The 144,179-nt window shown below is 37.5% G+C and overlaps 9 protein-coding genes across 18 annotated transcripts; 5 read left to right on the top strand and 4 right to left on the bottom strand.

Moving 5' to 3' along the window:
* Nucleotides 1-22,732: 22,732 nt before the first annotated feature.
* Nucleotides 22,733-26,877, bottom strand: LOC116249778 (uncharacterized). The gene is made up of 8 exons (XM_031623040.2): nt 26,677-26,877; nt 26,305-26,479; nt 25,279-25,346; nt 24,916-25,178; nt 23,824-23,898; nt 23,671-23,733; nt 23,161-23,244; nt 22,733-23,022 (listed from the first exon to the last, which is right to left on the bottom strand). Exons 2-7 carry the CDS (start codon nt 26,412-26,414, stop codon nt 23,194-23,196), a joined length of 630 nt encoding a protein of 209 aa, XP_031478900.1. The 5' UTR covers nt 26,415-26,479; nt 26,677-26,877; the 3' UTR covers nt 22,733-23,022; nt 23,161-23,193.
* A 788-nt stretch (nt 26,878-27,665) lies between these two features.
* On the top strand, nt 27,666-31,878 carry LOC116251680 (uncharacterized). The gene is made up of 9 exons (XM_031626074.2): nt 27,666-28,104; nt 28,199-28,291; nt 28,410-28,514; nt 28,809-28,961; nt 29,063-29,161; nt 29,243-29,371; nt 29,658-29,837; nt 30,994-31,110; nt 31,274-31,878. The coding sequence occupies exons 1-9, from the start codon at nt 27,718-27,720 to the stop codon at nt 31,436-31,438; spliced, it is 1,428 nt and encodes a 475-aa protein (XP_031481934.1). The 5' UTR covers nt 27,666-27,717; the 3' UTR covers nt 31,439-31,878.
* A 17,668-nt stretch (nt 31,879-49,546) lies between these two features.
* LOC116251590 (actin-related protein 2/3 complex subunit 4) lies at nt 49,547-57,015 on the top strand. 4 transcript variants are annotated; one of them, XM_031625949.2, is made up of 8 exons: nt 49,547-49,717; nt 50,500-50,565; nt 51,510-51,562; nt 53,452-53,479; nt 54,599-54,673; nt 55,516-55,620; nt 56,177-56,266; nt 56,648-57,015. In XM_031625949.2, the coding sequence occupies exons 1-8, from the start codon at nt 49,550-49,552 to the stop codon at nt 56,735-56,737; spliced, it is 675 nt and encodes a 224-aa protein (XP_031481809.2). In that variant the 5' UTR covers nt 49,547-49,549; the 3' UTR covers nt 56,738-57,015. The 4 variants fall into 4 exon arrangements, with proteins under 4 accessions (XP_031481809.2, XP_031481807.1, XP_031481808.1 ...); XM_031625947.2 differs by lacking the exon at nt 49,547-49,717 and adding an exon at nt 49,749-50,003; XM_031625948.1 differs by lacking the exon at nt 49,547-49,717 and adding an exon at nt 50,010-50,199.
* Nucleotides 57,016-60,907: 3,892 nt separating this feature from the next.
* On the bottom strand, nt 60,908-64,632 carry LOC116249674 (uncharacterized). The gene is made up of 2 exons (XM_031622867.2): nt 63,855-64,632; nt 60,908-61,740 (listed from the first exon to the last, which is right to left on the bottom strand). Exons 1-2 carry the CDS (start codon nt 64,138-64,140, stop codon nt 61,370-61,372), a joined length of 657 nt encoding a protein of 218 aa, XP_031478727.1. The 5' UTR covers nt 64,141-64,632; the 3' UTR covers nt 60,908-61,369.
* Nucleotides 64,633-79,449: 14,817 nt separating this feature from the next.
* LOC116250640 (RPM1-interacting protein 4-like) lies at nt 79,450-82,798 on the top strand. The gene is made up of 4 exons (XM_031624429.2): nt 79,450-79,709; nt 81,693-82,184; nt 82,294-82,497; nt 82,579-82,798. Exons 1-4 carry the CDS (start codon nt 79,704-79,706, stop codon nt 82,600-82,602), a joined length of 726 nt encoding a protein of 241 aa, XP_031480289.1. The 5' UTR covers nt 79,450-79,703; the 3' UTR covers nt 82,603-82,798.
* A 118-nt stretch (nt 82,799-82,916) lies between these two features.
* On the bottom strand, nt 82,917-87,621 carry LOC116250639 (violaxanthin de-epoxidase, chloroplastic). 4 transcript variants are annotated; one of them, XM_031624426.2, is made up of 6 exons: nt 87,483-87,621; nt 85,544-85,850; nt 85,258-85,430; nt 84,586-84,682; nt 83,965-84,356; nt 82,917-83,863 (listed from the first exon to the last, which is right to left on the bottom strand). In XM_031624426.2, the coding sequence occupies exons 2-6, from the start codon at nt 85,820-85,822 to the stop codon at nt 83,362-83,364; spliced, it is 1,443 nt and encodes a 480-aa protein (XP_031480286.1). In that variant the 5' UTR covers nt 85,823-85,850; nt 87,483-87,621; the 3' UTR covers nt 82,917-83,361. The 4 variants fall into 4 exon arrangements, with proteins under 4 accessions (XP_031480286.1, XP_049932854.1, XP_031480287.1 ...); XM_050076897.1 differs by lacking the exon at nt 87,483-87,621 and adding an exon at nt 87,424-87,469; XM_031624427.2 differs by lacking the exon at nt 87,483-87,621 and adding an exon at nt 87,442-87,465.
* A 2,384-nt stretch (nt 87,622-90,005) lies between these two features.
* Nucleotides 90,006-94,886, bottom strand: LOC116249629 (oleoyl-acyl carrier protein thioesterase 2, chloroplastic-like). Its single transcript, XM_031622795.2, has 7 exons — nt 94,492-94,886; nt 93,582-93,715; nt 93,387-93,500; nt 91,841-91,936; nt 90,883-90,970; nt 90,722-90,790; nt 90,006-90,600 (listed from the first exon to the last, which is right to left on the bottom strand). The coding sequence occupies exons 1-7, from the start codon at nt 94,816-94,818 to the stop codon at nt 90,301-90,303; spliced, it is 1,128 nt and encodes a 375-aa protein (XP_031478655.1). The 5' UTR covers nt 94,819-94,886; the 3' UTR covers nt 90,006-90,300.
* Nucleotides 94,887-106,327: 11,441 nt separating this feature from the next.
* On the top strand, nt 106,328-113,165 carry LOC116251130 (uncharacterized). 4 transcript variants are annotated; one of them, XM_050077053.1, is made up of 8 exons: nt 106,328-106,470; nt 107,307-107,647; nt 107,763-107,937; nt 110,920-111,103; nt 111,192-111,272; nt 111,774-111,881; nt 111,982-112,251; nt 112,848-113,165. In XM_050077053.1, exons 1-8 carry the CDS (start codon nt 106,346-106,348, stop codon nt 112,935-112,937), a joined length of 1,374 nt encoding a protein of 457 aa, XP_049933010.1. In that variant the 5' UTR covers nt 106,328-106,345; the 3' UTR covers nt 112,938-113,165. The 4 variants fall into 4 exon arrangements, with proteins under 4 accessions (XP_049933010.1, XP_031481073.1, XP_049933011.1 ...); XM_031625213.2 differs by having other exon boundaries at nt 106,395-106,475; XM_050077054.1 differs by having other exon boundaries at nt 106,446-106,527.
* A 13,779-nt stretch (nt 113,166-126,944) lies between these two features.
* LOC116249534 (probable auxin efflux carrier component 1d) lies at nt 126,945-129,351 on the top strand. The gene is made up of 6 exons (XM_031622651.2): nt 126,945-127,839; nt 127,950-128,157; nt 128,241-128,326; nt 128,420-128,577; nt 128,684-128,760; nt 128,857-129,351. The coding sequence occupies exons 1-6, from the start codon at nt 127,158-127,160 to the stop codon at nt 128,921-128,923; spliced, it is 1,278 nt and encodes a 425-aa protein (XP_031478511.1). The 5' UTR covers nt 126,945-127,157; the 3' UTR covers nt 128,924-129,351.
* The last annotated feature ends 14,828 nt before the right edge of the window (nt 129,352-144,179 follow it).

Genomic DNA, 144,179 nt, shown 5'->3' with positions numbered 1-144,179 from the left:
GTCCTGGTGAATTCCTCTAAGACAGACGCAAGCGCCTCTGGGACCAAACCAGGAGAGTTTTTAGACACTTCCCTGATTGCCACCAAGTACATCCCGTCAACGTGCTTTGGGCCTTTGTTCAATTGAAGTGCAGATATCATCGCGACCTTGCCCTTGTCTTTCCTCAGTATTACAGCTGGCACCATGCAAGGAGATTTCTCATCCATAATGCTGACACTACGCAAATGCGGCATCAGGACCATCTTTGCTGCACTAAGGAGCTCAATGCCAAGAATCATCTAGTAATTGTCCATCGGGACCACAGAGAAGTTGGCTTTTTTTGACCAATTCTCAATCTTCACAACCACATCCCGGGCCACTCCATGGATGAGTTTTGCCTCTGAGTTGACTGCCTTCATGCACAACTCTCCCATCTCAAGGGTGAGGCTTAATCTCCTCGCCTCCACAACTGAGACAAAATTGTGCATGACACTCGTATCTATCATAGCCATCGTAGGCTTTCCATTCACTAGAATCTCAATGTACATGAGTTTCCTGAAAGACGTCGTTGTCACCTTGGCTTCCTCTTCATGTTTCAGTGAGTTGAGAAGCTAAAGTGCACCAATCCTCGATGCTTCCCTTTCTTCAGTCCCGCCGTCGGTGGCCCTTGCGGCATTGGCCTGTTCGGTAGGTCTCACCCGTTTTGGGCAGACATGTATATAGTGCCTTTCTCCGCAGACCCAACAAGTCACTTCTCTTGGTGGCCCATTGTAGTCCTTGCGAAAGAAGGGTTTTCTCTCAGCTAGCTTATGCGACGACGATTCACTTCTGTTGTCTTGCCGTTCCTCCCTCTTACCGCCGTGGTCAGACTTCTTCGTAGACTTGAAGGTATCTGTGTAGCTTCTGTGTTGGGTGTCGGCCAAGCGCTCGACTACCACATATGCCTGCTCTAAGGTTTCAGGATTCGATCTCTCCACGTCGGCTTGGGCCCAAGATTGGAGCCCCATGATGAACTAGTGAAGTTTATCTTTTTCTAGCATCATAGGCAGTCTAACATGACCTTTTGATATGCCCTCATGTAATCTCTCAAGGCATATGTCTGCTTTAGGTTCACAACTAACCGATAAGCATGTCTTTCAGCATCTACGAGCATGAAGTATCACTTCAACTGCTTGTGGAAGTCGTCGAAGGTACGAATCATGCAGTCCATGTTCTCAATGTCTAGCATTTTCCGCCTCCACCAAGCTACAACATCTCCTTCTAACAACATCGCTGCGGTCTTGATCTTTAAGTCCTCCTCTACTACGTTCTGTAAGTTTAGGTAGTAGTCAACTTGGAACAGAAAGTTGTTGATCGCCCTCGCCGGCTACCACTGTACTTCACCGAATGTTGAACGTCGATCCTACTGGTCCTCTCTTGACTACTACTAGCTGAATTAGTACGTAGTAGTCTCTGGTTTGAAGCCCGAAGTCCAACAACTTCGTCATGTAGGGTCTTCACCAAGTCAAAGAGTGATCGGTTCATGGCCACTGACTCGGCCATTTGTTTCTGCATCAACTTCATCTCATCCTTGAATCCCTCAAAGGTCTCGACAGCAAAGCCAAGGGTTTCCTCATGGGTGGCCACATCTGCAACCAACCGGTTCACCGTCTCTTCCAGGTCTCCCTGGTCATGGGTCGGGCTCGCCTTCTTTGGGTGGGTCGGCTCCTTGCCTTTGGCACCTCACAGATTGTATTATGATGTCATGGCGTTCTCTTCAACAGCAGCAAGCCAGTGTGACGCTCTACATCGACTCTCCGATCGCTTCCCCAAATTGAGCAGAATTTGGGCTCTGATACCAGTTGTCACGGGCCAACTCCTTCAGACTGTGCGGCGCGACAAACTCTTGCCAGTAAGTCGCAAGCCTTCGCCTCGTTCAAGTGGGTGCAGATCACTTGAATACTTTTTGAAAATAGAAGACACAAAATACACAAAGAGTGAAAAGAAAACTCGCAATATATTCAATTAAACAGTTGAGTACATCACGAGGGAAAGCAAGTAAGCTTTTACACTTTACTTACAAAGGATGACCGAAGCCGCTTACAGAATTACCATGCCGACCATCCAAAACAAGGAATCCCAATCTTACACTTGGGGGCCGTTTTGGGAGGGTGCTTCGACACATGTGAACATACAAGCTTACACCAAGACTCAACATAAACAAAGCAAATACAAGAAAAGCAAAGGACAACTATACAAACATGACACAAGGGAACACCCAGTGTGCAGTCCACAATAAAACATAATCTTCATTACAAGAGATGCAATACTGCAGCAAAGTAAGCATAAATCATCCAACAAATAACAAAGAAGCAAAGTCCAACAGTCATCTCACTTTCGGCTTAACCCTTACACATTTCCCAACTGGTGCATTGTTATCTTAATTTTTTTTTAAATTAGAAAGGGTGTATGAGACTTATAATAATGAAATTTTTATTCTTAAAATATTTATTTCTTTAGTAATTTTGTAGCTAGTGACAATTTTACCTTTAATTTCTAGACTCCGAAGGAGTGTTAAAAGGTTTAATATGAATATACTTCCAATTTCTAGACTTTGAAAGAATGTTAAAAAGATTAATATGTACTCACTCTGAAGGAAGTCATCCATTTATTTGCCTTTAATTATAGACTCTAAAGGAGCGTCAAGAGTTACAACATCTACTCAATTGTCACAACCACAAACAGTCACTTTAGCATACAAGTATTCTCTTAAGTTTTGTTGTTACATAGTTTTTTACCTTTCTCTTTTTAGGTTTAGATTTTATTTTATTTCACAAATCATTATTTACCTTCTATACATATAAAATCATGTCAAAAACATGCATTAAGCTCAAGCACACAAATACTGCTCACCACAAAAAAAGGAAAGGACTTTCCTACTCAGTAGGGTGTCCGGGTGTGCCTTCAAGTGTGCTACGACTGCCGATCCACCTAGGAATGTGAAGAAAATGTAAGTGTGTACTAAATTTACGTATGGACCTCCCTCTCAAGTCTCCAAATCTATACTACAACTCGTGGAGTTGTTCTCCTCTAATATAGAAATTTATCAATCAACTATCCATTAATCTAAGCACAAAAGCTTTTTATAGTCAAAGAAGACAAGCAACAACCATATATCCTAAAGTCTCTCTTCATACTAAAAAATGAGAATCTCAATCAAAATCTACAAATCAAGTACTCTAATATGTTGTTATACTGAAATAAACCAAGAAAATTAGTAAGAGATGGAGGAAAGAAATTGGATTACCAATTTGCTTCAAAACCTATCTCTCCCTCTTCTTCTCCTCTCCTCCTCTATTCTCTCTCTCTCTCGTTTCCCCCTTTCTCTCCCCCTTTTCCTCCCGTTCTCCCTCTTTCTCCCTTCCTCCTCACGTTCCTCCTCCTTATTCACTTCTTTCTTCCTCCAACCTCTCTCTCACTCTCTCGGTGTTTAGATGAATAGAAAATAAAAGAGAGAGGACAAGGTGCAATTACCTCCAAACAAGTTTTTTTTTTTTAAATTGACCCATCTAGTTTACAAAGTTTTCACAATTTCTCATAAAATTTTATTCTTTAAAAAATGGGTCCTCCCCACAGATTTCAAGCATAACAATTCTTTCTCTCTACAATTAAATTTCATCCTCGAAATTTCTACTGACCTAAGGAGAAAAATATATGGGTAGTAGACTCTCATGTCATCCTCTCTTCCCTACGTGGCATTGACTTCAGATGAATGTGTCCATCACATTTTTACCAAGGGTACCTGCTTTCCATCGATATGTGAACTCTTCTGATCCAACACATGTGGGTCCAACTGGATATGTCAAATTTCTTTTAGTAGGATTGGCTTCTCCTTTAAAATGTGCTCAGGATCAAGTACGTACTTCACCAACATGGATACATGAAATACATGATGAATTCTAGATAGCTCTAGAGGTAGTTTTAGCTTATAATCCACATTACTAATCTGGCTACCCATTTCCAAGGCAATATCTTAAGAAACACCTCATCACCCATGTCAAATTGAAGATACCTATGCCAATTATCTTCATAACGTTTTGCTTGGTCTTGTGCAACTTTCATATTCACCTTGATTAATTTAATTTTATTTTGTTATTTTTGTACTATTTTATGTCCCAATAGTCTTCTTTCACCAACCTCTTCCAAGCACACAGGTGTTTGACACTTTGTTGTTATATGCAAATTCTACCAAAGGTAGATGTACATCCCAAGAGCCTTAGAAGTCCAATATGCTGGCACGTAACATGTCCTTTAATGACTGAATGGTCCTTTTGGCCTGGTCATCCGTTTGTGGGTGGAATGTAGTACTAAAGTTCAACCTGGTCCCCATGGACAAATGCAATCTACGCCAAAATTCTGTCGTAATATGTGAATCTCTATCAAACATCATTGATACATAAGCTCCATGCAATCTAAGAATTTCATCAACAAATTTTGGGTCAATCTATCAATAGAAATTTTCCTTTTTATAGCTAACAAATGTGTACACTTAGTCAATCGATCTACTATTACCCAAATCATATCATTTTCACTTTGGATGCAAGACAACCCTATCATAAAATCCATCATAATGTGCTCACAATTCCACTCTAGTATAGGTAGGTTTGTAACAATGCAATTGGTCTTTGATGTTTTGCTTTAACCATTGAAAAAGTCAAGTATTTAGAGACAGATTCCGTGATTTCCTTTTTCATACATGGCCACCAATGATTTTTTTTTTAAGTGTCATGTACATTTCGCTACTTGCTTAGTGCATTGTATACTTGAAGGTATGTGCTTCTAATATTACCTTTTTTGAGCTCTTCATTATTGAGTACACATTTTTTTGCCAAATATGAATATACCCTTTTCATTTACAACAAATTCGGGCTTTTCTCCTCTTTGCACTTCTTGAACAACATCATGCATTTTTTCATCATAAGCTTGCAATTCTTTAGTTCAGTCATATAGAATAAGCTGTACTCAAAGCTGTGCATACAAGACTCCTACATTATCTATCAATAGCTCAGCTCTAATAGATCACATTGCTAACAATAAAGGAACACACACAACCTGCAATTACACAAGGATTTCTCAGCTCTTCTGCTCAATGCATCGGTAACAAGGTTAGCCTTCCCAGGGTGATAGTCAATGGTGCAATCATAATCTTTTATCATTTCTTACCACCTTCCTTGTCGTATATTTAACTCTTTTTTGGCTGAGCAAATACTTTAAACTCTTATGATCTGTAAATATTTGACACGTCTCACCATATAAATGATATCTCCATATGTTTAGTGCAAACACAATAGATGCTAATTCCAAGTCATGTGTAAGATAGTTTTCTTCATGCTTTCTTAATTGCCAAGAAGCATACACACTAACCTTATCATTTTGCATTAGGACACATCCCAATCCTTTGTGTGAAACATCACTATACACCACAAATCCGATCCCTTCTTCAGTCAAGGTAAGCACTAGAGTTGTTGTGAGTTGTCTCTTTAGTTCTTGAAAACTTTCTTCACAAGCTGTATACCACTCAAATTTAGTATTCTTCATAGTCAAATGAGTCATTAGTGCAGTTATAAGAGAAATCTATAATGAATCTTCTATAATATCCAGCTAATCCCAAGAAACCGTGAATCTATGTAGGGGTGCTAGGTTGCTCCTAATTTACAACTCCTTCAATCTTGAATGGATCTACATTGATGCCTTTGCTAGATACCCTATGACCCAAGAAAGTTACTCTATCTAGCCAATATTCACATTTATTAAACTTGACATATAATTTGTTTTCTTTCAATACAAACAATGTCTTTTTGAGAGCCTTTCATGTTCTTTAAATTCTTTGAGTAGATCAAAGTGTCATAAATAAAACTATCATAATTGATCTAAATAAGGTTTAAAAACCTGATTTGTTAAGTTCATAAAAGCTACTGGAGCATTTGTAAGCCCAAATGGCATGACCAAAAATTAAAAATGCCCATAATGAGTGCTAAAAACAGTTTTAGGCACATCTGCATCCTTATTCTCAAGTGATCCCAGACCTCAAATCAATTTTTGAAAATATGCATGCACCCCTAAGTTGATCAAACAGATCGGTCACTAATGCAGGGCAAAGGGTATTTGTTCCACATAGTCACCTTATTCAATTGTCTATAAACAATATATAACCTTAGACTGCTATCCTTCTTTTTCACAAACAATACTGGTGCACCCCATGGCGACGTACTAGACCGAATAAATTTCTTTTCCACCAACTTTTGCAACTGAGTTTTTAATTCTTTTAACTCAGCTAGAGACATTCTATAAGGAGTGATAGCTATAGGTTGAGTCCCCAGAGTGACTTCAATAGCAAACTCAACTTCATGTTCAGATGGCAATCCAGGTAATTCTTCTGGAAATACGTCTAGAAACTTACAGACCATTGTAACATCTCTGACTTCTTGTTTTTGAACTGAAGTATCGATCACTGATGCTAAGAAAGCTTCGTATCATGTACCAAGTGACAAGAAATAATAGAAGTGGGTAGCATTCTACGTTTACATTGAAATATTGCTATTTTGTCATCTGAAATATAAAAAGTGGCTTATTTCTTATTGCAGTCTACTTTAGCTTGATATTTGATTAAGTAATCGATGCCCAACATAATATTAAAGACTTAAATGTGCATGTGTATCAAATATGCATAAATCTGATAGTCACCATAAGAAATAACACATGTAGAATAAATCTCTCAAATTGCTAGAAGATTCCCTAAGGGAGAGGCAATTGCTAATAGGGATGCAAGGCGTTGTGTTTCTAAAATTAACGAGTCACAACTCTAAGTGATACAAAAGAATAATTTAACTATGAATCGATGGGAGCACACACCTTCATGTCATAAAGAAAACATTTACTTGAAATAACATCTAGGGCAGCTACAGCCTCCTAAACTGACATGGCAAAGACTTCCTCTATCCCAAGTTCAGGTCTGTGATGAGCTAATGACCTAATGTCGAACTAGACGTGTCATAACCTCATGCAGCTACATCTGAGGCCTAAGAATATGGAGTCTCTAATCTGCCTTCCTTAAGAATAGGACAGTTCCTTCTAATATGTCCTAACTGGCCTACATTTATAACATGCCTGAAATTATTTCTGACATTCACCAGGGTGTTTACATCTACAATTTTCACCTAATGCTGTAGATCCAGACATCCCAACAGTTGATCCCTCACCTGAAGCAGCATAGCTAGGACCCCTACCTACACTATAGAGAGCTCTCCACCATTTAGTTGCTAGATAACTCTTGCCTCCAGATGTCATTCTAGACTAACATTGATATGGCCCTTGAGACCGTCGAGATTTACCTACTCCACTTCCACGTATAGGTCCAACATTAGTACCCTCCTTTTCATGCTTTAAAGCTTCTTGTCTCTCGTGGAGTCCCATCTCTATTCATCGTGTTGCTTACATGAGTTGAGGGAACTATAGATATCCTATTGCCAGCAATCTTTTCTTGATTTCTTAGTTTAATCCTTGTTCAAATCCTCGACATTTCTCTATATCGACTAGCTTGATACTGGTGAGAAAAGTAAGCAAACCCATAAACTTTTGCTCATATTCTTATATAGCCATGTTGCTCTGCTGTAACTAATAAAATTCTTTTGTTTTACCTTTCATGTATCTTGGAGGGTAATAATTTGTTATGAATTCCCTCAAAAAGTCATCCCACAGACAGCCTTCCACCATGCATCAGTTGGACCACACAGTAAAAACACGGAGCAATGTAGTTTCTCCTCATTATTGCTGTCCAGAAACTCATGAATTTTACCTATCTCATTCATTCAGTTTTCTGCTTCAAGAAATCAACAGTTCTTGAGAAAGTTTGAGTGTAAAATTGTCGAGCATGCTTAAGATATTGCTAAACTATACCTCGTGCAACTGCTGGAGTGCCCTCTGAGGATCTTGAGGCATGTCCACGGAAAGAACTACTCTTTGGTGCCTCAACCCCATGCCCATGGCCACAACCACGTTAACGAGCCAACATATCCTATGAAAATTAGCCATCATAATGAGTTCCACACCAAACGACTAATCCTAAATGCATGCATGATAATTACATCCTAAACATCGCACTGGTACCAAATTGTCACCCCAGACTCCAGGAGTGAAGAAAAACCTGTAATAACACTACATGTTTCACAATCTAATAGAAATCATAATGCATTTAAATTTATAACGATAACATAGAGCAAAGAACTTCCAATACAATGGTATCTTATCTATGCTGATAAAAATGAGTTGTTCTCCCAAGATGAGAACTACACGTCCCTTTATATGCAATATAAGGATAGATCAAAACGTGCTCAAAAGGAATCTATCTACTATATACTGTGGAACTCTGATAGCTGATCTACACATATGCTCCTTTGCCCAACCTTGAATCCTACCTTGTTCCATTGAAAAAGGAACAAATGAGCCATGAGTGCTATAAACCCAGTCAGTAGTCCACAATAAAACATAAGCTTAATTACAAGAGATGCAGTACTGCAGCAAAGTAATCATAAATCATGCAATGAAATAACAAATAATCAAAGTTCAACAATTATCTCACTTTCAGCTTAACCCTTATACATTTTCTAACTGGTGTTTAGCTATCTTATAATCTTATAAATGACAAAGGGAGCGTGGGACTCACAATAATGAATTTTCTATTCTTAAAATATCCATTTCTTTGGTAATCTTGTTGCCAGTGACAACTTTACTTCAATTTCTAACTCTGAAGGAGTGTTAGAAGGTTTAATATGAATATACTTCCAATTTCTAGACTCTGAAGGAGTATTAGAAAGATTATTCTATACTTACCTCCAATTTATAGACACTAAAGGAGTGTTAGGAGGTTTACTTATGAATTTACTTCAAGTTTTTATACTCTAGAGGAGTGTTAGGAAGTAATCCACTTATTTGCCTCTAATTTCTTGACTCTGAAGGAGTGTTAAGAGGCACAACATGTACTTAATTGTCAAGGCTACAGGCAAATCACCTTAGCATATAGGTATTTCTCCTAAGTTTTATTGTTACATAGTTCTTTGGCTTTCTCTCTTTAGCTCTAGATTTTATTCTATCTCACAAATCATTATTTACCCTCTATACATATAAAATCATGTCAACAACATGTATTAAGCTAAAACATAACAAATTATGCATGTCTTAAACAAAATCTGTTCACCACAAAAATAAGGAAAAGACTTTCCTACTCAATAGGGGGTTCAAGTGCACCTTTGGGTGTGCCTACGCATGCCGGTCCACCTAGCCATGTGAAACAAATGTAAGTATATACTAAATTTACGTATGGACCTCCCTCTTAAGTCCCCAAATCTGTACTATGACTCATGGAGTTGTTCTCCTCTACTAGTTTATAGAAATTTATCACATCGTCTACCTATTAATCTAAGCACAAAAACTTTTTGATAATCAAAGATAGTTTCAGTCATTTAAAGCCCTATGTGCCGAGAGTTTTCATTGATGGATACCCTCAATGCAGAGCTGTTTTCAACAGCTGAAACCATGGCTTTCAATGGCTGATTGAGACCCTCTACATCACAATGGGTTTCAGACGAGTGTTAGAGAGGGAGGGAGGGTGAGAGAGAGATTGAAAAACTGGACAACAGACAGATAACAACGACTGACATTTCTTTCTAGCATCACAAAAAATAAAACAAAAACAAAAATGGGAGAAAAAGGAGAAATCCACTTGCTTCTACATTAGGTTTTCTCATATGAGACCATGGCAATGCCACCAACCAATCTGCATCATGTTTGCCGATCACCAAAGAAAGGTGATGGTGAAGAGAGAAAGAGAGAACGGTGGGGAAAAGAAAGGGTAAGAAAATGAAAAATGAAAGAAAAAATTACAAACGGGCATTCATGTTTTTGGCCTATAACATATTGATCTTCAACTTTTGAAGGCTAACAAGGATGCTCTCATCTTTCAGCCGATACTCGCCAATCATCACCCTCAGTTATAGAAATAGACATACAAGTTTTTTTTTTCTTTTTAATGAAAAAAAAAACTCCAAATAGATATGCAGAGGCCCACAGTCTCCTCTCCTATCAAGCCTCTCTACAAAGCTGGTTATATACGTTGCCCCCATGTATGTAATTTCATGCGTCATTTTATGTATAAAAAAAGCACATGATTAATACAAAAAGAAACATTTTGTAGGGATAAAAATGAAAACCACAAAAAAGATTTGGGGATTCAATAAAGAACAAATTTGTCAGTTTGTTTTTGCATATCGTTATTATCAATATACCCCTTTAAATAGTAAAAGAATAGTTTTCGTTTTTGGTTTTGCTCATAGTATTATCACATTATCTCTTTAATATTTTTATTATCTCATAAACATTATGTCATAGAAATTTTACTACCTCATCAATCACTTGTCTCGAACATTAACTCGAAAGCCGAATCGGCATGAAGGGGGGCTGAAGATAAATCAGCTGGTGCACTCGATAGACACTAATGCCCCTTGGCTGATGACAAGAATGATGCTAGTAGCCAATATGTAAAGTTGTTGTCATCCAAAAGTACCCTTTGGGGCGACAAAACAGATTTTTGAAAAGAGCGTGTCCTGAGGTGGATGGTAAAAATGATGTGACAAGCCCATATGTGAAAAACGAAAAGGGAGTTTACCAGTTGTGGAGCGGAGACTTCTCCATAATGCTTCAAACGTTCATAGCAACAGAGGGAGTTGTCGGTCATAGGCAGCAGTTATCATTCTCGTTGGAGCTGTTTTTGTTGTAAGTCGAAGAGCATCAGTTGGAGCAACCTTACGGGCATTTGTTGGTTGGAGCAACCTTAAGGACATCTGTTGGAACGAGTGGAAGCATCTACCAAGTTCGCTTATTCCAGAAGGAGTTCTCATGTGCAGGGTGCGCTTATCATCCTCATCGATGGAAGTTATCATTGTTGGCCAAATAGCATCTGTTAGAACACGTGTAAGGACAACTGTTGGATCTATAATCCTCGTGAGTGACAGATATAGTCTATTACTGTCAGGTTGGTCTAGCGCCTTCATTAGTTCATACATTGTAGAAGAGAAACAAAAAAGAGGTGAAATAATGAAATAACAACTCCTGCATATGCCGTATAAGAGAAACAAAAGGATGAGATAATGAAATAACATTATCTCACATCCTTCTATTTCTTATATGTAGTATATAAATTCGTTGTTATTTCAATGTCTTATATCCGTTCATTCATCTCCTGCTTTATATAGCTTTGTCATTTCACTATCTTGTATATGTTTTTTTTGCTTCTTGTATATCAACGATGTCTACTTCAATTGATACGAAAGAATACGACACCAAACGTTCTTAGTTTGACATCAAATGGGGTGAAGTTAACCTACATGTTGGACGAAATCTGAAGAACTTGAAAAAGATAAAATGATAGGTAAGTATGATGTTTTGGTAGAACGAAAAGAGGATGAAGCTGTCATTGCAATAAAGCATATGTTACATGAAGTAGAGTGGGTCATGGAGAAGGAGAAGGAAGAAGTGAAAGAAAATGAGGAGGAGGAGGTGGCAGAAATGAAAGGACATGTTGTAGAGACAAACAATGTAGGAGAGAAGTATTTTGAACAGAAGGAGGTGGTAGACACGAAGACAGACCATAGAGTTGGACAATGCAGAGGAGAAAGAACTTAAACAGAAGGATGTGGCGAAAATGAGGGTACAGGTCGGGGAAATGGACAATGCAAGGGAGAAGAGACTTGAGAAGGAGGAGGTGGCAGAAACAAAGGGAGAGGCTGGGAGACAGAGAATGGAGGGGAGATTGAATTTCCACAAGAGAAGGGGGCAAAAGGGGAGCGACTCGTGGAGGTGGAGAATGCGGGAGAGAAGGATAATGAAGAGGAGAATCCATTGTTGAATGAAGTAGAGGGATTAGTGTTAGATGTGCATATTGTACATGCACTAACAATTATAGGTTTTAGGCGAAGGAGAAAACTTGATTTTGATGTAGAGGTGGTAGAGATAGTTGGAAAAAAAAAGTGATTGTGTGATGTTGATATAAGTAATCTATGTCCTTTATTCAAGTATTTGTAATAAAAGTTTCTGTGCAAGATAATGTCTTTGACACTGGTATTTCCATTGCAGAAATATGGGCACTACCAATGGCATTTGATCGTTGAATGGTATCAAGTTTTGTTGGACTTCCAAAAATAGAGATTGGCAAGAATGCAACTCTTGGGATTGTTTTCCCCTGGTGTAATAAAATTTCAATGGGAGCCCATGTATGCCCTGGCACAGAAGTGGGATTCTTGGACAAATACATTTTAGTTTGATGGATTCCGTATGACAATCACCCTAAAAGATGTTGCTAGGTTATTGCATCTGAGAACTCATAGAAAGCCTGTGGTTGGGACGTCCAAATACAACTTAATAAGGAAAAGCAAAGACCTTCCAGGGTTGACAGATTTAGAGTTTAAGAAAGTTGTTACCTTTAGGGGAAAGTTCACGCCATTAGTTGTTTCAGAGCTATAGAATAAATGGCAATAAACAAACAATATTGCACCTTCACAAGAAATGGACCAAGCATTAAGGTCTTTTCTTGTATATTTATTTGGCATGTGTTTGTTTAATGACAATTTAGGCTCAAGAATAAGCTCGCGAGTCCAATTTTTAGAAGATGTGAACGAGATTCACCGCTACATGGGGGCAGCTATGCTAGTGCATTTGTATAGCCATCTGAAATGATTTAAGGATGGGGTTGCATCCATGGGAGGATGTTGGTTGTTGGTGTAGGTATAAATAGTATTCTTCATCATTTAAAGTTATATGTAAAAATGATTATCTATCATCTTGTAATATCTGCACTTGTGTTTTGTCTCTCAGTTCTAGATGTAAGAGCACAAACATTCTATTAGACCCACTGTGGAGTGCCCATTTCCAAATGCTTTTTTCATTACATGCACAACGAAGAGGTATCAGTCTCAAAGATCATAACGATGCAGAATCATCCAGGTCAATCATATCAAATCTTCAGATGGGTCAGGTATGTATGGCAAATAGTGTTTCATATTTTGCTCAGTAAGGACGCTGGAATACTTTCGTATTGATGATTATTCCATGTTTATGTGCAAGTGTTGTTTAGACCATACATTAGCGATGACACCAAAGATTGGATTATTGTGAAAGCTTTTTAAGTTGTTGTGTAGAAACTTGTGGATGTTCTCCATGAATGAAGTAGAAATGCAACACAAAAAACTGAGTCCCTTTGCAGCATGGTGTTGGCTAGTCGATTTCACAGCTACCCCAACCCTACATGAGATTAAGGAACAAGAGTGCTTTTAGGGCTGGAGTTGACTGACAACTATTCTTTTAGAAAGAGCTCCATAACTTGTGTCATGGTGGTAACATGGCCGTTGTTTACGACAGCCAGGGGTTTGCACTAGGGTACTGTGAGCAGTATTGGGATGTAGTTCATTATCCAGTTCTTATTCATTCATCACTGTGTGCATTATCATATCCATTTCGGTTCTTCATGTTGTTATCACATTAATTCATCTTTATTTACTTATCATCTTCTTGGCAGGCACTTTGTTATCTCATTCTCTCGTATCCATTCCGGCTCTTAATGTCATTATCTCATTCTCTTGTTATGGTAGGCACATTGTCATCGTATTCTTTCAATATATCAATTTATCACATTATTAAGTATCCATTTACTTGTTACCTTCATTCTAGAGTCGTTGTTATCTTAATTGTTTGTCTCCATGTGCCTTGTCGTATCCATTCCTGCCCTTAGCATATAACCAGGTTTGTGTGTAGTTATCACATTATTTCGTCTCCATCTAAATGATTGTTACAAAATCATTAATTGTACGATACATTGTGAGAATTAGCTACAATTGGGAAGGACGAACTGAATTCATGTGGTACTGTAACAATTAAACAAAATCGATTATTAGAATGTGTCTAAAGTTCAAAAATACAAAATATGTATAATATAAAAAACTTACCAGGAGTTTCGTAAAACCACCGCGATCATATGCATCTTGCATATATGTGGACGATATGCAAGTCTCAACTGCACCGTTAAACATAATCAAATTGTTGATAATGATTTTCTTGCTTGATTTTTTTTTAGTCCTACCTCTTTTCTCTAGGGTGCTTTTTGTCCTACGCAAACTCTTATCTTGCTTCCTCTTGAAAGTAGTGATTGATAGACTAGTGCCCTCAAGTTTTACAACCTTCACTGACATTATCGAACACCATATTAGCAGAATTGTGACTCTTCTTCTTTGAGGGGTGTGATGGGACCTGTTGCTTCAAGTTGGCTTTTGATTGCCGCCTTTCTGTCACAACATAGAGTTGAAATGTTCTCTACAGCTACGTTCTCCAATTGGGTCATGTAGTCATAAGCTTGGTCTTTTCTTACTATCAAGTCTACAACACACATCAGTGTCCTACACAAAATGCTGATAGCGGGATATGCTGCTAGACTTATGATCATCACAAGGTTTCATGAAAAATCTTCATTAACTCGACCTTTCAATTTCTGGTCCATCTACCTAAGATGTATCTCTCTGGCAGTGCTCAAATGTTCTCCCGATCGAGAGTCTTTAGAGCATGACAACATAAAACTCCTTTAAATTTAAATTTTTTACAAGAACATTCGACATCACCTATTTTGATGTCGTAGGTCACGAACACAGCATTGTTCTTAGTCGAATCTCTCCTATTTATCACAAGATACATGACAACTTGATTGTGGTGCATGTAATTCTATGTGACAGTTAGTCGCTTGAATAACCTCTACCTTAAACCATTTAAATGCAGCGATAGATCGGTCAAGGATATTCATACCTAGACTTTGAGGCCAACATACAAATGCCTTCACGTCTTCTTCAAGTCTACAATCCCTACAACTATCCAAAAATATGTTGTAATGTTTCATGAATCGAGATATTTATAAGCAAGATCTCTATACTCTATGTGTTTTTCATGCATGCACAGAAGTATTGTCTTCCATATGCCAACGCCCACTTTTCTTTGTTCTTATATAATTTTCAAAGCCACGTATTTTCTTGTAGGTTCTATGCTTCAATAATTTGTGTCCACATACATTCAAACATCTCACCATCTTGGCACTTAAGGACACAATTTGCAAATCTATCCTTCAAGCTAGTTTTCTAATTCATTACATGCACTATGTTCTTCGTTGCATTTAGAATATATGCCACAAAGACACACGATGATACTCCTCTAGCCATACAAGGAACACTTCAGCTGCTATTGCATTGTCAGCATCCGCCAGTACAACTTTAGGGTGCTTCCTGTTCATGGCCACAGTGAATACCTTAAACAACCATTCAACCGCCTCAGTAGTCCAATCAAAGCATAATGCACAGCCAAAAATGCAATGTTTCGAGTGATGGTTCACCCCCACAAGCTGAGCAAAAGGCCACCCATGGGTAATGACCTTCATGGTTGTGTCAAAAATAAGCATCACTGATGCATCCATAATCTACCTAGACTTTGAATATGCCTAGAAGACATTTGTAGCATAACCGTCATCATCTATATGAATGGCATGGTAGAAACCTGTCTTTGCTTAATCTTTTCTGAATGGACTCGACCAATGTCATAATTTCTCCTCCTTTCATCGATTTTGTTCTCTTTCTCCTCAAGTGATTTCTATGATCCATGCATGTGAATGGAACATTCTCACGACTACCTTCTACTTTAAGAAACACGTCATATGCCTTCCTTGGCGGTATACCTGCACCATCAGCCAACTCACTTATTTTAGCATGCGACGATGATATTTTGCGATGCAACCTTGACATGTTACTCATGTGAGAATGTGCCAATGGATGGTTGTGTTCAATCGTCACTGCGTGTATACAATATTTTCCATTCGGATGCCTTCTCAGCTCCAAACTGGCAACACAACCACACCTTGTATTAATCATGTGCTTGGTTACACGTTACTGATTTCTTCCATCCTTATTTCAAACAAACATATGACCTTCACACAACCATGCTCTGTGCATTTCTCTCCATCCTACCCTTCCTTATACTGAACCTATAGTGAAAAGCATAACAATTGTAGAAACTTTATGTTGCATCTTATGTCTAGAACTTCATAACTACAGCAATAGCACGTTCTTCAGGATCATCTGTCTCGAACATCGTTCCTACAGTAAGAAAATCCAATCCTACAGCATGACTACGTTCTTCAAGATTTTTCATCTCGAACTCCATTCTTACATAGAGCACGCTTTTTGAGATACTTCATTTCCTCATAGAAGGACCCAATCTCTTGTTTGTCACCATCCGATGATGTAGATATTTCATACATTGTTCCATCTGTAATGCATGAAGTCCATCTATCAAATAATATTTTAACATTATCTCATGAATTATTTATTTCATGCATAAATACCTTCTTTCAAATAACATTCAACATTATCTCACCATAAAATCCATCGATCAATAACAAACCTTATCTCATGCCATTCAGTTAACGCTATCCCCTGCAAAAGTGTTGTTATCTCTTTCTCTCGTCACCATTCCTGACCTTTTTGGTAGACTCGCTGTCATCTAGGGATGTCAACAGATCGAATTCAGATAAGATATATCCTTAATCATATCTATCTTTTAAGATATTCACATATTTGGATTCGAATTCGAATAAAGAAAAGTCATATACGAATCTGAAATTCGATTTTACAATCCGAATCTGATCTGAATCTACTTTTTATATTTATATTTGAATTCAAATTTTGAACCAGATTTTGCTAGTTTTTAAAATACAATAGCATTAGCTACAAGATATTTGTCTAAAAATAAATTCGATCTGAATCCCTATCCACTCAGATATTTATGTATGTCCGAATCCAAATCCGAATCAGATCGGATGCCATTTATTAAATCCAAATCTGATCCGATTTCTTAATCGGATATTAAATTTTTTTCCATATCCAATTTTTTTGGATTCGATAAGTAGGATATTTGATTCAAATCAGATATATTGACATCCCTATTGTTATCTCATTACTTTGTAATCATTCCTTCCGTGACATGATTGCATTATCTCATCTCCATTTACTTATCGCCTACTTTGTATACGTGTCTTCTCTCATTTTTTGTTGATCAATAAAGAGAAGAATGGTTATGAAATAATGAGTTAAACTGGGATGCATAAACTTATCCTCTGAAGTCGTTATCTCACGCATTCATTATGCCATGATTTCATTATCTCAAGCAAATTATCTCAAACCCGTTACATCGTAACATTATCTACCACATGAACTAGGGTGCACTCGTTGTTTTGGTTGTAACATTATCTACCACATGAACTGGGATGCACTCGTTACCTGTTACGTTGACATTTTCTTCCTTTTTTAGCTCTACCATCACCTTCGCCTTTAGTTCTTTAGAAAGTGCTCCTTCGATTTTTTTTTAATGTCTAACCATCGAATAAAAGCCTTGCAGAAGTCATTGCCTTTGTCATTTAACGTCTATGAACAAAAAACCACAGTGACATCATTATTAACTCACCGTCCTTTCTTTCTGTTGTCATTACCGCCATTTCGGCTTCAAAGCCAAGCTTTCTTCACTGCCAACCACTGCTCTCCTTCCTTCCTTTAGCGAGAACCTCTCTCTCCTATTTTTCTTCTTCAAGACTATCTTCATTCTTTTGTATGTAAATAATGCATGCGGTGTGAAGGAACACATGTTAAGTACATATGTTGTGTCAGTGCAATGCAATGACATTCAAGTAAATATGCAGATACCTTTTCTGACACAAAGTCCAGCACTGGAACTTTACATATATGTAAAGACGTTCAATCAAATATGGGCATATACATTTTCATTCACTAAGGTCAATAGTAGAACTTCACCTTTTCATTCACTAAAGTCAATAGTAGAACTTCACATATACGTAGGAGGGTCGAGCATCGCCGGGCTGGTGCATGTAGCTCGGTTGCACCTCTCTGATGCTCTCAAACAGAGAGAGAGAGAGAGAGAGAGAGAGAGAGAGGGAGAGAGAGATGATGGAGCGTTGGAACCTAAAAAGATGGCAAACTCGCGATCATTCAATCCAAAAATTTCATGGATGAATAAAAATGACAGCAACCTACTCAAGTGGCTCACACCTTTCCTTGTTTTTAATCAACTTGCATTCTAGGTGTACACTTGTGCTGTCACCTGTGACCTTTTTGGCATGCAATTGTCTGCCTCCGCTTGAATTGTGGTTGTACATTTAGGTAGCCTGACAATGTTTTTTTATTCTTTTTGGCTCTCTCATGCAGCAAATGGCTTGAACACTATCAACACCCCACTTGCCATCTCTTTATATATTGATTCACATGTGCATCCTTATAAAGTGACGCAAAAATGGCTGATATCAATCCAACCTCCTCTAGCGTAACAAATTGGACACCATTGGCTCGGCTGGATGCGGACAACTAGTTCTTCATGTGCATAGATTTTGCAAAATTGAAAAAGCTGGAGGCAAATGAATCTAGAGCATTCAATATCAAATTGGATAAAGGGCATTTCTATAGACCTACGACACCTTCATAAGAACTGATGGAAACTATCTTGTGCAGTACAAACCAACAAATATATCTACACCTTCTCCTATTATAAATGCCATTGAAATTTATACTGTGATGCAATCATGCAATTCTCTAGTTTGGTAACTGACAATGGAGACAAGAAGTAGAACTTCTTAAGCCATAAGTGTGAACTCATGCTACACTTTCACAAAAGCCAAATGGTCACAACTCTTTCAAGCTTTTCTGTACTTCTCCACAGTTGTCTTTGTTAGTCTTATGCAGCCAACTCTGTTTTTGATATTAGGGAAAAGTATCTCATTACTGAACCATGAACTAGACATGGGAACGGTTGGTTTGCTGCAATGGTACATCATCCCAAGGGTTATTTCGGATTCATGTTCTTTTGTACTCATTATAGTACTCTACTTATCTGAAACATCAAACGTCCTCTTGTTGAATTCTACAGCAATTTACCGAACAATGGATTAAGTGGTGAGATACCTACATGTTTGGCCAACCTTACTGCCATCGTCAGCCTGCAAATGTCAAATATGCATCACGCTCAAGGCTAACTACTTCCACTTGAAACTGCAAAAATTTCCTCAGTCTTTGTTGCTTAATAGGAATTTGGTAGGCAATTATAACCTGACATGTAGAACACCAGCAAACAAAATTGAGAGATTTGTAAATTTGCCTTTTCTTACTTACATTTTTTATTTTATTTTTTGGATAAACTATTCGCAGTTGCAATTTCTTTGCTGCAAAATTATCATTTATTGCTATTACGACAAAGTATTCTGTAATAACACTCGTCAAGCATGCAAACAACAAGGTTGTTTTTGACTGAATGCTCTTGTGGGCTTCCCAACAAACAAATGAGAGGCATTGCAAAGTTGCATTTTCGCTTGTCGCTACATTTGCAAAACAATATTATTTGCTGATTTGCCTAAACGATGCAGACATGAGCTTTAAGTTGAGCACGCATCTTGTTCTTAAGAATGCAAGGGCAGTGCCATCGTGGTCTTCACAAAAATGGAGAAATAGAAGTGTTTTCAAATGCAAACCCAGCAGGCTGGGCCTTCGTGCTATAAAACCATGGAAAAAGAGGAAGAGAGAGAGAGAGAGAGGTGCTACGTGAATAAGTCGGCCGGAAATGATGCCTGAAAATTAGATGAGTCGAAAGGGCCAGATGGAAGAGGAGCACAATCTCTCAGTCCCTTTCCCGAGCTTTGAAGGCCCGATGTAAGAGGGGTATTCTTGTCATTAAAAAGAAAAAAAAAACGCTGTTTGTTTCCATGACAGTGGGTTGCGATTTGTTAATATCACAGAAAACACTTTTTTTTTGAAAAAAAAACATGAAAAAATGCGATAAATTAGCTAGTTGTTTAAAACTTTAAAAAATCGTGTAACACATTTTAAAAAAAACGTTAAAAACGAAAAAAAGTCTTATTCTTTTACCGTATTTTTTTCGTTTTTTCAAGTTCATCGTATTATATCTAAGAAAAACCTCACTGTTTTTTTTTTGAAAAAAAACATGAAAAAAATGTGATAAATTAACTAGGTGTTTAAAACTTTTAAAAAACGTGTAATACATTTTTTGAAAAAAACGTTAAAAATGAAAAAAAACGTTATCTTTTTACCATATTTTTTTCGTTTTTTCTAGTTTTTTTAAGTTGGTCTGGTTTAAAAGTTAAGGATTAGTATAACTATGTTATACGCCTAAAACATGAGTGCACATCTGTAATTTTCTCAAAACGGAAAACGAAAACCGAATGAATGACTTTCATAACAGTTTATAAAAAAATCAATTTTTTTACAAAATTTTAAAATAGCGCAGCATGACTTTTTAAAAGCTACCTCGAACTCCCACTACTTGGAAGTTTTAGGAATAATTGTTTAATCCCTTAGATAATTTTACATTAATAACCCACGACCCATAAAAAAATTTGTGGCTCATCCTTGCCCCTAATCAGTTTTGGAATCAGACATTATATTCCGATTCCATCAATTCCATAATCTGCACTCTGGAATTAACTTTTTAAAGTGTTGATCCCACATGAACAAACGTTGTCTAAGGAAATTTTCCCCTTAGTGAAGTTCTCAATCCAAATCAGGGTGTGCAATCAAACACCGCCTTAGAATACTGAGCACTGGGGGTCTTGTCTTTCCAAACCAACTTGCAGGTCAGCTTGTCCGCCTCAAGCCTTAACAGCTTGTTTTTGTTTTGTAAAAAGGAAAGGAAAGGAAAGTTAATAGATAGAGTAGTTTAAATGAAGGGAAGAAGATGAGTGTGGAAGACAAAAAAATGTTGTTTGGCTGGGAAATAAAGAAAAGAAAGAAAAGCTGTGTTCGAAATTCTTTCCAGGACTGGAAAGATTTTGAAGGAAAGTGAAGGGACTGGAAAGATTTTGAAGGAAAGTGAAGGGAGCAACTCAAAATCGCTTATCTACCCTTCAACGTCTGCTTGTCTCTCTCTCTGGTGCGGTCAGATGTCCGGACGGCCGTCCGTCTTCTGCTGATTTGATTGGGAGGCCGGCCAAATCTCCCAAAAGCCTGCAGATGGTCCAATGGTCGTCTGCTTCATCTGGGCTTTCATCGCCAAAAGCAGGATCTCCCGATAAGGAGTCGCCAAAATCGGAGATGGTCCGATTGGCCTTTAACGGCAAGCTGCTGCCCTTTCTTTTCTTGCCGAGGAAAAAGCATACCTGACGATGGTCTGACCAGTGCTACAAGCTGTTCGAGATGCTGTGATCTTGCGAGAATGGTGCAACGGGATTTGGGGAGAAAAAGGAAGTTGTTCAGTGTGCAAACATTTAATCGTAGAAAAATAGTTGCACTCGAGTATCTGTAACACACACTTTCTTAGATGTTGGCAGAAAATCCAAACTTTATTAACATTGAATTCAAATCGCAAGCATTTTTCTTGTATAACAGCCCTACTCATAGACGCTGCAAGTACTACAATTATAATAGAAGGGGTGTTAAAAATATTTTTGTTAAATAAGTTAAACAGTTTCCTTTCATTTCCTTTACACAACTAAATAAACATGATTTCTGGTATTTTCTTTCATTCCTATCTAAACAAACTTTTTTTACAGTTCCTTTCCTATCAATTTTCTCTCACTTTCTTTTCTTTTCTTTTTCTTTCCTTTCCTTTCTATCTATTAAAATTCATTCATCCAAACATAGCCTTAAAGGCCATGCTTGAGCTCCACTTCTCTAAGCTCAAGTGATGGCTTTACACGCTTGAGATTAACCTAGCTGAAATATGGGAAAATTACTTTCTACAACGGAACTCAGGCTCAACCCGTTTGACTCCCGAGCTTATCCTTTTTCCTTTTAGCTCAAACTCAGAGTCATTTGATAATGGGTCGAGATTAGCTTGACCTGTTTCTTTGGAGACATCAGACAAAATTCGAGCTTAGCTCGAACTATTGTGCAGTCCTACCTGAACAGTAAGACTGTCCTAACCATTGGCAGGGGAGGAACCCCGAAAAACTTTCATAAAATACAGACACCACTAAAGTTTTCGCATGACTTTCTAAGTATCTGTAAAATTTAAACATAATCATTTGCCGTGCCTGATCCACCCTTCTCCCATGCAAAAATTCCGGTTCCGCCTTTGTTATACTGGGCATTCTCAACCAAGCTGCAAAATGCTATTACATCCCATGAACGATGAAGCCTGCCAATCTGAGACTGCCTTCCATGAGTCGATCACCCATTCTTCTGGCTCAACTGCATCTCCCTGAATTTGGAATCATATTTTATAGTGACCTTCGTCATTAACAAAAATTATTCCCACTTGCAGATGAAAAACAAATGCATATGCCTATTCCTGAAGGAAAGGAAAGACTGACTTGATAAAATAACTTGCAAGTATTTTGCTTGACATAAACTTATTTTGGTAAGCACAACTCTATGTTAAGATGCCACTTACGGGTTACATATAACCAAAAAAATAAATGCCTCGAGATTTGTCGATCAAAAGAAGGCAGGATGCATTACTCAATTGCCTATAAAGCAGGAATCAATCTGGAAAATATTGTTTCATAACCATAATGGCAATTAACACTTTCCCTCTTCATCTTCTAAACCGTGTTTTGCTACTGCCATTCTTCAAACAATACATCAGTCAGGCTCTTAAAAGATCGGTGCATGTATTCAGCGTCAATAGATCGAGAAAAGAGAAGACACATTAAATATAATGACCATGCTTAATACATATTCCTTTTTATAATTCCAAGTAAAGAAAACTTTTTGAAACTGTTCAGCGTAAACCAAGACTAGAAAGAAGTGTCTGGTGAAAAGTGTCGATGGCATCGGTGCACCAGAACCCAGTGTGCTTCTACGATTAGAATACAACTTCCAGAAATCTTCAAATGTCAGAAAATATGTTCCTGGTTCATCTTCCTCGTCTGTTAGTAGGCTCCTTCAAAAGGATGATGTTGTTTACAATCAACTGTTGGGTTCACGAAGCAGACGGCACCACATGCAGGAGATCAAGAAAGCATGAGTCGCAAAGAGAAAGTACGAATAACAAAATAACCACAGTTGGAGATCACCATCGAAACAAAGGCAAAATTGTTTGGCAAAAGACCTTAGGCAACAATGAGATAGGGAGGAGATAGCTTCAATTATGTCGTCTGGATTTCAAAGCCAAATGTATTTTCTTCCTTGGTCCCTGAAAGTTTGGCCAAAAATTAAAGAAACGGAAAATTAACAAGTTGATCCGCATATATGAGAACTGCACAGAAAGTGCTCCCGGACGAGAAGATTCTGATAACAAAATAGCATATAATTATCAAACTTGCCAGTTCCAAATAAAATGGATGACTCGTGAGACAAAAAACCAGCCCACCTTAGCATTAAAAAACTCCATGCTCACCCCCAAAATACCAAATACATGGGACTACTAGATAGCAACCATGTCATGTCATCTTTCCAAAGGAAGCATCTCTCTCTCTGTCTCACACGTGCTCCCTCCCACATTCTAATTAATTATCTCAAACTGGACAGATCTTAGATAGCAGGGTTGCTGAAATAACCAGAAGATACATCCAAGTTAACCAGAAGATACTTCCAACTCCAAAAAGGAAAAAGGCAATACCATCGGAATTCCCAATGCTTTGAGATCCTCATCACTCATGTGCACAAGAGCAGCCATGTCAATCTGGACATGCACAATTACAATGAGAAAGACATAAGGACATGAAGTAGATAGTAGCCCAGTAGATAAAGGGGAAGAAATCTGATCACATACTTCCTCCGCTTGAAACGTAATCAAATACTTCTCCAAGTCCAAAGACTTCAGCAGAGCAGCCACTGATGATTCAGACTGCAAAAGGCAAAACCAGGTCTGAATAAACACAAGTAAATGATATTAAACAAATGGTAATCTAGTGCATCGAGAACATTAAGAAGAAAAGGACAAGAAACTACTTTGTTATATAAGAAAGCAAGGGCTATTGGAGATTGCATACCCATGTACCAAAGTAAAATCAACCTAGACATACGCTTGAGAGTTGAGACTATCACCATATGATTCCCCAACATGGGTAGGGTAGACAATTTTACATGTAAATGATTACTGTCTAGCCATCCATAAGTAGCGAAAACTCGCCTTACAAATAAATGCAAAAGTTGCCAGTTCATGCTATTTTAGCTTTGATCATCTTCTGTAAAGGTTTCTACCATATGGCAAACATAAACTCCCAAAATCATCATGGCCCGTGACATCCAAGCAACCAACGAGATAGCAACGTTGACATATAAATGCTAATAAACATCAAATAGGCTGCATGTACAGTCACAAATAAAGTACAGTCACAAATAAATCCAGAAAAGATCTGGAACACTAGAAGTTACAAGCTTACTGAACAGAAAAGAGCAATGTCCTTCATGTAATCATCCATACCATCCCCTAGAAGACACGACACACTACCCCCACCCCTCCCAAAAGGTCAAGTTTGATAAGAAACCTAGAGCAAAAAACGAGACAAAGAAAAGACACATTAACCCCAAAAGAAAAAAATCTGGAATTTCATGATAGTTTAACCTCAGCCTGTTGAATGCATGATTAACACGAGACAAGGTTGAAAGATGCAGGAACAATTTATGCACAAAGGCTTTTTATCGTTGGCCATCTTAATTTTTGATCTGTCAGTTGAAGGAGACACTTTTCAAGCACTTGAATAAACCTAATAGCCTAATGAATCAGAGTGGACTAATCTACTCGTCCTCTATGACCTTAACATATCACCAGTTTCTTAGGAGAGCAAAAAACTAGAAAAACATAAATTAATAACAAAAAATAAATTACTTAGCAACCTAGCATATGTAAAGTTTGACTTACCTTCTGCTTAGTATTTTTCACAGTAGGAGGATTGTCAGCCTTCTTCTCAGTTATGGCAGCTGCTGGAGAACTTCTTTTCACAAGTTTGGTGTCTGATAGTGTCCTGTTCTTTGGCACGTCATTGTCCAGTGGTTGAGAATGCATTATACCTGACAACTTTTCTCGAAGATCTCTTGACTGAGAAACATTTCCTGAAGCAGATGCATTCGTTGAAACCCTTCTCTGGAGCTTTAATCGTAGGTCTTTTGCCCCTAACTTGGGATCTTCACATGCATTCAATGCAGAAGCAATCAACCTCATCAAGGAAACACAAAAAATAATTAACAATTTTTGGTTCTAGAAGATCTCATGTTAAGTTTGTACTTGAAACTCGGGGCAGTTCCCCATCCTCGTATAAATCATGTTTCCACTTTTCATCATCTTGACGCTGCCTGCAGAAGAAAAAAGTTAACGACCTTCTGCATAAAAAAATGGGAAAACGGAATGCAGCATCTGCGACCCATGAAAGCAGGATAAGCAATACGAGTGAAAAACATCAAATATTTTTAACCAAATAAAGTCGATGAGATCTTGCACTTATATACCTAACCTGATTCAAACATACTAGAGGAAACAGGTAGGACCAACAAGACTGTAAACGGAAGTCAAATGTCTAAAATGATCAACTCAAAGTGTGCCGAATTACTAAATCTAAAAGCAAATACCTTGGCCAATGACTACTGCTTCAACCCAAACGCAAAACACCTATCTGCACCTAAAAGTTCTAAATTACTATGGCGAATGACCACTATTTCAAGTCATAAGAGAAGTACCATTTCGTGCAAGACGATAAAAAAAAAGAACTAACAAACCAAATTTTCAGCGAACGGGATTAACAAGCAAAACACCTTTATGTGTCAACTGTCAACGCATCAATAGAGTTTCTGAATTAGTATACTGCGTGATGTATCCAGCTTGCTAAAAGTAAACAGACATCGCCTGGAAATGGATGCAGCTTCATGACGAAATGTGATATTGACCTAATTGTTTGCCGGTCCTACGGGCCTTCAAGAACGTCGCTGCACTACTAAAGATATACGTAACAACAATCACATTAATGATAATTTCTAGCACCATATCTCACCATAACATATGACACATTTCATCATTCTATGTCATCACAAGAGCACTAACCACGCCAAGCGAGCGTAATCGACGTTATCAACTCCGACAGAACTAACGCCATGTTGGCACCTCTTTGGTTTCAAAGAGACATAAAAGAAGGCTGAACAGATTAAAAAAATAATCTTACTGCTGCATCCATTAGCCACATCTAGTTTCTACTGCTGTCTAGCATATAGCAGACCAAAAACAATGATCTAAGACGCCAAATTCCATATTCGAACTTACCTTTTAGGATTAGACTGCCTGCCAAGAGAGACTCTATCGTCAAAATCTTCGTTAAGTCGCTCCTTCACGGACCGCTTACTCCCAGCAGCCAGCAACCTATCCGCGTACATGTTGCCGCCGAGAACAAAAGGAAAAAAAATGGAACGCTAGCCTTATCCTTCGCAAACCTGAACGCCTATTTAATAGAAATCGGAGAAAATGAAACGGAAAACGCAGTCTAGAAATTAGTGTGGAATACCAAACATCCAATATTGCAATCTAGCTTTGAAAAAATGTCAATAACATTCAAGTTTTACAACAAAAATTCGAGATAAAAAGGAAATTTTCACCGCACACGAGGGTTTCTGGGGTTCTAGTGTTGGAAATCTATACCTTCACAGAACTGGAAGTGGGGTTCTCGGAGATTCAGGCGGAAAGAGAACACGAGATGAACCCACAGAGCGATTGGAAGATCAATGCGGAAGGAAATTTCAGCTTCTCTGCGGAACGAATCGCCGGAGAGCAGCAGAGCGGTGGTCGCGGGTTCGACTCGAACTTCGCGTCCTGGATCGGGAGGGGGACGGGGTTTGCTTGGCTTCCCAGCCTCCTCTGAGTCATGGCTCTTATTGGTTTGGGTTTGGATCGTAATTTGGAACCAAAAGAGTAATTTGTTACTGGATCGGGTCTGTTCATTGCGCCAATATGCATACCATACCACGACCGTTAGGTTAAGAACAAAAAACAAATGGATTAAAAAATCATCAAAGTACTTTTTTGCATAATTTAATCTTATAAATATTATTTTAAGAGTGATATGGTAAGAGATGCATATGAAGCCAATCATTTTTCAAATTTAGATATATTATTTTCATCATAAAAAATTTCCCGTGACATTAAATTTTTTGTGACAAAGAAACCAATATTTTCATAAAAACTAAAAGAAACTAAAACATGTTTTATACTAAATTAGCATCCATAAAATGTCAGCATTTCATAAAGTGTTAATAATATTACTTAGCAAAAATTTAAGTGATCTAAGTTTTGACAACTAGGTGTGCTGCCGGGGGCAAAGCCAGAAAAGGGTCTAATTATATTTTAAAATTCTTACAAGTGTTGAAATTATAATTTTTAAAAATTTTATATAAAATTAAATTATTTTTAAAATTTTAAAAGTAAAATTTTAAATTTTTAAAAATGTGAATGAAGCCATTGTCCCTGTATGCCGCTGCCATCCGATTGCAGAATGCACCTTGAGCCTTTTAAAGACTTGAAACGACTAAAAGCACACTCACGACTCAATCGCTCACGAGAACCACGACAGGGCCTTCGAGTCAAAGGCTAAATTTGTACACTAAGCGCTCCACAAATACCCCCGCTTCTGGTCCGTTGCCGTGCCGTTGGTCCTGTGTGAGAGAGAAAGAGAGAGAGAGAGAGATGGCACGCAGCGTGCCGGAGTGGATGATGGGCAGCTCGCTATGGTCCTCCCTGGACGATCGCCGTCAGTCTACGCGGCCTCCCGCCCCCGCCAAGCAGCCCAACGCTGGAGAATCCCCTACCTCGCCTCCCTCCAACCCTAATCCGGTTCGCCCTGTTCCGCCTACCAGGGCAGCAGAGGTGGCGGAACTGCCACCGCCACCGCCGATGCCAAGTCCCCTTCCTCCGCCTGCTGCTCCTACTCCTTCTCATTCTCCTTCTATTCCTCCTTCCGCCTTTCTTCCTTCGCCTGCTCGTCCTTCCCAGCCCGATCGACCACCTGACGTGCAGGATCCTGCGTCCTCCTCACCCGACGACGCACCTCGCAGAGCTCGATTTCTCGCCGAGGTGGATCGTCCTTTTCCTCTGCATTTCTTTCTTCTTTATTCTTTATAACGGTCTATCGTTGGGTTTGTGATCTTGTTCCGGTGATATGATGCAGTTGTCCAAGAGGGTTATCGATTTGACGGAGTTGAGGAAGCTGGCGGCACAGGGGGTGCCTGATTCTTCCGGGATTCGGTCAATTGTGTGGAAGGTGAGGCACTGAGGATTTTTGGGGAGAAATGGTTGCCTTCCTTTTCCTTTATTTTAATTGTGAGATTGGTGTTCTGAAAGATGCGGTTGGGACGCGGGTTTCCTGTGGTCCGTGATAGGTTCTTTTGGGGTATTTGCCGTGCAATCGAGAAATTTGGCCAGATGAAATGAGGAAAAAAAGGGTTCAGTACGAGGCCTTTAAGGAGGAGCTACTGATTAATCCTGTGAGTTTGATTAGTTCCCTTCACGTTCCTTTACTTTCCATCTAGTTTTTCGTGATCTATTTGAACTCAAAAATCTTATTATACTTGAAATTTGGCATGCGGTGTTTCCAAATCCGCAAACTATTCTATTAAGTTTGGTTGCAGACGTGCCTTATTTGTTCTTCTACTGCGGCGATCAATTTTGAAATCGATTGTTTTTTCACGCTTCTCGATTCGGATGGAGATTGGTTTGTTTCCCTTTTTGTGATCGATATATTAGGAACATGGGTTCTGAATTTTTGTATTGTTAGTCAGTCAGAACTTGCTAGAAGATTAGAACTATCCTCTGGCACCGAAAATGACAATGCAAAGGGTGAAGGAAGGGGACTGCTGCATAGGTCGGAGATCACTCATGACGAACACCCTTTAAGTCTTGGAAAAACTAGCGTATGGAACAAGTACTTTCAGGTATCTATCATGGCAATTTTGTTTTTTGGTTTACCTGTGGAGGTTATGCTCTTCCAAAGTGTGATCCTATGCAGTCCTCCAATTTCCTATGAAATTTTCAGGACACAGAAATCATAGAGCAAATTGATCGAGATGTTATGCGTACTCATCCTGGCATGCATTTCTTTTCTGGCGATTCACCTTCAGCAAAGTCAAATCAGGTAAAGGCTTTCCTTTTTTAGGAGTCTGGCAATCTTTCTACGGTTAAATAACATTTCAATCAATCTTTCCTGGATTTGCAGGAAGCATTGAAACGCATCTTAGTGGTGTTTGCAAAGCTGAACCCCGGTATAAGATATGTGCAAGGGATGAATGAAGTCCTAGCCCCTATATTCTACGTGTTCAGGAATGATCCTGATGAAGAAAATGCGGTAAGGCACGATGTTATATGAAGACGAAGCTTAAGAAATGTCATTGTGCTGTCATGCTTTACCATATTCCTCTATTCTGATGATGTTATATGATGATGAAGCTTAAGAATGTCAGTTTGCTGTCATGCTTTACCATATTCCTCTATTATCACAATTCATCTAGAACATAGAAAACAGGACCTTTGCAGTTTTGTGCATTTATGGCTGCATGGTTCCCATCCTATAACCATGTTCACAGGGTCGATACAATGTCACACACTCTCTCTCTGTCTTTGCTTTTTTGCAGGCACAAGCAGAGCCAGATTCTTTCTTCTGCTTTGTTGAGTTGCTAAGTGGATTCAGAGATCATTTCTGTCAACAACTTGACAACAGTGTTGTGGGAATCCGTTCCACAATGACAAGATTAACTCAAATTTTGAGGCAGCATGATGAAGAGCTATGGCGCCATTTAGAGATCACAACCAAAGTAAGTCTCTTTGAATCATGCAAGTGTTCTCTGCTTCATGTACTTCTTTCTACTTTTTCATTGAAAGAACAGTGTTTTTGCCCTTTTTTGGAAAGAAAAGGGGGGGGGGGGGGTGAAGATTCAGTTTGTGTAAAGCTGGCAAATTTCTATTTTCTACTTAAAGCATGCTTGCTATTGAAAGTATCAAGCAGAAAAGCATGCAATGGTTTTTTTATATACTTTAATTATTAAATAGGGGTAAATGTTCTTCATGGTTCTACATTAGAATAATAAGTAACTCATGAATGCTGGATTCGGGGGTCAGAACAGACCAAAAATTCACTAGGAAGAGCCCCGGTGCAACCTTGGTGTGCATGAACTCATTGATTTTTTCACCCTGTGGCTTCCTCTATTATGGTTCTTATGATATTGCTTTATGATTACTTTTGGATTGATTGGTGGCAGTACATCTATGATCATTGTTTTCCAAGGTGATTCTACCAATAATTTGGTTACGTAAATTGGTTGAAGCTGCACAACCTGGCCTCTTCTATTACGGCATTTGTTAAGAAGTGCTTCTTAATATACAACTTTGATATTCTGGGTGAGCAAGAGGATTACAATCCACTGCCTGGAAAAGAGCCTGAAGGCCCTTGATATCATGGACCTTGTAGCAGATTTAATACAACTCTGTTATTTATGGGCCATTGAATCCAGAAATGATTCAACAAAAATTGAAAATGGTCGCTGTTCTGCAGTTTTCTTCTGCAACTGTTAAACATTGCAAAAAAAGAGTCAGAGGTGAGAAGTTGCTGGACAAATTGAGAAGTCTTTAGGTTTTTAACGCAAGATTGTAAACCAATGATTGTTGGAAGTTGGAACTAAGTACCACCTGAAAATGGAGTTCCTATCCTATTGGTAAATCAGGATAATATTCCCTATTCCTAGCTGTCACCTTGGGTATAAGGTGGTTGGAAACTTGTTTCAGCAATTTACGTTCTGTCTGCATCTCACTGTTTTGACAGCCTTATAAAATTTGGGTTCATGATTGTTAGTGGATGGGAAGGATCTGATATTTTGAAATCTACCCCTGTAACGTTGATATTGATAAAGTCTTTATGTGGTGATATGACTCCCATGACTTTGAGTTTGACAACGATGACTTTGAAAATTTCAGGTAAATCCTCAATTCTATGCGTTTAGGTGGATAACACTGCTCTTGACTCAGGAGTTCAATTTTGCTGATTGCTTGCAAATATGGGACACGCTTCTTTGTGATCCAGATGGTCCTTTGGTAAGGTCTTCTAATTTTTAAATAGAGAAGATACTCGAGTATAGGTGGTTCTTGAAATGAACAACTGATATACCATTGGCTACACCTCTTGCACCAGCATAAGGCTTTGACCCAGTTGAAATATTTTAATATCCACTGGTTCTAACAGATGATCTTTCTGTAGGAATCCCTGCTCAGAATTTGCTGTGCAATGCTGATTCTCATTCGTAGGCGCCTCTTAGCTGGTGATTTTACATCTAATCTTAAACTGCTTCAGCATTATCCATCAACAAACATTAGTCATCTTCTGTATGTTGCTGATAAATTGCGGGGACGGTCCATTCAGTAGTTCTTCAGTCTATGTTCATCTGTAGATACTTTGTGAGATATGTACATTTCCAATGTCTTGCTTGAAGCGTGGTCTAGATATTCTGCATATAAAACCTGACTCGGATAGCAGTCCCACCAGCGATCTTAGTGGACATCATCTCAGCTATTTGGGGATCAGATTTATGCCTTTGTTGCTGCCAAAATTCTTAGACGCTCCAGACAATGTACCTACGATGCTACCTAAGCAATTCCAGAAGATGATAGTGATAGGACAATGACTGTTTTCAACATATAATCTGATTGATTGCCGTCCACTAGTGATGATGGTAGTTTTGTTATTAAGTTTGTTGCTTGTGTGAAATTTTTTATTTGGAGTCAGCATGCTGATGCATCTCCAAAGGTAACTGGCCCAGTGTACACCTATCTGAATCAGATCAATGTTTTCTTGTCCTTGCTATCCTTTTGCAGAAGTGGCTAGGCACTAGATTATTTGTTTTTCCAGAGTTCTGTTATGTTTGCTTTGGAATACGACGTCAACTTTGTATTTTTGCAGCAAGACACGGGACTTGTATGTGTCAGTGTTGCACTCCAAGTGTAACTGTTCGTGCTATCTGTTCACGTTTACTTCTTTGTGTTTTGGTAACTAGACATGGATTTTATGCACAGCAGTTTATCACTAAAAATAAATAAATTGTCATCTGTTCACATTTGATGGGAAGGGAATAGTTATCTTATTCGACTTGACGTAATTGAATATCTAGCTTGAGCTAAGAGGAAAAATTGGAGAAAGGTACGTAGTTTAAATCGGGGGCTAGTTTACAATGACTAGAAACTACAAGATTTGTGTTAAGAAAACAAAAATTATGATCTCACTTTTCGACTATAGGATTAGTTAAACCATAAAGCTTATTCTTTTAAGCTGTTGTTGACGCGCGTGGCAGGGGTGAAGAATGTCTTTTAAGTGCTAAGGTCCCCCCACAAGTTTGAGTGAAGCCATCCTCATTATGTACTATTTGTTTCAGAACGGCTTTCTGATAACCCGGTCCTAAACAGTCATGGATCAGCGGTGAGAAAACTCTACTTTTCTTCTCTGTTGACTGCCAAGGCCAATTTTGTGGTCTGAAAAAATGGTCATGTTTTGACTCTCTTTGTTTTCCATAAAATCTAGTTGCAAATTGAGTTTTGGCATTCAAACTAAATTAAAAACCAAGTCCTAGGTGTACCGACTTTTATGTTTCAACCTGGGTATATCAAGCTTTAGGTTGCACGAGCTGGTTGTATTCTTGTTTGCATTTCAATTTTATTTTTGGTTTTTAGGTATTTCAGAAAAATAAGGTTTTGTTTTGAAAATAGAGAAAAATGAATTTGCCCATCGGTAGAGAGTTGGTCATTTTCGGTGCCTTTATTCAGGATAACTAATTCAATGGTTATACGTAATCACCTCAAATTTTTCAAAATTCTATATTTAGCATTTTCCAAATATCTCGTTATAATTTTATGACAACCTTCAAGGGTTTTCGGTTATAATTTTATGACAACCTTCAAGGGTTTTCGGCTTCAAACACTTCAATTTTTCTTAATTATGGTCAAGTTTTTATTTTATTCAATTATCAACGATATTTGAAACTTATTTGGATCCAAGTTCAGACTTTGGATACAAAACTCAATCTCAATTTAGACTTATTCTAGCGTTCAAACTGGGATCTGGTTCAAAAACTCATATAAAAGAGTAAAACAAATCCTTAGAACCAAACCCAAATCCAAAGTCCATATCCATATTCAAAATAGAGCCCTAGATCTAAATGTGGATCTAAATACTAGCCTCAGATCCCTAGATACAAACCACATACAAGATGGATCCATAAGCAATTCCAAATTCTAAAACTGGATCCACAACATAACTTTAGATCTAGACGTTGATCCAAATATCAATTTGAGACTCATTTGATCCCAATTTGTATCAATTCAAACCGATCCGAACCCAAGATCCAAAGTCTAGATCTATATCATTGTTCGGTTCTAAATTCTTAATTTAGATTCAAATTTAGATCCAATCCCATGATATGAGATTCAGAACCAAATATGAGTTTTAGATCTAAATTCAAGGTCCAAATCCAAATATATTATTTTTGTTCCATTCTAAATTTTTTATTTGAATTTGGCTCCAAATCCGAGAGCTAAATCCATTTTCAGATCCAAATACAAGTCACAGATCATTCCTAGTCGAAGTACGGAGACATTATGATCATTTTCAAAATGTCAATAATTTCTAATTCAACATTTCCAAAATACCATTGATTTTCTGAAAATATTATTGAATTTCTTAAAATGCCCTTGGTTTTCTTGAAATATCCTTTCTTTTTTAAAAAATAACCATATTTTTTTACAAAAAGAATACCAAAGTACCCTTTGTGAGACCCACAACCAACAAAGCAAACTAACCAAGCCTAGCCTGGCCCGGCCAAGTACGACCTGGCGAGGCCAGGTACGGACCTAGCCGGCCAGGCCTAGCTCGTGGCCGGCCAACACAGGCCAAAATAGGGCTGTGGCGGGCCAGCTCGTCCTATTGAGGTCTGCCAATGGACCGGACCAGGCCTAGGCTGGGTGAGCCTTGGGTGGGTAGCCTGCCCCCTGGCATAGTCACCCTCCAATTAACCTATTTTTAGACCGTTTTGACCATCTTAGTGTTTTTAAGTTATTTTAAGCCAATAATGACTAATCAATGACTAATTTCATCTTGAAAAAGTCCACAATGCTCTTGAGCATCTTTCTTCTGTAAATACCTCCTCATTTGTCTAATTGAACATAGAAAAATTCATCATCTTTTCAAGCCTTTGAGCCTTCTCTCTCATCTTCTAGATTTCCTCTTCTTTTCTTCTTTCTCCTCTTCTTCTTGTTCAATTTTTCTTATTTGGTTCTCCTAATCTTCAACTCCAAACCTTCATTTTCATCAAGAGAAAACCTTAGAAGAGCTTGTAATGAACTTTTGAGGAGCATCTTTAATCCGGTCAAGCTACCATCAAGGAGTTCTCTTTACTTGGAAGAGCTAAGGAACCGCCTTTATACTAAATCTTTTCTTTAAATGTATTTATAACTTTTCTTTCTACCATTTTCTTGTCTCTTTTCTTCATAACAAACCGATGAAGGTCTAAAGTCTCTCCGAAACTAAGGATCTTCCTTGAGGCTCTAAGAGCATGACCAAGGCAAATGTTTTCCTGAAAATCTTTTTTTCCTCTTTTTTTTAAATTATCTTTTTTGTATTTTAACTAGTTTCTTCATTTCTTTTAACACGTTTATCCCTTTTTAACTTGTGTTTCACTCATTTTAATTTCTCATCTTTATTTTTCGCTTTTTTATTCCTCCTTTCATTTCTCTCTCATTTAATTCTTTCTCTTTCAAACATCTTTATTTTTCTCTCCATCTTTCATATTTATTTTTTTATATGTATTTTTATTTTTCTCTTTCTCTCGTTCTCTGTCATCATGTATCTATCTTTTCATTTTTTTATTTAATTCTTTATTTTGATGGTTTGATTGTATGGGGATGTGTATTACGATGTCATGATTTAGAGTGAGCTATTTTTTTATTTTTAACATTTTGAGGTTGGGACATGTCCAACTTAGAAAGCATCCAAACACGATTGATGTACATGTTAATTTACATTGAGCATGTCATTTTCGATTTTTCAAATTGCAAACCATATTTCATATTTTTCTTAAACATTCTTCTAGCTTTCCATTGAACCACTTATATTTTTCAATACACTATTGAGTGAGTTGCTAGATGAAATCTTACTTTTATTAATTTCCATCAAAATTTTCTTTTTCGTTGCTCCATAAATGTATGTTATGGTAAGAATGGTTTCTTTTTTTGTTATGTATATAGAATTTCTGTAATCATGCATATACATTCACTTATGAGACTCATGAATGCTTACAAGCACATCTCTAAGAAACGTAAGTAAGACAAGATCAAGTCTAAATGAGTAATAATCAAATTAAGGAAAAAACTTGAAACTGAAGATTTAAGGGAAACACCCCTACAAATTAAAATATTTTCTTGCTTTAAATATCAAATCTTCACTCCTTCAACGTATTATTTTGATATTTGTAATATTGCAAAATCTCTCTCTTTGACCCTATAATGAACAAGAACTATGGTTATCGTCTATCTATTTTGATATCTTATTTTTCAAACAAAACTTGAAAAAGTTGCTTGTAGAGCATTACAAGTTGAAGTTATGTTTTGCAAAATAAGTAATTTACAAGTATGTTCTTAATCATATTTCGTCAAACAAGTTGGAAGCTTTGATTTTCAAAACTATCTTGAAATATAAGTTATCATTTATTTGAGTTTTAGTGACAATATTTGAAGAACTCAAATGATCTTATTAGTGTTGCTTTTAAATAATTAGTTTTCTATACTATTTGGCTATTTTAACAATTCAATCTCAAGTTTCTAAAGTTACCAATTATTAATGGTTCATTAACCCTTAAGGCCATAGTTCCAGACCTTAGGACACTATTATTTTTTTTAAACCAAACCATACTTTAATCATTTCAAAATTTGTGTCAATATTTTTAAAAAAAATTATTTAGACTTGAGTCCACATGCATATAGGATTAGGATAACATTTCAAATTGTGCAAAGCAATAGGCTAGTTTCTGGTCGGATTGCCCCTCAATAAAGGTGTTAGGAATGACCAAACTTCATACCGACGAGCGAGTCTCTTTTCTTTCTCATTTCAAAATAAAACCTAATTTTTTTTAAGCACTCCAAAAACCAAAATAGATTTTGGAGACGCAAACACTATGCTTACTCTTGATGCATTTCATTTTTACTTGAACATGTTCCTCACTTTAAATCTATTGTGGTGGTACTTAGAAATAATGTTGAAAATTGATGTTTCAAAAACTTTTGAATGAAAAAGCCTTAAGTATCATTTGGGAAGTTAAATTATTTTGTTTTGGGAGACTTTGGAAGCAAGAAATCTTTGCAAATATCATTTGAAAATTTTTAGAAACCAATATGCTTTTGGAATCAATTTAGTGTTCTCTTAAGATTTTAAGTAAATTTAAGATTTTGCTCTAATTTGGTTACTACCTACCTAAACCTCCATCTCATTTTGCTTAAGTTTTATTAGAAAAGTGCTTGTGATTATTCGTGAATTTCACAAGTGAATATTAATGCATGAATGAATTTTATTCCATATGCTTGAAAAATAAATTGTCCATTCTTACCATGACATTCATCTAATAGCATACCTATCATCACGTACATGTAGATTTTTTACATTATTTACATATTTCTTCATAAATTTTATTATAAATGTTATTTAAAAAAAATGTTTTTGAAAATGGAATAGGGCTGTAGACCTTCAAACTTGACTTTAATATTGAGACATTACTTGAGTTTTACTTTTGATGAAGTCGCTAGATGAAAATTAAAATTTAGGTCTTAGAAAAGAGATATTTGGATGAAAAAAAGAATGTAAGAAAAAGAGAAAGAGAATGATTTTAGAGAAAATGATATATGTATATGTATCCATATATGTAGATGCACTTACATATGTGATCATTTGTAAAAACAATTTTAAATCAAGAGAAATAGAGAGAAAGAAGAAGAGAAAATGATGTTGAAAAACAAGAAATACTTTAACAAAAAAGAAATATATATATATATATATATATATATATATATATATATATATATATATATATATATATATATGTGTGTGTGTGTGTGTGTGTGTAAACTTATAAGAGAAGATTTTAGATCAAAGAGAGAGAGAAAGATATTTTAGAAAAAGAGAAAGATACATATATGTATATATATACTTATGTATATACATACATATATGAAGATTTATAAAAAAAGATCTCAAATCAAATGAAAAGAGAGAGGAAGTGAAATATACACATACATATTTATATATATATACGTATACGAAAGTATATAAAATAAATAAATAAATAAATAAATAAATATATATATATATATATATATATATATATATATATATATATATATATATATATATATATATATATATATATATATAAAGTTAAAATCAAGAGATAATATGAAGCATTTTTTACTTCAATTTTTTTTATAGGGCGGAGAGGAATGTATGCTCATGCAAGAGCTTAGGCTAAGTCTTCAAGGTCTCATTGAGGAGGATTATTATTTTTGAAATTCTTTTAAAAACATGATTCCAAATATTTTTATATAAACACAAAAACAATTTTAACATGTACACATTTGTAGCGGTTTTCTCGAGTTGGACAAATCCCAACCTCAAAAATCAACATAATAACAAAGAATTCCCAACCCAAGCACTTGTTCTTACCGTTCATTCACATATTAATTTTAAAATCAATCAATTACGCATGAATATCATTTCAAACAGAAACAATGCACACATTCAATAAGAAAAAAAAAACTTATTTCAATGTTAGAAATAAAAATGAAGCTTTATTTCACATTGCTCATGATCCTAGTGCACTCAAAAACAGCTCTTGAGAGGGGCTTTTAGAGCTACTTTGTATGACCATGGGGAGATGAAGAAGAGAGAAAGAAAAGAAAAAAAAATGATTGAGATATTGATTACATACCTCTAAGTAGAGTGGTTAGAGAATGAAACTTCTTTTCCGGACGATCCCGAAGCCTCCCTAAGAGGTCTCGTTGTGCTACGTTGAAAAATAAAAGTTGAAGAAGATGGTTGCTCCCAAAGTTGAAGAAGAAGATAAGGAAGAAGAAAATGAGAAAAAGAGAATTGGAGAGAGCTAAGGGAAGATTTTCAAAATCTCAAATGGAAAAACTCTAGAAGTTCTTCAAGGGTTAGCTCATAACCAAGAGAGAGATTTTAGGGGTATTTTTAGAGAGTTTTGGTGCAAAACTCAAAAATTGAATTTAACAAGATTTCATGCAAATTTCAAGTATTTTTGAATTATTTTTATTTTTTAATAGGTTTTGACCAAAGGGGATTGACCCTTAACCTTGCAAACACCCATTTGGGGGCATGAGTAGGGTTAATGAATGGGATTTTGAATCTACACAGAAGATTCTTGTGGGTGAAAGACACTACACGTTGTCCTTCCCTTATCCTGAGTATCACGGCTTCTACCCATTTCGTAAAATAGTCTGTTGCAATGAGGAAATACTTATGATCGTTAGAAGCTGTATGGAATAATGATCTGACTACGTCAAATGCCCACATTGAAAAGGGACAATGATATGTTATAGAATACAAGTGAGAGGCCAGTGCATGGATTGTAGGAGCAACTACTTACATCTTTTGACAAATTGGTAACAATCTTTTTGCATATTAGGTCAGTAATATTATGCACGAACTATTTGCTTGGTAAGGATTTGGTAACCAACATGACCTCCACAGTATCCTTGATGTGCCTCTTTGATGACTTCCTTTGTCTCATTCTCATCAAGACACTAAAAGTATTAAGTACTAAATCCTTGTCTATATAGCACTTCTGCAAGAATAAAGTACCTTGCTGACATATGTTGAATTGTTTTTTATTCTTTTTTAGGCATTCTAGTTGAGAATTTTCCATTCTCAATGTAACTTTTGATATCATGCTACCAAGGTATATTTCCATCTTGGATATGATATGATGAGCCTCTAATTTTTCAATTTCAAAAAGAACGAATTGTTTCATTAGCTCAAAAGTAGGGCTACACATGAGCCGAGTCGAGCTCCACTCAACTCCAAAAACTCGAGCTCGATTTGAGCTTCATATAACATGCTCGAGCTCCACTCGGCTACACAACATTGAGCTCAAGGTCAACTCATTTAATCTGTTTATGTCATGTTGTTTAACTTAACTTGTTTTAACTCAACTCAATTAACTTATCAACTCATTTCACTCGCTTGAAATGATTCAGCATTCAACAATCAGTCGTCCTACTCCAAGCTTTAATCACTGTGTCTAAATATACCACTATATAGTGTTTCATAGAAATAACTGAGTCTCCAATAGCTGTGTACAGATAATTGGTACGAGAAAGAAAAAAAGGCCATCCTTTCACACAGATAGATAAGATGGCTGCATGGCAATACATTCTTATGAAGCAGAAGAACGCAGTTGGACATGCTAAACTCCCATGAATCTCCTTTTTACAGTAGAACCTAAGACAATTGACAATCAACAAAAAAAATTAAAATGTTAGCATAAAAGATAAAAGTGAGGATTCAAGGTACTTACACAAATTAAAAATGAAGACATGTTTTAATCTAATATATTATTGATCAAGTTTAAAACACAGTTCAAGAAACTAGAAGAAGACCAATTTTAACACTATATATTACCAAACTAGTTGGCAATAAAACTACATTATTAATACTAACAAGCATAATAACAACAAGTTTCAACACCACAAAAGTCCAAATCAAACTTTTAGTTTGATGAATATTAGGTAATTCATCTCTAAAATATTTTCTTGTGCTATGAACAAACCAGAAGAGAACACAAAACTATTTCATTGTGTTAATATTAAGCATAGAACATAATGCAAAATAAGAGTAGAATACCATCATTGCAACTATAAAACTGAGTGAACTTCACCATAGCCAATACTTGCAAAAAATGACTCAATAGGATGTTCTCAATAGAGTACAAACGGGTGCAGATCCTATCAAAGATGGAAAAACAACCAAAGAATATTAACTTGCGTGGAAGTCCAACATTGACCACCAATGTATTTGACAAATGTTCATTGATTGAAATTAATGTGCCCAAGAAGTAAGAAAATTCAAAAAAATTCATCATGCAATAAAAGTGTTATTGTTCAAAATCACAGATAACAAAATCATGCACGTGAATATTAAAAAAAAAACATAACTGAGGTAACTACAAGTTGAGTAGGGTCTCTCCGTACCTCATCCACTAATAGAGCATATTTACGTGTGGCAGATGGGAATAATGCATTCAAAAATCTGAAACCTCCTATGCCAATGGTTTCCAATAGCCATCGAAAATCACATATAACCTTGAAATAAGAGCTATAAGGATTTTAATAGTGTGAGTATTCTTGTACAGTTTTAATACATGATCCATATAAAAATGAAGAAAAAGGAAAGGAAGATCAATTGCATTTAAAATAAATGTAGCATAAACCCCAACAAATGCAACAGATAAAAAAATTACACGCAATAAAAAGCTACAATAACAGTAAAAATCATAATGAAAACAGCATAATGAAAACAGATTTTGAGAGAGAACAATTCAGCCACAAGCCACGACAAAAAAAAATTACAACACAAACCAGCAGAGTGAACAAATTTTAGATTCATTTGTTTTGTTTAGGATGGTCTCAAATACAAACTTCTTGCCTTTTGACATCACTACCACAATAAGCTTCGATTCTTTACAACAAAAAACTTGGACAATTTCAGGTATTATAATTACTAGTACAAATACTAGTTTGAGAAAAAACAGTAAGATTTAGTTCAGGAATCTTCAGATCAACAAAAAAGAGGACCATGATATGATGATTTCATATTGAGATGCAACAATAGATAGAAGTAGAAGTAGAGTATCTCTCTAGTCATACCTTTTACAAGCAATCCCAAATCTCGAATTGGCGGAGCAACAGAGGGCAATCTAAGAGAGAGAAAGGTGATGGGTGACATCAGAGTCAGCAAGATATATATATATATATATATATATATATATATATATATATATATATAGAGAGAGAGAGAGAGAGAGAGAGAGAGAGAGTCTTGGTTGGGTCCGTCCAAAACCAGCAAAGAGCATTGTCACTGTGTGACAGAGAATCAAAGAGAGGCCAATGCGATGGCCGATGGGTGGGATCAAGATGAAGGTTTGAGAGAAAGACCAACGAATGTCGGTGGGCTGGATGGTGGTGTTGTCGTGTTTGTGCGGCCATGCGGTGGTGAGGGAACTAGAAAGGTGGTCGACAGAAGAGAGAGAGAGCAGTTGGAAAGAAAGGGGTCGATTGCCTGGTAAATAGTGAAGTGTTTTTGCCCTAAATCGATGAACCAGTTTTGCTTGAATTGGTGAACCGGTTTATGTGATTCAACTGGTTTTAAGTAGCGAGTTTAGTCGAGTTTAAACAAGTTGAGTTCTTGCAACTCAAACTCGACTTGCTTATCATTCAAGTTTAAGTGTAAGCTCGAACTCAGCTCATTTATAAATGAGTCGAGTTCGATCTCAGCTTTTTTGAGCGAGTTCTAGTCAAGCATGAGTTGGCTCAACTCGTTGCGTAACCCTACCCAAAAGGAGATAGTGGATCCTAAGCTCACGAGGCTGTCCACAATAGGGTTGCATTTTCTTTTCAAGTAAGCTAGCTGCACTTCTTCAAACAAACAGATTCAGGAAGCAAAGATCTCTTGATATGATATCAATTTTTCATCTTTAACTTGCTACTCTCCATTCACTTAATTGATGATAAACTGAGAGTCGCTGAAAGTATGCACCTTCTTTATTTGAAAACTTAACAAAGAACAAAGTCCTTGTATGAGGGCCTCATATGCAGTCATGTTATGGATATATGGAAAGTCATGTTTTAAAGAGTATGAAATCATTTCATCTTCAAAAGAGATAAGCACAACGACTATACTTGCTCCCATCACTTTTTTAGATCCATCAAAGAACATCTTCCATATCATAGCCACTTTCTATTTTAACACGTGCTGATTAGGAAACTCATTGTCTGTTTTGATTTATTCATGCTATGAAAAATCTACTAACTGATCCGCAATTGTTTGTCATTTGATTAACTTTTAGGACACATATTCAAGATCATAATGCATCAACAAAAGTTGCTACTTGGTGACGCACCAATTAAGGAATGACTACTTCAAAATACACTTAAGAGATTTAGCTTAGGGAGTATTTTGACATCACAAATTAATAAATAATGTCTCAATTTCTGACACATCCAAACCAGTGCTAGACAAGTTTTTTTTATGAGTGAGTACTTCTTTTCATATTGGATAAAAGTTTTGGTGACATAATATATTACATGCTCGATGTGAATTTCTTCCTCAATACCATGTTAGGAACAGACACATGCTGACTTATTTATTGTGATGTAAAGTAGCAATTGTCTACCCAGCACCAAGAGATTTAAGATTGACAAATTTAAAAGGTACTTCTTGACATTTTCTAATGATTGTTGGCATTCGATACCCCATTCAAATTTGACATGTTTTCTTAACGATTAGTTGAATGGTTTGCATCTCATGACTAGATGGAAAATGAATGATCTGATAGGCTGGATTCAACCTGCTAAACTTCATAGCTCTTTGATATTAATGGGCAGTGGCATATCGATGATTGCTTTAGCTTTGGTAGGATCTATCTCAATCCCCTTTTACTGACCATGAAACCTAAGAGTTTACCAGAATCAACTTCAAACACACACTTTTAAGGATTTAAATGAAGCTTGTATTCACTTGGGTTAGAGTTTCAATGTGATTGTTTGTTGCCTTAAACTTGATTAAGATGTCATAAATATATACATACATGAATTTGTGCATTTGGTCATAGAAGATGGCAGTCATGGTCTTCTAATAAGTTGCTCTAGCATTCTTTAATCCAAATAGCATTACTATGTAATAGAAGATGCCCCAAGGTGTGTGGTAAAGGCAGTTTTGGGCTGATCCTTGGTTTGATTTGATTGTATTTTAAATATCTATCCATAAAAAAGAATATGACATGACCAGCAGTATTGTCTACCAATAAATCGATGTTTGGAAGAAGGTAATCATTTTTTGGTGTAGCTTTATTCAGGTATCAAAAGTCGATGCATCACCTGACCTTGCCATTCTTTTTAAGGACAACCGCAATGTTAGCTAACTACTCGAGATAATCGATGGTTCGAATAAATTTGGCCTTTAGTAGATCTTCTAGTCCTTCTTTTACAGGCCCTTCCAATCTAAGATCAAACTATCATAGTCTTTGTTTCATTGGCTTGCAATTGGGACTTACAGGCAAACAATGTTCAACCAACCTAGAGACTAGGCCTAGCATGTAAAAATTTCTTAGTGACTTATAAGTCTACCAGCATTTTTCTTTCTTCTATTGACAAATTGGTGTGAATTTGAAGGATCTTAGGATTCTCATTGGTTTCAATGTTAATTTTTTTTAATTGGATCATTAACCAAGTACGATTGATATTCTTGTTTTTTAATTTAAGAAAATTCTAGTAGTTCTGACTCAAGTGTTTCCACCTTTCAAGAGCAAATGAAATCTCTTAAGGTTTTTCACGAAATGAGCATATAAGGGATGTTCATGATAATTCAAATGGCTGCTTGAGATAGTATAGGCAATTCTGGACGATTTACCTATCTCCATGCTTTACATCTATTCTTCCAAAGGCACTTCTTTAGTTGTTCTTATGTTGGGTATGTCCATCGATCTAATTGGTCTAGAGAGCATTGGCTGTACTAACCTTTCAACCAGATCTTCTACACGTACGGTGATGATGAATGTATCAAAATTCTATTTGAGGCATTGGTGAAGAGTTGATGGGATACCTCATACTTTGTGGATCCAAGGCTACCTTAGGAGCAAGTTGTATGTTGAGGGTACATCTACCACATGAAATAAAATGAAATGCAGTGACTAGTACAATGATTACATCCATGATGATGGACCCTTTGCTATTTATGCTTCGACTGTCATATCCATAGATCTTGGTTTGATCGGGGTGATATTTGTCTTCACAGAAGCCCAAAGCCTTGGCCGTGAAATCAAGACAAATATTTAAGCTACTTCCTCCATCGATCAATACATGTGGCATAGTAATTTTATTAACTTGAATGGTGATATAGAGAGCACCTTCTTGATAATATCTCCACTTTGAAAGATCATTTTTTGTAAAAGTGATTGACTAGTCTTTGGAGGCCTGAATTCAATCTTCTTCAATAAGATATTCTTCCAAAAGGATGACATCATCTAAATAACATAATAACATGGATGCTCATTTTAAGAGTCATTTGATGACTCATCATCGCCTTGCAAAAAAAACTCTTGGGAATCCAGGCAAGTTTTTTGGTTGAACTTCATGCCTTGTTGTTCATCATGCCGATGAAATCTAGAGGCTGCTTGCTTCGATTGGTTGCCATGATTTGATGTGATCTGTCTTGTAGATGATACGGGAGCGGAGTGACCGCTGCGATTGTGGCAATTGCTGCCTTTCCATGATTAGGAAATGGATTCCACAATACTTCAGGAATGCTATCATCATCAACTTTGGGATCTTTGTTGATGAAATCTTGGATGATATTCTTGAGGACAATACAATCCTCGGTGTCATGACTACGAGCACAATGAAACTTACATAGTTTTTTTGTATCATTTCTTATCATTTTTAGAGGTTTTGAAACTTTCGGCATGATGACAGTTCCTTGGGGAAAGATATATTCTAGAATATTCTCATGAGATTGACTGATTAGGTTTGCTCGGTCGCGAATGTATTCCGATAGACACCTAAGGCTCGGATCAAGAGTTAGATGAGTGTTATGGGTTTAACACATATTTTTAAAGTTTTCGGCACAAGATTGAGGCAAAAACAAAGGTGAGATTTGTGCATGCACGTGTGGCGCTAAATAGTGTCAGAACTTGTTATTTTGATCTCGACATGGGATTTTGAGTCAAAATTTTTTATTTGGATCCAAACTTGTGTTTTGGATATAGGTTGAACCCAAGAATGGCTTTATGAATCCATATTTTCCTAATTTGGATTTGATTTCATTCGTTGGGTTTGATTACAGACTTTGGCTTGGTACTTCAGGTTGAGGAGTGAATTTTTGATCTAAGATTTGGATTTGGATTTGGATTTGGATCTAAATCTGAATCTAATGTTGGATTTTGGATTTATACCATGCACTTGGATTCAGATATGGGTCTCAGTGGTTTGTTTTGGATATAGGGCAAATATTTGGACTTGGTTACAGATTTAAAGGCTTGTTTTGGATCTAGAATTGGAATTTGGACTTGGATATGGATCTAAAGGCATGTTTTGGGGTGAACTTGGGCATAGGGTCTAAAATTAGATCTCCATTGTTGTAAAAATGATTGAAATTACTGAAATCATATTTGAATAACTAGAGTATAATCTTTTGAAAAAATTGGGGTGATAACAATTCTTTTAGGGGGCAAGTCATTTTTGTCGATGTGCTCAGAACTAAGATCCTTAGAAGCGATTTATAGATACCTTCTCAAATCTCGAGTCAAATAATTTCGCAATTCAAGAGTAAGATGATTACGAATGTAGATCGTAGGTCTAACTTAAGAACCTTAGTTTGATGAACCATAGATTTTACATTGGATCTTGTCATATTAACAAGTTGTGCAAGATTTATGAATTTAAAATCTAAAATACTAAATAGTCTTCATATATTAAATTTCACCCACTCATGCATTTTGAAGCATACGTGAAATTTGCAGAAAAGATATACCCGCTTATATTGTGAAAGCTAAAACTTGAGACAAGAAAGTTAGTTTGAGGAATTTGACTAATTTACTAAACACATCGTTCCATCATTTGCATGTGAAGTTAATGTGAAAACTAAAATGTGCCATAAATCTTGCTTTTTTTTTTATGAATGCCTTTTTTCCATGACAGGAAACCCTAATATTCGTGCCACCACCAAGGGGTTAAGTGTTTGATGGTTATAACATAGGCATACCCTCTGTGGTGGGTCCATTCAAGGTGCACATTCTCTTCATTCTAAGGCTAAAATGGTGCAAGATGCGTGAGCATTGGTGAACTTCTATTGAAGGAGTGACATTCTTCAAGAACAACTTACCTTATGATGTTTGATTCATAGTCATCAAAATGCATGTACTCCGGAAATGGTGAAAATGCACAAATACTGGATGTTTGATTCATAGTCAACAAAATACATGTACTCCACAAATGGTGGTGAAATGACATAAATACTGGATGTGTAGAACAGATACCCGATGATGGAGTATCTCCATTCCTATGTTGATGCAAACATCGCCTCCCCATCAACATGCCAGGAAAATGTTGTCTTTCTTGACGTATCAGAAAGGGAAAAATCAAACATCCTCAGGAAAAGTTGTCCCATATTGAAAGTTATTCAGGCCATCAAATAATACAAGCACCGATGGACGATAGATACAGCTGGTCTAGGCTCCATGTTCACTTAACATATACTTACTTCTTAAATGGTTGGTGATATCTCAAAATTTGGGATAGGATGATTAGCTTGGCTGAGCTTGGATTTTTTTTTTTTTTTTGTCTCAAGGGCACTTGAATCACTAAGCCCGGTTTGGTATGAACACCACATGTAGTTGCATGAAGGTCCACCTTCATCACATTGAAATTTTTGACATTGACCACAAGGGGGTTGTTGCTACAGTTAGGGAGAGGGCCAGTAGGCAGCTGGTTCTCATTTCGAATCCCTGTGACATCAATTCACTATGCTGCAAAAGAATGTTGGTGCAACGGTCAGGATGGGGGCTGGTAGCGAGTCTCCATGGCATCAACCTTTTATGCTACAAAAGAAGGGTTACCGGCATGCAAGCTGGAACATGAGAATAGCCTCCTGCTCACCTGAAATCAATCATTGAAATTTGTTTTTTCTGGCACTTTTAAAAAAGGTTTTTGTTTAAAAAACTTGAGGTATTTCAGATTATTCACTCAAAAAATATTATTTTAGCAAAACTAGGTTAACAAATCCAGTTTTAACCGTATCGAAACACTCATAAAACGCTCCCAATCTCTCCAACTAATGAAATTGGGTAGTTGCTCCGTTGAGCGTAATGTTCTTTGAAATGGCAGAAAATTTGGTCGCCTGTCATTCGTACCTGAAGTCTGACGCAGTCATTATAACCATTCGTTTTGAGTTCCATTATATGTTGGGAGCCATAAGCCATTATATATTGTGAGCCATAAACCGGAAAAATATGTGGTCATACTGAGAGCCCAGAATATATTTTCAGCATCTCAGTTGCTCAAGATTTCTGCAGTTCCGGACAACGGCTGCTTGGGGGTTAGGCCCCCATCCTTTTATTTCAACAAAATAAGATGGTATATACAACAAAAATTGGTTCAGAAGGACCTCATCATCTATGATTGGTTTCTTTAAGTGGATCCCACATGTCATCTGTGGGATTCTATCTGGTAAACATGCCATTGTCGGGAATGGACATCAAAAGGTTGGTGGCTTCAGCGAGAGGCCATCTCCTGCAAAAAACAATCCTATTAAGAAGACTGCTGAACATAGAGTTAGTGTCATTGTGGCGCCTGCCTGTTAGGGTACTACAGAATTGCTGCTTCCAGTCGCCACTATTGGCCAGAATATAGATACGCCCTTGATTATCTTCTAAGTTAACCAGGTACCCGATGCATTCCATAAGTATCTCGGTCTCCCACCATTCAGACATGTTGCCAAACCAGCAAGCTAAACCGCGGCGAAACCGACCTGCTGTGTCTCTAATGAGGCCTGCGACCCTTTTTCTACCAGCCATAAACAGGGAGGTAATGCTGATTTCCACCCATGTATCTACTCGGTTTGCTCCATTGCTCCATAAGATCCCTGTGCATAACCAGTTTTGAGTTTTAATTCGTTGCGATATAGTCCACTGATACGTCCACCAATGATCGCAGCAGTGTGACCATAAAATTTTGGCCACATTGCCTATATGAATATCTCCTCTATGCTTAAACTGGTTGCTCCATAAGATTTCTGCAGTTATAATCACAATCTTAAGTTTGCTTTTAAAGATTCTAAGGGTGTGGCTATTCTTCATGGATAATAATGGTGCAGCAGAGTTTAGCATCTTCAAGTGGTGGGTGGAAGCAGCTGTTACTAATGTCATCATTATGTATGTTTCCAAACACTGCATCCATGGAAACGGAGCCTCAGAGCAATGCTGCAGGAGAGGAGACTTCCAAAAGAGACAACGACAGAAGGGATGAGTATTTCAAATGATTCAGTGCCTCTTTCATCTGGGAGCAGAATTTTACATCACAGACATATGGAATGTAGATATTAAGAGGGTTTTGAGTGAGCGGGAGGCTATTCCTACTGCCCCAGTGAAGGTTGAAGTCTTCTCCCTTCCCCTCAACCTGTAAGGTATAGGGCTGCTATGTGGTGTTTCAAAGCACCACCTCCACTATGCTTCAACTTGCATATCATTGTCTCCCTATTTGCAGTACAGAAGGTTGACATCATGAAAGTTCAAAACAAAGATTGGCCGCCTTCCAAACCTCTGTCGAGACTATTGCACCAACCCCTTGGTATTAGATATTAGGAGCGTTGATTCTCTTGTTCTGTTCATATCTTTTTTGGTTGAGTTTTCTGAATATTTCTGTTAATATCTGATGCTTAGCCTTCCTCCTTATTCTCCGTATACATATATTAATTTTGAATAAAAGAAAAATGACTGTTCCCCACAATCTTTTATTAGAAATGCATGGCATACCTGGTTGTGCTGATAGGCTGACCGCTGGTTGGTGAGACCAAAGGGTCAAGGTGGCATTAGGGTTCTATGCCCCTGGAAGCTTGACCTCTTTCAACCCAGGATAGAGCTGCACATGAGTCAAATCGAGTTCAACTTGGGCCAGTTTGAACTCAACTTGACTTAGAACACTCGAGCTCAATAGAACAAGCTCGAGCTCGACTCAATGATACAATGTCCGAACTAGTATTTTACAAATGCTTTGAAAGATGGATGAAATGAAAAGAAAAAGTCAATGTAAACCCAATCCATCCAAATTGGTGAGATTGATATAGAAAATAAATGTGTGACATCCTTTCATTTTCTTTATTTTTCTTTCCTTTCTTTCCTCATTCTTTTTTCTTCCATTTCTTTTCCATCGATTCATTTCCCGTACTTTTCCTCCATTCAAACATAAACATAGGGTAAATCTACCTCATATGTTGATCTGGCCAAACAGCCCTCAGATTCATAACCTGACACGAATGAATGGCAGAAGACTTGAGTAATGTCTATAATGTTACGCTGAACGATACGCCTACCACCAAAACGATACAGAATCTTAAAAATTCAGAGTCTTGAACTTTTTTGTTACTTTAAGTTGGTCATCCATTCAAATAGAAAGAGATAAAACATAGTAACGACTCGACTCGTGTACCAACGAGACGATGCAAGTCCTCCCAATAATGGTACCGTTTCACTGGAAATTTTCACACAAAGTATTCAAAAAACCGCCCTGCTTTTCTTTATTTGCGAATCGAGGTGAAATAAAACCGGCGTCAGCCTTCCGGCAACGGGTTTTTCCTCGGCAGCGGAATTTTCGTCGCCCGAAGATGGTACACTCTCTCCTCGGGTTCCTTCCCCCCCCCCCCCATTTCCTTCAATGTTGTTCTGTCTAAGAATTTGATGGTCTTGAGTATGTTTTGGAGATTGCTCTTACTCATCCGATCTGTATCTGAACTATTAATATTCGCTGTTATATCCCTCACTTCCGTCTTGATTCAGAGGGCTACTGCAGCAGTAGATCCGAAATTGACTCCGACTGCGTCGTTTCAGTTTGGTTGGTTGCCTCTGATCACTAGGCATCACTTTATGCGATTTGTTCGCTGGACCCGGAGATCAGTGGGTGTAGTTCTAACGCTTTGGAATTGGTCGTCGCTTTAACTGCTTGAATAGTTCTATTTGTCTTGGATATTTCTCCGGGATGCATGCTTATTTTCATTTCTTTGCTGGTTTTCTCATTTTCTGATAAGTTGGAGTGGTATTTCTCTTGCGGGCAGTCATGTTTCTGATTAATTCTGGCGCGAAACGCCCTGTGGTAATGGAATATTTTTGTACTTTCTTATGCCTCCAACTTCTCATCCATGATTATGCAATTTGGCGCGTGCTTATTTCGTGGGAGCCATTGATGTGCCTGTTTGCGGGCGAAATGGGGTTCTCGAGCCATTAGGGTTGCATTAGGTATTTCTGGGCATTGCAGGAATGCCGCCATTTGTGGATGTTCCTCTTTTCCTTTTTTCTCTCTGTATAAGAGCAAACGTTGGCTTTTTCTGTCTTAAATTGGTATGAGGAATGCGAATTTCTTTCTTCTTTGTAATTCTGTCACTTGATTGTTCAGGCGAACACTCAGCGGTTGTACCTGACATGCATAAGGAACACTCTGGAAGCTGCGATGTGCCTGCAGGTAGCTTAACAGGCAGTTTACCATCTTATTGAAATTGATGTAGCTTTTAATTTTTTGAAACAGCATTGACGTTTTGAGCCTGACCGTTTTGCTGCTTTTTCTAATAAGTCCTGAATCACGTATGCTTCTTGAAGTAAGTTGCTGCATATGTTACTTGGAAATGCTATGTATACGCTATGATAGTCCTGTTGAACCTTGGTAGTTGGAACATATTCTAGGGAAAATGCTTATTGCTATACTACCAAATACTGTTTTTCGTGTGCATAAGGAACAAGTTAATAACCAAGTGGAAATCATCAATTTTCAAATGTCCAAATAGCTTTTCTTCCACCCCCCTTTTTCACGGCTTACTGATGTTCAATAAAAACCACCTAAGAAAACAAAACCACCTAAGAGAATAGAACCATGTAGGAGATAGAAAGAATGCTAAAGACAAATAAGGAAAAAAAAACGAAGGGTAAATGTTTTGCCTATTTGTCAACTGCATTAGTTTCTACGTCAAGGTAAGCAATTACAGAAAGAAGGTAAGCAATTACAGAAAGATCGAAACATTCTTCCGTTTGTTACTTATAGAATGATTTTGATGCAATCAGTGAACTAATTTTGTTGGTTGACTCATAGATCTTGCCTTAGACCCTAAACCCTAAGTGTTAAAATCCTTTTAGTGGTCCATGAAAAGTACAAAAAAATAATGACTACGGGTTTGTGACAACATTTCTTCAGCAGTTCCTAAACCTTTATGATCTGCTACAAGTCTTTATTAGCTTGGAAAAAAAAAAATCCTTCTGAAGGGTCAAATATTTATTCAGTGGATGCATGACTATCGCCGTCAAATAGGAAAATTTTACTTTAACAGTTCTTTGAGTGCTCTTTAGCATTAGTAGATCTTGGTTTAGGTTCTGTACGTTTGGTGTACATAACACATATGGTACTTTTCCTTGTAGAATTTCCCATGCCAAGAAGTGGAAAGACATAACAAGCCAGAGGTTGAATTGAAGTAAGTTATCTTGCTAAGAGCACTTGAGAAAGCAGTTACTCCTGAAAATTTCTTTTAAAATGAAGTTCTGAGTTCAAAATTTGGTGCACAATATGTTGTCTGCAAATTTTGTTACTTCTTTTGCCCATATCTCTTGTGTTCTGCTATTGTTTTGCACCTTCACTATCCAAGTGCTTGTAATGGCGGAGCTCTGTCTCATCAAGGATCAATCCTTCGTGAGGCCATCCAACGGCTTGCATGTTCGGTCTCCTTTATTTGCTACTGAACTTGCCAATTGTCCTTTTAATTCTATTTTGGGGGAGTTAGGGGACAGAGAGGAAAGGCATCGTAGAGATCACACAGCTCTTCTTCCTTGTCACTAAAACTGTAAAACATCTTATTGATCCTTCCCATATAGTTCTCTATCACAATTCCAGGCCATTTCTGAATCTTGCTTCTGAGCTCTGATGCTTTGGTTTGATCTCAGGTCCACAAGGTTCTTTCATTAAAAAAAAAAAGAAAAAAAAAAAGAAAAGAAAAAAAGAAAGAAAGTAAAAAGAGAGTGCTAATCAATAAAAGAGCATGCAAAGTACCACCAAGCCCCAGTTCAACATTGATTAATGATCTAGAGTAGATAAGGTGGAAGTGGTTCAAAGGATTGGGAAGCCAAATTTAAAGCAACCATAACAGCATGGATATTCAGCAATGATGAAATCACCTGGCCAATGTAATTCAAAAAATGCTATTTTACCTAAAATGTGCAGCTGAAATTAGTCATTGTCAATTAACAAGAAAAAGTCTTTGGGAATTACATTTGTAACCGTACCCACAAATATCATTCTCAGGTTTTTAATGACTAAATTTTTCTCAGATATTTTTCAGCAAAGTTGTTTTTCTTGGAAAAAGCTTGGCACTTTTTTGAAAAAATGGAAAAATCTCAAAATTAGGTAAAAATAAAATAAATGAGAAACTAATAAGAAGACATAAAAATAACTATATAAAGTGATGTTTAGTGGTGATAAAAATACCGATAATATAGTTAATTCAAGTTTAAACAATGACAACTAGAACTGACATTTAACAACCATAATATCATCTAGGATATCTGACTTAGTAAAATAGTGAAGTCAGAAATGAAATTAGAAAATGGAAACTGGCAAATGCACAACTAACAACAGTTTGTAGCCCTCATGGATTTGTCAATACAAATCAAGTCATTCTTCATTAGAAAAAGGAAAAATAGTGAAATTCGTTAAAATATATTTTCATGTTCTTTTCAAAAAGTCATGGTCTTTTTTTTCTCTTCTTTTGACGTTAATATGGTACCTTTTCTTTTTCAAAAAAACTATTTGTGGCCAATGCCAGAAGTCATGTGATGTACCTTGTAATGGGAACTGCTGAACAATTGCATCTATGGCATGCCATAGATGTATGGCATGTATTTTCTTTGTCTAGTGGCATTGAATTGCAGTGCTATGATAGGATGAGATCAGGTGTGCACAGACTATCATAGATGGTATAGGTTCCAAATTTAATGAACGCTACCAATGGTAGAGAAAGTTTGCTAAACCTGCTGGATTATATTCACCTAAGCCCAACAAATACAGGATCAAAAGTAATAAACTACAATCTAAACTTAGCTCTTTCCTAGTTTCCTTTGCATGTTTCTTTGGAGGAAATAGATGAGTATATCACTGCAGATGTCTCCTCATCTGACATTTTGTGAAAATTGGAGAAGACCACATAAAGGTCAAGTATATGATGGAAGTATACTGGCTTATTTTCTTCATGTAGTGATCAGGCATCTTAAAAGAGTTTTTGCTGATGGTTATTCTTATTGTTTTTTTCTCTTTTTAGATATTCATCTCCTTTACTATGGATGGATATTTGACATTAATCTGTGTATGCAGGACGAGTCCAGAGCTTCTGCTGAATCCTGTATGGTTCTGCTTCATTGATCATTGAATGTCATGGTTATCTCATTACCACTTCTAGCTTCGTTCTCCTTGTGGAGGCATGTGTCATGTATCTCTGTAAAATGTTTAGAACTTGGTTAATCTTTGTCATTTATCTTTTTAAGCTGCTATATTCCACAAGTCACTCTTCTATAAATCAAGCTTTATTATGTTTGAAGATGCCATGACCAAGAATTGAAAAGTTGGTCTTCTATTGTAGTTGCTTGCAGTTTAATATTCTCCATTAACATATGCTACTTATGAGTCCATAATCTGGGATGCTAGCTAATTAGGTATCACAGTATTGAGTGCATTCAGGCAATTGCTCATCATTTTTGTGGTAAGAAAGTGAAAAAGGTATTGTGATAACAAAACTGGACATGAAATGTTTTGTTGTTATTGGAGCCTCAGAATTCAAGCATGATTGCAGCCATTCACTCAATAAAAAGAGAGAAAAAAAAAGAGGGGGGGGGGGTGTTGATACTAAAACTGCACATGTTATGCACCGAGTTTTCCTGGTCTCTTTATTACTACCATGCCCAGCAGTGCCATAGGCCAACATCATCCTGTGCACTGAAAGCTTTGGTTCCAGGTAATGCCCCATTGGTTCCCAGAGGGGATGTGATCTAGGCTTCTGGCAGATTAGCAGACCAGGCCACCACTGCTAAGTGAGTGGTCAAAGGTTTGACATTTGGACCCCATGGTATCCATCCTTTGCATAAGCCAAAGCAGCTCGGTACCTTGTGGGTAGCGAAAGGGTACAGAAACGCCACACACATGGAGGATTAGAAATCAGTTGTCTATCTTTTGAACTTTATTTAATGATGCCAGTATTTTGTTGGAAATTTATGCGTTATTTAAATTATGTAGAAAGAAAAATGCAAGTCTCTATGGTTCCATTTCTTTCATTTGTCTTGATGGATTGGTAGTTGTTGATTGTGTTTGAATGCTTGATATTGCTTAGCTTTAGCTTTGGAAATAAGCTAAAGTTACTGGATCTAGTTGTTTGTCTCTTGCTCTTGTACCTTTGGACTTCAGAGCTACATTTAGTGAGTTGTTTCAGTCATTGCTTGAGATAATTAACATTTTTGCTTTCTTGTAGGTTTTGATATGTCGAAATGAAGCAGAGAAATGCTTCATCGAGACATCCATTAATTCCCTCCGCATAAGCATTAAGGTAATCTCTTCTTTCTTCTATTATGTCATGCCATTGTTTTTAACACAGTATTGCAAGGTTGGCCGATGAGCCAGCTGGTGTGCACTTGGCAGAAGAGGCTGACTTGTTCCCACTAGGCCACTGAAATGAAGTAGGAAGCAGCACTTTCACATTTTCACCATTAGTTGCTCGGCCAAGGTCAACATGACCTACTAAATAGGATCATATATGTTGACAAGAAGTCATTGATGTTGATCCTATCTGCTTATCCCATTCTGCTGTTTGCCTATTCCAGCACACAATTTATTTTTGGTAGTTCACCAATTCCAGAGCAAAAGCTTGTGGCCTTCTTCACATTCCCCTTAATATCCTTGTTAGTAGAATGTTCAGTGAGTACAGCTGTGATTCCTTGAAATCACCTCCATTTGTCTTCCGGGTGGGAATTTGGTTAGGTGAAGATGGAATATTCAAGCCAATGTGTGAAAGTTCGCATGGAATGAAATTGTGAGATTTTGCTCCTCAGTATATATAACAGTTTAAATTTATGTCCGTAAGAAAGGGGAAAGGGATGCATATAATGCAGCCTGATGAAACCTTATGTTCATTGAGTAAATTTGGCCTAGTCATTTCTAAAAATCTGTAAGGAAATGGAAGGACCCGATTCTGAAAGCTTGCTTTTATCATGAAATGACGATATTTAAATCAGCAAAACCAAACTTATACTCCACTGAAGTCTTCGCTACTGTAGAAACTAACCTGTTGTTGAACATACATATATTCATGTATATGCTTTGGCATGATGCTTTGATCATGCAGTGTCCTTGACAATCATGTTGCTACTTATGCATGCTTTCCTTTTTCAGGTAAAGCAGGCAGATGAGCTTGAAAACATTCTAACAAAAAAATTTCTTAGATTTTTGTCCATGAGAGCAGAGGCATTCCAGATATTGAGGAGGAAGCCTGTACAAGTATGTTATTGTTGTCCTTTGCTTTGCTCCTGGTACTTCTGTTTTGAATGTTATCAACTCAACTGTACGATCTCAATATCCTGTTTTTTGTGTGTTATGTCTACAGAGTGCAATCAGCCTAATTGCTTAAGCTTTCAAATTAAAATTTATCCTGCCATGCTTCAAAACATTTTTTTTTAATATCAAAATTAAGAGATGAAGCTTTTGTTTGTCTAGTTGTGTGTGGCTAACCCTAGACCATTATTAATGGCTTCCTTTTCCATCAGTCTTTCTTTGGAATTTCAATTTACTTTCTGGTCATTAAAAAACTTTTTTAAAGTATCTCAATGTGTTTATAATAGCCACAAGTTCTTACTCTTAAAACAAGTATCTCAACTTGTTTTTATTTGAATGTTCTTACTCTACCATCTGATGGATTAATTTATTTCATTTAGACTTATGATCCAATGGTGTGCCTAAATCTCCTAAAACAAATGTTTGCTCGTAAAATTCACAACAAATCTGAACTGGAAAATGTGGGGTTCCTCATGGTTTGGCTTGTGGTGTGATGTGGCAGGGTTATGACATTAGCTTTCTCATCACAAACTTCCACTGTGAAGAAATGCACAAGCACAAGCTCATTGATTTTATCATTCAGTTCATGGAGGTATGTCTTCTTATGATAATAATCTCCTAAAACTTCTAATTCTGCTGCACTACTTTGTCACGTGCATTTGATTATAAATAATTTGGGTCAGTCTTGTAATCACTGCTAAGAGTTTATCCACCATTTTTTTTTTGTTGAAGTTAGTTCTTATTTCCTGGTTCTTCTGCTTAAGATTTTTCATGTTCCTCACGGAAGAACTACTATTTTTACTTTCCCGTTTGTACTTGACGTTTGTGCTTGGCTCTTAGACCTGCCTTCATGAACAAGAAGGGGTAGATGGTAGCTCTCTCCAAGCTGTGTACATGTGGTCTTTCCGATAATCCTTTACCACCGACGACAACCTCTCACATTTTTCCTTGTTTACCTCTCCTTTGTGTGCAGGACATCGACAAAGAAATAAGTGAACTAAAACTCTCTGTGAACACCAGAGGGCGGCTTGTAGCAACAGAGTTTCTAAAACAGTTCGTCTAGATGCCCGCTCCCCGTAACTCGTAACTCCGCAGATTTCTTCAGGCTCCTTTCCGATTAGCAGCTCCTGACTAGTTATCAAGCGTATAGCGGGATTTAGTGGTGTGAATACCACTAAATGCTATACCACATGGCAAGAAGAAAAGAAGAAAATGGCAACTCATCATTTGACGAGAAGTGGGAACAGGAAAATTTCAGTACTTCAATGCTTTCAAGAATTTGTGGATAGCTCCTCTTGTTTTTCTACTCATTTGTGATCATGCATGTGGGTTTCTCTGTGATTTTGATGTCCCAATCACTCATGCAAGTAAAAGTGCCAGTAGGACTAGACAGCTTAACCCTAAGAAGGATCCAATTAGGAGGATGGCCTACGTGTTCGGTAACTTAACACGTGGGGCCCACTTTATACCATTTTAGGGACGGCATTTTCTTATTTTCTTTTCTTTTTTTTTCAGTTTTCGCCTTTGTTCTTGTAGGGGAAAGTCTCTTTCTACCGTCAAGGGTAAGTTGGTAACATATTGTCTCATGTTATGGGCCTAACATGTTAACCTGCTCTGCCCAACGACGGTGTGAGCTGTACTTAAGGGGGTTTAATTGAAAATTTAAAAGAAACGAGGAAAAAAAAAAAAACTAAAATTGTAAAATCAAGTTTTGTCGCCGCTTTAGCTCTATTTCACCTTGATAATTACGTCAAGTTATTCCTTAAAATACATGCGATGGATATACTGTTGTAGCCCGTATCGTTTGTGGATCAAATCACACAATCTTATAATAGAAAGGTTTCTTTTCCTATTAGTGCTTTTGTTTCTGATTCTTGAAGAATTAGAAACAAACATTTCCGGTTTGAATTTGTTCATCTGGAGTTTGTTTTTTTTGTCCTTTCATTTCTTTTCAGCATTCTTTTTTCAAGTATCAAATGAAAAGGAAACCAAAGAATGTTAAAGAATGAAAAGGAAACCAAAGAATGTTAGAGAATAAGAAAAAAGAAAAAATTATGTATTGGAAACTTTTTTTTTTTTGGGTCTCCTTTAAGGAACATAGTATAACCGGTTGGGTTAGAGGTCTGTATACTTGTGTGTTTTAAGTGGTGGTTTGCAGTATCTATATTGAATGGTGCACTACTGTCATTGTTGATGCCAATGGAGCTCAAAACCTTAGGGCAGTAGAAATTTTTTGGCCTGGAAGCAACAGATATCTGCCCATGGCAAAAGTCTCTTTTGAAATGAAAAACATTGAAACAGTCTGATCATGCAACCTAACCATTACTGGGTGCCATTTCCAGTGGAGTTGGAGTGCTGGAGGGATAGGCTTTTGCCTTTATTTCTGAATTATACACACACACGAACGATACAAGGCCTAGCCACACATGGGTCCAACTAAAGACAAGTCACCAAACCCACTTACCAAAAACAGGAACAAGAGATTGCTATCAGAAAACACAACAAGATAAATGACGTACATAGAGAACAACTAATCAAAATAGCATCTCCCGTCAGCCTCTCCATAGCAATTCCCCCATTTGTGCCACATGAACTGGGATTCCACCATTTACTAACTCAAATAAGTCTCCCCACTGAGCAATCCTCTTCCATTTTAATGGCCATTTCCTCCTGCCCTCCATAAAACCGCTCAGCCTTCTCCGCTGCCCCCACATTAAGCTGACAACATAAGCCCCTTTGAAACTACCATCAACAGACTGCGTTCAAGAAACCCAAACCTAGCCGCATCATTGCCCTCAGATGCATCTTCCTTACAGAAATGTGATTATTGCCATCCAAAATCAGAAAGGCCTCAACCATTTCACCACCATGGCCAATGAATGGTTTTGAAGGAGATCGATCTCCTTGGACGTCAGAGCAAACCATGCCAGTAGGCAGTCGTATATATACTTTATCGTTTTCTTTACCTTTCCACTTAATTGCTTTATATGCCTCTTGACAGCTCTTCCAAACTATCAATGGAGACGCATTGGTCCTTCCTTCCCTCCCATTTTCTGCCTCAACATGTTCCTTTCCCATCATAGTTCCAGCAAACCATGTGGAAAGTAATCTTCCGGCACTTCAGTGACCACCTATATACGGCCAAAATTCACCTACCGTTTGAACTTGGGTGTCTCCAACAGCCCTTTTTCAACTTCCCCCCACCTTTTATCTTTGGAGAAAGCTCTAACATTTTTCCAGCTTTCCTCCTCTTCTTACTACTTTTACAGCCCAACACCATGAAAGTATAGCCCAGCGAAACCCCCTACTCTCCCCTATTCTGAATTCGAAAACCAGACTCAGAAAAGGATTACCAATACAAAGGTATGCCAGCATATTTGGGAGACGAATCCCAATCTCGGTGGACTGATTGACTTTTGATCTTCATCTCCTCCGCCAAAGTCCAGGGGCTTGCTATGAAAACATGGTTCTTCGCTTGCCCACTCGCTTCCTCAAAACTTGGCATAATTTCTCTTCAAAATCTACTCTAATAAAAAATTGATTATTTAGCTTTGAGGGTCTCACTGATGATACATCCTCAATTCAATTTTCATGGCGCTATTTTTTTTTTTACTAAACAATAAATGTACAATAGAATAATAATACTGTTGAACATCTAAGTCTGTAAGCTGTCGTGGACTTTAGGGACAAGTGGCTGTCAAGAAATTGCCAAAAAGTGATTTTTTGCATCACCGAAAACTTTGGATTCAGCGCCATGGTCCACGCGTAGCTAATGTTGTGAACCTAAAAGGTTGAGTCATTCTCTCATAAGCAACAGGATGGATAGGATATGAACTGTGCCGTGCCATTCTCTGAAATCTCAGTTGCCATTGCAGCAGTCCTATTCATGGCATCATCGGGTCGGCTCGGCCCGGCCCAGCCCAGCCCAGCCCGACACCAAAACCCTGGCCCGGGTTCAGCCCGATACTTAAAATTTGAGCTCAAACTTAACTTGATTAAATTAACATATAGCTATTTTTAATATAAAATAATATATAAATATAATAAAGTATTATAATTTAATATAAAAATCAATAAAATATATATTAAAAAATATTATCGAGCTCACCCAGGCTTAATCGGGCCCACCGGCCCCACCCGATTAATTATCGGGCCCGCCCGGTGCCCTTTTCTCCGAGGCCGATTCTGGGTCCGAATCAGCCGAGCATGGGTACCCGACCCAACGTCCAGCCTTAATCTTCAAAGTTTCCACTACATTTGCTCAAGCTTAGTGGTCTTCTTTGCCATCCGGCCGCCTCCCACAACCCATATAGGGTTTAGCCATTTAATGAACCCTTAGAATAACCCATGTTTAGAAGATGGTCTTAGAATTAAGGGATATGGAACTGCCATATGTTGGCAGGGAAGTGAATGAGTAAGATAAGGTCCGATGTTTTATCCAAAGTTGAATTCAAATAGTTGGATCCGAGATCACAATTTACATTCAAGTAATAATCGGATCTGGATATGGTATAGGCTTTTTCGTTTGTGCCTTACAGGTTCTGACAGATGTCTGACTTTCATAGACTCAACGACACGTAAAATTATAGATAGGACTTTGTAATTCAAATAAGATTCTTAATCGAATTACCTAATATGCTAATAGTAAAAAATGCTAATAACCATGTGATATTTGAATATGATCCACTGATAAGCCTACATGTTGGACCATGGGATTGGCAACGGCCAGAATGAGCTTTTCTCCAAGCAGTGTATTAGGAAATAAATTCTCTCAGATACCCTTTTAAATCTCATTTCCGAAGTTCATATTTTCAAGCAGAAAAAAAAACATCAGTGTGGATGAAACCTTCAATTACTAATCAAAGCCCTTTCAAATCCTCGGCTCCCCTCTCATTTCATTGTCTCTTTCCAATAGTAAGGCCCAATTTTCTTGGCGAAGGGCATACGAAGCAAGTTCTGTCGGGAAGGAAAGGCAAGTGAGCAGTATAGACCCACGATACGTATAAACTAAATTAACTCAAAAATGAAAATATTGTATGTATAAACTAAATTAAGATACGAATAACACCAAAAAATTCGTGTAAACAGTAATATTTTCCTTAAGATAGGTCGTCATTATGAGAAATATTGGAACATTTTCTGAGTATCAGCGATCTTCCTGACCATAATGAAAAGACCCACGATGCAGAATCATGGCCAGGAAGATTCGCTGATACCTTAGAAATTATTGCGATACGAAAAAACATAAATAAATAAAAGCTTTCAAAATACATCAGATATTGCATATATATGGCACTGAAAAAACACATATTCTAGTAGCAATTTGCCACACTTCTGCTTTCCCAAGAAATACAAGAACAGCAGCAAGCAGTGCAGCTGCCATTCACAAGCTGCAGCATATTGCATTGCATGTCTCCAGCATTAAGCCCCAGCTATGAAACCAGATCAGGAGATAACAACTGTTACCTATGTTCATATTTCCTCACAAAGGATGTACAGTGGACTGCTTGACGACAGGAGCAGGTCAGACAAAAAGGAAAGGGGAGGAAGAATGCCGAAAGCCTCAAAAAAGGAAAGTTGCAAATAATCAACTTTCCAGGGCCAAATCAATGTTTCTTCCAATAACACCAGAAATTGGCAACAAAACTTCTAGCAATTCCGGAGTCTTAAAAGGGCATATCACTCAAGGGGATTCTCACATTTTGAATGAAAGCATCTGGGTCTGCAGAGCTTGGTTATCCTCTAATAGGCGGTCATATTCCAGAAGCAAATCTTGAGATTGTTTCTGAAGGGCAAGAACATTGGCTTCTGCAGATCGTAATTGTTTCTCCTTTTCTTCAGATTTCAGTTTCAGTTTCTTTAGTTGTTCTGATAGTTGCAAAATTTCTTCTTTCAGAGTCTTTGTTTCTTGAGAAACCTTCTCTTCCTTCTCTTTGAGGAGAAGGCACTCTTCCTGAAGTTTCTTGGCATGTAATTTTGAAGCACCAACCGCTAGCCGACAACCAGTGAGTTTTCTGAGATAGTGATGCAACCGAACAATGACAAAACCGAGAAAAAGAGAATACCCTGCAACAAATGAGAATCTGTTCAGAATGTTTTGAGCCACAGTCAGCTCCGTGTGCTCAACACATCTCAAACAATAGACACATTAATATACATAGGGCAGTTCTATGCTGTAGTGTGCCACATGTTGTTGGATAGCTAAACATTAAAAGCCTGTCACTAAAAAACAGCTGTCATATGAATATTAGCGATGGTTTATGATGCAACAATTGTTTATAGTATTTTTTCAACAATCTATGATTCTATGCTGCTTTAGTGACAAGTTTTTAGTTTTTAGCCATCCGGCAACATCCAGTCATGGCAGCGTATAAATCCATATGCACACATGCACACATATATATGGAAGACTAAGTTCTTTTTCCAACACTTGTATTGAGGAAAGAAACAACATCCTGCCTCTGAAATGCACGACCAGAGGAGGAAGCATGAGACAGCATTACCCTCTTAAAACTAAGTATAATAGAGGTGGGAGGAAAAACAGACTACACATCATAAGACGTAGCAGATGGAGATGGCTTTCACTAAAACGAAGCATCATAGGGTCTAGCAGGTACAAATATCTTTCATCCACATATTCACAATGTTCACCCTTTTCTTTCTTTTGAAAATATTGTTGTATTTTTTAGTGAAAAGGGACAATCCTTGGGATTAGAAATTGTGCCAGACTAATATTTAGTGGTACTGACCTGAAATGGAAAAAAAGAACAAGCAGGTCATGCATGCTCGCTCATACACACACAAACCAGAAAAAGGAAAATTCGTATTGACTTCTTTTTAGTTCTTTGATTTCTCTAATCAGAGTGGTAAGCAACCTCAAACATGTGAAGACATACACTTATCTCCAAATAAAGCAAATTGATTCCTCCCCTTCTTTCCATGGTAAAAAATGCAATCAACCCGACTGTTGGAAAGGAAATGAACAATAAGATCCCCGCTATTGATAGTGAAAGAGGAATTCTACCCATTCTTTTCATTTGCTATCTTTAATGAACCTAAGACCAAGTGACCTATTGTTTCAAGAAGAAGAAACATTATGCTAGCTAAAATCCATTCCGAGTATACAAATCTCAGAAAGAATTTTCCTGGTCTCCCAGCAGAAGATGACATGTTAGTCTACATGCTGCAAAAGGACAATGACTATTCTTATCTCCTCGACCACCTTAAGTTTGACATACAGAAATAAGGTTGATTTTTTCATCATTCCCTAGAGGGACCATAACGTCTAACAGCTCTCCACTTCCTGCTCCAATTTGCAACATTCTTCAGAACCATTCCTCTGTGCAGCATCCATAGTTCCATTACAGCTAGCATGATCATGAGGAGCAGCTTCCACCTGTTAGCACACTCTACCATAAGACACCGGATCAGCCACTTATTCAGGTGCCTTTCCTGCAACCAAGAGTACACCACACATTCCTAGACACCGCATGCTGCAACTGTATGGTCTCAAATAATCAATGCTGGACCAAAGATGATCTTGGCAGATGAGAGCAGCCGAAGGTGATCTTGGGAGACCACAAACAAGAGTAGTTTGACACTTTATCATGTATTCACCCTTAATATTTGCTTTCTGCCGCCATTTTCTTTGAGTTCAACTAGAGAATATGGATAGCTTTCATCATACCCAATAATCTATTCTTGATAAACAAAGTGGAAACAGCCACCGGAAAGGATTTGTGGACGAAAAAACACCTCCCAAAATCGAACAAAAGTCCATGGTAATGCACAAACATACAGAACAGCATGCTCTGCTGCTCAGAAGCAAAATGAAAACCAGTTATAAAGAAAAAATTAGGAAGGAAAAACTACCTACACATGGCACACAAGGTCATGACAATGCAAGCACATAAAACAGATGAAAACAGTCACAAGGAAAGATGTAGGGAGACAAGGCCACCCATTCGTTAAACGTAAGGCCAGAGAGCACAAAACGCAGAATATAGCAAACACAACGAAAAAAATCACCCATAAAAGGTTTAAGGAGAAAAAGTCATCTATTCATCAAACAAAAGACCGCGAAACACATAAAACAGAACCTACCTAATAATAATAATAATAATAATAATAATAAAAGCAACTAACAACACACAAATTGCAGCGAGGTAGGGTGTAGATACCAGTAAGAGAGACTTCCAGTAGGCGGGTCCTCCAAAGGACCTGATCCATTGGGGTGGTGGTGCCGGTCTTGATGCCCCTGTTCTGAATCTTAAGAATGCTGATGAAGCTGGAGAGGAAGATGAGCAACATTGTGCAGGCTAGGGTTTTAAGAGTGGCAGGGCCCTTCCCTATCTCAAGCTGGTCCAGGCCCCTGATAGTGAGTTCCCTCAGAGGACCTATCTTGATGGTAAGCAGCAAGACCACCAACCCCTCCACAATCAACAGCAAAAACAATAAGGGTATCATCCTTTTCCCTTTCGCCTCCCCAGATTCTCAATTGGAGGAAATACCAGATGCAGAGAGAGCTATAAGGACCAAGAGGTTTGTGAAAAGGATGGAAGAGAGTCAGACATGGAATGGCGGGATGCTTGGCGAATGAAAAAGATGATTAGACACTAGATGAGAAATAAGAACGCGTTCAGGCTTTCCTGGACAGTGTGATGGACGAAAATTGCCGCGATTCCGCCACCTCCATATCTCTGTCTGTCTGTCTGTCTCTCTCTCTCTCCGTGTGTGTGCGCGTGTGTATAAATAGTAAAGCGTCCTTCGTCGGCTGTGCAGTGTTTCTTCTATATGAAGTATGAACAGTAGTGGAGCACTCGTGAATGGGACTTGGGACGAGAGTTCTACTTTTAGGATTCCTTTTTGCGGCAAAATTTTGGAATTCGGCTCTCTATGCTTGTGACAGATCTGAAGACATGGGGATGTTGGTTGTTTGCATACTTTCTGATATTTTCCTTGAATCAGCTTTTGATTTCACGATGAAAAAAAACTGCACGCTCTTTCCTCTTCCCCTCAATAAGATTAAGATATATCCCAAAAACTCATTATACTACATAAAAAGCACCTTTCAAATAGAAATTTCTTCTCTCTGGAGGTTTCTCGTTCAAAGACAATCAAGTGTAGGTGGGGAGTGAGCCTCGTACCCAAGGGAGGAGCTAGAAAGTTTTGGTTATAAAATTTTAAAAACACCAATATGTGAATAAATATGTAAATAAGAAAAATTTACCTGGAATATCAGTATAAAAATAAACAGTTTCTTTTGTAGATTGTGTGGGCAATAGGTAATTTCCCACATAGTGCACCCCTGGTTCAACCCGTCTTGATTGTCCGTTTCTTCACGAGTTTGTCACTCTTTTAGGTTTGATTGTGTAGATAAAAGAACAGAAATAAAGTGTGAAATACATGAAATTGCTGAAGAACCAACTTAGAAAATGGGAATTATGAAATCTCTTTGTTTTAAAAAATTGTCTTTTTATGGAAGGCACATTAGTTGTTTAGATCTATTATCTTTTCCATCCATTATTGTTCTACTTGTAAACAACTTTACAAAACCCAAGCTGTCAATTATAAGTAACTGTTTATCCGTAAACGCATAAAAAGTTCAGCAGTTACTTATAAATTCATCTTTTTAAACAATAAAAGCAAAAGGAGAGGGATCCACATATCCAACACCTCCTCCATGCTAATCAATAATAAAATGTTTAACCGAAAGGAGAAAAAGCCATGAAAAGCGGTTGATTGAAAGAGGGCTCCTCTTTTTCCTCTTCCAGTCGCACGATTGTTGATGCTTTGGGTCATAAATTATCTATGAAAAAGAAAAAAGATGAGATGTAATGGATGCATGGCACAAAAAGTGACATGAGAGAAGTAAAGAAGAGAAAAAAGAACCCAGGCCCAAAAAAAAGTTAACAAGTTGAAGAAGGTGGTAAGCAAAGTAGAAGCGAAAGGCACCATTCTTTGAAAAGTTGGATTAGATTTTAGCTACCCATCTTGTTTAAATTATGCTATAAATGTAAAGGTGCGCCTGCGCCAAGAGAGAGAGAGAGAGAGAGAGAGAGAGAGAGAGTCTGCTGTTAACCAAGGGCCATGTTTGGGACCTGAGATCCGCACGGATTTGAAAACCTTTGATTTGTTGTCCCATCTACTCTGGTCCCAGCTCAGTTCTAGTACGTTTTTTAGTACAAAACTTAATGGAAGGCTGTACATTTATCTCCTCCAGACAGCGGGATCTCAGCCATCAAAGCTTAACTTAAGCGTGCGTTTGATAGCCTTAGATCCCAAATCATGGGATGATATGAAATCCATTTGATGTGGAACCCCGTTGAGTAAACAAACACCAGATGTGAAATCCATTTTATGAGGGCTTGAGTTTTCATCCCAGTTCAAACCTTCATATCTGAGTTCCTTAATTTCAAGGACCTTGAAAGTAAAGTGAACGAAAAGGTATGACTAGAAAAGAAGGGAAACAACGGAGGAGAAAATGCAGATGAAGGTGTCTCTTTAATGGAGAACCAATTTCTATGACAATTCTTTGGTTTGAAATGGAAGAAGCTGAGTACTAAGTTATAGAAATCAAAATTAAAACTTACATATTTACAATTTTTTTAAATAAGAGGAAATTTCCTTTTGAAGCCTACCTCTTGGCTATAATTGGAAAAAAGATTCTTTTCATAATTTTCTTAATAAGAGTCTTAATCATAAAATTGTTAAATATATCACATTTTTGTTAACTTGAAAGTATTTTATGTTAACTTTAAGAGGGAAGAGGGTGAAAGCCCCCACTGCCTCTTTTTATTGAGGTGCAATAAGACTGGTCCACTGCAATATGGAGACTCTCCTTTTTGTGATTTTTTCAAGTGATACAACCATGACATTTGGGTGATTTCAAGAGGGTGATAGGTTGCTTTATGTTGAAGGAAGGCAGTTTATCTAGGCAGCTTAGCTGGCATTCAATGGTTATTGTGATCTCTTTTCGTTGTGTGCAAGATATTAATGATTGTCATGTTTAGGCATATTTCTTGTAACTTACTTATATTCCCCTATTTTCATCTTTGGAGAGTCATCATACTTTGCCATTTATTGATGTAATTGAGTGCTAGAAAATTACTACAATGCATCCCATGTGCTGAGCTGTCTTTCTCCATGGGCTAAAGTGATTTAGATAGATAAACAACAGAAGGCTGAGCCGCAATCAAACATATAAAAAAACATAATCACTATGATATAGTGATATGCACATGCAGTCACATAACTTGTCATAATAGTCTTTCACATATTCTACAATATGTAGAAACCGCTCAACCACAATCGACACACTTATTAGTCATATTATTAGTCATATTTAATTCATGCACATCCACTTCATTCACATTCTTTTGTTTACATTCATTTCATTTACATTTGATTCACTGAATTAACAGCTCATATGGGTGCAAAACACATGTGCGTGCATACCACATGTGACCTACAATCGAAAGACAACTTCTGTGGTGGCTCAAAACAATACACATCTGTTCACACTGCAGCAGTAGAGCAATCAATCATGAATATATAAATTTCAAAGTGAGTTGCTCAGCCTTCCCTTGGACACTCAGGTTGAGAAGGCATGAGTCCAATGCTCCAAGCACATCACATAACGATATCTTGGGCCTTTGCACCGCTTACGTTCTGAATAGGGGAAACCAGTGGCAAAAGGCAGAACATATCTCAAACACATTGTCATAGCCCACTAACCTCCAATCAATTATTCTTTCTTAATTTATCATTATGAAAGCACAATGACAATAAAATTAGCTAGCACACGAGATTGGTTCACTTCACAGGTGCACCCAAACCCCAAATCATCTCTTTAAGAACGTCACACATTCAATCAATATTCTTAGCTAGCCCGATCATACTTTCTGGGTACTTCTACCCATTAAGTTCATTCAATTGTATCATTGTCCAACGGTAATGTAGATGAAAATCCGTGACATTCACAACAGTCAAACCATAACAATCACTTCATATAAAAACTTAGCCAATCTATAGAGAGTAGTCTCGATCCATGATTCGTTCATAGTTTTCCTATGCAAATATCATGTTAGGATACTCACTAATGCACAATCGAGGTCGAGAAGATACTCGACTTGATACTTCAGCTAATCTATCCTAAACAATTATAATTCATAGCATGCATATGTCATCGCATAATGTTTTAAAACAATCAATCAATTTTGTAATCAATCAATCTCATACCTACATTTATATGACAATAAGCACATTATATCAGATATCATTCAAATAAAACACAATCATAAGATCTAACGATCCTAAAAAACCCATACTTGGGAATATAACACACTCTCCATATTTGGCCCTAGGTAGAGATTTGCTTGAAATGCCACCATGCTTGTCACGCGTCTCTACAAAAACCCAAAATTGCCTCGAGCTTCATATCCTATTACTCAAGGTCTAATCAATGTGTCTGGTCCACATGCAAAAAATCAAAGCAATAAGTTTTCGATCCACTTCGCTTTAAAATCTGTTTAGGTAAGAAATAAGACCATCGAGTTATAGGTTACCATTTCAAGAGGGTATCGAAAGGTAGAATTAGCCCGTAGAACCCTCTAACAAGTTTTTCTCATCCTTTCAATATTATGATTGATCGATTTAAATTCCAAAATCTTGATTCAAACTATGTTTAAGATATTTCTCAACTTGCTTACTTAGTTGAGGTGTCATCCTAGTAGGTCTGGGCATCGGGTTAGGCCGGGCCAGGCCGAACCGGGCCGGCTCGGCCTGTTTACAAAACGCCGTTAACAATTAGAATTCTGATCGGTCTGGTCCGCTACCTGGCTCGACTATTAATGGGTCAGGTATGAGGCCTAGTCAACCACGTTCGAGGCCCGACCCAGCTTGTTTTTTAATTGCTAAATGGGTCGGGTCGGGCCGGGTTGGGCCAGGCTGTGACAGGTCAGGTCGAGATTTGGCCCCTCGTCCCTTGGCTTGGTTTTCTTGTAGCATTATATGGTTTCTCAACTCTCACCGTTAGACATTAAGCAATTAATTATATGTTAAGCTGACTCGCCACACGGTGTGGTCCACACCATATCAGTTCAATGACAAATAGAGAACAAATCCAAAAGACAACCAATTCAAATTTTGTAATTATTCAAATGTTAAATTTGAACATCACAATCACAAGGCCACAACAATTTTCTATACAAAAGAATATTTAAAACCAATATTCTTAATCATCACATAGTTACAACCAATACTCTTAAACATGATCACACACTCTACACATCTTTCACTTGGTTACAAACCATCTTTCACTTTATTACAAACAATAACATAAACAAGGCCGTAAAGGAGAACAAAGTCAAAGACTTGCATTAACGGAAGAAATGACTTCTAGTTCAGTCTTTCTCTGTTATTGAGGCAAAAGAAAACAATACAACAATATGAAGCCCAAAAGTAGAAGAGAATAAAGTTATAATGGGCATCACAGTTCATAGGTAGAGTTCTCGCTGGATGTACAAACCACATCCTTTCCTTGATTTAGAACCACAAGTTTAATATCTAAAAATTTACATTCTGAGAGTTTTACATCAACATTCCAACATATCATAAGTTTATCCGCGACTTTGCACCCCGAAAGATATTACATGCAAATGATTTACAATAGTTAGTTCACAAATTATATAAATAGAATGCTAAACACTACAAATTGAAAAAAAAAAATTACCATGATTCATGCATTGGATTAATTTTCTTCCTTAGAATGGTTTTCTGCATCATAAGAATTGTAACATATATTAATTTAAGCACACTACTATGTTAATATGTAAAATAAATTAGATTGAACTATGAACATCATACATTTCATACAAGTTGTGTGCATCACAAATCCAACTCTATGTATGGATTAATGATTCAACATTTTCAGGAATAGTTGAGCATCGATAATCATTAAGAATTCCTCATGACATACTAAATATAGATTCTGAAGCAATTGTAGATACATGAATGGCTAATACATCTCGAGCCATTTTTCATACAATTTCATATTTGTTTTCATTTGTCTTCCACCAAGATAATATGTTGAAGTCTGCAGTAGGTGCAATTTCTTTCATTGGATCAATCAAATATTTGACTAAATCTGTGTGAGCCATTATAGGAGATATAGAGCTAAAGTATGCTTTGAACCCATATTTAGCTGCACTTCTATACTCTTCCGTTGCAATCATGGTACTATTATATGCATTGTTCCTTTGCATATTACTTGTATCACCTTCATCATACATATTTTTGTACTCAGCATACAATTCATGAAGGATGTTCTCCATAACTTCATATTGCATCAAGTCTATCAAAATCGGTAAGCAAATACTTCAAGTATGACAACTTAAACTTATGATTCAAAACAACTACAATTGCAAAGAAAATATTGTAGCTCTTGAAGTATTTGTCAAATTTTTCTTGCATTTTGTATTTCAATGTCCTTATATGTTCATTTGATGTTCAACGATGCCCACACAAATGATGGTAAATGCATAAAATTTTTTCAAAAACAAGTTTAGATGTTACCTACTTAATGGTAGAGAATAAATTTGTTGCATTGTAGAATACCTTTAAGAACTGACATAAATCAGATGTTCTACTTATCCTCAAAAGGCAAACATGCATAATTAGGATCACATGATGTCAAATGTTGAAAGACATCTTTGAATAACAATGCATATCTCAATATTATAAATGCAGAATTCCATCTAATAAGCACAACATAGTTTAAACTTTTTTTTCTTATCCAAACCCATCGCTTAAAAGTATGTAGTCGTTTTTTGTGATCCCCTTACATATTTGACAATGTCAGGAATTTTTGAAAATGTATCATCTATATCATTCATACCATCTTCAACTATGAGATTTATAATATGTGCACCACAACGAATATGAAAGTATTCCCCTCTCAATGGAAATGAAATATTGTTTTTTCTTTCTATGGTTTTTCTTTGTAAACTTATTTCACTATCATTTGCTGAATAGTTATCTGCAGTAATAGAAAATAACTTCAATTGAATTTCCTACTTAGTAGTAATGCACTCTGATAAAATGTCACATATATAACTTCATTATGATGTGAAAGCACATGCATAAAATTAAGTATATGAATGTGCAACTGCCAATTTGTATCAATATATTGGGTTGTCAAGCATAAGTATCTTAATGTCTGTTGTGAAGACCACATATCAGATGTCAATGAAACCTACTGAACGTTATTTAAAACTCCTTGATATCTCTTTTTTCCAGCCTTGAATATTGATTGAACCTCTTTTGTAGGTGTTTTTCTAAAAAATGGAACAAACCTTGAATTGCAAGCCTTTAGAAGATCATTATGATATTCATATGTTGCAAAACTGAAAGGAAGTGCATGCATTATTGTACACTTAGCCATACATTTTCTTATAGTTTCCATATCAAATTTATGTAGACATAAAAAAGTGGCACCGTATTCACTAACTTCAAATGACAAAGTTCATTGTTTTCCATTAGTAATTTGTTTTTCGGCACATGTATCTCTATGTCGTTTTAAGTGGCTCGTACCATTGGAATTATGTCCACCTAATAATTCACGACAATGGTTGCATTTTGCATACTTTTTTCCCTTAAATTGTACTAATGTAAATTCATTTCATACTATTGAAGTTTTTTTTCCTCTTGGATTCAACTTCCTTTTCAGTGGATGAAAAAGATTGATTTTCCTCTATATCTACCATCAAACGATATTCTTAATTCCCAATGCTGGAAGACATAACTTACTATTTAAATGAAATCCAAACAGCCTAAACACATGAAATGATTCAACTTTTGAGCTGAAGAACAAACTAACAAGATTCATATGAGATCATGTATATTAAATCATTCAGTAAATTTTCACTCTATGTAACAAAAACATATGGTAAGAAGGAAATGAAGTATATTTTAGAAGCAGCGATAGATGCCTATCAAATATGAGTGCTCGAAGAGGCTCTTTTGATGTATCTTGAGTAGGTGAAATTTTTTTCACATTAGCATTAACAATATATGTTATTCCCACTCCTTTCGGCACAAAAAAAGAAAGAAAAAGAATATCAGGTCTTTCAATATAGATACTGTAAAAGCAGAATCTGGTATATGAAGATTTTTCCTCATTCTAATATAGCAAAAACTATAGTATGAGGTTTATCGACTTACTCTAGCAATGCTACAATATGTTTGACAAACATATTTGCTTATGTTACTTGACATGTGTGTGTGTATATATATATGTGTCAAGGTTTATATCAAGTTATTAGTAAACAATGTAGCAACATCAAAACAGATTAAATGAGTCAATCCAAGGTTGTCTAATGCTGTCAATAAACAAGATAAGAAACAATGCATTCACAACAGATTGAGAACCAGTGCCTACTTTGATTTGAAAATCTTCAGGAATTCCTTCAACAAATTCAAAGAAACCAAACAATATTGAAGGTTACAAACACCAGCATAAAAACCACAAGTACGCCAGAATATACACAACCATATTCCAAACTCGTATAATCCGATGTTAGGCCAAAAAAACAATACAAAAAAACAAACTGGACAATGGAACAAGTTTCTATAATCATAATGTGCTTCATGAAAACAGCCTTGAGACAAACTGCTTGCAGTTCATGACTAAGAGCATATTCGGGAACCAAACAATTTGAAGATATAGTGTACTTAATGTTTGAATTTAGACAAGCAATATAACTATAGAGAAGGCCTGCACTAGTCATTTCATTCTGGCAACCTTGCACATCATGAAGCTAATGATTCGATCAACTGGTGATCAAGCAAAAATTAAAGTTAAAGGACCAAACATGCTAAGATGACACTGTCTTCTTAGTTTCTTTCGTGTTTCATATATGATTTTCTCTCAATAACATCCAAATTAACCAATCAGTTCCAACATAGAGAAATATTGATGACACTAATTCAGGATCAACGAAACCTTTGAAAATTCGTAGGAGGAGAGTGTAACCCATTCAACAGGTCGACAATTTCTAGGTCTTAGCTTGGATAACTCATATACTTCAAAGAGAAGCCACTGCAACTTAAGTAATTAGAGAAAAATATCACAGATGCAGTCTTTATGTACCGCAAGAATGGAAAGGGTTCAAATGCATAAATTAACAGAAATGATTCAAATCTGCCAAACGGATCCCACTATTATAACTAATCAACTTAGATATTTATCTACCAACATAATATAATAGATAATTTCTATGGAAGATAAAGTCAAGGCTGGCGAGCAGAAATTAACTGGATCAGATTCATTGCATGGCCATGGCATCATCCAACCAAATATAGTTGTTACAGTTGATAAAAGAGATAATGGTGCTGAGAAAGGCAGCTATCAAATACCAGCTCGTGACAATACTCAACTGAAGGAAACAGTGCGGCGACGATGCCAGTGGCTCAACTCGCATAGGCACAACTCTCTTTCTCTTTCCAATGAAAAACGAAAACCCTTACAGCGGCACAGCCTTACTCGTTTTATCTGTTTTAACTTTTTAACATTTCGACCTAACGGGCACCAATGGTGGTGGTGGTGGACCGACAGTGGGGTGATGGTGGCGGTGGTAGACCGACGGTGTGGCGATGGCGGCTGTGGCTTGACTCACACAGGCACAACTCTCTTTCTCTTTCAAATAAAAAACAAAAACCCTTACAACAGCTGTCGTGTTATCTGCTTTAACTTTTTAAGTTTTAACATTTCGACCTAAGGGGGCCCTGACGGGCCAAGTCAAGTAACTCGAGCCCGGCCCATTATGATGTCAGGTCGGGCTGGGCGTAACGGCCAAAAGCCTGACAAGGTTGTTCCTGTACCCGGACCCGGTCCAGTACTAGGCTGGGTACAGGGTACCTGGCCTGACGCCTAGGCTTACATCCTAACAGTCATGCTTCTTCATTTGTCAATTTGATGACAATGACACTAGCTCACTAGGAAGATTGTAAAATTAATTGAATCCACATGAAACAAGCATTTTTATCGCAGCCTAGTGTATGTCTAAACCTAATAATTTACACGTTCATCCTTTCAAATCGTAATTTCACATGTGACCCAACATTCCCTCAACCATTGCAAAATCCAATAAAATATAACATGAGTCAACGCCCCTCCAAAAATAGTCTAAAACTTTCTCCAACATCCACCAACACCCCCTATTTGCTCGCATGAGGGAAAGATGTACTCTTCCAATTGCCAAATCGAAAACGACCCTAAAGAGAGTGAGAATGAGCAAGAGAGATAGGTATGATGAGAGAACAAAGCATTCAATTGAGAAGGAGAGCCAAGACTGAGAGAGATGCGTACGAGAGAGTTCGTGCAAGGAAGTTTGGATGAGAATAAGGGAGCAGGTGAGAGAACGACAGAGGTTCTGACTGAGGGAGAGACATTGTCACAAAAAACGGCGTTTTTTTTAAACGCGTATTAAACGCCGAAAACATCTCCGTCGAATAAAACGGAAATAAGACGCGTTTTTTTTCAAAAAAATGATAAAAAATAAAAAACGTGTATTATACGCGTCTTACACGGTTTTTTAAGACGTGCAACGAGTTTAAAAAAATGGCATAGCATGTAATATTTATAAAAGATTTGGTTTGTTTTAAATCTGATTGCCCCTTTTAATGGCAAAAACGTATTTTTACATAGGAAAAGGGCTTAGGATTAAAATCAATTCCTTTCCTCCTTCTCTTGATTCCTTTCCTCATTGCCTCTCCTAAGCCTGGGCATCGGTCAGGGCTGAGAAAAACCTGGCCCGGCCAGGCCCGACTCCCGCCCTCCGCTCTCCCTCTCCGCTCCCGCTCTCCCTCTCCCTTTCCGTCTCCCTCTCCGCTCCCCCTCTCCCTCTCCTTCTCCGCTTCCCCTCTCCCTCTCTGCTCCCGCTCCCCCTCTCCCTCTCCCTCTCCCTCTTTGCTCCCGCTCCCCCTCTCCCTCTCCCTCTCTGCTCCCGCTCCCCCTCTCCCTCTCTGCTCCCGCTCCCCCTCTCTGCTCCCCCTCTCCCTCCTCCTCTGTCTCGCTTGCCACTCCCCTTCCTCCTTCGTCTCTGTCTCCCTCCTCCTCTGTCTCGCTTGCCACTCCCCTTCCTCCTCCGTCTCTGTCTCCCTCCTCCTCTGTCTCGCTTGCCACTCCCCTTCCTCCTCCGTCTCTGTCTCCCTCCCCCTCCCTCCTCTGTCTCCCTCCCCCTCCTCCTCCTCCATCGGAGGGTGACGGGAGGGCGGGGAAAGGGGGTCAGGAGGGCGGGCCGGGCTAGGCCGGGCGGGGTCCGGGTCGGGCTGAGCGGCCCGACGGGCCGGATCGGGCCAGCCCTTACCCGACCGGGCCGGCCCGATGCCCAGGCCTAGCCTCTCCTCCTTCAGCTGAACGTTTTTCTTTGGAAAGCATCTGCTCATTCAAAGATAGTGAAGAGGAAAGTCACCGGACGGACGAGCGGTGATGGTGAGGGCAGTCGACGGGAGGCTGACAGGAATCGCCGGCGGGCAGAAGTTTTTTCCAGCATTCATTTATTAGTTTCCCCCTTTTCTTGTTGCATTTGATCATTGATTAGTGAAAATCCCTCTTCCTACTAAATATATTTTGCACGAGTGGGTTCAAGTCTTAGCTCGAGGGAACTGCTTGCAATTTGTTTATGGCATAAGGGGAGGCGTTAAGGGCACACATATGGCCATTACTTTTCTAAGTCATAGTAAATTTTGAAGAGATGAAGAAGCCGTCATTTCACTAAAATTATCACAGCCTACGTACTGCCACTGTTTGTTAGCAGTAGTACTCCGTATACTTGTTGAGCTTGAAACTAATATGCATTTTATATGTACTGACATGCACCAATTTGCTATATGATTTTTTTGCTTATCTAGTCATTTTTCAATGTTTTTTTAATTTTTCATTTACTTTTTTTATATAATTATCAGGATTATTTATTTATTTTTTAAAAATTTGCCATCTTTTTTTCGTTTTATTCTCGAGATATATAACTTTGTCGTATTACACATGTTTTCTTCCTCACCATATAATATTTGTACACGTTTTTTGTGACAACGAGGGAGACACACAAGGGAGAGAGAGAGACAGCAATAGAGAGGAAGAGAGAGAGAGAGAGAGAGAGAGAAAGGGAGAGAGAAAAAGAAAAAAAAAACAGACAAAAGGGGGAGAGAGAGAGACAGCAATAGAGAGGAAGAGAGAGAGAGAGAGAGAGAGAAAGGGAGAGAGAAAAAGAAAAAAAAACAGACAAAAGGGGGAGAGAGTAGGGCTGCACAACGAGTCGAGCCAACTCGGGCTCGACTCGAACTCGCTCGAAAAAACTCGGCTCGAGCTCGACTCATTTGTAAACGAGTCGAGTTCGAGCTGAAAATTAAACTCGAAACAATAAACGAGTCGAGTTTGAGTTTTCAAAGCTCGACTCATTTAAACTCGAGTCGGCTCGTTATGTAATATCAATTCATTAGACACACCGGTTCGCGAAACCGGTTTACCGGTTTAGGGTTAAGCATTTTTCTCTTCACTCGTGTTACGTTTAATTTTTCCTCTTTTTCTCTACTACTCTTTAACACACACGTACAACTGCTTTCTGATTGACCACGACAAACTTCTGCTTTCCTTTTGTTATATACTGGTTCGATTTAGTCAATATGCTGTCATCGTACACGAAGCTTGGCCAGAGGGTTTGATTTAATCAATAGTCGATCGTTGTTCATGGAGCTTGACCAGTTCCTCTATGTGCTTGTTCAGCAAAAGAATGTAAACGAAAGATCGGAAGTCCCCGATGGATTTGGTGCCGTGGTCGGGACAAGGATTGGTAGGCAGTCAGTTCTAGTTTTGAATCCTTGAAACGCCAGCTTTCTGAGATATAAAAGGTGAGCCAGTGACGTATAAGTTGAAACATGGTAAGAGCGGCACCTTACGGCACCAACAGACCGTATACCTTAAGAAGACAAGAGGTTGGTTGAGGGGTTTCGACTCTCTTTTAGTGGTAGATAAAATACTGGCTTGTCACACTCATTAGAAAGGAAAGATCGGAGAAAGTTAGTGGTCTTCTCCTTGACGTTGATAATAGACAGCTCTATAAATGATAAGTCAGACATTATTTATTGTATTGAGGTCAATAAAGGCTGCAGTTTATGATGCTAGAAAATGAGGCTACACTTTTGAGGCTTCATTTTCTCTTGTAAAGAAAGAAGCGTTGGAGAAGAAACGATGTCTAAATCTAAAGAGTGTCCTTTCAGATCGACGTTTTTAACTTAAAATTGCTCGTACTTACCTTATGATCAATTTACCAATTTGAAATGGTGCTTAGTAACATATTGATTGTATTTCCTATTGATTTGATTGCCTTAAAATAACATATCCTCCTAAACACACATACACAGAGAGAGAGAGAGAGGTGCATGGATATATTTGTGTTGTTAAATTGTTATTTGTTGGTATTCATTTGAAATATAATGTTCTGCTCATTCAATCTCAACAAGTTTGTTTGAATGTTTTTCTGTTTCACAGTAAAATTTATTGCCGCGTTTGCATTGTGTTCTTTTTTACGAACAAGAATACGGTGTGTTTGGAACATGTATTCCAAGAGAACAATGTTCTTATTATAAATTGATCAATCGAAGGGTGCAATTTAAGCTTGGCCCAAGTGTAGTCGTCCGGACTAAGCTTAGAACAAAATCTAAGATTAGGACCAAAAAAGAATTGGGACTAAGCTGGGTGAGTATGAAATTTTAACATGTTCCTTGCTTTGTTCCTTGTCGTTTCAACTCCCAAATGACGGAAGTTGGTTATGTGCACCGAAAAATGTGCATATGAGTGTACCGTAACCATAGTATCTTCATTAAAATAAAATAAAAAAGATAAAAAAAAGGTTGTGAAAAAGTTGAAAAAGTCTATGATGTCCATTACTTTATAAAGAATTTTAAAAATACTCTCATCCTGTTGTGCACGCAACTTGATTTCTGAAAAGACAGATTTTTTTTTTTCTTTTCGTGGGCTTTTATCTTTTTAAGAAAGGTTAAAATGATTGGGCATCCGGCCGGACCACTGTGAGGTACTCCCCTCGACTAAGGCTTAAGAAAAAGGACTGATAATTGGTTTTTTTACTTTTTATTAATATACATATATATATTATTTTATTACAATTAATTATATTTATATATTCTTTTGTATTTAAAATATATTTTTTAAATTTAATCGGGCCGAGCTGGGTTCGGGCTCGGGTTTTCCAAGTCGAGTCGAGCCCATGTCCGGTTTTTGGATGTCGGGACGAAACGATGCCCAAACTTAGTTGAAACTTGAAAAGAGCAGACGGGACACCTTACTCTTTATAGGGACCAATTGGGTCTAAGTTATAGTATTAAAGCCTAGGTTTTAACCAGTCAGGCCAAGAAAGGATGCAAATGAGCTGGGTTCAAACCACCAGCGGAGCCGAATTTTTTTATTTTTGTGGGGGTACTCATTCAATGTCATTAATTTTTTCAGAGCATTTATATGTATAACAACCAAATATATCAAGACATTAACATATACATTAAACTAATTTTGTGAGGTTGGTGCAGACAACTACCTACAGCAGCCATCATGTGGCTCCGCCATTGGACTTCAGATTGGACAGAGAGTACCTTCTTGCACATAGCAGCCAAGCCCAACCTTGAGTTGGGTTCCGAAAACTTGGACAAAGTTGGAGTTAGAGACCTCGTACTGTGGCCCATACTTTCAACTTCAGCAAATCTAGAAAGAATAAAAGGAATACAATCCACCACCCGAAAGCGAGCTCGAACACCCTTAATTCCATTTGCTTGGTTTTAGGGTCTTGAGCTGCATCCATATTAGCTATAGTAGCGATGCAATTACAATGCCCAAAGGGCACCCATAATTTTTTTTTTCAAAATTTGAAGAGTGTGAACCATTTAAAATCATGAGTTCTTAGCGGGCATTCTTATCAAGTCAAAGTCCATGAACATATCGAATTTTGCGAGAATCTGGAGCCCAGTCTGTGCTAGACCGAGTCAGGCCTTGGACAGCCCGAGCCAGCCGTGTGGGTCCTTAACAATAAATGGTCCGATCTTGGCGGGCCGCCGTGGGCACAACGATTTTGAAGCTTTAATTTCAAGGAAAAGGGTTGGATTGATGGTATGCACAAGCTTGCACAGCTGGCGCCTTACCACCCCGAAGACTTTGACTTGGCACGGTCAGAAAGACTTTTATGTTAACGGCGATATTTTGCTCGTTTTTATCAGCTCGTATCGGTCAACAAGCACCGAGACTGCTTCTCACGCCAACAGCGAAGGGTCCGGTGCCCATTTAGATCCAGATCCAGATCCGGTTCTTTCTGGCTTGGATTGTGGGCATGGAAGTTGGTAGTGGGCAAGTAAAATGAATCGGATTTAGAAGAGCTAAGTATACAGGATTAATCCAGAAAAGCTGTAGATTCCAAGTCCTCCTTTCTGAATCCGATCCAGCGCCCAAAGTAAATAAAATCCAACTCATTCTTATCTGAACCAAGTTGTACCAGATCCAAATTTTAGCCAAACAACGGCTAGAGGCAGGAAATGGCCAAGCCGACTCAAATTCACAGCCAATATGAGTTGGGTCCGACCCGGAATAGAAAAAGACTTTAGGTGTAATTATTTGTGACGTGTAGAAGTTTGAAGGGGAATACTTATTGGCAGGAGAGGAAGCAGCGTTGGCGGGGTCAAAGCTAACCGGCAGCCACGGTTCATGCTGGAAATTGGATTTTATAGAGACCCTCTTCTTCCATAAGAGCGTAGACATTCAAGTCTTTCAACTCGTCTCTCATTCGTGATTTGAGTTCGCTCCCTCTCCCTCTCCCTCTCCCTCTCCCTCTCTCTGCATTTTCTTCTCTGCTTGATTTGAGCAGTGAAGAAGCAGAAGAGCCGTTCTTCTTTTCTTCGTCTTTCTCATTCTTTGGTTCGTCCGATCGAAGGCGTGAAGAAAGAACTGGTTTCTGCTTGTTGGTGCTCCTGTAATGGCGGTAAGTTTCTGCTAAGGCTTTCTAAAGGTGGTCAGCTTTGGATTTAGGACTGCAATTCTGCATTTCTCTTTCCGTCTTTTGAACTGGTTTGTTTGGTGTTCTCTGAATTGTCTGTTTCCTTTATGTTTAATTGAGACTATTTCTTAAGAGAAATTGATGTTTCGAATTCAGAAAAATAATTGTTAGTTTCTTTTTTTATTTGAGTGGTCTAATTCCGACTGCTGGAGAGGATGCCCGTTCTGTTGTTCTGTTCTTGAAAATATAAAGACTGGAAGGTTTCTTTCTTTCCTTTCTTTTTCTGTTGTTAGAACTAGAGAGGGAGAGACGTTGGTTTCCGACATTTCGTGTGCTATTTACCGTAGCTCAAGTTTTCATCTCCAAATATTTGAGAATCTCAAGAAATAACTGTTCCTCTTCCGGATACTGGTAAAGGTGGTGCATATTGTGGAGGCGCATCCTTTTCTTCTTTATTCTTGTGACAACAAAGATGGTATGAATGGATTCTATTTGATACGACCAAGCTTAGGCTTTCAGTAATGACCAACTGAACATATGTTTTGACCGCCTCTTTGAGCTTAGGTCCGCAAGATCTTTTCCCATTCTTCCTCCTGCAAATGATACAAGTGACCACCAGAGCCTGATATGATGGTGACTGTTGAATTTTTATCTGATACAACCACATTATATATTTTCAAATAAATGTCCCTGTTTCACATTCAAATTCTTGTTATGTGCTGGTTCTTTGAATCTTGAAGGCTGATTTAGTAGTTCACAGCAGTTTATAGCATGTTTGATGAAAGATTATAACAGTTAACCTGTAAACGGAGAAAAGGTGATAATCTTCCCCACAGAAGACCAGGGGCATGGGTAGCTTGTGACTTTGATGGAACATCACAAGTTCGAATATGACAAGGCTGCTTTTGCACTATGTTTGACAGCTTCTGATTTCAGATCCGAGGCTGATCTGAGATCCACTCTACGTGAAATCCGCTGTTTGAAAACAAGCAGTGAACTAAATAAATCATGAATCCGAAATCCAACACCTTTGGTTTCAATCTAACCACGGGTTGTTGGGTCGTATGCAAAACTGAACGTCATTCTTCAACTTTGGTGTGCTTTGAATCCTGACCTTGACCAAAAGATAGGTTCAATTTGGTCCAGACAGACACCAAGGGCTTTGGCTGCTCTGGCGGATCTATGGGTGTTTCAAACGTGACTGCTCGTCGAATGACATGCCCAGACCCCACCGTGCCAACCCCCTTGGCTCTACCATAATGGTTGATGAGAGTCTCCTAATAATGCTCTTGACTGTTGACGACTGTAGATCAATGTAACTTTTTGGCTTTCAATTTAGCATTGCTAGGCATGTTTCGGTCCTAACTAGCTTGATCAGGCAGAAAGAAAGAAACTATATTTGGGGAAATCTTAAAAAGTAAAATATGTTAGTCGTGGTAATCTTGCTCAATATCTATTTGTTTTATCTAGTTCCGAGAACTTTTTTGCTTTGTTCAATTATTTGAAGCTATCCCAGTATCCTGCTTTTACTTTTTATTGCCTCTTTGCGAAGTAAAAGATAGAATGCCTTGATACTAGTTATGTAGAATGCCTTGATACTAGTTGTGGGCATTGCCAGGATACAAATTTTTGGAGCTTAATTATAGAACATTTTCACGTTTGCAGTTCATGGCTCCATCTTTCACCTGTTTCTGTCTTTCCTCCGCTTCTGAATTCTGATTACTGCTGCTCTAGATGTTTGTATGTTTAATTCGTGGCCTTGAAAGTATATACCAACTGTCCTATTCGTATCCTTGTGTTTTTGGAAGATGTGTGTCTTTAGAACTTTTCATGTCATTGGCGAGTGCCTGGGGCCAACTCTGCCGAATGGCTTGCTCTGCTTTTGCTTCTCTAAGCATAATAAGAACAGATGGCAGGATCGATCCCATCTACTTATATTCAATAGGTTCGATTTTGTGACTCTGGCAGAACGTCCCACAATTCGGCAACTGGTCAAGTGGAGATCAAGTACCTTACACTGTATGTTTTGAAAAAGCACGGAAACGAAGAGGTGGGCCGCTGGTTAATCCAAACGATCCACGTGAAAATCCCAGTGCATTTGGGGAAGCACCTCAGGTTCCCGACTGCGCTGCTCCAAATGATCACCACGAAAATCCTGGTGCATTTGTTGCAGCTCCTCCAGCAGCTCCTGTTCCTAAGCATGATCCCTTGCGAAGTGCAGAGGCACTCAGAAAGCCAACAGATTTTCCTGGGCAGCTCGATCGCGGTGGAACTACGGCTTCTGATTTGGCGAAGCGAGGAAAGAGAGAAAATGGAGGAGGTGATAGGACTGCTGGCTATGCATCTCCTCAACCATATCATGAAGAAAGAGTTTACCGTAGGGATAGTGCTTCTGAGACAAAGAATTCCACCGATGGAGGGCCGCGCTTGAAAAACAGATCAGCTGTTCGAGCCGACAATGTAAGATTTCTGCTCAGCCTTGCTCACTTGCAGTTGCAAACAAATTGATGATATAACAGAACACATAGATGAAGCCTCCTTGATGTTGTGGAATTTGAACTGTTCTCAGGTGGGAACAGGTCCTGCTATCCCAAAATTCGGAGCTTGGAACGAGGCAGATCCTTCTGCATCTGCGGGATATACTGGCATCTTTGACCAAGTGAGGGTGGACAGGCTGGGCGGCACAACAGGAGCTCGGAGAGCTCCTGCAATTACAGTAAAGACACCAGATCATTATGCCGCGACCCCGAGGCAGGAAGTTCGTAGATCTTGGGTAAGCAAAAGGAAAAAACAAAACCCTCTTCATTCTTTTCTACTGCCATTTTCTCCCACTAAACTTTTTCTTAATCTGCAGATCCACCGTTGCTTTGGCATGTGACAAGAAGGCCTGATGCAGACTGTATATAGCTTTCAAAGACCATTTATATTGAAGACAAAAATTCATTTTTTTGCTCTACTTTGCGCAAGTGCTGAAATAGTCTTGGTGTTGGTTTGAAAGAGAGAATGTACCTAGGATAATTGGTGTATACTTTGCTTACTGTCGCTACATTTAAAAGATTGTATTTCTGGTACCATCTTCCTATGAGTTGATACCCATAGTTGCTTGCAATAATCTAGTTCGAGTTCGTAATTTTAGAGCATCCTTAGTCATTGAGGGCACAACTTAATGGTCAGCTTTGCAGAAGATGCTCAGGAAAAAAAAAAACCCATGTGCTTTATTGGATCACACAAATGCAAGCTCAACCCACAAAACTCAGTTCACAATTCCGGATCCACTCCTTCATGCTATGAAAACAACAATGTGCTGAGGCTACAGCCTTAAATCCTTATGTTATGTGCTTCATAGATAGCTATTCCAATTGTTTATTAACGAACCATGAAGACAAGCATGAGGGCTCCTACTGTGAAAAGTGACCTGCAGGTTGTTTCCACCATATTATTTTACGGAATCGTCTTGGTTCTCTGAATAGAAATGACAGTCAAGGATGTGAGGCTTGCGTTTTCATCCTTGAATTAATGATATCAGATATGACATCATGTTTTGGGATGAATGGTATCTGCATAGAATATATTAATGAATGATAATATGGGATATGGTAATCTCAGTCAACTGGTGATGAAAAGGACAAAATCTGAACTATCTAAGCTTTCTCAAAGGCAAGGCTTCATTGAACAGCTTCCCAAGCTCTGTCGCTTCCATTTTCAGCCCTCCCAGAATGTCCATCTCCTCCTCACTGAGCTCCTTGAGGAAAAATTCTTCATCCTCTCTCAGTACCTTAAAACCCTCTGCCAGCCGCTGGAACAAGCTCATTTCAGTCTTTCTCACCTTCTCAACCTCCCCTTCTAGCTCTTCAACCTCCTGTACGATGGTTTTCTCTCCCTCCTCTATCTTCTTCTCCAGCCTCTCCACAAGAGGTGGCTCAGGGCCACATGTGTTGTCTGTCCTAATGAACTTCTTGAAGTCTAAGCCCACTCTGCTGGCTGCCATTTCTAGTTCAGGAATAATTTTGTCTGGTAAAACCTTACTTCTTGTGTACACAACAGCGCCCCCATATCCATCCCATGCATCATTTCTACCTCTATAGTACACAAATATATAGTCATCTGGCTTATCTTCTACCTTGGATGACAGAATGTACCTGCAAAAACAGTTGATATTTTCCTGAGGTTTGCTGTGGAGTCAAAATCTGAGGACAAGAAAGGCTTTTAATACAATACAACTGAATATTCAGTTAGTTACCAATCATCTTCATAATGAAGAAACTCGTTGTTGTGATTATAAAGGATCCCAGGTTGCATCGGGTCTTGCACAAATCTTTGCTTAGTTGATCGGGTGAAGAAGCCACCATCTGGGGTTTTTATCCGCCATGTCAAGTCCCCAATTAGTTTCTCCGATTCAGGCTGGAATTCATGAAGTTGACAATCAAAAGTGTCAAAGGTAGGATTCAGTCCACTGCTTATGTACCACTTCCCTCTGAAATCAGCAATATTGAAGCTCCTAACAAGTGCAGAGGGATCTGGGACAGGGAATTCCCCAACATCCATCTTCCGGGGCACACATTTCTTGCGTGAGACAGCACACTCATTGAATTGATCTACAACAGTATTCTCAAACAAATCTCCGCATTTAATCTGCAAGCATCAACTACACAAAAGAAACTTATTAACTGCAGAACACTAAAATTTCAATCTTAGTAGACACAGGATGGCGTTCAAATATATGGCGAACTATAACAACTAGGTTCCTCAGTCAACACCCAAGACCCAGCCTTCCAGAAACAGGCATCAGGTTAAGACACAATAAAGTACCCTTTTGAACATTAATTATCTCACGAGTCATCATATAGATCATATTACCAACCTGACACTCAGTTTCATCAGGTCGATTGTTGCATGTTTGAAGGCAAGCTATATTTGCTGCACAAGCTGGATTTGCAATGCAGGAAGCCAATTCCAATCTGCAACAAGAGACCACGAATCTCATTGAACCATTATCCTATGCAAGTAGGAAGTAAGAACCGACATCTCCATTAAGTTAGGTTTTAGGCAAGGCATACTCCTAATTTCATTTAGGATTTCAGTTAAATGTGATGCTAAATGACTAATTTGTTTTCTATACTGAGAAAAGCCTCCTATATTCTAGGGCTGCAGACATGTTGAATACAAGGCATGGAGGATTCACAATTTATTGCTGAACCAAATAGAGATCTTCACTCTCACAGTAGCTGATCTGAAAAAATCTGTAACATGAATCCTGCCTGGTGAATCAACTTTTGGTTGTTTAAGCCATCCATGGACATCCTTCTTCTAGAAGATGGTACATTCCAATCAACGTATAAAGTATTGCATGAATCTGTTCCCATTTTATCAAATATAGGACACAGTTCTATCATCTAGGATACATTATAGGACAACCTATCTAACTGTACCACTCTTCTTAAGCCCCTTGTTGGGGAAAATGAGAGAGAAGACTGTTTCCTGACTAGTTACACAAAAGCACATTTAAAACAGCCAGCAATTAAGAAGTGCATACCTGCACTCCTTCAACAGGCAAGCACATGTCTTAAGTGCATCAACTGCATCAGCTGATGGAATAAACAGTAGAGTAAATGTCAAAAATCCAGCTGCCATCATGAGAGGTAGATGAGTCCATTCCTTAAATGGATCTAATAGAAATTTCACCAAAGGTTGGTGTTTCTCATGTACCTGTGAAATATCAAAGGCATCAGAAAAAGCCAACTTCTTTACTAGCAAAATGATTAACACCAAAATGCCAAAACATATAGCATATCACTTCCATAGTTGCAGCCTGTACTTACCTCAAAAGAGTCGGAACCATACGTGCTTGCCTTGGAATTCCTAGTTACATGCATACGCATTACTCTACTTTGAAGAAGTGCTTTTCTATAAGCCCCATATGAGTTAGACCACACGCAGATCCTAGGGGAACCACTTGATGGCTGCAGGTTCATCTTCATAAAGTCCCGTTGGAAATGTGCCCTTCCAAAACTTCTACTGACTCCTGTAGTGATCGACTCACAAAGTATGTGAACACCATCCTCACGAGAAAGGTAAGTTGGATATGCAAATGTTCCCATATATGGCAGTTCAATTCCAGATTACAACCTGTATTTGATCAAAGAAAGTTAGTCTGACATAAAATACAACCCAAACAAGATTCAAACAGCTTTCTCCTCTAACATAAAGCATCAAATAATTTCAAAATAACCATTGCTCAATAAGCTATTACCCAAAATTAGGTTATAATTATGTAATTGTTGCAACTTATTTAGATCTGTTTCAGTTTACTGTTTGCTAGAATTTCAAACCATGGCCTGCCCAGTAAAGAATAGCACATTATAATAGGTTAATGCCATTAGGCTCATATAAAGTTTGAAGATGCAGAAACTACACTTAAATTTTGTCTGCATTTCCTGTTTGTCATGTGCTACATATTTCCTTGAATGAAATAGGTAATTACTTCGGAAAAACAATACCTACCTCAACTTATATAATAGAAATACAAAAGTGAAAGATACTTATTTCCATTCTACTAGACATTGGACATTCAGTCAGCAAACCATATACATCAGAGCTCCAGCAAAACTGTTTGGATGGACTCATCTCCCACAGCAAACTCATTATTATGAAGAAAATTGTTGAGCAGTACTGTAATTTCTAGATATAAGGCAAATCTTGGGTGAATTGGATGTGCCCTGCTGGTAAGAAAACACATTTCCACACATTTAACTCACGTCAAGAAAGAGCTAATACCATCAAATTACTGTTGACAATACTAACCTGGAACCAAAATAGGAAATTTACGAAGATAATACTATTTTAGCATGACTGTGAATAGGAATATATGAAGCTAAGTTGCGTTACTAGGCTAAAATTTTTCCACGAATCCACTGAAATTTAAAGAATAAAGATGGATTCACAACTGTAATTTTAACATTTACGTGTATATGAGTGTGTATGCGTGTCGGTGCAGGCTCCTATGACTTATCATGAATGTTAATCAATTGACACTATAAGCACCTTTAACATCAGCAGAAATTGCATGTTAAATACGTTGAAAGAAATCCATGGTTGGAAGTTGAAACGCCTTCATAAGAGCCATAAAGTTTATTTCCAATACCATGGAAGCCCAGAGACATTCCAAAAAATTCTTAAACTTGTCACAAAAACTTCCTCTGTCCATTGGCACGAAAAACCTTTACGTCATTTGAAGTAAATTGCAAATGAAAACGAATTTTAACAAGTAACAACAACTTATGCAAGGAGATCATATTTAACAATACTCCAGTAAGCAACGCATGTTAATCATCAACACCTCTGTAATCCAACTAAACCGACCGGAACTTACACTGAACCAATGAAGATGAAAAGAAAAAGAAATCTACACGCCCGAAATCTCAGTTACTAAAATGCTAGGAATTCCTATCCCCTGAAGAGACCCAGCCTGGTGTAAAGAACCGATAAAAGTTCGACCCCGTTCTCAGTAACAATTCATGAAAACTTCAATTGATTCGTTATCAGATAAGACTCCCTTCCTCCCTCTACTGAAACCTTTCCTTCTCCAAAAAGAAGTTACGAAAGGTCAAGCTGAACACCCAAAAACCGCATGAAAATCGAGAGAAAAAAATGTTCTCATCGTTTTCGCAGCATAGAAAAAACAGAGAAAGTCAAAACATACGATGAAAACGAAACATACAGCAACGCTGAAGAAAGAAAGGCGAAACGAACTGAACTAACCTCAGGATAGAGAAAGGGAGAGAGAAGCAGGGGTTGGGTAAGGCTGAGAGACGATAAGAGGAGTGAAGAGGAGCAAGAAAATCGTGTGGAGGGAACGCCATCGACGTAAAATCCCCTCTCTCCCTCATCGACATTGATAGGCACCAGGCTTCTCGGAATCTCGAACCGGGTTTATATAATCTAATTCACGGTTTGAACTTCGAATCGAGACCGGCTCCTCTCTGAATCCACAAAGTTTTCAGTAAAAAAAAAAAAAAGTATATATAAGAAAAAATACTGCTCAACAGGCCTTGGAGGCAGATCCGATCATGATGTACATCGCAAACATAGTTAGGGTCCAGATTTGGATCCGGTATTGGCAAACTTCTGACCAGATGTAGGTCCTTATCAACCAATTCGGGCATAGGTCTGACCCGTCAAAGACTCAATCAGGCAGCTCTATCCTTTGGTTTGGGTTTAAGATCTGCACAAGTTTTTCAAATAATGGAGAAGTTGTGCCACCCTCCTATTTTCTGTTCCATCGTTCTGCAGAAGAATTTGACCTACAAGAAAACTGGTTATGCATGAACAAATAACTTTTTTTTCTCATAAGGAACATAAGAAATGTGGGGAAAAGGCTACCATTCTTTATTACCCAAAAATAGAGATATGCACAGAATAAACAGGATCCTGAACATCAATTGCTGAGAGAGGACAAGCTGACACGAATCCAAAACACCTCCACAAACAGTGGCCGAGCTAGAAAAATTTTCTGAAGGAGCACAGATTTCACATGTTTTTCATACATGAAAGGGCACTTACATGTATAACCAAGTAAATGTTAAACAATCTTAATGTAAAAATGAAAGAAAATTGAGAAGCTGATGTGGGCAGTTGCCCACACCAACCTATATATGGCTCTGCCACTGTCCACAAATACAATAGAGAGGAAGCTGGAAGGTACTGCCTGTCATTAAGGGGCATAAATTTGCCAATTTTCAGTTGGGGTTAGCTCTTCATAAATCTGAACTCTGTTACCGAGTTCTGCCATAGATTTTCCTCTCGCCGAAATGGGCCTTCTACACTCGTCATGTTTTGCCATCACTTTCGCCACCCTGAGTTATTGGTGCCTATCTTCATGAATTCCTTGTTCTTCTCAAGCCACGAGCGGAGCAGCTCCAATTCGACTCTGTCTGCTTCCACTGTAGCAGAACTAAGCATCTTTGACCCTCTTCTTTCCACACTGCAATGACAGTTCTGCTCCTAATTTGTTTAGCCAGAATCAAGATATGGACACAGTTTTGATCACTCCCTATCAACGGATGACTTTACTTTTTCATTTCTTGAATAATGAAATCGTGCTCTGGCCGATGGCAGTTGTCAGTTATCCTGCAGCATACGACCTCGCGGCTCGTTCGCTGCCCTGCATACTTTATGAATGGAACAAGTGTGCACCAAAGGGGTGTGGACGTTATTTTTGAATTTTTTTATAAAATAATGGATCATTTAAACTTTTAAAACTTTTTCACCGTTCATTTTTACCTGCTTAAAAAGTTTTTTGTGCACAATTTTTCAGTGCACATAACCAGCTTCGCTGGTGCCAACAGGTACTCCAAACTCCTTGGATCCGATGCATGGCTTCAAAAAGATCATTTATTCTAGTTGACAAAAATATCATAAAATGATGAATGGGAAAAAAAAAAGGTAAAAACTTGTAGGACTCAAATTGGGCTTTTTTTGACTGTTGAAAAGAATGGCGTTTAGAATTGAGATCACATTCTCCAGTAGACTGCGCAAAGCCATAGGGATATATATCTCCCTCGTGGTCTGTTTGAATGTCAAAATTACAATGTAGGTTACATGCTAAATATGCATCAAGTTCAAGCGCAAGAGAGGGTATCCGTCGACACCCTCAAACATTTCTCTTCCAAAATTTTTGAATCACCTCCGGCGAAATCCTTTTCCAAGACAATTGTACATACAATACGTGTAATGTCAACAAGGAAACAGTTGAATGCCTCTGATTTTAAATCCACATATTTAACGTTGGCTTATTTTGGTGATTTGACAAAACACAAGACTAGCTTTCTTGATTCGTCGAATGTCCAATCTAAGTTGAAAAAGGGGAAGGCCTGATCTTAAAATTCGTTGCTTCCAAACCTTGAAAATAAACTAAATCAAGGGCAGGAGTCCCCACAGCTACACCACTAAGAAAGAAACGGCCATGGTGGTGGAAAACAAAATCAAACTACGGTACCTGGTGACCTAAAACTGTACTCGGAACTGCCCAACGGTGACATATTATATGTAAATGCTGGGCCATACACCCTTGTTAACTCATACCTCAAACCTGAAAGTGGCATAATCAAAGAAAAGACTCAAGAGTACCATCAACATCCTCCGACTGAAGTAGAACCATTGTCAGAGTCACTGCAAGATTTTCGAGGGAAAAACAAAGCCAACCATATTTATGACAACAGATAGAACACTAATGAGTTTATGTAAGACTGCAGAGCCAACTCTATCTCGCATTTGAGTCAGACATAAGATAATAAAGCAGCAAAATGATTGAGAGTTTAAGGTCATCCGCTTCTGCGAATAACAATTAACAAGGTGGCATTTCCAAATTTAACCAATTAAGAAATGACACTAGTTCAATTGCCCAAAAATAGCTCTCTCTCTCCCTCACACACACACACAACCAAAAAACCGATTAGTTGGAAATTTTTGAAACCCAACGGTCGGGAACTGTCGTCTGTTCTATCCTCGCCGTAGAAAGAATTATAAGTTATCTTTTCTACATAATCGTACAGGCACTAGTACCAGACAACCTCAAGAGCTAATAGCTTGCCACCTTTCTCCTCCACACGGTTCTCCCTCTGTTAATCTCGAGCCCATTATCAGACAATCTCAAGAAATGCAAGAATTGGATGGCTTCTTTGCTTGAAGAGTTCACATTCTGCTTGGCTGCAGTTGCAGACCCATTTGCAGAGCCATGGCCACCGCTTGAGATATCTTCTGTGTCGTCTGACTCCAAGCTAGTCAAGGAATCAACCTTGTCATCTCGTTGGCATTCCCTTCTGTAATCTAAAGTGATGGTTTGAAGCTCATGTCTGTCTAATACTTCTTGCGGCATACTCTGTTGTTGAAAGGAAGAAAACTGTGACTTTGCTAGCTTTGCTTAGTTCAGATTCTAGTACACAGTAAGCAATGAATTTCAAAATAATCATGCATTAACAACCAAAGAGAGATGTTTTCACCTCAAGAAGCCAACCAATATAGGTCACGTTGTTCACATGCTGGTTCATGTCAAAGTCTGAGCGCCTAGGCTGCAAGAATTAAGAACAAAGCTAATTTAAAACTGAAAAACTCAGGTAACTTGTGTCCTTGATTATTTTTAAGACAAAGGAAATGTTCTCACCATGAGTCCCGACAGCAAATGCTGAGCTGGATCATCAAGCTTCGGGATTTTTTTCAAACAGAAGCTGTCCTCTTCAGGAAATGCCAGTCTGAAAAGAGAAAGACTAGTTGAGTACATCACCTACAGATGGCTAAGTATTTGACACAGCAGGACAATGCTTAACATTACTCCTGTTTCATACCTTCCATTTGCTTTGCCAAGCATTAATCTGGTGCCAGGTGGATGTAACGAATGATTTTTTATTCTCAATCAACATTACCAATTTACCATGTTGTGCATCATAATCAAGTTACAATAAACGACCATTTAGCATCACATGACACCTCGAAAGGGCTAAGTGTTTGACACAGCAAGACAACACATAATAGTACTCATGTTTCATGCCCCGGATTTGCTTTCCCAATTTCGCTTAATATGGTGTCAGGTGGATGTAAAAAGTTTTTCTTTTCTGGATTAATTAATAGATAGAATTTCACAGAAACAAGACTTTGTTTTATGCATTGACATCCCTGGAACCATAACCACTGGGTTGGCATCATTGAATCCCTAAATTCAACTTGAGAGCACAATTGACTTTAACCTGATTAGGTGCATGAGGTTGGCATAAGCGATTAGCAAAGCTGTCAAAGTTAAAATACACTCCCCCATGTTAAGAAGCCATCTTCATAAGAATTACAGTATCCTATGAGAGACAGAGAAAGGGATTTATGGAGTCACAAAAGCTAGAGAGATCTAATAGGATTGTCAACTAGATCATTACCATAGCTGAAGGAGACCTAGTCCTGTCTTTGCATAAACCACCTCCTAGTTGGAACTCCACCCGGGCCAGGTACCGGGGGCCCAACCTGGCCCTTCTTACTTGAATTCTCATTCTTGATAACAAAAGCACACCATACAGTTGTTTCTTTCAGTAAATGCTAAACCATGCAGGAAGAAAAATAGGATCCATTTGAGGTACCTTAGAGTTTGTGGACAGTAAAGTGACAGTTCATCCCGCACATCATCTGTAACTCTCTCAAGACGTCTTGTCACTTCATTCATCATCACCCATTTACTGGGGCACAAAACAGCTCCAAGCAATCAGCATTAAAAAAAACTCCCGTAAAGGCTGTTGAAAGAACATAATAAAACACACACTACAGTTTTTATGTTGTTTTACCCACTTTTTTCCTTTGCTTGCTACATGTCATTTCATAAATGTTAAGTATATTTGTGTACACCCATATACAAATATGGCAAACATATGTCTGTACAAAAAAGCAAAATTTCCAAATGCTATTCTACTACTCCTCAAATCTAAGTCACATGGTACGACTTGGGCAGGGGTATGGAGATACAAGTATGGATACGGTAACTTCAAAAAATGTGGGTATGGAGATACGATCATACAACAGGATACATATATGTATATATGCAAAAGAGCACAAAAAAATCAAAATGAAATCAACATCTAAATACATAAGTGATATAAATAGAAACATTATATGTTAATGAACAATAACTCTGAAAAACAAAATAAAAACTGAGTTGGAACAAATTAAATTAAGTAAAATTAAATAGTTTGGATCAGCTTCGAGCTAAAAAGTACCCAAGTGTGTCCAAGTACTCATTTGAGGTACAAGTACGGTGACATAGGTATGTAGACCTTATTGAAGTACCCATGCGACTTAGCCTCAAACTCTTACCATTGTATTTCAACCGTAATCACAAAAAAAACATTTTTTTCCAAAAAAATGTGAAAAAGGCATGATAAATAAATTTTCCATTTAAAACTTAAAAAAAAACCCCGTCTTTTCTTAAAACAAGGTTAAAATGAAAAAAAATGAATTTTTTGCATTTTTTCCTTTTTTAGTTTATTCATGTTTTTTCTAATGCCAAACATTTTTTTTTTTCATTTTCTAACTTTTATTTGTTGCAAATCAACTTATTTTTTGATGTTTGTGCTATTACTTTCTTACTTATTTTATTTTCCCTTCATTTTTAGTTTTTTTTTTTTTTTTAAAAAATTACCATATTTTTCCTTTTTTTTCAAGCTCGCCATATTATGCCCCAGAAAAACCTCGCTGTTTAAAACTTGAGAAAGCTTTTTGTGACCATGGTTTCAACCAATATCACAAACTCTTCTCACCAGATTAAAACTTTGACAAACAAAGTGAGAAGAAGATGGATCATGCTCGTTTGAGATCTGATAGGTTATAGGAGTATAGGACTATAGGTCATATACCATAAGGTATGAAATATGAAGGATTGTCTTTGCTTCTGTGTACCAGAAGCGACGATGGAGGACTGCATGTTATTCTAATCACACAAAAATTGGCATGATAGAGATGCATGACGAATTGACAATTGACATTTGAATGTTATAGCTAAAGCATTTGAAGTTATAGAATTACAGCAAATCAGTATCTAAATACTGAGAAGTGAGAAATTATGTTAACACATAAACATTAGCCAAAACTAGTGTGGGACATACACAGCTTCAGTAAACCAGTGTGTTAATCTACCTGGTAGCTCTTCCAATAACTGTATCTGTTGCGAAGTCCTTTAAGATCCAGTCACGTCTTGTACCAATTTTTCCTTCTCCTTGGCACCATGTCTCAATTTCCACCACATCGGCCCTGAAATGGTCTTAGTTCAACTGAATCCAGCTAACAAAAGAGCATCAAAATTAGCAACAACACAAGAACTTGCAAGCATACCAAGCTGGATACTTGTACACTTCAATATGCATTCTAGCTGCAACCCATATAAGGTTTCGCTTTCTCATTGTATTGGTGGTAGCAAATCCATCAGTTGAAAAACCAACGCTCTGTGCATGGCTGCATGCAACTTCCTACATAAGAGAACAATGGAACGATAAGCAACATTATTGATGGCCCTGTTTATGTACTTGGTTAACCAACTTTTCAAACCGGCTATCAAAATCAGCCTTGACCTGAAGCTCACACGCACGTCGAATAAATAACTCATGAATCATTAGTTTGGGCTACTAAAGATCGACTCCAAGCAGATTAAATATCTCTGTCCAATTTGGAACTCAAATTCATGAGGAAAGAGAAGGAACTGCTATCGACACAAATGAAAAAGATTAAACCAAAAGGAGTTTACCAAGCACAAATTTTCCCTCTCTACAGCCAATCCAAGGATGGAGGACCACATGGGGCTCTCATTAAGCCACTAAGTCGTCAAGTCTAGGTGTCTTACTCCGCCATGCATCAAGATCGTTCCTGTGCTTTATGTAACTATAAGATCCATTGCATGTAGAGTAAATTTCTTTGCGTATACCCCAGTTGTCTGTTTTTATTTCTAAAAGGCATTTATACCAACTTGCTACTTCATGCATAATGCATGGAATATCTGCTTATTCACATAGACAACCAGCCCAAACCGAGCTCATGCAGCAAAGAGAAAAAGTCATTTCGTGCACATCTTTCCCAAAATAAAGCTCATTGAACACTTAGATTCTGCTGAACATGAGATTCAACGAGCAAGCACTCACAAATCGACGACCTAAAGAGCAGGGGCCCAAAAAGAGAAAAATAGAATACCGGATTTACTAAATCTGACCGTAACATAAGCCAATGAAGAAGAAACTCATTACAGCAGTACCTGCAAAAGATTCGCGACCGTCTCGATCGTGGCCGTCCTGTTGACGCCGACCTCGTAGCACCGCACGATGAACCTTTCCTTGTACGAGAAACCGTCTTCCTCCAAGTTCCCGAGGCGTAGCCGATCGGCGAGACTCTCCCTGGTGTCGCTGGACGGTTCAGAGACGGCCAGATCTGGGAGTCCATGGGCGACGGAAGCCGACGAAGACGCCGGTGCTAACCGAATATCACGCCGGCTTAGGGGCTGGGAACCGACATTCCGGCGATTGAAGGACGGTTGGAGAAGTGTCCCCCGAGAAAAACCGGACACCTTGCAGCCGTGCAGCATTTCCTCTGTAGAAAGAGAGGGAGAGAGAGGGAGCCACCCTGGATCTTTGTCTCGTAACACTGTTTATACGCTCCGGGATAATCGTTTTCCGGATCCAAAGAAACGGCGGATGCTTCGGGTTTTGATCTACCGTGCGGTTCAGGTTCAAACCGATCGGATGATGCCGCATCCAGAACCGAAGCACCAGATCTGAACTCCAACTCTTGGCCCCTGGCCTAACCTTAACTCGTAAGATCCGGATCTCTTGAGCGTAACCTTAGTCATGAAATTCAACCGGAATTCAAATCCAAAATCAATCTGATTTCTTTAACAATAAAACTAGTGATTTTTTTTGTTTTAACAAGTGAAATTTACATTTTTAGAAATGTTTTTTTTCTTAAAGGATGAGTGGTTTTTCCACTATTTTTAGGAGAGACCACAAACCTCATTAATTAAAACGTGATAGTGACCACCCAAAATTTGAAACCAAATCCCTTTATGAGGTTGATTGACATAAAACTGATTCCAATGTCTAGTTTGTGAGAGTTGATCTCATTTTTTGTGCCCTCCGGTTTTAAATCAGAACCTAATATAAAATTCACGCAAACTATTATGTCATTGGTTTCTGGTTTCTTCTTCTTCGTCTGGTTTGGCCTTCTTATGATGTAACTTTTTCCACCAAGTAGCTGTTTTCAGAGATGTAGTATATATACTGTCTTATGAAAAAACAGGTTTGTTGCCGTTGTAGATTACTTCTATGTATGTATTTGATAACAAAAACACCACAATAGTAGCAACTATTTTGGCGGGGAGCTTCCTTCCTATGAAAAAGGAGCCATTGAATCATGTTGATCCCGCACTAACTTTGTATTGTTTTCTGGGAAGCTTGGAAATAGGTTGCGTGGAAGCCTGAATTCTAAGGTAATGAAAAAAAATGGTAGCATAGAAAGGAAAACTCCTATCCTACGCAGGAAAGATATGTTTAGTTAAACATGTTCTCAATCAATTGGTAGTGTATTGGATGGAATTTTTAAGATTCTTAGGGTGGTGCTTATGTTCATTGAGAGAGAATGATGCAGATTTATTTAGGGTGATCTGGGAGAAGAAAGGAAACTATATCTTCTTAGTTGGAGCAAACTATGCAAGCCACATTTAGAAGGAGGAATTGGTCTGATTAGTCTAATACAATTCAATAAGGCTCAATTAATTTTCTTAGCTATAAGGTTGCTATGTACTAAGTGTCAATGGGTCAATCTTATTTGTGGGAAACATCTGTCCAATCAGGGCATATGGGCTTAGCTAATATGTTGCAAGATCTTCGTAGTTTTGGAAGGGCCTGCAATGGAGTTGGGATGAAGCTGGTCACCATATCAAAGGGTATGTGGGTGATGGCAGACGTGCCAACTTTTGGAGTGATAGTTGGGGATCGGGGTGATTAAATATTTCTCAATGGGCATGAAAGGAGAAAATTCAAGAAATATTTGGAGTCTCAGTTGCTTTTGCTCTAGCCAAGTTCAATTAAATTGTGATCCAGCGCAGCTCGCAGTGGATTCTTCATGTTGCTACTTACACTACGGTTTTGACCAATTCAGATCACTTGGCATGGAACCGAGTAGCGGCAGAGAAGATGTCTAGGAAAGACATATATGAGGAGATAAGAGAAAAGGGCTCATCGGAATGATGGAGGGTCAAGTTTTGGTATACTGATGCTCTTCCAAGAGCTAAATGGAATTGTTTTTTAAGCTTTGGAAGGAAAATTGTTGACACTTGATGCATTAAAAAATATTTAATTCCAGTTAGCCAATAGATGTTGCTTATGTGAGACATCTGAGGAATCTCACTTTTACATTTTCATTTAGTGTAAGTTTAGTCAAAAGATTTGGCAATTTGTTGCAGGTAGACTCAATGTCAAACTTCATGATTGGGATTCCTTAAATGATGCATTTGAATGGTGGTGAAATAGGAAATTTTAGGTTAGAACTAGTAACAACTATTGGAGGCTGTTGTTACCTATTATTGTTTGGCACATATGGAAATCAAGGAACACAATTCTTCATGAAGGTAACACTGTTAAAAGAGGAAGTTCCTACAATGATTTGGAAAGATATGATGGACTTTTGCAGTGGTGCCCACTGGATGAAGGAAGACATCAAATGGTTAGGGATCTGGTGTAGATCATGGATGAGACCAAATCCTGGCCTTCATTTCAAGTGTAGACATCATATTACAGTCAATCAGAGAGGATAAAGGTGGAGTCCAGAGACTTATGTTTGTTGTAAACTCTGAATTGCAAGGACTTTTTTGGTCAGGGGTGAAAAACTCCAAGCATAATGAGAACTGGAAAGCAGAGGAGTTTCTTCTTGTTAGGGCTGAACATGAGCCGAGTCAAGCCCGAGCTCAGCCAGCTCGAGCTCAGCTCGAACTCGAGTAGAGCTTTACAATGGTAGCTCGAGCTTGACTCGATTGATTGTGTTCGAGCTCGAGATTGACTCGACCGACTCATTTAACTCGATTATTTGTTTGTTCCAGTCTTCCAGATACTTCTACTGTGGAAGGGAGAACGGCAGTAGTTCCAGATGCTTCTGCTGTGAAAGTCGAAGGGGGAAGAAGATGACAGTAGTTCCAGATGCTTCTACTGTGGAAGTGAAAGGGGGAAGAAGATGGCAGTAGTTCCAGATGCTTCTGCTGTGGAAGTGAAAGAGGGAAGAAGACGGAAATAGCAGATGCTACTGTGGAAGGGGGAAGAAGACGGAAATAGCATATGCTACTGTGGAAGGAGGAAGAAGAGGCCAGTAGCAAAAGGTAGTTCTGCAAAGGAGAAGAACAATCATAAGTTCCAAAAATCTAAAAGAATAAAAAGAACGATTGAAAGCCTCAAAACCTAAAATCGGTTTCAATTTCCAAAACACCTGCTCGAGTAATTGAGCAAGAACAGACCCTCGCTCGAACGAGGGTCTGAGAGAGCAGACCTTTGGTCAAGCGAGGGTTTGAGGGAACATGAGAGAGAGAGCACTAAAGGACCCATCTCTCACTTGAGGGAGAGAGGGTTTCAGAAACCATGTTTTCCCTGATTTAGAGAGAGAGAGAGAGAGAGAGAGAGAGAGAGAAGAGTACCATTGGTTGCCATCAGCCGTTCCACCAATCGCTGGATGTCGGTGCTAAGATTCGAAGGAGGATGGGGCCGAGGTTAGCGATGGTGGCCGGAGGGAAGGATCGAACAGTGGAGGGCCTGCGTTGATGGCTGGGAGTAGGGTTAAGGTTTGGGATGGGAAGGAGATGTTTGACTCAGGCAACCATCTTTGGGTGGGAGAAGAGGAGGAGGAAGAAGAAGTATCAACGTCTCTGGGTGGGAGAAGAGGAGGAGGAGGAAGAAGTAGCAACGTCTATGGGTGGAGAAGAGGAGGAGGAAGAAGAAGTAACGACCATCTGTGGGTGGGAGAAGAGGAGGACGAAGAAGAAACAGAAGAACACGGTAGATAGAGAGAGGGTGTACCAAGGGCAGCGGCAGACGCAGAGCCTCGAGGTCGAGCATGAGAGAGAAAAAAAGACAAAAAAATGAAAATGAATCGATGACGAAACACATAAATATCCAAGCTATCGAGCCGAGTTGGGTTAAGCGAGCTTCGTTAAATGAACTCGAGCTCGGCTCGATAAAATGTACGAGCCGGACGATCAACTCGAACTTGGCTCGTTGAGTAGAAAAGCTGGCTCGAACTTGCATTCGAGCCGAGCTTTAACGAGTCGAGTTCGAGTTACTCGGCTCGTTGTTCAGCCCTACTTCTTGTCATATGTAAGAGACTTCATAATGTCACTATTTCTCTAGGCATCATTTGTGGGCCATCCAAATGGCGAATGAAAATCAGATGCACAGATTAATAAGGGTTGGCGATCGAGCCTTGGGAGGAGCTCCATTCAGCCATGTGGCAGGAAATTTAAATTAGGAACTGTAATCTTGCTATGGAAGTTCTTCAACTTCATAATTCCTACTTTCCTGTTTGTTCTTTTAGATGTCGGGACCGTTTACAATATGATAGGTGAATGGATTATTAATTTATATATTCTTTGAAAGTCATGTAGTTGTTTGGTAGTCATTGGACCATAGCCTATATAATGTAGTCTGAGGATGGTAGTCTGTTTTCTTGCATTGTATTCTTTGATTCTTTTTGTGAATATAGGGAGGGGGTGCTATCCCACCAGAAGTGAGCACTTTTTAACGTGAGGGCTTAATGCATTTGGAAAAGGGGAGGCGTTCGGCTTCTTATTATGTGTTTGAAAGGATTAAAATTCCTCAACATACAGGAGACAACATTTGTAAAGACAAAGATTTCTAACACAAGTTGTATCTCACGTTGGCAAATGTGGTAGACCTAAGTAATTTTCTAACACAAGTTACGAATTCTTTGCTAAAATAGTGATTGCCCACACTTTCCCTTATACATGACTGTTTTCATTGAATAAAGTGATGATAATAACACATTCTCAAAATGTGTTTGAAAAGGCAAACACTAATACTAACGATTACTAAAATTGCATTGTTATATGTCATGATTCTAGTAGTGTATACTACAAATTAGCACCCCTCTTTGGAAGGATCCCAAATACACTAGCATATGGCAAAGGTTGGACAATTCAAATTGAATTTAAACAGTATCAAGTTGTAAGGCAAAATCCTTTTTGGTTGGCCCATCAACAGCATGATAGGAAGTTGTGGAACTTGAGCAACTATAAGATGGATGTTTGTGTTTATTATCAAGTCCAATTGTATCTAATAGGGATATTTATGCATGGAGATTGTTGTGATGGAACTTTGTCAAGTGTTAGATCATGAAACATAAGTTTTGTGATGGACCTTTGTCTAGCAAGTTTGTTCAGTGCACATCTTTGGCAGAAGATACATGAGATTGTTGTGATGGAACTTTGTCAAGAGTTAGATAATGAAACATGAGTTTTGTGATGGATATTTGTCTAGGAAGTTTCTTCATTTCATTCTTTTCCCTGTTCTTAAAAGTGGTAGCATTGTAAATTCTTATTTCTCTTGTTCATCGATGCAAAACATATAACGACCTTTATATTGATATTGCAGTATGATCTTCCTTATGTAATGCATGAATAAATAAGGGAAGGGCTCTAGCTATATTCTTCATAACCTACAAACCTTGTCATCTCAAAATTAGGGAGAGATCTTCAGCAATAAAATTATAAAATTATATGGTTTATAGATAATAGAAACATGTGCCGCATTACCATTCACAAAACATTTGAAGGAAATCTAACCACTACACCTATCAATGGTGCCATTTCATGTTCAGCCCATGATCTGGGCACCTGTTTTCCAAGGTAGGTTGTTAATTTTTAGTTTTTGTTGTTTGTTTATGTTTTGAGAAGGCATTGTGGCATAATGATTTTTTTCCTATTTCAGGTAATCAATACAAGTGTGTGGGTAGGTCAAAAGTGACTTGGACAATAAACAAAATGGAAAATTGCTCAAGAAATTGCTGCCCTAGTATGCCCCTTGTCTTCAAAAACAGACACAACAAATTGTTGTTCACAAGGGGATGCTTATTGACCCTTTGGAGGTTCATTTGCTTGATTTTCCAAATATTGTGATACATGGTTTTTTTAGTATTTTTATGTAATTTTGAAATGTGTAAACAATATTTTTCAAACAATTAACTGTCTATCTCTCCCTATACTTTATATATATATATATATATATATATATATATATATATATATATATATATATATATATATATATATATATATATATATATATATATATATATATATATATATAATAGTTAAAATAGCCATAACATTTTCCATGGCTAATGCATAAGTAGGCATGGTTGTTGCAAATAATGGCCACAGCTAAAACTATGGCTAGTAGTCTAGCCAAACTGTGTATTGGCCATGGTATTGACTGTGGCTAATGACTTTTTTTTTTGTAATGACTTATCTATTGCGACGAAGATCCATCTAACGACACCATTGAAAGAGCTTCCTCCAGAGAAAATGATGGCATGAGGAAAGACACACAGGAATACTAGTGCAAGAACTATTACATTTCTGACACCATGCATAACAGAAAAACAATAAAGGGCAAGACACATCCAATAATGTGGTTCTACAGAAACTCCTACCTCCGTCCACGAAAAGTTCTCTTTATTCACTCATGTTAACCTTTTTTCTGTCAACTTGTTTATTTGTAAGGTTTGACTATTCTTTTCATTTACAACAAACATTTTACATCTTTAGTGTTTCTGGATGTCTTGTTTACACCATTTTTTCACCTCTTAGACAAAGGCATGATATTAGGAGATTGCCTTTCCTTTGTTGTGTGAGTTGTTTATAATGCCTTGTTGATATCAGATTTGATTTTCTGATCATGCTAGCTAGTTTTTGTTTGAGCAACCTTATCATCTCCATTGTTAGTGATAATACTCGTATCCTCCAAATCAGCCCATAAGAATTTTACCAAACATCATTGCATTTTCTTGATGAAGGAGGAACACTAAGAACCTGGATCCAATAAACTGCCAAAGCAGCAAGATTGTGTCTAATGCCTTCTAGACCAGCTTGGTCTCTTTGTTTGGCCTGTGAACTCAGGATAGAATAAAAAGAAGCCTTTTTGAGAGATCTCTTTTTATTACTATACTCAATATAAATGATGCGCCTATGTCTTTCATTTCAAAATGATCAGATAACCGATTCTTGATTGACTTGATTAACTCCATATCATTACAACCAATAAAATGTCATCGGCATATAGGGAGAGAATGACAAATTCTCCTTTTGTTGTTTCATATACATACTATATTTTTCGCCAATCATTTCAAAACCAATAGACATTACTGTCTCATGAATTTTATATACAACTGTCAACATGATTGTTTGAGTCCATAAATAGATCTCTTGAGCTTGCAAACCTTGCACTCAAAACCTTCGGCAACAAACCTTTCTTGTTGTTCTATATAGATTTCCTTGTCGAGTTCTCCATTTAAGAACATTGTCTTACATCCATTTGATGTAGTTCTAAATCCATATATGAAACAATAGCTAGTATAAGGCGAACAAAAGTCATCTTGACAACTAGAGAAAACGTCTCATCATAGTCAATGCCTTATTTCTTTGTGTATCATTTTGCTACATGTCGATCTTTGAATCTTTCAATGGATCGCATTTCTTTTGAGATTGAGAAACCATTTGTTCCCAATGGTCTTCCTTTCAAGAGGAGGATCGACAAGTTCCCAGACCTTGTTATTGCTCATGGATCTCATCTCTTCTTCCATTGCTTGCTTCCATTCTTTTTTTTGTTTTCTATACAACAGAGAACCTCATGTACAGATTTCAGGACATCAATGTCATCAGGTATTGCCATCATGGCTTCACCTTCTATTTCAAATCTACGTCAAAGGATTTTTATCCTTGCACTCTGATGAAGCACCACAATTAGACTCTAACCCTCATGCAGTTCATTCTCACAATCACGAACTGATTGAGACCATACATCTTGAATCACTGGCTCTTGATAATTTGTCTTTGCATGTTCTGGGTCATTCAACTCGTATAGTTAAACATCTCTATTTAATCTCCTTTCTTGAATCTAACTCGGTCACATTCCCATCTGCATTTTCTCCTAAGAAGACATAACCTTTGGAGTGTTCACAATATTGAATAGATACGTTTCTTCTCCCCCTTGGTTCCTATTTACTAGACTAGTGGGAAAGGTTGTGAACATATGCTCGTACATGCATGGTTATTGCATGAGAACTAGAATATACAACTAGAGATGCATGAACCAATGAAAGAAGCCTTAGATTGTGAGGTACATTGGAGTACAATACTACAAAACAATGATGGTTTTACTCAAGTCTATGTCTGCCCCAAAATATCTTGTAATTGTATATTTAAAGCAAGGTATCTTTTTAACACAAAAGCATATTGGAGGAAGTGACCCACTCAGCCTCTCAAAAGGAAAAGAAGTTGCTCATGTAACAACTACTTTACAAGTTGTTCAAAATTTTCAGTAGCAGACTAGCTACTAGGATAACTAAGTTGGAACATACTTGCATTTTGTTGAAATAGTTTGCACTAGTCTAACTAAGGAGTCTCATGAAAATGGAGTACTACTCTAATCCAAACTAAATAGAACCAATTTCAATACAAAGACTATGAGTTCTAGAGTGCAATTGAAAATGACATCCAAATGTGCTACTTTCCTCCTCAAGGTGGAAGAACCACCTCATTCCGCCACATTTTACTTGAGGATGTCAAAGTTACAGATATTCAAAGACAAATCACAAAGTAATTAATAGAGCATCTTTCGGCAATACGTGTCACGTTTATGCTTAACTGGTAATTGTTCTTTCATTTTTTTCTGAATAAACCATAAAAGTAGCCTAACTCCTGTAGTGTCGCATCGGAATAGTTTTGAGATTGAATTAGATTCAAAGACAATTGTAGTTGTATCCACTGGCTGCACATTTTCATTGATACAAGTATCATATGCTAGCTAGCATTCGAGAATCTGGCAACAACAAGGAAAGATAAATCTTTATCTGTTGAAGGCTTTTACAATGAGTTTCTGCCCATCTGCGCAATTCACAATGTTATATTATTACTGCAAATCTTGAATGTGATTTACATGGGCACCACCTAAGGAGGATCTTCCCCTTTATCTTAATGAGGTTAGGTTTGTTGTCTGAGGGCTCCCCAATGTTCATTGCTTTGCGTGGGCATTAAGCCACCCTTCCCTTCTCCAAAAAAGAAAAGTAGGCTTTGGTGGGCTCCAATGCAAACATTTTCTTTAGTCTATGGCCGCCTAAGGTGAGGCCGCCATTGACTGGAAAAAGTATGAGTTAGAAGAAAAGAAACAATAATGCTTGGGGCCATCAACAGATAAGTTAGATGAACAACAGATGACCGTACCATCTCAAAGCAAGTAATTTGAATATTATTTAAGCCTATCTCTTTTGAGCTACACTGCACACCGGTTGAGTCCAGACCCAGCGTGGCCCAACAAAGCCTGGGTCAGTGCTGGGCCCGAGCTCAACCTGAAACTTGACTGAGGCCCAAAGTGCCTGGGAATTTACGGAAGGAGGCTCATTAGGTCATTATTTAGTAAGAATTTTCGGAACCCATAAAAAATATTCAATGGGCTTTATAAGGAACTCAGAGGGACCTTATGAAAATTTAGAATTTTGAGGCTTTTTTAGAACAAAAGACTCAGAGCCGAACGACAACTTTGAATATGGATTCATTAGTAAAAAGAACAAGAATCAATGAGGTAAGGTTCGATTGCTTCTCTTATTTTAGAAGGAAAATTTTGTTAGGGGAAAGTTTTCTTGGTAAAGAATAGAAGAGGCGGAAATTTCACATCATCTTAAAATGTGATTAACTAGAAAAGGCTCACCTAGAGAAACTTTTGGAGGTGTTTGATGGCTAAAGTGAGGGAGGGGAGAAAAACAGTCGCAAATAATTAACCGGCCATTGCCAAAGCTCTATATAAATGTCTCTCAAAGAGAGGAGACTAGTAGATAACTAAAATATGCTACATAACTTCTTTCTAATTGAGTTTAGAGTTACTGCCTTCAAAATATATTTGAGAAGAAAACATGAAAAACAGATTTACAGCATTCAGGTAAAAGTTGCTTGGGTAAAAAGTTGGACCCCTTGGGGTTCAGGGTCTAACTTTTTTTTTTTTTTTTTACCCTGATAACTTTGAATCAGAAGGATCCGATTTCATCTTAATTATTGGAGGAGGGAAAATTAATACAATTTCTCATCTTCTACGGTGTTTCATCCGGCTACCAAATGCACCCTAAGTCTTGTCGGCAGCTTACTCCATTTTAAAAACTCGAAATCTTGTTTCAAAACTAACGCTAAAATCTTTTACATTTTTTTTTCTCCAAATGAAAAGAAAATTCTTATTATCATCCAAAAAGTTACCAATTGATAATATTTATCACTAAACGCTTTGAATTAGTTTGCAAAATGTTTATTTTTGAAGTTTTTTGTAACACCAAATCCGAGCATGTTGTACCTTTTTCTCCTCATGCTTTCAGGTTTAATGAAGTTTACATGCCGTTTCATCTTCTCAAGATTCAGGTTTAATGAAGCATACATGTCGTTTCATCTTCTCAAGAAAAAAAAAAGCTTCACGTTTTCCCATGGGAAGAATTTTAGAGATTTTGTTTGAAACCGGCGAAACAAAAAGGAGGAAGCCTAATAGATTTTTTGAAGAGAAGTATAATTATGTTAGCAAAGATAAGTATTTTTTAAATGGTTATTTTTCTAAAAGTTAGAATAATAATTTTTACTCAATGGTTAAACAAAAAATAATCCTAGTAGATTTTTTGAATGACTATAGAAAAACTTAAGTTTTTAACAATACAAAAACTTTAAATGACATTTTGTATGTCAAAATTACAAATGTAACGACCCAAAAATTGACTGAAATGTGGGGCAAGTTGCATTCTGATTGATGCCAATGAAATTCATATTAAAAAAAACTGCTTCAATGGAGCATAGCGCATTGCCTCCACATCCAATCCCCAAAACAGCCTTGAATTTCAGAAGCAAAACAAAAGAAAGAAGCGGAAGCTGCATATCGATGTTAATATTTTTTGAAATCTTGTGTTCTGTACTATTTCAAGTCACTTTCTTAAGGCTTATGTATGAAATTATGAACACATATCATTCTTTTACATTTATACCAACTATTTCAAGTCATTTTATCAAACCTTATGTACAATATTATTAACACATCTCATTCTCTTATATCAATTATCACCACATCTCATTCTCTTACACTTATACCGACACTGTCAACATATCGGCTTCTATCAACTACTAAAAAGTAAGGTATTGACATTAAAGATGATTTTTTTTTTTCATAATCAGCAAATATCTGAAGAGGGCAACTTTGGAATCTTTCGGTCATGTTCTAGCTCTTGATACAATAGTTATACATTATATATATATATATATATATATATATCATTGATTGACTAAAATGAAAGTATGCCAACAACTTAATTAATTGTTAGTAAACTATGTCATGTACGAAAAATATGTACACTGATATGTGAGTTACCTGATTACATTTTTTGTCAATTGAAATTATTAGAGCCAGGCGTCAGGCCGGGTTGAGCGGGTCGAACGCTCAACAAAACCAAGTGGCTGGCTCAAGCCTACAAGCCCAACCGCTTAGTTATCAAGCAGGATTCGGCCGTCAACTTTATATCCGTCGAACACTTATTTTGATTTTTATTCTTATTTGAAACTCTTAATATTTTATTTTTGTAATAAAAACGATTGACACGTATATATATATATATATATATATATATATATATATGTATATCTTCAATACCGGCAAGCACAGCTCGGTAAATTCTTTTACCAGTTTGATCGGAATGGCAAGGCCCGGTACCCACTTCATCGATTAAAGATGAAAAAAAGTGTCTAATTAGGCCCCACTTGTTGGACTTGTGGACTTCCGGAGGGTCCCCACCGTAATGGCAGCACAGTCAGACATGGCCGTATGATTCTAACTTCGCCGGCAAGGGATGTCTCCTATAAAAGAAAAGGACTAGGGGAGAGCAAGAGAAAAAGAGAGGTGACGACACGAGACCTTTTTTCTCCCGAGCTTGCTAATCGTTGCTTCCCGTAAGGTCTCTCTCTTTCTCCCTAGACAGTATCGGTTTCATTTCTACTGGAGAGTTGGTATATTTATTTGTCTTGTGTTGTGTTAAGTTTCTTGGTTAACTTGCCTTGTGTAGAATGCATTCTCATTGTTGGTTATGGAGTGAAACTGTAGTAATTCTCTCTGCTTTGGTTTGGATTCATATATTTGATTTTGTGGCTATTTCGTTCATTCTTGGTCACTGGGGAACCGGTATTGAATAATTTGCATGTTCTGGATTAGCAAAGCGGGCCTCCTTTTTTCTAACTGATGCAAAATTCCTTCTCTTCATCAATCCGGTAGGTTTTAGATGATAAGAGAAACATCAAATGTTGTATTGTCTCTTGTTGTATTATATGTTTTCATTATGATGTTAAGAATTGGTGGGCGACATGGAGTTGAGTCGTTGTGCACATAGCGGAGGTTGGCCACATGGAGTTCTTTCCGCCCCTCTCCTTCACAGTTGTGATAAGTGATAACCCCTTTGGGTTCAATTCTGAGGTCCTTCGTTTATGTCAGGCCTGTTGAAGTGCATCCTCATTTGTGACATGCATGATTCAGAAGGAAGAAAAGAGTGATATTTCTCTAACTGGATCTCTTATCAGTTACCCCAGCCCTTTGTAGGTTCCTATGCACTGCAGTGATGATTTAAATGTGCAGCGCATGCATGATTTAGAGGGAAGAAGAAAAGTTTGAAGTTGCTTTAATTGGATTTCTTATCCAAATCTTTTACAGTTTCTTATGCCTTTCAGTCTTGATTTAACTGTGAATGTTTCTTTCAAGCCAATTTATAGGACAAAACAAATGTTATTCTACTCAGGAACTTGTTGCTGTCCATGGCTTACATCCCACCGCATAAACGTAAGGTGAAGGAAGGGGAGCAGGAATTGCACCCCGAAGTTCTTGCCCCTAAATTTGATGAGCAATTGAGGCTGGGGTCAAGACATGCTGGTTCAAAAGGTTGGAAGACAAATGTGCTGCCTTTCACGATACAATATGCTGAAAATTCAATCGTTAGATGTTTCCCAGTTGGATCAATGGAAAATGGTGAACTGCCTGATTCAATTTGCTTGGAACCATTCCTGCGTCCAGATTCTTTAGACTATGGGCACCAGACGGGCAGGAAGTACTTTGTTTTACATCATGTGAATGAACCAAAAGGTTTTTGAGTTGAAAGTTATTAATGACTTATTGTGCTTAACTGATTTAAGCTCATCTTCATTTAACATTTATTAATAGATGCTGTGTTGGATGGTTAAATGATTGCATGTTTCAGATTCAGAAACTAGCACATGCCGTGACAATAAAGAAGAGTGGTTGAACATAGCAGTGAAGATACAATCTGATGTTGTTACTGCCTTCCAGAATGTGAGGAATCTAATTCAAGATGATGAACATATAAAACTAAAGCCTTCTTTTGTTGCTCGTATCGGAAAGATCCTTTTCCATAGGCAAGTTCTGTTTATTAGTTAGCATTTCTTTTCTGTGATGTGGACATACAGCCAAAGATGTATATGGTTTTGTTTTCTATTTTGTCCTCTTTTTTTGTTTATTTTTTTCTTGAAAAGGGTTTTGCAACAGCTGACGCATATTTTCTATCAGATAAAAAGTTGTTTGTCAGCAATTGTCATTTTCATTCTTGACAAAGTTTTTTTCATAAGTTTATTATTTTCCAAGATGTGATTTCTTAGGAAAATACCAGAAAAGTATCTTTGAGAAAATAAAAGAAAAAATAAAAAACACACATTCTTAAAAATTATGAAAACAAGGCTTTACGAAAGACTGGAAGAATATCAGGAATATCTCGGGATAATAGCATTGCACTTCTGTTTTGGGTGATCATTTGATAATATCAGGACATTTTGTCTTTGTTATCTGCAGGATTCAAAATCCGCTAATGTCATGCTATTTATAAAATACAGATAGTTGTCACTATTACTATCTCAATGTTTTTTCAAGTTTGTTTGTATGGATGCTTTGCTTTTTGTTTTACACGTGAGAACCCATGGTTCCTTGGCAGGTACGTGCCATGATTCTGAATACCTCCCGTCATTTTATCCAATTGATCCTTTTGTTGTGTAATGTGTTTGACCAGAGGCAATGGAGAATAAAAACAAGAAAATAGAACTAAATAAACTTCAAAGGAAATGATAAAACTTTAATTCTGTATGTGCCTTCCTTTAAGAACTATGGCCGTAGCATGACATTTGGAAGTGGCGACAAGATACAAGATATGATAAGGAACTCATAGACAGTATGCTGGTTGTCATATTCAATTAGTTAACTGCTATAATGTTGATAAATTTTGGTATAACCAGAAGAAGCTCCTGTGATGTTCTGGGCTTTCGGCTTTCTGTTATGGTTCTTTTTATAAAGGGAAACCTGAAACGTAACATGGGCACTACACTTAAGTGGTGTCCTGTCCTTGTTGGGGTCATTCTTCCTTGGTTAATTGAAACATATAGTTTTAATTTTTAGCTTCTTATGCTTTCTTAGAGCAAGGCTGTACTGTCCTAACTGCACATTACAGAGCTTGTCATGATTCTGTTGGGATTGAAAAAAAAAGCAAAGAATCTCATTGAGATGGCAGGCCCTGAATTTTGTTATCGTTAGCAGGCCTGATGCAGATCCTGAAGCAGATAGATTCAGATCCAACTTATTTTGTAATATAATGAGATTTAATAGTTCGTTTGAGTTTCTTCTAAGGGCCTTGGTGCTGATCCTGAATGTAAATATCTATAAACTTGATCCCTATCTGTGTAACTGGATCTAGTTAGTTTTTAATACTTGTAAATGGATCCAGATCCGCAATCCATCCCTTTCTCTATATAAAGGGACAATGGTTCATTTTGTGGTGGAGAGGTTGAAAAGTTGAAAGAAATGAAGTGAAAGCTCTTCCCTAGTTTTCTTTGTTCGTCCATTTAGTTTAGTCATTTTCTCTTGTGTTCTTCCTTTTCGAAAGTTTTAATTAGTGTTAAGCATAGTTTTAGCTTAGTTGTGAATGCAGTTGGATTAAGATCCGTTGGTCTTGATCTTTCTTGCATCAGTAATAGTCACAGAAATGGTACATTCCTGCACTGATATCTGTAACCTTGCAATATATCCTGTAAGCTAGGCTAGTTAGTACCTAGTACTACTCCCTTAATCCCCTTGGGGTTGGAGCTTTAAGTTGAACATTATAGGAGTTTCCTACAAATCAATATGTAAACATTAATTATTTTTTACATCAACATGTGTCCTTGGGAAATATATCCAAGGGGGTAATGGAAAAAGTAGGATATGAGAGTAGGAGATGGTTGGGTTGGTTTCAGAACTTCAGCTATCTTTTAGGTATCCATGTGTGCAAGGTGTCGTATGCTGTGCAAAAACTAGGTTGGTTCTAATTTCTTGTTTCTTGGCAGATTTAGTACTTTGATGTGATTCTCAAAGTAATTTTGTTGTGAAAAACATCAAATATCTGGTGATTAGTTAAATTTTTCTTAAATATTTGAATCATGTTTCACATAGGTAGTTCTCTTGAAAATAAAATGTTCATGTTTGTGGGGTATCTTCTGTAATTAACTCATGCAGATTGTTTTGTTAACTTTTCACTAGATTTGTTTCACTGCAAAAAGTTTTCCTTTTTTAGGGCTGGTTCTAATATTTAAGTTCAGTTGTTGTGTGATCCTGTAACCTGACTGTATAGCTTAGAAAAATGATGGTTATCTTTTTTCTAAATTGGATAAATCTGGTACATTGTGAGATCTCTTTGTTGTTGCTTCCTTTTTCCAGAAGTTGCAGTTATTTTTTACAAGAAAAAATTTCAGTGTAATGGTAACACATGCATGTACCTATTAGCCTGTAATATAATATAAGTTATATTTTTCCCGACTTTTTTTATAAGACAGCCTTTTAACCATTGGGAGGTACTGAACAAAGCAGTTTCACACATTGTCACAGAAAATGTGTCTAATTTGAAAAAAGAAAACACGTTTAATACGCAAAATATAAGTCAGCCGTATAAAACATGAAAAACATGCGTCTTTTTCAAAAAAATGCCAAAAAATAAAAAACGTGAAAAAAACATATTATACACGTTGTTTTCGTTTTTTATGATTTTTTTATAAGTTTGAGGATTTATTAAATGTTTTAAATTTTTAAAAAATTTGTCTAGATTTTTCCAAAATATTTCTGAGATACACAACTTTGCCGTATTATACCCAAGAAATTCCTCCCCGTATAATACCCGTACATGATATATGTGACAATGGTTTCACATATTGTCTCTGTAGTGTTACTATTTGGATAAAAGGTGCACAATTTATTTCTTGGTGGGTTTTGTGTTTACTGTTGACCTCCTTAATTTTACAAAGCATGTTATTCGCAAGGATTCTGTTCTTTTTAAGATGATCTATTACTTGGGTTTCTCCTAATTCTGCTTTTCCATAAAACAGTAAAGAATCCATTAGCCTTGAGAAGTTAAAAAGAGGCTTCCTCACTGAAATCAATCCTAAGAGTGGAGTTCGCAAAATGTTCAACACTGATGTTACTGAGGAATATATGAGCTTTGTTGAGAATAAGGTGGTCCAAGATATTGGATTGACGCTAAGGGCGCAGAAAGATGAGTACCATTTGAAGGTCTGGATACTTTTTTTAAATATATCAACTATGTTCGCCATGTTATTTCATCTTAATTATGGCAAATGCTTAATTGTTTTGTCTTTAGATTGAAGACAAACAGCTACCAGATTGTGTGCTCACCTGCAGGTGTGTAAAAAATGCCGATGGAAAACTTGAGCTGAAAAAGGTATTTGCTTTAATGCAATGCATTTTATCTTAGCTGTAATACCATCTTCTGAGTCGTCATTTTAAGTCGTCATGTAGACAGAGGTGGACTGGCTTCCATGAAGATGAACAAACTATTAAGGTTGAAAATTCTAGGTTGTGGGAGAAAAAAGGGAAACTCATGACATTATTCTTTTGGAAGGTTGAGTATTTGTTGAAGATAATAATTGTTGAACTTTTATCATGCAGTGGTTTGTACTTTTATAGAGTACAAAACACATGAATTGTTGCATATCCTGATATGGTAGTATGGGATGCTTTATGTGACTTTTCTGTTCATCTTCCATTCAGGAGTTCAGGGTTAGGTGTATGTTTTGTGTATATCAATGATTTTTCTGTAACATTTTAATTAATGTAGTCATTGACAATTTGCTATCTTCCTCAATTTGCATTCAGATTCTGCATTAAAGCGATTAAAATTAGTAAGGCTGTGATAAGGAATTTGTCAATTTGTATTCTGCAGATAGAAGCAAGCCCCCTCCGACATTTAGTGGTTGATTTGTCATGTGTTTTTCAAGATTTTGATCTGAGGATTATGTTGATCACAAAACGGATCGTGGAATCTTTTACTGTGAGTTCCACTGAGCACTTACCATGGACGAATATGTGGTCAAATTTGTACATAGTTTTCTTTGCACCCATAGTTTCTCTTATTTTATATGAATCCTCAGGCTGAAGAGAAACATACCATAAAGGAAGTTATAGAGTCAGCTATCCTTGACCCTGATGTAAAAGGTGGATTGAGATGGTCACTTGGGAAAGATTCTGCTGGAGGAAGGTTCTACGTACAAGAATCTTTTCATATTCTTTCCAGATCTTTTGCTGGGCCAACAGTAAGGCTGAAGCTGAAAAGTGCAGATAGATTTAATCTAAGAAGTTCACATGGGAAGATTTCTGAAGAAGTTTCTGTGAAGTTAATTGGAGTAAGCGAGCATTTGAAGGTGAAACAACTAGTTTTTTATTCTCTGTTTCCATTTAAACCGTCTCTCCATTGCCTTAATTATGAATCTTAATTTCCTTTTTCCTGTCCCGTTTCTACATGAAGTTTTTTTTTTTTTTTTCCAGATTCTATTAAATCTTTGAATGCATGATAAGTATCAGTGACTTAGTGACAATAGTGTTACCTTGTCATGGTCAAGCTAGTTAGCTTTTGCTGGAACGTTACACATCCTTTATATTCTTGAATGCTGCTCCAGTGAAAGTACGATTTTTCCAGAAATTTAATGTCAGTTTTTACCATGCAGTCATGAAAGTTGTCCAAGTGTGGTAGTTGGTAGTTTTACCAGTAAGAATTTTAGTGCAGACTTTTCATAATTGGCGTTGATGTGGTGGAGTCTATGCTGTGAGCCTAAACAACTCATTGCTGCCGAGCATGCCTTAACTAGAATGGCGTTTAGGACTGATGATTTATATTTTAATTTTTTTATTTATTTGAACATTTCAACATACTTTCTCTTCATATTAAAAGTGCATGATTCATGGTTCCCTGCCCATCTTGTGTGTTGTCTCATTTGCTCCATAATATTCACCATGACAGGAAGCTGGTGATGGAGATGAAGCTATGCAGGAGTGTTTACAGGACACACTGAAGTTGATATGGGACAATTTTATAAACTGCAAGAGCTGAAACCATTCTATTTTCTCTTAAGAGTCATTATGAAGAGTTTGAAAATGATGCAACATTTTGCCCTTGTTGTTGGTGGACCTTTTTGGAATGATGTGTTCAAACTTCAAAGTAGATGTATGATTTTACTGCTCTAAGTTTCTTGCTGAATATCTGGTTAATAGTGTCTAGTGATGCATTTCTCCAACAATGTATATGCAATAAAATAATTGTCAGAATTCTCCTGCGTCATGCACTCTCACACTCTGTTACCTGGTTGTCTTGTTAATGAATTGGTGCTGGTATACCGACCAAAAAGTTTGTAGTCCTCATGATGTTGCACCTTCGCCAGGACGGCATGATCTGATCTGCATATTAGTCAATGTGGTTGAGGTTTTGTATTTCGACGTATGGAGGGTCAACGGTTTGGAGGTACTTTATAATGTAGTCCTTGCATTCACAATACGAACGCTTTGGAATATTATTTCCTAGCACTAGAAGGAAAATCCATTCTTATGGCAAGCTTCGAATAAGCCGTTCTATACCACCATCTCTATTACAGGAATAGAAAAAAAAGAAAAAAAGAAGAAGCAGAAAGTAGGAAAGAAAGATAAAATCTGTTAGTATTAAAAGTTGCTGTTTGCTAGTAATGTGGGGATCGAGGGAAGAATAAAGACAACAGGCTTCCTCTTATGTTTCTATTGAATGCAAAAGCCGGTCTAGACTCCTTACATGGGCTGACAAATAGCTGAACGAGTTGAGCGGAACCCAGGCCTAAATCCTCTCGTGAAGAGCAGCAAATCTCTTTGACCAACCTCCCCAACGGGCCAACCCCAACTTATACCTTCGACTTTTGAGGAACATGCCAACTATTTGGCTGTCTGCTGGTAAAAGTTCACGCATTTTCATTTTGTACCAGGAAAAATTGCTTCCAAGATAGTGATTGACGCTGTCATAACCAAGCTTAACATGTTCATGCACCTTTCTGGGGGCCGGTATTCTTGGCAGTTGGCACCGGATTACCCTGTTGTATACCTGATATGTTCAGATGCTAAACCATGGTTTCTAGCATCATGACCTTCCATTCAGTCAATCTGCAACAAGGTCACTGATCATGTCATCAGAAAGGCCGACGGTGCAGGGCGGCCATGTTTGCACAATGAGCAGCAACGATGGTAGAACAGTCCAAGCATGTCAAGCATGCGGTGGTCGCTGGTATGTCCACTCAGTCCTTCATTTGCTTGCCTAGTCTTCAACAGCAGTGTACATTCAGTAGGATTGTAGGGTTGCAAGCGGATCAGATTCAGTACAACAAAATGCATGTAACTCAGATCAAGATCGAGTTCTGTAAACTAGAAACTGACAAAATTTTTCGGACCAGATCAAGAGCACCGGAAACACTAGCAGTCAGGTTCCTTTTCCAAGATCTTCTTCCTGCTTCTGCTTTGTTTCTAATTTTCCATCACTTCTTTGAGCCTGATCAACTGTAAGAAGGTTACATTGCTCAAATATTCTCTCCCTTCCTGAATCTATTTTGCTCATGGGTAGCTATTATTTAGGCCTTAAAAAATGTGATACTCTGTAACTTTTGCTGGACAGTAGAATCTACGCTGAACGTGAAGTGAAGTTGGACAGGTCAAGTTTAACAGTGACATTATTTGTTTATACTATAGGTGGGCACAGAAAGGTTTTCCTAACTTCAATGTGAAATATAAGAAAGCTGTGCGGTTTCATACTCGTTCTCCTGAAGTTAGTTACTGTTGAGGCTGCAAATGGATAGGACATGGGCATTTCAATACTGATACCAACCAGGTAGAACAAGAAGGAATCAAAGGCATTTTTACGTCAAAAAGTGCACTCACTCCATGTTGTAGATTCATTAAAATGATAACCAGAATCTGGAACAAAAAAGTTGACTAGAGTGCGGACCTTTACCTTACTTCAATACACTTGGATCCTGTTCTTAATTATCCATATCCAGAATACATCAGATTCAGAGAGATCAAAATGGTCCATCTCACGGATGGATGGATGTAGGCGAACATCTGATACATATCATCCTCCCCTACTATCATCTCCATGCAAAGATTCGAAGGTCTCCTTCAAGAGCCAGTGGCTTGACGGCCATGAGATGGAAGAGGACTTTTAGTACATATAATATGTTCAAATAATTATCATGGGGACCTATTAGACTAAGTGGAAAGCTACATGAGCATAATTAGTCAATAATGATCTACTTTTTGAAGATTCTACCAGCTCACTATACAATTTTAACATTTCATTTCTAGACTTCATTGAATATATAATTTGAGCTGCCATGCTAAATCTTTTTACCTGTGTGGTTTTGCCAACTAGTGGGATCTCATAGTGTGTTTGATTCAAACGGCTAACTTTCCCCCCTTTTCCCCCCTGGATAGACTAACTGCTTTGGAAGTGGTCTGAATTTGGTTTGAGGATTTTGTCAATACTTAGAGCACTATACGATCGTATTCAGATCCAACCAGTTGGGTATCTTGTTGCAGTTCTCTCCATTGGCCGGCACAAGGGCAAGGAAATTTAAATATTAAATTTTTCTTCTAAAGGGTAAATTTGAAAATTTATGAAAAGAATATGTTCAGTAAAAGGTTTAGTAGAATATCTATATATATATATATATATATATATATATATATATATATATATATATATATATATATATTATTTTGAAATAAAAAACCTCTTTTTTTGGGGGAATAAATGTGAGCTACAGACTTACAGCATCCATTTGACAATGGTAGGTTGATATTATGAAATCGTGGGGGTATTTGGCTTGTCTATTTCATAAACATTTTAGAAACAAAACAGGAGGAAGTTAATCAACATTTTAAGAATTTTTTTATTCCCATTTAACCTTAAATTTAACCTTTTCTACAAATTAAAAATTATTAAAAAACATTGAAACTACCATGTCCTCATAACATAAATAAGCCTAACTCATCGACTCTTTTATACTCTAATTGTCAGCCAATGCATATGAATATACGAATAATTATTTCGCTTGATTTCATTGCAAGACAGACATACCCTTGGGTACTGAACTCCATACCTCCTTCAATTTACGAGGTTTAAGCAGTAGCGAAGCCAGAAAATTTTGCTGGAAGGGCACTTGTTTTAAAATACTCAAATCTGGTGGGACACTTATATAAATACGGATAAATATTTAAGATTCTTATTTAAAAATAAAGAACCTTTAAAAAACTTGTATGGGTAACTGAAAACTTGTATGGGTAACTGACCACAGCAGTCGAAATGTGGCTACACCAATGACTCTGTCGGCAAGAATAGAATTATTACTTAGTGATGAGAAAGATGAGACGGTACCAATATTCCCCACAAAGCTCGATTGATATATATATATATTTTTCTAATCGAGAATCAGGAAATCCATGCCCTAGCTTGTAGGGTTGGCAAGAATGTCAAAACTATGGTGAGTAGAAAAGACAGCACCATATTCTTGTCTGCTTCTGTTTCATGGCCTATTCACTGATGTTCCGGCTTTCTACTGATTCTCCAACCACTAATGGAATGGGCAGAATTCCAATAATTAAGAAAGTGTGTGTACATATATATATATATATATATATATATATATATATATATATATATATATATATATATATATATATATATATATATAGAGAGAGAGAGAGAGAGAGAGAGAGAGAGAGTATATATATATATATATATATATATATATATATATATATATATATATATATATATATATATATATATATATATATATATATAGAGAGAGAGAGAGAGAGAGAGAGAGAGAGAGAGATCACAAAACAACTTTTTTTTTGTTGGAGTTTATTTCTTAGACAGAATTTACCCCCGTGGCACCCATGTCAGAAAAGTAATGTTTTCTCGATATATTAATTAAATTTATTTCCATTCTGACTGATTCACTACATTTTTCTGAATAATTATGTTAATTTAGTAAGTTGATGAAGAATTAAAATTAAGGGGAAAAAAGTATTTTTCAGAATTAGGGGAGTAAGGTTAACAATTTCGATTGCAAGTAATAGGTCCATTTACTAAACAATGATTCAATAAGGGACAAGGTTGTAATAAATCTCAAAGTGAACATTACGACGGCTTCATTGTTAAAGAAATGATAGCAAGCGGAATGAGGTTAACTAAATTTGTTTTTGTAACAATATTATGTTCAAAATATCATAGTAGCGAAAGCAATGTCAACCAAATTGAAAAAATTCACATATACTATAATGAACTACGACCACAATAAAACTTTTCTGAAAAGGTCCTCCATTTACTAAATTTACCGAAAACGTGCCATGCTTTTTGATGAAGACCATGAACCTTTCTAGTTGGAAAATGTGAGGCTAACCATAATCAGCTAGTAACCATGGTAAGATGTAAGATGCCTAATTTTGCAAAACCATCATTATACGTATAAATTAACCCTTATTTATAGCGACTCCACCTTGTTAGCAAGAAATATGAAATCGTCCGATAGCTTTGTTTATGTTGGATTCGGTGGGATTTTTTCATTTCACTGGATTGGATCCAATTACTGGATCCATTTAGTATGTTGGCGTGTTGTATAAAAGGGACCAACGTCCCCTTTCTTGTGATTAATTTGATTTGGAGGAATCACTTGCCCTTTGTTCCTTGATTATTTCATTAATTACAATTTGCTAGTTCTTAGCTAGTTCCAATCTTTGTTTCTTTGTTGATCGTGCATATAATAAGAAATTTTCCTCTCCACTGCATCAACTTTGGTATCGCTGCACCTTGATTATTCTTCCTCGTATTGGTCGTGATTGCTCACAGTTTGAGAAATAGTCCGAAGCATTAGTAGGAAAATTTCATAGAGTAGATTGTAATGACATGGGTTGGATTTATGTCCTTCATTTGCTTAAGTACAGTTTAGTACATCTATAAATATTCACTTAAATGACTGCAATCACAAATGTATTGACACAAATGAGATTTATATTCTTCATTTGCTTAATTACAATTTACATAATGAGTTTAACTTATAGTTACATCTTTAGAGATTCATTTAGATGATTGTATCACAAGTATGTAATCAAACATATGAAATTTTGGTCATTGTTTGCTCCATTATAATTCATCCAATGAGCTTAACTTGTAATTACATCTATAAAGATTTATTTAAATAACTGTAATCACAATGTATGCAGAATTTAAGTTCTTCATTTGCTCAATTATTGTTCGTTCAATGAGTTTAACGTATAATTACATCTGGAGAATGATTGCAGTCAAAACGTAATGACATAGATGGGATTTACTCCATTTGCACAATTTTAGTTTGTCAAATGAGTTTAACTTATAATAATTTATATAGAGATTCATTTAATAATTTGTAATCACAAATACGTATCGACAAATGTAGGATTTAAGTCTATCATTTGCACAATTGCTGGTTATCCAATGTAATTACATCTATTTTAAGTCTATTCTTTGTTCAATTGTAGTTCAACCAATGAGTTTAACTACTAATTACATCAATAGATATTCATTTAAATTATTGTAGTCATAAGTACATATTGTTAAGGAGGAGATTTAAGTTCATCCTTTGCATCTATAGAGATTCATTTAAATTATTATAGTCACAAATACATAATGCATTGAATGACATTTAAGTCATTCGTTTGCTCAATTATAGTTTATTCTATGAGTTAAACCTGCAATTACATCTATGAAGATTTATCTATAAAATTGTAATCACAAGCACATAGTGATACAAACAATATTTAAATCACTCGCTTGCTCAATTATAATTCATCTAATGTACTTAACTTGACATCTATAAAGATTCATATAAATGATTATAATAATAATTATATAATGACATCGACGAAATTTAAGTCATTCATTTACACAGTTATAATTTATGTAATGAGATTAACTTGTAAATACATCTATAAAGTTTCATATAAAGATTAATTAAGGAGTTCCACCCTCTCTCTCTTTGGTTTCAGTCTACAAGACACCAAAACATAACATCGCTAGTATACTTTTGGACTTTGCCATGTTATTTTCACAAGTTTGCTTGTGTTCATGGTGCATCTCTTGATCAGGCTATTTTCTATGCTTTTAATGTCTAGGACAAACTTAAGTGTAGTAGTAAGCGTCCTAAAATTAGGGAGTCTAGCAAGTACATGCAAAGTTATCCAACCAGAGGAGCAAGCTCCTTAATTTCTAAAGACAAGAATAGTTTCAAGAGTTAGCCTAAAACTGATAGTGGCTCTGCATTTAACACCAAGTCTAAGATTCATAATTTTGGTTTAGACACAAAGTATTTTCATTGTCATAAGTACCGACATATAACGTCTCAGTGTCCTACGGTGGTTAAGACCACCAATTCAGCTAACCCAGAACGGCCAGTAGGGGTGGAGGCAGGGGGTAGGGTCCCCATGGGCCTTGGCCTCATCTCAAAACATTTATTTTTAAAAATTTATATGTAAATTTTAAAAAATTTTACTTGTTGTATATAAAATTTTGAAAAATGATATTTCAGTTATACTTAAAATTTTGAAACTTTAATTCAACTTGCCTCATGAAAAATTTCTAACTCCGCCTCTACAGCCAGCCCCTTCTAATGAGACTGATGGAGAGTCCAAGTCATCTACCAGTGACCGTCACGATCGGGATGAAGAATGCTGTGTATTTGATAAGCATATCAACAATTTAGTATTTGTCAAGTATGCTCTATCGAAGAAATGGTTATAGAATACTATATTTTGTGCACATTGCAAGTGTGAAGGTCACGTTTGTGATTGATTATTGATGGTGGGACTTGCAAGAATATGATGTTAGATTCCTTAGTTGTGTATCTTAATTTTGACAGTAGAGAGACATCCTCACCGGTATTGCATGTCTTGATTTAAAAAGGGGCATGAGTATCCAATTGAAAATAGATTTTTAGTCAAACTTTCTATGGGACCTCCTCATCAGGATAGTGTTTGGTGCGATGTTGTTGCATGAATGTATGCCACATAATGTTGGGAAGCCTTGACAGTATGATAGGAAGGATGTCTATGATAATCATAATAAGACATACACGTTTAGAATGCATAAGATAGATAAACTTTAGGTTCACACACACACACAAAGCTACATTTTATGTGTGTGTGAGTGTGTATATATATATATATATATATATAGAGAGAGAGAGAGAGAGAGAGAGAGAGAGAGAGAGGGTGGCGATTAGGTTGCCCACGTGTACCAGCTGTTCATGTGGCCAACTTAGACTTTTGATCAGGACGGGAAGATAGAGAGAACACAAATTCTTGTGTTTTCCTCTGCAAGATGGGGGGAAGACCCCCTTTTTCTCTGTCGGCCTACTTGTTCACTCAATGCGTGCTTGTCTTCTTCTTCCCCTACTTATTCTCGTGCACGATTTCACCCAAAATTCGATCTGGTACGGGTGACTGAGATCGAGAATTTTCAAAAGCGATCAAGAAAGAAGGCTCAACGTCACTGGACAGAATTTCTGAGGCATCTTTTTGTCGACTTGTGATGCTTCTGCCTCAAATTTCAAAGGTTTGAAAGAGGGTACTGCCCGCCTGCTGGTCCACTTTCAAAGGTTTGAAAGATCTCTCTCTCTCTCTCTCTCTCTCTCTCTCTCTCTCTATATATATATATATATATATATATATATATATATATATATATATATAATGTTCTTATCAAAATCTAATTTTATACCATATCTCTTCTTTTGTCAAGCTAAAGCCAGAATTAAATCCCATTGCAATTTTGTTATGCTTTAGACACTACAATAATTCCACTCGTCACTTTTAATGATGCACGGAAAGGCCAACTCAGCAATTAGGGATGTTAATATATCCAATTTGGATCAGACATCAGACAGCACTATTTCGAAAAAAGAGATGGGGAAAAAATTAATATCTGATTAATAAATCAAATGGGATTTGAATTTAAGAAAGGAGTTTTGGTCGGATTTGGATTTGGATTTAGAAATGCATAAATATCGAACCAGATTCATATTAGGATTCGGGTTGGATTTAGTTTTTAAAACATAACCTATAATCAATGCCTTAAAATTTTGAAAATCGGCCAAATTTGGTTCAAAATTCACTTTCAAATTTATAAATGTACAAATCAGATTCAGATTTTTTTTTTCATATTTGAATCCGAATTTATGTCAAACATGTGAATTTCCAAAACATCAAATATAGTTAAAAGTATACTTTATAAGAATATGATCCATTCACATCCCTATCAGCTTCACTTGAAGGGGCATTTGATGGCCTTGAATTTTAATTTTATACTTAAAATTTTAGAAACAAAATTCCCCTTTAATTTGAAATTAGAATGAAAATTTCAGTTTTAGTTTCCCTTTATGTTTGATACTATGAAATTTTAATTCCAGAATTGAAAATGACATTTTCGATAGAACGAAAATTGCAAATCTTCAGTTTCCCTTTTAAGTCGGGTTTGAGATATTCGTTAGTTTGATAAAACCTTAGATTTTGATGTACAAGACATACTATGCTCTTAAAAATTTCTTACTGTGATGTTGACATCGGAGAATGATTTCGGTCTTATGCAGGTAACATGGAAAACTGTGCTTCTACCCTTTATCCTGAAGGGCATTTTTGTCATTTTAAAAGGTCGACTTTTGACCTGTACCACTTTTGCGGTTTTGCCATTATAGAAGAATGGTCTTAAATTTTGGTCGCAGAAGTACTCTTACACATGGTCCCTTATTATGAGTCATAACATATAACCTGCTCCGCTCCGTTCACATGATCCATTAGGCATTGTGAATGCTCAAAAATGTCTAAACCACACCTTATTAAGAGTTAGGAATTTAGTTAAAATTACCTTGCCGACATACTCACTGCTAGAAAAACGTTTTATTTCTATTGTTATTATAATTTTCTTAGTGTCAAGCTCAAAGTCTGTTGACAACATTGAGGCCCAATTGGAGTGCACTGTTGGATGGGAAGGTCGGGAAAATGTGTGAAATAATAGGGGTTTATAATGTTCTTAATTTTGAGTTAGCACTTGTTCTCTCTCTCCTTGAATCCTCATTGTGTTGTTGGTGGTGGAGTATTCCTCAATTACCTATTGTGTTGTTGGTGGTGGAGTATTCCTCAATTACCTTTTTCATCTGTTGTGAAACATTCTCTCATTACTCTTTTCATCTGTTTCAAATATGACACGTCATCCCTTAGTGATTGGAATATTTTCATCCATCACACATTTTTCTTCCACTTTTGGTGTGACTTGCTTTCTTCCCTTCTCATTTTTCCTCCACCTTGCTAACCTCTCATTGCTCACCTCACATCCTGACCTCTTTCCCTTTCCCTTGGAATCACTTTTTCTTCTTGCTATTTGACCTCATTTGGTTCTTCCGCTGCATCGTTCCTACCCGAGTTTCTTTGGTCCCGTAGACCCTTTCTTCATGTCATTGCTTTTGTCTAGCTTTTTCTTGCTGGCCACATCAATACATTTGACCATCTACAATGTCTTAGCATTAGTTTAGCTAACTGTGTCCTCTCTGTTTCACCGTGATTAAGTTTTGGGTTTACCTTTTTACCTTCTATCCTTTCTTCTATAGTGTTGTTGTCTTTGCATGACCTTCATTTCTTAGTAGCCTTTCAGACTCACCTTTCATTTGACTTCTTTTTCTTTTTTGTCCTTCCTCTCACCTTCCCTTTTTTTTGAGTCCTGTCTGAAAGTTGTGGTTCATATCTTTTTAGTGGCGCATTTGGGAGGAGTACAACAATAGGGTCTTCAAGGGCACATTCTCATCGCCGGAATCTATGATATGTCTTGTGCAGGGGTATGTTCACTTTGCTATTCAACTACGACACCATCTTTCGTTTGTTATTGGCTACCGCTCCGTCTATTCTCTCTCTCCCCACCCATCTTATTCTGTTTTATTGTGTTGCTGTTTTGTATATTTTATTTTTCTATTTTGTTTTTGTAGTTTGTTTTTGTATCTAGAGGACTTCTTGTCTCTAAATTTTGTTACACATTCTCATTTTATTGACTCTCTCTCTCTTTCTCTTTCTTTTAAGCCAAGAAAACCACCACCTCTAACAAAATAGATTTGAGATTCAAAATGTATGTTAATGAAGTCCGGTGTATATAGTTGCTGCTTTATGTAAATTTCAAAGTCCTTTCTTCGATTTTGGATGGCAAAACATGAAGCTCAGATGCTTCTTTCAAATTATAAAAGGTTTTTATGTCAATTAACGACTTTCTTTGTTTTTTTCCCGTGTCTATATATATATATATAGTTTGGGTAGAGAAATCTTGTGGCTCTCATAAAACATAGTTGGGTGCATTGTATTGGGTGGTGTAGTTGTGATTGGACGGAGCTTTGGGTGGTTAGAGGATTTTAGCTTATATATATATATATATATATATATGTGTGTATGTGTGTGTGTGAGAGAGAGAGAGAGAGAGGACAGACACATGCAACAAGCAAGATTGGACCTCTCTTGGGGTTTCCACATATTTTGCATCCCTCCGTGTCCTTTTCTTGATCTTTTTGTATGCATTTGTGTGGTGATCCGCATTCAAAATCGAAGTTCAATTCATGGAGAGACATGCACAACTAATACTTTTATCAGGGATTGGGCCTAACAGGAAAGCTACAGATATATATTAATTATTAATGATGGATGGACAACCATATCTTATAGGACCAACATTATCATGTTCCGCCATATGTTATTGGAAACAAAAACAGCTATTTTATGTTGGCAAGAAAGATTAAAAACAGGGAACTATTTCACTCCCATACTGGGCATATCACAACTCACATGCAATAGAAATTCTATGTCAAAGGACAGAGAGAAAGAAAGAGACAATACTTCGCGGTGTCTTTTACCAACATGATATTAAGCAGCACATATAACTAGCTTTCTTTTAGTGAAACTTCCGTTTACAAGCCAACTTATTTTACAAGGTTTGCATTTTTCATGAAAACTATTAATAAGAGCCTGAAGTGAATTTCTAACTCGAAAAGTAGAAAGCATTTTGGCTACAATCTTTTACCATTATTACTCTCTATTGCTAAATTATATTCTTACTGTGTATATTTCAGTTTTTCGGGTTAACAAAAATTTACTCCAGGTCCTCATCCGATAGTTTCCTAAAAAGGACCACATCCTTATGCGAAAAACACAAAAAGTACTCCATTTCCTAAAATTATAAGCAAAATGTAGGACCCAAAATGAATCGTCATGCTCAAATAATCATTTTATGAGGGGAAGTACTTACATGAAGAAATTAGAGCCTACCTATAGTCTACAACCTCGAAACAAATAAAAATTCAAGAATACCTTTTGACATGGACTAAACTTATATGCTATATATAAATACTCGCAGCATCAGTAGAAAAAAATGATTCCTGGAAGTTGAATGAATATTGATTGTTCACATGAACCTAATATATATCCTCGAAACAAATAAAAATTCAAGAATACCTTTTGACATGGACTAAACTTATATGTTATATATAAATACTCGCAGCATCAGGATGATTCGTGGAAGTTGAAGGAATATTGATTGTTCACATGAGCCCTATATATATATATATATATATATATATATATATGTATCGATTTGATACTGCACCTACTTCTCTAGCATGATCAGCCTATTGATGCATAATGACAAGCTCAGTTGATTTGATCTTGATATTTTATGGATTTGAACTGTAGGTTTTCAAACTTCGGCTCTAAGGTTTCAACTATAGAAGTCAATGTCAGAATGAAAAGCTAAGAAAAGTAAAGCAACAAAAGGATACTAAAATAGTGAAAAGGAAGAAATTAACCAGTAATTAACACATCATCATTCACTTGAGTTTTGCCGATTTGAGAATTTCAACGTCAAGAAAGTCAAAAATTAAATGCCTCTTGCTTGACTGGGGTTTTGCTTTAACCTTACGGACCCCACTATGGTGGAAAGCAGGGGGCTCGCTAGAGGACTCTATGGTTGGCTTTTTATAAGCTTCTTAAAATCACATGTAAAGGCTCTCGATTTAGACGACATGCATGGCCCTACATCACAGCCTCAAGCATTGATTTCCTTGTCCCCTCCACATGGTGTGCCTCTATACATGCATGTGAACCCAGTCAAACTTGGTCAGGCTCTGTCAAATGGCTGCTGCACCATGCTCACCAAAGACTAACATTACATGGTCATCCTTTCTCACCAAGTTCTCCAAGGCCGTCGATCAAGTCGTGGAGTCAAACGAAAATTTAAAATCTGTTGCTAAACACACACAACATAATTGCTACATGTAAGTTCACTAATGATTTATGGTGCGTGAGTGCTTTTATTCAATAAAAGACTATGGCACTTAAAGGTCTGTTTGGCAAACAAAACAATATGTAACTGTTTCATAAATATGGCCGAAAGATTGGAAAAGATTCATGAAATATCGTAAAAGGTATTCTATCAATTCGCCTCAACTTTTATGTATGAAAAAATTACAAACTGTTCTATTTGCCAAACATACCCTAATTGAGAGATTTTAAAAGTTTTAACCATTTGGCAGCATCTGGAGTCTGACTTACTTGATTTCTTATATATATATATAGTGTGTGTGTGTAAGAGAGAGAGAGAGAGAAATGTTTATAATATTTTGATTATTTTGCTTTCTGTCTTTCCTAGAAAATAGACACCAAGTAGTTGTGGTTATTTTAGTTTCACAATTAAATTAATCTCTGTATGTGTCAACCATATCCCTCACTTTGACCTTTTCTTCCTATGCGTCCTGGCTCTCCATTATTACTTATGTTTAACTTTTTCTTCAGTCCAACCTCTTATACCAAATATCAAATTTCAAATTTAGAAGACTCAAAAATAAAATCCACAAGAATTAGATGTGGAAATTATTATTCATGACTCAACAAACACCAACCATGGATTGAAAGTAGAATGCTACAAGTTAACCCAATAAACATGACTCCATGACTCACTCCCACTAATCAAATAGGCGAAAATTTCACGCTGGGTGATTTAGTTAACCAATGAAACGAGTAGAAAATTTCACCCGGATAAATAATTTTTCCTGTATCTAACTTCACATGGAAAACAAGAACCATGGTTGCCCAAAATTTTAGGGGCGCCTGTTTCCTGAAATAGCAGTCATCTCAGAATCAAGGATTTTTTTTTTTTTTGAAGAGCCAAAATTCGGTATTTATTTACCCTGTGGTTCCCATCTTAGATCCAAGTGCTGTCAAACACATCATTAGTTCTGCACTCTAACAATTAATCCATAAACCTCCCACTCAAAAACAATAAAAGTTCACGCCAAATATAACTTAAATGGTCGTTAAAGAAGGGTGAGATATGTTTGGACAACTTGTCCCTAAAATTCAAACACCAACGATTGGAGGTGGACGATGGGTATGGGGGGAGTCCATCGACAAGTATGAAGTGTAAGCATATACGTCGGAGTCACATCTTGATATAATATAAATGAATTAAACAAGTATAAATGGAATTCATATGTGGTCCGTTTTTTTTTTTCTCTCCCTCTCTCTCTCTTAGGAGGAAGATACTGCCAGGCATGTTTGTCCCCCATCTAAACGGGGAACTTGGAACATTCGGTGGAGCAGAAGCATACTTATTCTCCCCCAACCGACCTCCAGTCAGAGTATGATTGAATCCTGTCTCTCACTCTACGGGAAGGAAAACAGAGAGCGAGTCCAACATATTCAAGACTTCAGCCACCGAACCCAAATCATCCGTTTCTCAGTGACAGTGTCAGCGGACTAAAGAGCAATGTCTCCGAGTATTTTTGCTATGTTGGTCTTTAAATTATCGTTTCTGCGCTTGAGGAGAGAGAGAGAGAAATTTAGCGCATTCTAAATTTGACCAGCAGTGCATTCCTTAGACCTTCTTTAACAGTTATCATATATATATATATATATATATATATATATATATATATATATGCGTGTATTCAGGTAGACCAGAAAGGCATGGTAGGCGACTCTTTTTGCGGCAAGCTACAGTCACAGAATCACAGGCAATGGGAGCATGTTCTGATTCTCTCTCTCTCTCTCTCTCACACACACATACACACACACATTGAACTCATAAGGACCTTGCCTCCACTCACATATGTATAAGTAAAACCCATCTCTGTCTCCCTTTCTCTCTGATAACAAGGACCAAGAAGAGAAAAACAGAGCAGCAGGTGGGAGAAAGAAGATGATAACCTTGAAGGACTTATACAATGTCTTGAGTGCAGTCGTCCCTTTATACGTGACCATGTTCCTCGCCTATGCATCTGTCAAATGGTGGAACGTCTTCACCCCACAGCAGTGCGCCGGCATCAACAGATTCGTAGCGGTCTTTGCCGTGCCCCTGCTGTCCTTTGAGTTCATTTCGAGGATCGATCCCTACGCCATGAATCTGCTTTTCATAGCAGCAGATGTCATATCAAAGGCTACCATCCTCCTGTTTCTCTTCTTATGGGCCAAGTTCACTACCAGAGGCAGCCTAGATTGGACAATCACCATGTTTTCCCTCTGCTCTCTTCCCAACACCTTGGTCATGGGGATACCACTCCTGAAAGCCATGTATGGTGATGACAAAGAAATGTTGATGATTCAGACTGTTGTGTTGCAGTGCATTATTTGGTACACTTTGTTGCTGTTTCTGTTTGAGTATAGAGCAGCTAGAGAGTCTCTGGTTCAGAGATTTAAAGGCAGCAGCGAAAGTGAAGCAATTGGTGTGAGCATGAAGAAGGTGGGGGAAGACGGTGGTGGACAAGAAGGTGAGGAGGTTGTCCACGTTGTTGTCAGTAAGCCATCAAGCAAAGTCGCAGATCATGAAGATGGGAAAGAAATTCACAAATTTATCTGGAACTGTTCTTGCTGCAACTCTCAAGGCAAGATTTTGTGAAATCAGTTGAAGAGAAAACAGAAAACTCTTTTTTGCTGTTTTTCTTATGTGAATATGTAACTAGTGTTTTCTTCCTCTGATTGTTTCTTACGCCAGGTTATTGTGAAAGGTCTGCGCAAGTGTGTAGCAAGGAAGCGGAGAATACTGCAGAGAAAGCAGAAAGCCATGAAGAAATTGCTGACACATCATCTTTTTCACCACAGATGGTGAGATTGATCCTGAAAATGGTGTGGTTTAAACTTATAAGAAACCCAAACTCATACTCAAGCCTGCTGGGTATAAGTTGGGCTCTGGCTTCTTATAGGTATAACTAATTTTCTTGAACTCACCAAATTCAACAAATCTGATTTCTTCTAGCTTACAGTTTTGCAAGTTATGATAATGCAGGTATGGATTTCACAAGCCCAGGATCATGGAGAACTCCATAACAATCCTGTCAAATGCTGGACTTGGGATGGCCATGTTCAGTCTTGGTACAAACAACTCATTACTTAGCTTGATCAAAATTGCAGCCACTGAATCAAATTATCATTAACTTCCAACCTGTTTCTGATGAAACTCCTCAGGTTTGTTCATGGCTCTTCAACCAAGGATCATAGCATGTGGGACAAGGCTTGCCACATATGGAATGTTGGCTAGGTTCCTAGCTGGGCCTGCTGTCATGGCAGTTGCTTCCTTCATAGTGGGGCTTAGAGGAGATATTCTGAGGGTTTCCATTGTTCAAGTAACTTTCTCTCTTCCGAGCTCAATTTGCTTATATAGTCTTCTACATCTTCCTATTGGCTCCTCACATAATTCAATCAACTGTAATTTTTTTACTCACTTTCTAGGCTGCCTTGCCACAAGGAATAGTGCCATTTGTGTTTGCTAGGGAATACAACTTGCATCCAGATGTTCTAAGTACAGGGTAAGTAAAAAATCCCATTACATATTTTGGTTTCAAATGATATAAATGTGAATCAATCTCAGCAGGCAGCATTCCTTCTTCTTGTTTTTTTTGCAGGGTCATATTTGGGATGATTATTTCTCTGCCCATTACAATTGTATACTATGTACTTTTAGGTTTGTGACTAGATTATCTGAGTTACAGGAAACCAGATTTTAATAAAGGGGAAATACATTTATATGCAGATTCTACGTAGATAAGACTAATATGCTTAAAGTTGCTACCTCTTTCACCACCATCGTAGATGCTAAAGAAAATGAAGTTTTTCAAAAAGAAGATGAAGCAGAAGCTGTGGGTATCAGGCCATGGAACTCGGGGCAAGAGCAGAAAAGGAAATAAAGGAAATCGTTCATGGTGGCCTTAGAGAAAGATTCTGATCATTTCTCAAATATCTTGAGAAAAGATAAGAAAAGGTTTTAGTTTTTTGAGAATTGAGTTATTGATATTCCTTACTCTGAGAAAGGAAAAAAGTTTTAGTTCTAAGTTTTTATGTTCTTTTTCTCTTATCATATATGACATGAGCCTGGCCGTTGCTTGTATAATGGATATGTGTTGGTGATCTTGTAGTCATGTTGGTAGCATTAATTTTCCTTTTCTTAGCAAAAGCATCGTCCACTACCATCCAAGTTGTGCAAACATAGAGTAAAATGGGGAGCAAGAGAGAGAGAGAGAGAGAGAGAGAGCAACAGAAATGGAAGGGATCAACTCAATATTGGTTGGTGCTAGACTGAAAGGCAAAAGGATGTATCAACTACTAGGAGCCTAGAAGTACCTTCAAAGTTAGACATTCATGAAAGCTTTCAATCACTTCAAAATCCATCAATATAGCTGGGCTGCAAACAGATCCAGACGATAGCCTAGCCGTGGAGCTGCGTCGGGCCCTGGTGGGAACTGTCCACTAGGTGTGCCGTGTGCGTGCTCCCACACTATAGAGCCCAGGGGAATAACATGAGAACTTGAGAGCACGAGAAGAATGTTTCTCACTTGATTTTTATAACGAGCTGTTACAAGCATATATACAAAAAAGATTTACAAGATCCACGACTTGTAGAGTGTATGAAGGATCACAAAAGGAAGGTTAAAACGGATGAGATTATCTAGGAAAGAGATAAGTGATATGAGACAGTTGCCATAGATATCTCTTTAATTTGAAAAGTATGAAACGTTAATAATTATCCAATACTCCCCTTCAAGTTGGCGTGTGTATGTCTAGATACCCAACTTGATCAATGTATTTTTTAAAACTTCCTTTCCCAACGGCTTTGTAAAAATATCAGCGACTGAATAACTCCTTGTTGAATCTTTTCTCTAATGAAATGACAATCTAGTTCTATATGTTTTGTACGCTCATGAAAAACCAGATTTGCCAAGATGTATAAAGCTGCTTGGTTGTCACAATAGAGTTCAGTTCATTTAAGATCATGTACCCTAAATCATTTAATAGAGCTCTTAACCATACAATCTCACGTCACAATGGCCATAACTCTGTATTAGGCCTCAGCTGATGATCTAGCCATTGTTGTTTGTCTCTTTGATCTCCGTGCAATTAGGGATGTCAACGGATCGGATTTGGATCGGATATATCTTCAACCATATCCGTTTTTTCGAATATTCATATATTCGGATTCGGATTCGAATTCGGATAAAGCAAAGTCATATCCGAATCCGAATCTGAAATCTGATTTTACAATCCGAATCCGATCCGAATATTTATATCCGAATCCGAATTTTGAACCGGATTTTGCCATTTTTCAAGTATTAGATAGAGGATATTTGTCTAAAACTGAATCCGATCCAAATCCGTATCTGAATCCGATCCGGTTTCTTAATCGGATATTAAATTTTTATCCATATCCGATTTTTTCGGATCGGATCGGTTGGATATCCAATTCAAATCGGATATATGCAATAGGGCTTTTTCCAATATAAACATTGTAGCCACTGATTGATTTTCAACTGAATCGGCAGCTAGCCAAGTCTGAGTCACGATAAGCCTTTAGGTGTCTGAGTCACAATAAGCCTTTAGGTGTTCTGAACTTGATGTGGGAAACGAAACACCTTTACTTGGTGAAGCTTTCAAATATCACTATAAGTGCAACATCATAATGTGGTCGTCTTGGAGATTGCATAAATTAGCTTAATGCTTGTGTGCAGTACATAATATATGGACGTGTGATAGTTAGATAGACTAGACGTTCAACGAGACGTCTATATTGTGTTGGGTCTTTCATTAAGTCTCCATCCTTTGAGTTTTGGTTTGACTCCTGACAAGCCTGCATTGGCGAGAATATCTAAGACATATTTTCTTTGACTCAACAATATGGCAGTTGGAGCTTGAGCAACCTCTATTTCCAATAGATATTTTAGCTTCCCTGAATCCTTCATATGAAACCGTGTATGAAGGAATAATTTTACTTTGACAATTTCTTGCTCATTGTTCCCTGCAATAATGAGATAATCAACATACACTAAAATAGCTACAAACTTACTTCCCTTGTGCTGTGTAAATAGAGTAACCGGCAGTAGATTGAACAAAATTGGCACTTTTTAATGTTGTCAGTAGTTTGTGAAATCAATTTCGTGGGGACTGTCTGAGCCCATACAATGATTTATGTAGTTTGCAAACTTTCTTTGTGATGCACTCCCTCTCATGAAGAAGACTCGAAAGAGGTGACATATATACTTCTTCATGTAAGTCGCGATGAATAAAGGCATTACTCACATCCATTTGATATAAAAACCATCATCGAATAGATGCAAGTGCTAATAACGTAAGAATGGTAGTGAGCTTTGCAATAGGGGCAAAGGTCTCATGATGGTATATGTCTTCAACTTGTGTGTATCCCTTGGCCACTACATGAGCTTTGTACTGGTCTATACTACCATATGCCCGTCTGTTATCACACCAAATTTTTTCAAAAAGACTATTTTATTTTCACACAAATGAAATTCTCAATTATTTTATTTGGATTTAATTTTTAGACCCTAAGTCCAACCCTAGACCCCGAACAAATGCATGACTATTTGATCCAAAACGAATCTCTAGACCCATGTCCGAGTCCAAACACAAGATTCAAATACGAAATCCAACTCTCGGATCCAAATTAGATCCAAAACCAAAGTCTAGATTCAAATATGGCATTTCAAACTCAAAATCCAAAGATGAGATCAAAACAACAAAATTTGATGTTATGAGTACCACGTGTGCATGCATGGACCTTCCTTTTGTTTTATGTTTCGTTCTTGAGCTAAAATGTGTTTTGAGATTAAACCACTCACTAGAATGTGTCGACGACCAATCAAACCCAATTCGAATCTAAAACGAGATCGGAATCACTCAAAGTGGAGTTGACCCCCCTTTTGTTATAAAAACCATTTTTATACACATTTAAAAAAATGGTTTTATGTTTTTTTTTATGAACAACCCCCCTTATTTATTTATTTATTTATTTTGTTATTATTTTTAATTTTTTTAACTCAATCGTGGAACTGCTCGTCGCGTGCGCAGCAGTGCATTACGCGAGAGTGTGTTCCCAAACACGTCGAACCGGGTCATGCACGTTGTGCAGGCCCCATTTTCAGTTAAAACCACCCCTTGGCCCTGTTGGGTGGCATTAGCCCTAAGCACACCCCAAATCGGTATTTGTACGGCTAATGGCCAATCCCGCTTGATCAAAATCTATTTAAAAAAATAAAAATCATTCAAAAATACTTGGAATTCACATGACAATGTTGTTGAATTAAAAAAAAAATTAAATTTTGAGTTTTGGCTTTAAAACTCTCTATAAATACTCATACAAACTTCTCTCTTGAGAATGAGCTAACCCTTGGGGAACATCTAGTGCTTTCTCACTTGAAAATCTAGAGTTTTCCTTAGCTCTCTTTTCATTTCTCTCTTCTTTTCTTCTTTTTCTTCTCTAACCTTGAGAGCAAGCTTCTCTAAGTTCAAATTATTCAAAGGAACACGAGGAGATCTTTTGGGGGATACCTTCATCATCTTGGAGTGTCATTCTAGGTGACTTTGGATTATCCAAAGAAGGAGACTCATTCATAATATCGCCTATATTTAAGGTATATAGTCATTCTCTTGTTTTCATTTATTTTCATTTCTTCTTGTCACCTTCTCATGGCAGTACAAGAAAGCCCTAAAGATTTTTTATCTGGAGTCGAGAGCTACTCTTCAGTGCACCGGAAGTATCAGCAAGGCGAAATAAATTTCATGTCTTCATTTATTGCAAAAAAATATGCTTGTTATATTGTTTTACTCATCGTTTATGTTTGAAATGATGTTCATGCATGATGTATTAATTTTCCTTAATTAATGGGGAAATGCACGGTGAGAATGAGTGTTTCGATTGGGATTTATTCATTCTTATGTTGATTTTTGAGGTTGGAATTTGTCCAACCCGAGAAAGACCTTTACAAATGTGTACGTGTTAAAATGCATCTTCATGTCATTCTTATGTTTAATTTCTCTCTTAATCACCCGATTAAGAACTCCAATAAGTGCTTTATTGCGTTGTTTGATTTTTTTTATACCCAATGGTGGGGGAAATATAACGAGTTTAAATGTTGAGAGTCTAGATTTTCTATTTGATAAGGAAATCTATCCTCGTAAAAAATAACATGCCTACTTGTAAAAAATTTTTTGGTCTCAAGATCATAAAGTCGATAACCCTTTTGATTAAAGGAATATCCAACAAATATGCATTTGTGAGCTCTTGAGGCAAATTTGTGTTAGGGACGTAACATTTTGGCATGACAAAAACATTCAAATACGTGAAAATCAGCATAGTTTGGCTTTTTATTATAAAGCAGTTCATAAGGGGATTTTCCATGTAAAATAGAGGAAGAAATTTGTTTCATTAAAAACGTAGCTGTCAAAATACATTCTCCCCAAAGTGAAAGAGGCAAACTTGCATGGAATCTAACAGCTCGAGTGACTTCAAGCAAGTGTTGATGCTTTCGCCCAACACACCCATTTTGCTGAGGAGTTCAACACAAGACATCTGATGTCAATTCCATGTTTATAAAAAAGTTTTGCATGGAGTCAGCTGTAAACTCTGCTCCATTATCACTTTGAAAGGTTTGAACATGAGTTCCAAATTGGTTGACAACCATAGCACAAAAACGAGTCAAATAGGCAAATGTTTTAAATTTAAATCCGATTAAGAAGACCCATGTAGAGGTACTATAATAATCGACTATGGTAGGAAAATAATGTACTTTCATGTGTGATGGTGTAACATTTTGCCCCCAAATGTCACAATGAATAAAAGGAAAAGAACAACTTGGTCTACTAACACTAATAGGAAAGGGAAGACGTGTAAATTTAGCTTCATGGCACACATCACAAAGGAATTCATTGTGTGAAATAGTAATGTCTTAATTCAAAGAAATAGTTTTATCAAAAGAAGGATGACCAAGTCTGATATGCCAAATATAAGTATTATTAACGTGAGCTGCTGAAAGAGCATGTGAACTAGAAGGGAGAACGAGATGGTATAATCCGTAGCTGAGTTTACCCACACCAATCGGCGTCCTCGTCAAAAGGTCCTGAAAAATACAAGATGAAAGAAAAACAACAACGCAATTAGACGATTGGGAACAGACAAGAGATTGTGTTTAAATGTTGGAACATATAGAACATTCCTAATAAAATGTTCAGACTTAAACAGACTGATCCTTCATGGGTGACTTTCATTTGGCGACCATTAGGGAGGTTTGTGCTGCATGGTTTAGACAAGGGTGTAACATTGGTTAAGAAATGAATTTGTGGGGTCATATGGTCTGATTATAGTAGTCGAGACTGAGTTTATGCCTACAAGATTAGTTGTGGCTGGCTTAGCTTCAGCATTTAGCCAAGACACTAGTTGACCCAGTTGGTCCTCAGTCAGTTGTGACAGAATAGAGTTGTCCTTAGAAGCATTTGCCGACATGCCTCCTTGGTGCCCTTTATCACATTTTGAATGCTCAGAATTCATGGCTGCCTTGGGGTGATTTGGAAGGTGCCCATGTAGAGAATAGCAGCGTGATTTAGTATGTCATAATAGGCCACAATTATCACAATTGGGACGTGGTTTTTTAAAATCTCCACACGAACATGTAGGAATAGTAAAACAAGAAGCAAGTTCATCTCACAATGTTTTTAAAGCAGTATAATAAGCAGCTAATGAACTTTGATCTTGTCATAAATCTGAAATCTTCTTGTTTGATTGATAAGTTCTAACACCATCATCTTGAGAAAATCTATTTTGAAGATCTACCCAGACCTCACATGCTTCACTCGCATGGATGACGTTGTGAGCGATTTCCTTGGCCGATGAGTTAATCAACCAAGAGTGAACCAGATCATTGCAACGAACCCAAGGTTTGTATTTTGCACTAGAAGTTGCAGATTTATTGATGAAACATCCATGAAACCAAACTTGTTCTTGGCACTAAGGGCCATTTGCATTGCTCGCCTCCAAGTGGAATAATTATTTCTTGTCAATGGATTGGATACCAATAGAGCACCTGGATTGTCCGAGTGATGCAAGAAGGAAGGAGATGAATTAGCAGCACTCGAATCATCACTTTGAGAATTGAAAGAGGTCGAAGACATATGGTGCAGCCATGAAAGCTGGTAAATTAGCTCTCTCAGACGTATCACTCTTGATAAAATAAAGGCGTTAGATGAAACAGCTGAAGATCACGATGGAAGATCTCTTCCTAAAATCAAGCAATCGGCTGAAGATCACGATGGAAGATCTCTTCCCAAAATCAAGCAATCGGCTGAAGATAAAGAGAAAAATTCAAAATTCAAGAGTTGCCTTGTTTATCTAAATCAAGATCCATGATTGTTGGATCTCTGTTGTAACTCCAACTATATATATCAATAAAGAACTCCCTCCTTGCTGCAGTGAGAAGAGAGAGAGAGTTTTCTCCTTGTCGTGGATGTAGGTTGAGTTTAGCCAAACTACATGAACAGTCTGTGAATTCTTTTGCTTTTTACGTTTGTTCATGTATTTTTTCATGGTATCAAAGTCATCTCCGATCCATCATCGTGTTGATTATGGCTGCTGCAAATTCAACCTCGTCTGGCTCAACTGTGGCTCCTGCCCCTAATCTAGGAACTCATTGTAATGCATTTTCCAGTCTCATCTCTGTCAGATTGGACAAAAACAATTATTTGTTGTGGTGCTTCCAGATCACCAATGTGATGAAAAGTCAAGGCTTACTGAGGTACATTAATGGTTCTCTTGATGCTCCATTAGAATATCTTGATGCTGCTCAAACCAAGTTGAATCCAGAATATGATACATGGGAACATGCAGACCAATTAGCCTTGAGTTGGATTATGGTAACTATGTCTGAACCTAGTTTACCTCAGTTAATTTCTTATACCAGGTCAAGCCTGGTGCTTGAACAACAATATGCCTCACAGTCTAATTTAAGAATAATTCAGTTGAAACATGATTTACAAAATGTGAAAAAAGGTGACATGCTCATGGCTGATTACTTGAATCACGTTAAGTTTCTGCATGACTCATTAGCTACTATCAAACATGTGGTTTTTTATTCAGATATGGTTCTTTATACTCTAAATAGATTATCTAGTGAATATGAAGTGTTTATCACCACCATTACTACCTTCAAGTAATTACCAAGTTTTTCTGAAATTTTTGATATGCTGGTCACTCAAGAGAATCGTCTTCGCATTCTTGCGCCACCATAAAACAATAACAGTGACTCCTCTGATGTCGCCTTCATAGCCCAACATGGGCGAGGCCGAGGCGGCTTCAAGGTAGTGGTCGCAATGGTGGCCACAGGCGTAATAATAATAACTACGGCTATAGTGGGCATGGAAACAATAATCCCCACTACAAGTCTGCTCAAAGAGGCATATGTCAATATTATGGTCATGGCACTTAATGTTGGAGCCAATACAAATCAGGCCAATACTGACGCATCTCCTTCGAATGCAGCTAATGATAGTCAAGAGTGGTACCCAAATACAGGTGCCACCCACCACATGACCATATGCAAGGTACAATTTCTTACTCTAGATCTAATTCTATAGGCAGTAGTGAAAGGTTTGCTATTAAAAGTATTGGTCGTGTGTCACTGCCATATAAGAATATTTCTTTTACTTTAAAAAATGTCCTACATGTGCCATCATTACAAGAACTTACTTTCTGTGCCAAAGTTTAAAAGGGCTCTTGCAAAATGGAATTCGCTCCTCATGATTTTACTATTAAGAATATGGAGATGGGGGAGATAATGCACAAAGGACTTCTTCAAGGAGGATTATACTTGTGGTCAAGTGCTCTTGGATACACTGCAGCTACTAGGGCAAGGAACAAAGTGCAAAATGAAGGTTGCAAAAGTTATTTGTTTGTTTCAAAAAAAGTTGTTGACGCTTCTAAACATTCTATAGGTGACTCTAATCAGACAAATAAGTTATTTGATTTATCGCACACACCCTTGGGATATGCAAATGCTCATTTGATGAATAAAATGATTGCATCAAGATTAATCTTTGCTGATTCTGTGCATAAATATAAATTTTGTTCGGTTTGTACCTTAGCAAAGATGCATCGATTACCTTTCCCTAGAACAGATTTCAAGGCATCTTCTCCTTTAGAAATACTTCATGCAGATCTACGAGGACCTGCTCTGTGTACATTTAGAGAAGGCTAAAATTATCATTTGGTGATAGTAGATGAGTACTCACATTTTACATGGATTTTCTCTTAGTAAAAAAACCAGAAGCTTTCGCATGTTTTTAGAATTTTCACAAGATTATTGAGCTATAACTTGAACACAAAGTGAAAATCTTTCATAGTGATTCTAGTGGAGATTTTTTTAGTCACACTTTTTGTTATTATCTTAATGCTCAGGTCATTCGACGATGGCTTTCATGTCTGCACACACTACAACAAAATGGTATTGCGAGCAAAAGCATCGACATATTGTGGAAATGGGATTGAGGATGCTCATTCAGGCAAGTATGCTTGTATGTTCTTGGATTGATGCTTTTAAAATGGTGGTTTACATTATCAATAGGTTACCTATAATCGACATGCACAAGATGACACCATATGAAAAGTTATTGGGTGAAAAACCTCAACTAGAGTATCTAAAGGTTTTTTGGATGTACTGTATACCCTTTTGTTGGGGCTCAATGCAAATCCAAACTTACAACAAAATCTTATGCTTTCATTTTTCTTGGATATGTTAAATGTCATAACGGTTACATTTGTTATAATCCCTTAGACAAACGTACCATCATATTTAGGCATGTCTTATTTGATGAAAGTGTCTTTCTTTACTCAGGCTTTACACCATCCACCATAGGTAAAGACATTGTTCAGTTGCTTGCGTCCAGTAAAACAAATCCACCAAATAGTAAAGTCTCTAATTTCTTTGTCAAACCCTTGTTCCAAAATTGTTGAACCATGTAACCAAAGTCCTAGACATGAAAATACCGAGCCTATTTCCACTAGCATTGAACCCAATATTGAAAACACAATATTAAACACACTGAACCTCTTCATTTGTCTGAATCTGAACCACCATCGACACATACTAACCATATCAGGAGTCACTTTATGATTACTAGATCACAAGATGGGATACAAAGACACAAATTTTTTTCTTATCTCAGTGAAACCAAGGCATCTGTAGAAGATTTTGAACTCATAAATCTCCAAGAAGCTCAAAGAGACTCTAGGTGTGTCAATGCCATGTCTAGTGAAATTCATGCACTTTACAGAAAACAAAACTTGGGAATTAGTACCTTGTAAGTACAAGGTCAAAAGACATGCAGATGACTCAGTAGCACGGTTCAAGGCACGTCTTGTAGCCAAAGGGTATAGTCAAAGAGAAGGAATTGATTATTCAGAAACCTTCAGCCCAGTCATTAAACTCACTACTATTCATTTAGTTTTATCTATTGCTACCAGTCAGAGATGGATTATTCACCAACTGGATGTTAACAATGCCTTTTTTGCATGACACAATAAAGGAAGAGTATATATGAGCCGACCGCTAAGATTTCCTGACTATGTGTGCAAATTAAAGAAGTCTTTATATGAACTTAAGCAAGCCCCTCAACCATGGTTTAAAAGTTTGAGCATCTATCTCATATCTAAAGGATTTGTAGGATCCAGATCTGATCAGTCTCTGTTCATATATACTTTGTTATCATGCATTATGTATATTCTCATATATGTTGATGATATTATGTTGACAGACAACTTCCCACTTGAAATCTGAAACATCATTCATGAGATGAGTAATAAATTCTCCATCAAGGATTTGTGAAAGATCTATTGCTTCCTTGAGATAGACGTTAAATATAATGGATCTGAACTTTATCTTTCACAAAGAAAATACATAAGTGACATCCTTATTAAAACTCAAATGGGAGAAGCCAAAGCTGTCATCACACCAACTCCCCCAAATATATCTCTTTCAAAATTTGAAGGACAAAAACTCAAAGACAAAACTCTATATAGAAGCATTGTGGGCACACTACAATATGTGATTCTTACACATCCAGACATTGCATTTGGAGTTAACAAGGCATGTCAATTTCTTCATGAGTCTACCGATCTTCACCGGACTCATGTAAAACGGATTCTTTGCTACCTTCAAGGAACTCAAGCTTATGGTCTACACATAAATGCATCATCACATTGGAAACTTGAAGCGTATTCAGATGCTGATTGGGCTGGTTGCCTTGATGGCAGAAGGTTAACAAATGATTTCGTCACTATGATAGGAGGAAACATAATCTCTTGGGTATCAAATAAACAACATACAGTACCACATTCAAGTACAGAAACAGAATATAAAGTCATGGCTGGAGCTACTGCTGAACTTACATGGCTAAGGCACCTTCTCAACGACTTACAGGTCCCACTTCAAGAAGTTCTTATAGTAAAATGTGATAATCTGGGAGCCACCTATCTTACAATAAATCCTTTTTTTCATGCTCGGGCAAAGCATATCGAAACAGATTTTCACTTTGTTAGAGAGAAAGTTGCTAAAGGAGAAATTCAAGTTGAATTTGTCAAATTCGAGTGTGAGATAGCAGATATTTTAACTAAACCATTACCAAGGCCAAGTTTTCATTTTCTCAAAGACAAACTCAAATCTTGTTGACACAAGTATTGGCTTGAGGGGACATGATAAAATAAAGGCATTAGATGAAACGACTGAAGATCATAATGGAAGATATCTTCCTAAAATCAAGCAATCAACTGAAGATAAAGAAAAAGAATTCAAAATTCAAGAGTTGCCTTGTTTATCTAAATCATGATTCATGATTATTGGATCTCTGCTAACTCCAACTATATATATCAATAAAGAACTCTCTCCTTGCTAGAGAGAATTTTCTCCTTGTTGTGGATGTAAGCTGAGTTTAGCCGAACCACGTTAACAGTCTATGAATTCTTTTGCTTTTTACGTTTGTTCCTGTATTTTTTCAGCTCTGATAACATGAGAAATTGAGAGCGCGAGAAGAACGTTTCCCACTTGATTTTTACAGCAAGCTGTTACAAGCATATATACAAAAAAGATTTACAAAATCCATGATTTGTGGAGTGGATGAAGGATTACAAAAAGGAAGGTCACAACGGATGAAATTATACAGGAAAGAAATAACTTATATGAGACAGTTGCCGTAAATATCTCTTTAATTTGAAAAATATGAGACGTTGATAACTATCCAATATAACTTGCTGCTAGCGTGTCGCCAACCTGACGAACTACTATACACCCTTTAAAGACTAATAGCTGTGCTGCAGATAGATCAGATTTCATACGTTAATAATGTTATTTTCAAACTGGAATCATATCTGATATATCAAAAATCATCAAAGCCTTCAAACCAGATCCGGACCGCTTTAAATATGGCAGAAGGAAAACAGTACTTGCTCCAACTGTTATCCATGGAAATCCTTAAAGTGAAGTTGATCCCCAAAAGTGTGTCTGGACCATCTGATGCCACTTTTAGGGCTCCAGTCCACTTTCTGCTCAGAATATATGCAATATTGTGTAAGTGGGCATGATAACTTAGACATTGAAAAGAAGATATTCTTGGGTTCTAAATTCCATTGTAAAGCAGAACATTAGTAGACACATGAATTGAACTTGATAAAGAAGAAACACATTAAGGGGGTGTATGGATATGCCACTTGTCCAAATATATGTGAAGGGGAGGAGGGGTTGCATGGGGGCATTAGCAAAGTAGGATAGATGAAAACCAGCAAAGTTGTTTTTACTTATTTTTAGCTTGAAAAAGTTGGATGAAAGAGTCCACCCTTACTGAGAAAAGTTTCACCATATTTTAAGAATACAAAGTGAAGATTTACTCCAATGCATGCCCACATTGTTTGGTGTCTTATCAGATGCACTAAAGAGGGTGTGGCGCACCTGGTTGGGCCAGCAGCAGCTAGGTGGCCAGTTGCTGGCTTATATCTCAGAGGCACCTCGCCTTGCCAAAGCCGATGCATTCAGGACCGTGGGCATGGGAAAATGGCCTTGAGAGTTTTACACTTTTTGCAAGCGGCAAAGTCTCTCAGCCTAGGGTGGTTAGCCTAGGGTGGTTTCCCGTCCCCATGTAAAAACCAACAAAAAATAAAGAAGAAGCTTCACCTATGAAAAGCAAATCAAGGATTAACATTTTCCCTGATAAAATTCATTTGTTTGAATGCTTTTCAAAGCTTCATCTTATCAACCACAGACAAATGCACTCTGGGGAGCATTCATATCCGCAATCAAACACCACCTTTAAGGATCTTATACCTCATCACTTATATGGCCCGTGAGCCCAGTTTGCGTGTGGGGACAAGAACAGGGTTCAGTCAAGTGGGTTCCAGGTTCTAGGCATCCAGACGTGAAGAGGTTCTAGATCCACCCAGTGTATCCACATGGGTCCATGTCAAGAAAAGCTCTTCCAAAAGTGCCTCCATTTTGGGGTTTCTTGAACAAATTCCGTATGTACTTAATACCTTTTGTCTATGCTAGTGTTTGTGGATATACGCCTACGATGTGCCCTTCAGATCATATCATGTTCCTTCCAAAAAAAAAAAAAAATTGGTGGGTATCTAAGAAGGTCTACTAATGGGTTGGATCTAGATGGAAGGTTCCTTGATCCAAACCTATTTTGTATCCAGGTATCTGAGAGTTGCTGGTTGATAATACCGACTAACAGGGTTTGACAATAATGAAGAATACGTCTAATTTTCTGATATTGTTAAAAACAAACCTAAGGTTTTTCATTGGATAACAAAAAAAGATCCGGAAGATTATGTTTTGGAAATTTAATTGATAACTTAAAAATATTCCTAACTTTAAGCTTTGCTTAATGACTTTGTTGTAACAAAGAGTAACATCATCAATCTAGCTATTTTATAAATTAATAATTTACTAGCTAATTTGGATATTGATCATTGTGTACTATGAGATGTAGCTAAGGAAGCTGATTGCAACTCATTGGTTTGAAGTTTGCCCTTTTTGGAGGGGTGTTTTAATCATTTTGTGACATTAACCCCAATTTGAGTTATTAACAACCTAGGGCTAAACGTCAAAAAGTTATTTTCCATTGTTGGTGCAAAACTTAGGTGTCTTTAACAATATAAAAAAAAATCAGGTGTTCTCGATTATTTCTTATTCTTTAGGTCTACTTCTGAAAGTTTTTCATATTTTGAATTAAGTAATTATACATGAAAATGAGCAGAAAGTAAGATAAAGGTTAATGAAAAAAAGTGTATACTTGTAATAACATAATCACATATGTACAGCTGAAGAAAAATACAAAACACATGGAGAAAAATGAAGATAAAAGAAGGAAAAAATATTTAAAAAAAACCGTTTATGAAGCGAACTACATCACTTGGGAAGCGACTTTCTCATTTTGAACGAAGCCAGCTTCCCTTCAAGTGACTCCAACCTCTTCAACCCAGTGAAGGAACTTCTGTTGTACACTTCTTCCCTGAAGCGTGTTAAAAACAAAAGTATTTTTCTTTGTATGGCATGATCACATTTTTGTTAATGTTACTCTACGGAAAAATTAAACATTCAGCTATCTTCGGTTCAGTTCGATCCTAATCCTGATCGATTTATAATTTAGTTCAAACCAATGTTTTGAGTCATTTTAAAAACCACGGCAGTTGTTAGTAACATCAGCCACAAGCTGCCCACCCTAGGACTCGGCAGAGTTTGGTTGGGAAACTCGTGATATACGTCAACAGCATGGGCGGAGCAAGGCAGGCACGGGCCACCCACAAGACCTGCCCAGTTTCCACAATGGGCTCGGTCTGGCTTCTTGGCATGCCTCCTTAGTCCTGGCTTGAGTGACACTCATGGGAATCGAACCATTGACTACCACTTAACCAGATAAGCTCAGCCTTTCGAGGCCTGGCTCGAAGTTGAAGTTTTGAGCATGCTCTTTCTTCATGTGTTGGACATAACACACCCGAACAAAGAGATTTGATGGTGGGCTGAGTTCTCGTCGATGTCCCCACACTGATTCGGAAAAAAAAAATTAGTGTGCCCTCCATTAGGCGCAACTTAGGCCCAATAATTCTCATGAATCCTCCTATTTATATTGCATGCATGTTCCCATGAAGTTAATAATAAGGATCATTTTGGCTATTGATTCCAATGAGTTGGCTATTGATTTCAATGAGAAATGACAGTAGAGATTAAATTGCAACCATATAAGCCAAGTTTTTTTTTTTTTTTTTAAGAACTTGAAATATCTCTCAAAGGAGACAAGAGTATTGTTTACGGAAACTCATTTGTTTTCCTCCTTTGAAAGGTATTTTGGGCTCTTGAAAAATAGTTTGGTTTATATATTTATAATTAATCTCTACAATCTGCTGTTTTTGGGATCTACTGTCCAGATGATTCCCGTCAAAGTCCGGTCTACTAGCTACTTGTTTTCAATGTAGGTAGCTATTAGACTCTTGCATACTAGACTTTGAAAAGAATCATCCAGGCTATTCATCCCAATGTGCCGAGTTGTTTTTTCAAGAACCCAAGATACTCCTTAAAGAAGACACGGGTGTTGTTTATGGAAATTCATTTGTTTCCCTCTTTATTTTTCTCTCACACACAATTCATTTTGAGGGTATTTCATCCTCTCGACAGTCCACCATTTAATTTTCTTGGAATTTATTATATAAATGATTTTTGGTTACCATTTGTAATATATATATATAATGATGAGTCATAAAATATATACATCAAAGGACATCAAACCTGAGCCCACTTCACTCCTCTCCACCTCCCGTCCTCTTTCTCTCTATCTGTCTCCCTTTCCCCCGTTCTTCCTCCCTTTCTCTCTGTCTCCCTTCCCCGCTTCCTCCTCCCTTTCCTCCCCCTCC

The sequence above is a fragment of the Nymphaea colorata genome, chromosome 3 (assembly GCF_008831285.2).
Source record: "Nymphaea colorata isolate Beijing-Zhang1983 chromosome 3, ASM883128v2, whole genome shotgun sequence".
Classification (NCBI taxonomy): Eukaryota; Viridiplantae; Streptophyta; class Magnoliopsida; order Nymphaeales; family Nymphaeaceae; genus Nymphaea; species Nymphaea colorata.
Note: the sequence above shows the minus strand (reverse complement) of the source record. Positions and strands in the feature narration are given on the sequence as shown.

Coding starts and splice junctions, on each gene's coding strand:
- LOC116249629 (XM_031622795.2), bottom strand. CDS start 94,818: ATGCTGCACGGCTGCAAGGTGTCCGGTTTTTCTCGGGGGACACTTCTC. Junction 91,937..93,386: donor GTTATTGGAAGAGCTACCAG/GTAGATTAACAC, acceptor TTTGTGCCCCAG/TAAATGGGTGATGATGAATG. Junction 90,791..90,882: donor ATTTGCTGTCGGGACTCATG/GTGAGAACATTT, acceptor TAATTCTTGCAG/CCTAGGCGCTCAGACTTTGA.
- LOC116249534 (XM_031622651.2), top strand. CDS start 127,158: ATGATAACCTTGAAGGACTTATACAATGTCTTGAGTGCAGTCGTCCCT. Junction 128,327..128,419: donor GATGGCCATGTTCAGTCTTG/GTACAAACAACT, acceptor GAAACTCCTCAG/GTTTGTTCATGGCTCTTCAA. Junction 128,761..128,856: donor CCAGATGTTCTAAGTACAGG/GTAAGTAAAAAA, acceptor TTTTTTTTGCAG/GGTCATATTTGGGATGATTA.
- LOC116249778 (XM_031623040.2), bottom strand. CDS start 26,414: ATGTACGCGGATAGGTTGCTGGCTGCTGGGAGTAAGCGGTCCGTGAAG. Junction 23,899..24,915: donor TGAAAAATACTAAGCAGAAG/GTAAGTCAAACT, acceptor TGCCTTTTGCAG/TCTGAATCATCAGTGGCTGC. Junction 23,734..23,823: donor TTACGTTTCAAGCGGAGGAA/GTATGTGATCAG, acceptor GTGCATGTCCAG/ATTGACATGGCTGCTCTTGT.
- LOC116251130 (XM_050077053.1), top strand. CDS start 106,346: ATGATTCTAACTTCGCCGGCAAGGGATGTCTCCTATAAAAGAAAAGGA. Junction 107,938..110,919: donor GGAAAGATCCTTTTCCATAG/GCAAGTTCTGTT, acceptor TCCATAAAACAG/TAAAGAATCCATTAGCCTTG. Junction 111,882..111,981: donor GGATCGTGGAATCTTTTACT/GTGAGTTCCACT, acceptor ATGAATCCTCAG/GCTGAAGAGAAACATACCAT.
- LOC116251680 (XM_031626074.2), top strand. CDS start 27,718: ATGGCACGCAGCGTGCCGGAGTGGATGATGGGCAGCTCGCTATGGTCC. Junction 29,838..30,993: donor ATTTAGAGATCACAACCAAA/GTAAGTCTCTTT, acceptor TGAAAATTTCAG/GTAAATCCTCAATTCTATGC. Junction 31,111..31,273: donor GTGATCCAGATGGTCCTTTG/GTAAGGTCTTCT, acceptor ATCTTTCTGTAG/GAATCCCTGCTCAGAATTTG.
- LOC116250640 (XM_031624429.2), top strand. Junction 82,185..82,293: donor CAGCTGTTCGAGCCGACAAT/GTAAGATTTCTG, acceptor AACTGTTCTCAG/GTGGGAACAGGTCCTGCTAT. Junction 82,498..82,578: donor AGGAAGTTCGTAGATCTTGG/GTAAGCAAAAGG, acceptor CTTAATCTGCAG/ATCCACCGTTGCTTTGGCAT.
- LOC116250639 (XM_031624426.2), bottom strand. CDS start 85,822: ATGGGAACATTTGCATATCCAACTTACCTTTCTCGTGAGGATGGTGTT. Junction 84,357..84,585: donor CTGATGAAACTGAGTGTCAG/GTTGGTAATATG, acceptor TGATGCTTGCAG/ATTAAATGCGGAGATTTGTT. Junction 83,864..83,964: donor CTTCATTATGAAGATGATTG/GTAACTAACTGA, acceptor CTGTTTTTGCAG/GTACATTCTGTCATCCAAGG.
- LOC116249674 (XM_031622867.2), bottom strand. CDS start 64,140: ATGATACCCTTATTGTTTTTGCTGTTGATTGTGGAGGGGTTGGTGGTC. Junction 61,741..63,854: donor ACTGGAAGTCTCTCTTACTG/GTATCTACACCC, acceptor CATTTGTTGCAG/GGTATTCTCTTTTTCTCGGT.
- LOC116251590 (XM_031625947.2), top strand. CDS start 49,788: ATGGTCTTGAGTATGTTTTGGAGATTGCTCTTACTCATCCGATCTGTA. Junction 55,621..56,176: donor TGAGGAGGAAGCCTGTACAA/GTATGTTATTGT, acceptor GTGATGTGGCAG/GGTTATGACATTAGCTTTCT. Junction 56,267..56,647: donor TTATCATTCAGTTCATGGAG/GTATGTCTTCTT, acceptor CTTTGTGTGCAG/GACATCGACAAAGAAATAAG.